At 37.4% G+C, this 144,179-nt stretch overlaps 1 protein-coding gene across 3 annotated transcripts; it reads left to right on the top strand.

The window, feature by feature from the left end:
• The first annotated feature begins 46,475 nt into the window (after positions 1–46,475).
• MEI4 (meiotic double-stranded break formation protein 4) lies at positions 46,476–123,630 on the top strand. Of its 3 annotated transcripts, none has more exons than XM_027696906.1 (5): positions 46,476–47,167; positions 56,728–56,976; positions 69,194–69,729; positions 84,437–84,568; positions 121,950–123,630. In XM_027696906.1, exons 1-5 carry the CDS (start codon positions 47,125–47,127, stop codon positions 122,199–122,201), a joined length of 1,212 nt encoding a protein of 403 aa, XP_027552707.1. In that variant the 5' UTR covers positions 46,476–47,124; the 3' UTR covers positions 122,202–123,630. The 3 variants fall into 3 exon arrangements, with proteins under 3 accessions (XP_027552707.1, XP_027552699.1, XP_027552715.1); XM_027696898.1 differs by having other exon boundaries at positions 56,725–56,976; XM_027696914.1 differs by lacking the exon at positions 46,476–47,167 and adding an exon at positions 47,176–47,280 and having other exon boundaries at positions 56,725–56,976.
• Positions 123,631–144,179: the final 20,549 nt, after the last annotated feature.

Raw genomic sequence — 144,179 nt, 5'->3', positions numbered from 1 at the left:
GTAAAACATACTTGTAACAGGCCAAGAAAGTTTAGTTCAACCTGATGCAACACTGTCCTCAGTGCCCAGGTCTTCTCTCAGCTATACTACTTAAATTGCAGTATGATAACTGTTAGTGTGGTCTGACATTATCTGTGTCAGCATTGTAAATGCTTTGTTTTTCTATGTATTACCACTGAGAAATTCAATGGATAATTAATGGAAATTTAATGAATATTAGATTTTATGCCTCTGGTTTATATTATTCTGTATCTCCAGTTCAGCCACGAAGACACTTAAAATTAAGGTTCTGCCTTTTATCATACATTAAAATGTCACTGCGAAGAATTCTGCTATTGTCTCAATTATATCTCATGAATGTATTCCTGTTAACCAATTAAAAAACTCTCTTATAAAAGGTTGTGTAAATAACAATTGGCATACATTAACTCAAATTTTTAGGAAGGTATTACCATGAATAAAACCCCTCAGGAACACATCTCCCTGCTGTTGTCTTCAGCATTCTGTAATTTCAATGACTTCTTATCTCAAAATTCAGGACAAAAGGGCTTGACTGAAGACATTTTAAGAAATCTAACCAACTGCAAAATGCTTAGAACTGGCCTTGCTAGTCACCTCTAATATTGTCACAGATTGATAGAAAATTAGAGCAGGAAAGTCCTTCATGGGGTCATTTAGTAATTTAAAAAGAATCAGGAGCTGTCACTGAGCTCAGTGACTACAAATCACATCTGAGGAAATATAGTTTCTGGTGGTGAAAAAATACTCATTTTAAATATGTTTTTAGCATTTTAGGGGTTTTTGTTCTAAAAAATATATATTTTCTCACTTTTCATTTTTTCCGCTTCCTGTACTACACAATGGATGCAGTGTTTTTCCAAATGCCAGGTTCTTCCAGTCAAAACTCCTTTTCCCTTAGCAGCTGTAATCTTTCAGGGTACCCCAGGGTCACAGCAGAGCTCTGCTTCCCAGAGCATTCTTTTACCACCCAAGCTTAGTCCACTCCATGAATGTCCCGTTTTGCCTGTCTGAGGAGCCTGTCCACTTAACAGATATGCTAACAAGGGAAAAAAATGGGACAATACTGACCAGGGAAAAAAGTGGCAGCTTTGAATGCCTAGTGATTCCTCTTGTTTTTTTCTGTGTAATTTCTTCAGAGAACAGAAATTTTGTTCTGTGTCGGATAGTCTACCTTGGAGTTTAAACGTAACGTGAAGCAGACTGGCTTCCAAGTGTACACTGTCATTTGTTTAGCTCCCTCTTGCCATTCCACTGACATGTTTACCTGCCTCTGAAGTATCATTGCTATCTCTTTTGAAGATTTCTGTTAAACCTGTACTCTGCTTATTGCATTGCTATTCCTTGCTCTGGGGTTCAGCTGCTGCTGGACATTTGTTGCTTTGAATTTCTCTGGCTTGGTAAAATTCCACCAACACTTTCAGGTACTGGCTGGGGGGAGAATCAAGAGGAGTGACTGATCAAGCAGTGACACCATTCTGTAGCGTGATAAGACACTCTACTCAGGTTTGCAGAAGTCTGTGCAAATCCGTATTCATATATAATTTAGAAACTTCTGGTTGCTAATCCTGAATTAAGCTGGTAAAGTGTTCCTAGTGGAACAGAAACTAGGAACTCTTCCATGGAAAAAGCTCAACTCAGAGTGCAAAAGACGATGCACTTGCTGCTCTCCTCTTATGAATTTTTTTTGCCCAGCAAAGGTGGCAGTCTCTCTGCTTGTGCTGGATTTATCACTAGCTGTGAGTCCACCAGAGAGACTGTGCTGGTAGCTGCTTATGGCACAGTGGTTTCAGTTTTTGATGGACAGTGTACACAGAAGTCTCTTACACCTCATCTTCCAATCTGGATAAAGTTTCACAGTCAAGCCCAGATGGAATGGGTTTTGTGTCCTCTGCATTAAATTTTAGAGCTTATCTGTAGAAACTTAGGATGATGTGTGATTAGCTTCAGGACTTCAATTTTGTTGGAAAGTTCTCCTTGTATATAAGACTCCCTGCATTGACATAAAGGATGTTGACTGCCATTAGTTGCTATTTCTTCTAGCATCACTAGTTACACCTTTGCAGCTTCTTCAGCTTACTCTTGGACTCGATCCACCAAATTCAGGAGTTCATCAGTGCATGACATCTGCGTTAAGAAAACATACAGGAAACATTGCTCTGTCATTTTTTCATTATATAAATGCATCTTTTGGTGATAGCTCAGAAAACCCACATAAAAATTTCAGCCACAGGACTGATCAGAGGGCTGGAGCACCTCTCCTATGAAGACAGGCTGAGACAGTTGAGGCTGTTCAGCCTGGAGAAGGGAGGGCTCCAGGGAGACCTCATTGCAGCCTTCCAGTGCCTAAAGGAGGCCTATAAGAGAGCTGGAGAGGGACTTTTTACAAGGGCATGGAGGGATAGAACAAGAAGGAATGACTTTAAACTGAAAGTAGGCAGATTTGAATTAGATTTTAGGAAGAAATTATTTATTATAAGGGTAGTGAGATACTGGAATGGGTTGCCTTGAGAAGTTGTGGATGTCCCATCCCTGGGACTGTTCAAGGCCAGGCTGGATGGGGCTCTGAGCAACTTGATCTAGTGGGATGTGTCTCTGCCTACGGCGTGGGGTTTGGAAGTAGAAGATCTTTAAGGTTCCTTCTAAGCCAAACCATTCTCTGATTCTATGATTCTAATTTATTGTTTCAGAGTTGTATAGCATTGAAGAAACAAAAGTATGTTTGGCTTGTTATAAATCTTTTGTTATAGTCATCCAGAGCTCATACATTTTTGACTCATGCTACATTTGTTGGCATTGTTTCTAGCTTTTAAATAATTTACTTCAGTTTCCAACTATAGCATCATTTGAAGTATATGGTTGAATGAAAATATAAGTATATGCAGTTAGAGCCTGTTAACTGATCACATTCCTTCAGGAAAGGATAACTTGCATTTTATCACTGAATTTTTTAAGGATAGTATCTGAGTAAGCATTTAGCAGTAGAAAAATGCCACTTTCGTTAGTGCATGGAGTGAAAGGATTTGGGAGGTTTGGGTTATTTTTAGAGGGGCGCAGGCCAGGTGCTGCTGCATATAATGGTTGCCTGGTAACACATCTAGGATTACAAGACAGTGGGGTCATTGATGTAGGCTCATTTCATCAGTAATACAGAAAAGAAAGAAAAAAACCCAAACCCACTCCAGCAAACTGTTCCTTGATAAGTTCTGCTTTTCAGTGTTTTGTGAGCAATTCAGTAATGCCAAGCTTTCAGCAATATATGCTATAGAAATGAAAGACCAGAGTAGAGGCTTGTTAGTCATTGCTTTTGTTGTATCAATAAGAAAGCCAGTTTTGCCTTTGGGCTTGGATTAGGTTTATTTTCATTTGCCTTACATGTCTGTTTACAAATACACAAGAAGATTTAGATGCTTCTCTGTATGCTCTTCTGCTTTAATAAATATTTGTTGATATTTTGATTGTAATATATTTGGAGCTCATCCTAGGAGTATAATTCATATTGTAAGCAAAAATTATTTAATAAGGTAACTCTTGTATTCAGCTACTACTGCTCATCATTAAGAGTGGCAGAATGAGGTTCTACATAACTGTTGACTGGTGAACTTTTCTATGCATGTGTATTTAAAATCTATATTTAGATGTTCAATTGCTGAAAAAATACTCCAATTTGCACAGGCATTGAGTACTTACATTAATATTGTTTGTCATGGGCATTTTTGATCCTCAGAATGCCTTGGTTTGGGCAGCATTCAACAATTTTGGCATCAAAATATGTTTGAAATTGTTGGTTAGCAAATACAGTTGTCATTGCCATATCCTTAAGATCACTTTTTTTCTCTCAATACGTCCTACCGTTCTGCCAAAAACACTTCTCCAGACAAACTGGGAACAGCTACAGAAATCCCTTTGCAAGTGGTTTCTCAGAGGTACAACGTCTTCCTTTGAAGTCTTTTAACTTTCCCCAAATCTTTTATTTCACTCAGGGACCAGCAACTCGTCCTATATCGTGTCTTGTTTGTTGTTAAGTTTCTTTAAAGCTCTGGTGTAAACAGGAACCAGAAGTGATTGATGATGAAACACAGTGAGTCTTGAGTTTCTTGGGCAGCAAAATTAATATTCTTGGCTTTTTCGTGTATGGACTTAGCCTGTGACCTCACAGCTGTGACCTGTGCTGAAGCACAGCACAATGAATCATAAAGAACCTTGTCAGAGATTTGGGGGGGGGACACGGGAATCGTGTTTTGTTATCTTCTGGACTGTCTTCATAAGGCACCAAGGGACAGTCAAAATGGAGAATAATACCCTCTAGTGCAACTTAAATAGCGAGAAGCTCAGCCTGCAAAAGACAGGTATTTTGTCCTAGGCACAGGCCTGTTTCCTGATCTATCCTCTTGTTCAATAAATGCTCGTGTCCATCTTTAGTGTTCATAGAATCATTTAGGTTGGAAAAGACATCCAAGATCATCAAGTCCAACTTTTCACCAAACACCACCATGTCAGCTAAACCATAGCACTAAGTGCCACGTCCAGTCATCTCCTGAACACCTCCGCGAATGGTGACTCCACCACTACCCTGGGCAGTTCATTCCAATGCCTGATAGCTCTTTCAATAAAGAAATTCTTCTTGATGTCCAACCTGAACCTCCCTGGGTGGAGCTTGAGGCCATTTCCTCTTGTCCTGTCACTAGTTGCTTAGGAGAAGAGGCCAGACCCCACCTCACCACAGCCTCCTTGCAGGTAGTTGTAGAGAGTGATGAGGTCTCCTCTGAGCCTCCTTTTCTCCAGGCTAAACAACCCCAGCTCCCTCAACAACTCCTCATATGAATTACTCCCTAGACCTTTCACCAGCTCCATTTCCCTTCTCTGGATGCGCTCCAGCACCTCAATGTCTTTCTTGAAGTGAGGGGCACAAGTACAGGGAGACAATCACTTCTCTAGTCCTGCTGGCCACACTATTTTTATTCCAGGCCAGGATGCCATTGGCCTGCTTGGCCACCTGTGCACACTGCTGGCTCATATTCAGTGGATGTCGACCAGCATCTCCAGGTCCAGTCAGACTTCCAGCCACTCTGCCCCCAGCCTGTGGTGCTGCAGGGGGTTGCTGTGACCCCGGCACAGGAGCCTGCAGCACTTCACCATATTGAACCTCATACAGTTGGCTTTATCCCATCAATCCACCTGTCCAGATGTCTCTGCAGAGCCTTCCTATCCTCCTGCAGATCAACACTCCCACCCAAACTGGTGTCATCTGTGAACTTACTGAGGGTGCACTTGATCCCCTCATCCAGATCATCAATAAAGATACTAAACACGAACGTCTCCTGTGTGACACTGGATTATTATATTGATTATTGGCTCGGACCAACTCAAGTGTGTGTGTGGGGGCGGGTGGGAAGGAATAGGCTGAATTTCATGGAAATGAGGTAATGCCCTATCCCATGCCTCAGCCCCTGTGAGCCTCTTGGGGTGGCTCGAGAGCAGCTGTCAGTCAAAGCCAGGCCAGGAGCACTGCCCGACATCACATCCCGTGGAGACCCTAACCCAGCTCTGATGGGCTGGCACACTGGGAGCACCACTCCTCACCCTGCCCCAGAGTGGCCAGTGGTCCAGGAGTCCCACCTGGGAGCAGTGGCACAGGGCAGATAAAAATAAACACATGGTCTCAACATGTTTGAACCCTCCATCTTCTAGATTCCTGTAGCTGCACCTATGCTGGATCTAGGGATGGTAGCTATATTTCTCTTTTTCTATACTTCCTCTCGTTCTCCTAATCTCCTTTCTTAATATTTTGGGTAACTTAGGCCAGGAGGGGCTGTATTTTGTATATGTTAGCATGTGCTAAGTCAATGCTTTGTGAAATGCTTTATTTTGGTTGTATGTTACCCTTTCAACTTTTACCAAGTTCCTTTATTTTCTAAAGTTTACCAGTAAAAGTACCCTCTGAGAAAATGTGTGCAGTGTTTCTCCTGTGTGCTCTCTCTTAAGGTGTTAAAAGAACTGAGGGCTCTTCTAATATATTTGGCTCTTCTGATATATTCTTCTAATATATTTGGATATTGTTGGAGCCTTGTATATTTTTAAAGTAAAACCCCTTTGGTGAGTTTGTAGATCAAGACTTGGGGTCTTACAGCTTACCCATACTGAACCTTGGGAAACCCCACTAGTGACCAGCCACCAAGTGGATGTAGCACCATTCACCAACACTCTCTGGGCTCAGCCATCCAGCCAGTTTTTAACCCAGCAAAGAGTGCAGTTGTCCAAGCCATGGGCTATCAGCTTTTTCAGGAGAATGCTGTAGCAGACAGTATTGAAGGCTTTACTGTAGTCCAGGTAGACCACATCATAGCCTTTCCCTCATCCACTAGATGGGTCACCTGATCATAAAAGGCAATCAGGTTAGTCAAGCAGGATCTTAATTTCCAAAGTTCTTTGAGTCCACTGGAAGATGCTTATATCATCAGTAGTTTGCCACATCTGGTAGGAAGACTTTCAACACCATTTATGAAATGTAAATACAGGTTCTTGTGGAAAGGAAAAGGAATAAAATGGGAGAATCACTGATACCCACTATGCCCTAGCACACCAGTCCTTATTCTCTTTCTTCTGTGTAAGCGGTGACCTGCATTCTTCTTGAGAAGCAGAACCTCCTCCTACTCATCCTTTCCTCACAAGACAAACCTTGATCCTTACACACCTCTTATGTTTGTGCAATGTTTTGACCTATGAAATTGCAGCTTTTGATAGAAAATATTTTATTGGTATGAATAGGTAAATATAAAAATTCTATTTTCATAATAAAAATGAAGCAATTAAACCATTGCTTCATCCAGGTATCATCAGTCCATCAGTCCAGGCTTCCTATACTGGAAGCTTTGCATTTTCTAGTGTTTTTTGTAACCTGCATCCTTTAAGGTCTCATTTCTAATATTATTTCATAATTAAAATAGACCAGAGAATCTCTTCCCTGCTTTCTATCTCCACTGAAAATAAAAATAAAAAGGAAGGTTTTCTCTTGAGTATTCTGATTCTTTTAATTACTGTCTCAAATTTGATTTAGGTTGTTTGAGGGTTTTTTTTCCATCACTGAAAGTAATTTTGCTTGCCAGCAATTAGAGATAGGTGTTGTGCAATAAACACTAGGGGAAACCTCAGCAAAATTGTTTCCATGGTGTTTAGTCAGGCCTGCATAACTGTTGCTTAGCGAGGAAAATAAGACAAGGGTACTCGAGAGCAGCAAAACAGAGGTCACTGGGTTTCAAACTGCGTGTTCAGCCATACTGGCCACACCTTCCAGCCAGCCTGCTGAGGTGGTGTACCATGGTGTGGATGTGGTATTTTACCAAAGTGAATTTGTTCAAAATTCTCAGTCTAAAGGACAGATTATTATAAGATTCTCTTTCCATTTTACTTTGATAGTTATGAAGAATAAAATATGCTGAAAACATGATTTATGAAGGGGTAGATCTACAGAACTCCCTCCTTCAAAGCATACCTTTCTTCTCTTAGCTCACTGCTGGCATGCAAGAGGATTTCACTGTTCCCTGAAAAAGCATCCCTGAGCCTCTTTGGTACTGCTCCAAAGCTGCAGAATCCCCCAGAAGCTGAAGGCTGGGTACTGGTTGTCCTGGAGCTGCAGCTCAGGGAGTCACAGTTGAAACTTGTGAAATGTGTTGCAATTCCTTAAAGCTAGAAATACTGCTTCTTGCTTCTCCAAGGTAAGAGGAGAAGGTAAGAGGAAATCTCTCTGCAAGGTAATCTGCATGTGGGACAGGCTGCCATATAAAACTGTGCAAGAACTAAAGAGTTTTGATTTTATTTGGATGAACTTGCAACCTGGCCATTCAAGCTGCCAAAGTGTTATGCAGTCCTGGCTGTCCCCAGGCTATTCTCTGTGTAGCTATGGTTTTATCTATTGCATTACACTTTGCATTATCAGTCCCCGTTAACTCCATCTCCTGTAGCTACAATCCTGCATTTCACTGTCAGGCTAGCAAAAAAACCCTACCAGTCTGTTATGTATTAAGCCAACTTCTGTCTACAAGTGCTTTATTAAATCCATCAAATCTATTTTGGTCTTATTTCTGCCATCAGTTCTGCCACATTTTGTGCCACCTCAGACCAATAAGCTAAATTATTAAGGCTTGGAGTCTTACTCAGATAATATGGGCACTTTCTGAGCAGCTCAGGACAGAGGTTAACAGTGGAACACAGCAGTGGAAAATGAAACACAGAAGGGATGTAGCATAAAGATGTTTTCTAGCCAGTCCTAGCATTATGTAGTTACTGTAGTTTCCATGTCATTTACAGCATCCCTTTCCCAGTTAATTTTGTAATCTTTTCTGAGGACTCAGGCTGGTGAGAACTGCTCTTCTGGAAAAGGGGAGGCTATATTAAGTATTTGAGAATTCAAATAGAAATAGTAGTTATGGGGAGAGGGAAGACTTGGAAGTTTTGTCAGGGAAAAGGAATCTGTTTCATTATACCTTTCTTGCACTATAAAATGAGTGTGAAATGAACAAGATTCAGGTAAGCAGCTTTAGTTTAGAGTGATCCCAAAGCTCTATACAAATGCAGCTGGGTTTGTTTTCAGGGCAAGCTTCATTTTCCACTGAAGAATTATATGATGCCAGAAAATAAGAACTAAAGTCTGCATTTGTTCCTTCTATACCAAGACACCATACCATAGCAACAAAGGAGATTTTCATCTCTTTGATGTGCCATTGATGTGCCTTTTCAGCTCATGACATCCAGTGTAGGGACCCTAACCCCACCTGCCTTCCCCAAGATCTCTTGTATTTGATTGATCCCCCCTGATGTGAGGAATATGACCATCTGTATAAAAAACCCCGACCTCATTCTGACCTTTGTGCTAGCTGGGGAAGGAACAAGCAAGAAGGGGTTGAGTGAAATAAAAATCGAGGGTTTTTTTAAAATGGGCAAGTGTGAGGATAAACTAAACTGAAGTGGCTTGGAAGATATTGGCTGGTTTTAGGAAGAGAGGTTAAAAAGGAAATCAGCCCAGTATGCATCTCGTCCTCCTCACCCATCCAACCCAGAAACACCTCTTATATCCCCCTCACAGGAGTGGAATTTTCCAGTTGCGACATCGGCTCATGTGTGGCCAGGGCGTAAAGCAAGACCACAATGGTTTATGATACCAGCTCCATGTCAACAACAGCTTTGCTGTTTCTTCTTCTAAAAGTCAAGTTCCCACCAGTTAACCTAATTTATTGTTCTTCTTTCCAAGGTTCAGTTCCTGTCCTAATCTAGTGTTTTTCTTTCCAAGGTTCAGTTCCCAACAGTGAAACTATATAATATTTTCCTATGCCACACTGATGAGCACAACCACAGATCAACTGTGGCAGGGCCTCAGATACAACTCAGGTCTCTGACACATGCACCCTTAGAATGACTATATTTTGAGATAGGCTAACCTAGGGACAGTATTCTTAGTGCAGTGGATGTATCTTGATTTATAATGGGCTTGTGGTCTTTTTATTCCTCATACCAGCTTTTTGTAGCCTAGTATTTACTTTCTGATTCTCATCTCTGTTGAGCAGTGATCCTTAGAGAGCTGTGATTAGTAATTTAGAACTGCCCCCAGATGAATTGTTGCATTGAATTTTTTATTGTCACCTCACTACACTGCCTATTTGCCATGTTAGTCCTAGTTTTACCTGGGTTTGCCTGACCTATATAATTTTGCTATCTTGCTGTTAAGCACTCTCCCCAGAACACTGCTACACATACATAACCGAACAAACCTTATATTTGTTGTAACTCAGCAGTCACCTTTTTTAAGCAGTTTCTACTCCATGGCAACAAATTGCCTCTCACCTTGATCATTCTGAACTTCATTATCCATTCAATGTGAGGGATTTTATCAAAGGCAGTTTCAAAATCTAAATAAATAACATCAATTAATTTTCTTTCTCCTATAAAATATTTTCTTGGCTTTTTGAAAGACTGCTAAATAAGAAGAAGACATGAACTTCTTTCTAGCATACTTAATCTCACTGGGCCATATGGTCATGAAGCTTTAGAGGACATACAATTATGATTATAATTATCTCCATAAACAATTCACAAAGTACAAGTTCATAGAATCACAGAAAGGCTTGGGTTGGAAGGGACCTTAAAGATCATCTAGTTCCAGCCCCCCTGCCACGGGCAGAGATGTCACCCACTAGATCAGGTAGAATTATTCTAAGAAAAATACATATTTATGAGACACTGACAATGTATTTGAATAAGAATAAATACTTTTGAAAATTTAATGCTTTTTATTTATTTCTCAATAGCAAAAAATGTAGGCATTGAAGAAACGTAAGCTTCCCCTCTGTAAGTCATTTGTGCAGTCATTAAAAGGGATGCCCCATGGTGTTATGTTGATCTTTTAGAACCAGATAGCCATATAGAACAACTCAGTACTACTAATGTTTTCAGTTACATCAATCTTCTTTGGCAGAAAAGTACTTTTAACAGTTAGGTAAGATTTTCTGGGGGACCCCTCAGTTGTTACATGGGTTCCTCATTTTTCTTCATTTATTGGAGAACATGTTAAAGCACACTGGCATATATCAGACACTCTATAGCACGACTCTCTATGCTTTACTGTTGATTTGGTATTAAAGTCCTTTGACATATTTATTCATTTAGAAAAAGTTCCGTTAATGACTATAAACCATGTGTTTGAACAGTCTTAAAAACTAGCAGAATGGATTGTCAGGCTAAACAAACATCAAATTGCTAAGTAGCAAATTAAAACATTAGATCACATTTTCCTTCAGTTTACCTCTATAATACTAGGTCATTTTTACAAGGGGTTACAAATGACCATATTCCTTGTTTAACTGGTGTCACCCCAGTATGCTGATCTCTATAGGTCTCTTCTGTATTCCTATCCAATGACCATTTTCCCCATTTTGAATTGCAAGAACATCTTGTTACAAAGAACTCCATCTCATTCTAAGCAATTAATAATTTTTCTGCACATAATTTCCCTTCCTTTCAAATGGGATAAGCTTTCCTAAGCTTTAGAAAAGTCCTGGAGGACCTAGAGTGAAGCACAGTCTTTGAGGGAGTGACTCAACCCATATTGGGATAAGCATGAAGACAGATAATGTGCATTGTCTTTGGAAAGCATCTCTCTGCCCACTGACTGTGGAAAGTAAACAAAGCATCTCCATCGTGCAGTGCTACACATGAGCCTGGTCTTAAAATCAGAAGCATAGTGTTCACTCTACCCTCACGGATTAGTCGTTCTGGAAAAGCACCAACATGACTGACCACAGGCTCTCAACTTGCACCTCTGCTTGACACTGCTGTTCAGAACTGCCCAGGGAACTTCCTATGGCAATACACTGCATTGAGCAGATGACTCACAGAGGCACAGGCAGATGTCAGATGCAGATGGCAAATCCAGGCTTGGAAGCAGCCAGGAATGTGAATGTATTATTTTGTCTTTGACACTACCCTCAGAAACATCAGGGTCTCGCATAGAGGCTGGAGTGATATGGTAATGCTAGAAAGCCTAAAAGGAACCTTCTGGCTTTGAAATTATTAAAACAGGGAGTGAAAGAGAGAATAAAATTTCTCTAGCAATTTAAGGATTTTGGGAATTTAACTGATTATAAAGACTTTTTTTTTTAATTCTCTGGTTTCATTTCTCTCTTGTATTATTGAAATCCGTTTTCACTTGAATGTGTAGATTTTCTCTGTGTGTATAGAAAGATGATTTAAATCTACTTCCACTTTTTATTCTAACAGAGAAAACTAGATTTTTATGACAGAAGGACACTAGAAGAAAATCTAGTAAAGAACATGACTTTTAGTAAGTTAAGACTGCTACTTATTTATTAATGTTATTACCTTCATGAATCTCTTGACAGAATTAGGTGCCACAAAAGTGTAAGCATTTCTAATCTATCCTCATGGGCCATTTTACTCAATTAAAACGTGATTGCCTGGAGCACAGGTTAGATGTTTGCTCAAGCCAATCATAGATACTGGATGTATTCTAAACATGACTAATGCTTTTAACCAGATGGCTGTACAGCTAGCTGTTTTGCAATTTTATTTTTTTTTTAATATTTGCTTCCTGGCTCTTTTATTTATATTTATCATGAGATTCTAGCACCATATGTCCATTTTATATACCTTTTAATTGCTTGGAATTGGTATGCAACATTTTCTTTTTGAATGAGTCCACAAAACAGTAAAATAACCAAATAGTTAACATTTCTGGGCATTTTCATTCTCTAATGTCTTTTATTATAATCTATTTAAAAGTAATTCTGGTACCTTAATCAACTTATGTTGCATCCTCTGAGAAATTCCAGAGATTCTCAGAAAACACAAAGGGTTTGCCCATTCATTGAGCAAAATGTTAATGAAAACTGAGTTCTGCATCTATCTCATTCCTGATTTTAAATATGTCAATCTCATCATCAGATGGCAAAATTAAGTGAGCTTGTTCCTATGTAGAAATATCATAATTTTCCTTTATAGAGGAAATCTGTGTGAATTAACACTAGGTTTTGCAAGTAATTTTGGTGACTGCAAAAATAGGTTCCCAATTTTGGACTGTATTTTCCACTCAAATGTTTAAATTTACTTATGTGAATAATGTCATTTAATTTTTTCAGTTTTATAATTTAAATATACTGCATGCACAATGTCTCACTAAAGATGTCTATATATAATGATATTGGCTCCAGTCTGTGTACTGAACAAGACTTGCTGAAGTGATCGCCAACAGAAAAAAAAACATTTTTAATGTGTAACCAATTTCTTCAGCAAAAGTTGCAGCTTTATTTCGTAACTATTTGCCATTAAAAGGCCTGAACTGAACCTAGATGACATTGATTCAATATATCATCCTGGATGTTGCATGTGGCAAGTCTTTACATCAGGGAGACTTCTCTATCTTTGAGTCTTTTGTTCAGTGCCTCCTTCCATGAGCAGAATATTGGCACTCATAGAATCAGCCGGTTTGGAAGGGACCTCTGAGATCATCAAGTCCAACCCTTGATCTGCTACCACCATGGTTACTAGGCCATGGCACTAACTGCCACATCCAGTCTCATCTTAAAAACCTCCAGGGATGGACAATCCACCACTTCCCTGGGCAGCACTCATCCTTGCTCTCATCACCTCCAACCTGCCAGTATGATCATCAGATACATCTACATTATTTTTCTTGGTTCAGGCAATTTTCTTTGTGCTGTTTTGAATAAAATTGAAATTGCTTCCCCTTTGGAGGCAAAAGCTGTTAAAGTTTTCCCTTAATTTGACGCTATAAGAATAGTACTCACTAAAAAGTCAAAATTGATTGTGCTCATGTAAAAACTGTTAAATATTTTGAACACAGATAAATAAAGTCTTCAAACTTCTAAAAGACTTTATTGGAAGAGTTTCTTAGAGGAAAAAAACATACACAGAAAAAAACTAATTAGCATTGGCAATGGATTCACAGAGGAAACAACATTATTCTCATATAGTCAAATAAACTATACTTTTCTACTCATTAAATCAGAAAGCTGTCATCTTTCCAAACAGTATAACAGTATCTGTGGTCCAAATATCACATTCTAAAAATAAATACAAACAGACTGTGGCACACGTGGTGGACAGTTTGTTCTCAGATTGCCTGTAATGTGATGTGCCTTTCAGCAGAGTGGTGGACTCGGGTCGACCCAGCCTCAAGAGGCTTGGGAGATGGTCACTGGCCCCAGGGGAAGAAAAAGTGTCTGTGGCTGACAGGGACATGGCAAGAAGGCAGGACCTGTAGCCCATGGAGATAGTACTGGAATGAGTATGGATCTGACTCACCCGTAACTCAACCCCCGCTGTGGCAGAGAGGAACTTTTCAGAGATCAGAGGGAGCTGGCTGTAAATCAAAACCTACTGTGATCACAGCAAGCAAGCAGAGAAGCAAGAACCTGCCTGTGGGTATATGATAGATGGAGCAGATTTGTTTATGTACAGTTTTATTTCTTTTCTGTCTTACTTAGTCACTCTAAGTCTAAACCTTTAAAACATTTCTCATTTTGGTTTGTATTTTAATAAAATCTGGCTTTGAGTTGAAAGAGTTTTTTGGTCTTCTGGTCTCCACTATAAGGTAAGGGTTAAGACACACATCTCAGACATTTACCTGTCTGTCCTCTCACACTATTGCACACACATCCTTTGCTTAACACTGTGCAGCATTTGAGTTTATCAGAACTGGCTGCAAATTAATACTTACATCATGTGAAATTGCCAGGGTTTCAAAATTTGTGCTGTGTCACTCAAAAGAAGCATTGACACTTTCTTTTACATGGCTTCCCATTCTTTTGTTTTGTTTTGTCATTCTAAGCTAAACAACACTTCTTGACATTTTTATATACTGGGTTCACTGTGATCTTAATTGAAGCCTTTAATTTCATCTTGCTCTAGTTTACTCTCTATTTTGAGATGCCACACTGACTCCTGAAGAGCTGGTCTGTGCCTCCACTAAACTTTAACTCAAGTGTAACAGTAAGTTTTTGAAGTGAAACTTAATCATCTCAGTGCTATGTAATGCAGGTCCACAGTAATTATTTAATCACCCAGTGGCAAGCTAAAATATTTGAACCTCTGCTTTTGGGTTTGGAGTTTGTTATTTGGTTGGTTTTTAATTTTGAAAAATTCCCAAGCAAGTCTACATATCATTTATAAAAATAGCTTAATTTAAGAAGTTCCAAAGGAAGAAAACCCTCCATTTATTTAGTAGTCACTATAATATTTTATCCTGGCACTATGGGGCACTATTTTTGGGACTGATTTATGTCTTCTCCCATAGGCTACTCTCCTTAGTCTTAGATCATCCAGAAACTGGGGAAAAATCTCCATGAATTCTAAGAAAGTGATTTTCACTTACTTATCTCCACCTTTAAAGCATTTCCTTTCTTCCCCACTAGCTTTATATGGTTGTTTTCCCTTACCACACAAGTACCCCAAATAAAAATTCTTGAGAGCTGGGCAGGGTCATCCAAAAAGGCTCTTGCTACTGTGGGAAAGGCACAAATAATCTTGGGTCATCACATTTTGTTACTTGTTTATTTATTTGTAGGTTGAATTGATTTAAAGTGAGCTAAAGGTCATACTTATTTTGGCCAGGCAGTTGAGATGATTTGTAATTCATGTTTCTCCCATTTTAGCCATACTATGCTAATTTTCTTTTTTTTTTTTTCAAAGTTACAGTGGAATCCTATCATGTCCAAACATATTTTCTAGTTGATTATTTCATGGCTCTTACTCCATATTTTCATTTTGTGTGTTTACTGTTTTCTTCAGACACTAAAAGTTTCTTTAAGAGTCTACAAGACTCATGTCACTGTTTACTTCCAATTAAAAGGTAAATGAGAACATCCCATCTCCTCATGCACACACAGAATCATAACTGGGTTATAACTCTGTGTATGTGTACAGAGACAGACATACATATATATATCCATCCTAAACCCAGAGCAGAGGATTTCATAACTGTTCCATGGCCATCAGTGAATATTCTGAAACTATTAAATAATGCATTTTTATGCTGGTATTATTTCAAGAAGTCATTATATTTGTAGCATTTTCCATTCTAAGTGTCTACAGCTCTATAATCCCTTTATAATTAAATTATTATTTGTGTATAAAATTTTGTGAATACTATTTGCCCACCATACTCTGCTTAAACCTGGGGAAATGCAGACAAGTAATTAAATAACCTCTTGTTATAACCCTTTGTTTGAATACATTGTCAATTTGACTTTAGATTTTTTATGTTATCTTTTGTTTTCACAATATCAAGTTACTATAGATTCCAATTTATTGAATATAAAACTATTTTCTCAGAACCTCTGTTACTGAGATCTCAGATGAAAAATTTTCAATATTTCTATGGAGAAGAAATTGTATTTTTCAGAATGTGAAGGTCTGGAAACTATTCTAATGCATAAAGGGCCTTTTAGTGGACAGGTACTTCAATTAAAACACAGTCTGTCTGCAATGTGACAGGCTTGCGCTAACTGGATTTCTTGCCTAGTAGTCTAATTTGAAAGCCCAGAGGTAACCACTTAAAACCATAGGAAACAAGGCTCAATTTGACTATGTGACCATGTGCCTTGATCTAGATTAGTTGTTTTATGGTTTCCAAAACCCTAATTAGTTTGTTTAACAGCTGCCCTGTAATAAGCACCCAGTAAACAATACTTCTGCCTCAATCTACCTATTTTTATGTTGAAGAAGGTGAGAGTTTTGGAGATACAGAATTAAAACTAAAAAACAGTAAAGCAAATACACAACTAGATAGGAAATAGCAAACAAATTGTACCCAGATGGGTAGTTTTGGTAGCAACTCCTAACTGCTGTCCCTAATTTCAATGCAGAATAACTCTGCAGAACTATACTATTGCTAGTTAGGAATGGTTTTCACAGTTTTACAAGTTTCCTTCATATTTCTTATTTCAAAGAAATAGATCTGTTCCCTTGCAAACAAGTTTGATTTTGGTTGGGGTTTTTTTCTGTTCTTATTCTGATCTAATGGTAAGAATTTTAATATACTTAATCTTCACTTGATTTATTCATCTGCTTGATTGGTTAAACAGTGATCACACATATAGGTGTGTCTGGAATGTGCTTTTTTTTTTTTTGTGAACTTGCAGTCCTGTGTGCTGAATACTTAACAGAAGTAATCATCTTGATCTGTATTCAATTACAGGACTGTTGTGTTTCGTTTTCCCTATTTGTGTAAGGTGGTTTCATCCAGAATGTTATTTGGCTTGTCCATTATCATGCAAAATAGTATTTCCAAATAATGTTTTTCCTTTCTTATCTATAATTTGCTTTCTCACGGCCCTTTCTGACTGCTTCAAAATTTCCTTATTCGAATTCCCATGGTCTGACTCTCCCTTCAGCATAAGAACAGGACAACCTGGACAATATACCTAAGTATTCTAAGTTCCTGAGATTGCTGATCCTGGTTTTCTTTCCCCAAACTTGGCTTTCCTCTACCTTCCTCTTTTGCCATTACTGCTGCAATCTCTTCTTTGGACATCTTGCAGAGCAAGCATCCTGTGAGTAATATGAGGTTTTGTGGTTTTCTAATTCTACTTCTCTTATCCTGTTTCTTATCCTATTTCTTCACCCTGAAAGATTTCCAATAGTACAGCTCTGCCTCTAGCAGTGCAGCTGTCAAGATGTCTAAAGTGTAGAGAAGTTACTTTTTAGCTCTTTACACTTTTAAACAAGGCTGTCTTTCTTGTACATCATTGTAGAATTTTTGAAATACAAGAAAACTTTTTCAGCCTCTGGAAATCATTGCATAAAGCAGTAGATGCTACAGGCCTCTGCACCATGAGCAGATTGCCTGTATGCCAGTGAAAGGCAAGATCTGGGGACACAAAAATGCTAATTGCTACTCATAAATCTCTGGGCTTCAGGAGCTATAATATTAAAAGTTCTTGAACTCCCAGACCTTCTGATAGCTGCAAATAAAGATTTCGGCACTACTTCTATTATCCATTCGTAAGAAGGGGCACAAATGAAAATATATGTATATGGGAGCTGTAACTGAAATGTAAAAGTATGAGCATCATTATGGCTGTCTTCAATACTAATTTAAACTGATGCAATCAAATGTATGCAGGGATTATTAAACCAGTTCCAGGCACATTTTGATCTGAGCAAACTAGTACCCTCCTGAGCAGCTCCACAGCACAGGCTGGCCCATGACAGGCTCCATCCACAACAGACAGCTTGGAAGTGGATATCCCATTTTGGAGGCTGAGAAAAATTATCACAGTGTGGGCACAACCAGTCAAAGCCAGCTGGCCTGGGGATTAATGAGTGGACCTTGGTACTAGTATGTTTACTGGTATAGACATAACCATCTTGCCTCCTGACTACTTGGATATGCCTTGCAGAACTTCAGCTATACAAAATCCCCAGGGAGGGGTGGGGGAGTGGGGTCTGGCAATCTTACCAACTGCAATTTAACTCTTTCATGGTAGAAGTGCCTGAAATGGGTATGAGCGGGAAGTGCCTGAAATCCAGGCTTTTTGCACTCTTGCAATTCATATCAGTTAGGATCTGCATGAAAGGGCAGGGAGTGTATATAGAGAGTCCCTGTATTTGGGCAAAAAGCACTAGGAATGGAAAAACCTCCACAGTTGGTTTATAAAACATCTTCAGTACTACCCAGAGTGGAAGCTCTTGGGTCAACAGCTGGCTGGTAATAGGCTTAGCTCTGTAAATTTTCTTGCTCCATAAGATTTTTACTTTCATTCAGAGGAAAAAAAACACCTTTATGTACCGCTGTAAACATTGATTCAACCAGATTTACTTGTGAACAGAGAAAAGGAGACAGCAAAGATAGCTAAGAAGGTGTGTCATACTGGCTAACTATACAAACCAAAAGGGGAAGCACTATTGTTTTAGGTGTTCTACATGGTTATTTCACCTCTGCAGCACTTGGCACTTGTGCAGAAAAGGATTTGCCTTCAGTTAAGCAAAACAGACCTTGTGGTCTTGATCACCCATTGTCCTTCCTTTCTTGTATCCTTCTTGGAAATACGTGTAAAATGCTGCTGATCAGTTTGGATCTTTTAAAATTACCTGATTCTTTCCTGTACAACAGCAAGAAGCATAAGGAAAACAAAGTTATTAATGAGTAATAGGTTTTACTGTTCAGGAAAGACAAGATTAAACTGGTGGGGCTGAGAATCACTGTGACAGTAACCAGCAGTGAAATAAAGGTTATATCAATGCATTAAGGAGTAGTATCTAGAGTTTCTGCAGCAAATAAAGTCACCTGTTGGAACAATAGAAAAAAAAATTATATCAGGTAGTGATCCTCCAATAGCCTGATGTGATGCAGCCATATGACTAGAAAACATTCTCATGGACAGGGGAGTACTAAACAATACTTTAGCAAGAGCTTATCTGGAGTGTAGTGTACAATTATAGCTGCTTACACAAGAGAATTAAATATGCTGAAAAGCAGAGAAAGACATCTAAGATGCTTAGAGAAAAGAAAGTTTTTCAAATGATCAGAGGGATGCAGCACCTTCCTGTGAGATAGTTGGGGTTGTTCAGCCTGGACAAAAGAAAGCTCTGGGAAGACCTTATATGAGAGCCTTTCAATACTTAGAGGGGGCTTATAAGAAAGAAGAGACTTTTTACCAGGGTCAGTAGCAATAGGACAAGAGGGAATGGTTTTAAACAAAAAGAGGAGAGATTTAGGTTAGGTGTTAGGGAAGAAATTCTTTACTATCAGGGTAGTGAGGCACTGGAACAGGTTGCCCAGAGAAGCTGTAGATGCCCCATCCCTGGAAGTGTTCAAGGACGGGCTGGATGGGCCTTAGAGCAACCTGATGTTGCTCTAAAAAGATGTCTCTGGCCATGGCAGGGGGGTTGGACTAGATGACCTTTAAAGTTCCTTTCCAACCTACACCATTCTATGATTCTGTCTTCAGTGAGGAACTTGGCTTTCACAGCCTAACAAAGTGTTGCATGTCTATAATACTGTGTGTTAATACACCAGGGAAAAGCTATTTGAACTAATAGCCACTGCTGGCACAAGAAAAAATGGGTATAAACAGGCCATTAATAAATTTATCCTGAAAAGAAGGTTTCTAAGCATCAAAGCAGCACCATTTTGGAACAGCTTTTCTAACTGCATCACAAAATTTAATTTGGTTAAGCCACACAATCACAACATGGATTAAATTATATGATTGACCAAAATTGCAGAACTCCTATGCTTTCCTATGGTCTGTATTACTAGAAGGAAATATTTTACATGTTTTGGGCAATAAAGGTGTAGATCCTATTTTTCTATATAAGATTATGAGTTCAGTACACACATTTGCTGTTGCTGATTTTTCCTTGCTTCGCTTAATGTTTATTTTGGGGTGATGTTGATTAATAAGACTTTATGAACTTCATTACATCTAATTTTGCTACTGTTTAGGTACTTAACTACATCTCCATCATTAAATATACATTAATTTTTTTAGATTTTTGCAATATATTGTTAATCTTGTAGTTATAGTGTCACATTTCAGCTTGGCATGCTGATGGGTAATGTCCATTCCTCTCTCCTGTTCGGGTTTTACTTTTTGCTATAGTTACTGGCCATTGCTCCACTCATATCATGTATGTAGGTTAAATTCTTAGTGACCCTAAATCTGTTATCATACACACCTTATTGTTTTTATATTGTGAGATGCCATGGTTCCCAACTTGTTATGAGGAAGACTTCCAAAGAAATTAAGATAGCTTGTCTGTGTGACAGTCTGGACTGGCAGGGCTGAATACCTCCTTGCATTGTTGTATTTTTTAAATGCACCTTAACAGTAACTCAGCAAGGTCTTGTATGTGCTGTAACACAGTCTATCTTAATATTTATTATTTAATCTATCAAAACATTTGGCTCTCTCCACACACAGTTGGGGGAACAATTAAAAGTCCTGAAAAACTATACAAAGTTTCTCATGTAATTAGATGTTTCAGGGTACGTTATTAAGGGCCATCTGTTCTCCTGGATGACTGAGTATGACTGAGAAATGAGATGTTTCCTTTTCTACTTGAGGTTCCGTCTGTCTTGATTCTATATTTGATTAACACTGTATGGGGGTGGGAGCTTAATTTATTTATAATGGTCTTAACCTGTTTAGCTGGTTAAGTATGATTAAGGTAGGATGTTGAACTGTTTAGCATTTGAGATGCCCTTTATTGTTTCAGTGCAAATAACTCACTTGAACATTTTTCTAGGAGAATGTCTACTGCTTCTCTATTGTTTACATTCCCCCACCACCTGTTTCTTTCCTTTGCTTCCAGTGATCCAATTTTGCCATGGAATAACTGGTTACAACTAGAGAAAAATCACTGCCATTTCATGCTTTTTGAATTTGGCTAGTAAAGCCAAGCAGATCTGAGCAGTGCAGCAAAACATATGCTGTAAACTTACGAGAACTGGCTTATTTTCCCCTCTGTAACATCTGTGCAGTCCCACCAAAGGCAACTTAGAATATGCTAGACTGCTGCACAATGTGGAGATACCCAAATTAACTTTTAATTTAGGTGTTTCTGCTGTTCTGCCAGCCGTGATGTGCCAATACCATTAAGAGGAGAGTTCAGTCTCTTTTTATCCGAGCAGCTGGTTGTCTGTACTTTTCCCTCTAAGTGCCTCTAAATCCTAACAGAGCAATGACACGCAGCAATACTTTCGTTTAACATTTCTAACAAGTGATTGCTTTAGCTAGATTTTGCATTAGCACACACACAGATTTAAAAGTTAAACCTGGCTCTAAATTATGCTTCCACTTCTTTATATAAATTTTTGCAAATAAGATCAAAGATCTCTTCTGCTCTGCATATAGAAAAGTGTTTACAAATCTGTGCTAAGCCAAGACATCTGGTCATTGTGTTTTGGTTACTGCACTGTGTTTTGTTATATCTACTGTGTTGTCTTTGATATTTCATCCACTTTATGTACAGCAGCAAGTACAGTTATAGAAATATTCAAAAAACACATTTATTCATCCATTCACTCAAATGCAATATTGTTGGAAAAATTAAACATGAAATATGAGTTTATAATACATTGTTGCTGCACAATTAGCACTGTTAATGTCATTGCTCTGGCATCACCCTTAGGCAGTCTGGCACTTGCCCAGAGTGGATGGCTTCCTGTTGGTTCTAGGAATGCTTATCAAAATCCATAAACAGTTTAAAAATAGTATTGGAAGATAATTGTAGGCATTTAGAATAGAATCATGTCACCAAAATTTAGACATAGCTAATTATCAAGGAGTGAGTTAGTTAACTTTCACTCTCTTTAGTGTCAGCACAGAATAACAGGAACTTCCAACTTGCAATTATTTTTCCTAACTTAGGGAAGGTATGTAATTAGGTACCTCATTTGGAGCAAGATATATCACCTAGGAGCCCACATTCCTCATCACTTTAAAGAGCTCAACCTTGACTTCTCTTTTAATCCCCTGAAGTTAACTTCACCCCTCCCCAATGTATGTTTCCCTGGCCTGCAATGAGATGAAGTCAGCATTTTCCAGCTATTTGTAGCTGACTCTAGAGACATTCTTTGTCTCTCTTGAGCAGAAAGGGCATGCATCTTTCTACAAAGGAAACATAAGTGCTGCTACTGTGGCCATGAAGCTACAACTGTTCCATGATGCACACCATATTGAACACAATTCATACAGTCATCTGGAATTTATGATCTACTGTGAAAGAGATGTGGACTTTTTTGTGTAATTGGAAAGAGAATTTAAATTCCTTTTTAAGGAATTCTTCTTGAAATAGCAAAATTTTTTATTATTATTTAAAGTGAGAGAAGTTGCCTAAAGAACATCACAATAGCTATTAAAATTTTGACAGATGTTCTGCTCCAGTGAAATGTGCAACTGTGTTAATTTTAACCCAAGTAACATAGAGATAGGTTGAGCATGTCAGAACTTTTTGTTACAATACTTTTGTAGACTAAAGTATGTCTTCATATTTTTTCCCTTCAGGAATTACACAATGTCATAGTTGTAATAATTCCATAATCAGAAAACTGGAAAAATGAACTTTGAAGGATTTTTTTTCCCAGAATGTCTCTTTCATAGGAGAACTGCATAAGAGATCTGGAAGCATCAAGATTTGGTGAGAAATTAAATCATTCAAGAAGTGGAATTTTCATCCTTATAGGAGCTCTACTTAAAGGGTCATCTCACAAAGGTGTTTTCATCTTGGGAATGGTCATGTCAGCTCTCTACTCCCTTGACAATAATAATGTACATCAGTTCTCACAGATGGTATAAGTCACTGCAGATTATATCATTACTGGATAGTAAAAATACTGGGTTTATAGATGTCTTTACATCATTTTCTACATATTTTAAGACCTGTATTGTCCAGGTGCTACAGTAGTAGCTTTGTTTTCTCAGAATTTAATAATCATTAGAAATCCTTAGCATGTTCATTATAATTTTTCACCATTTTCATGTGTCATAAAAATACACATTCTGCTACAGGGAACTAAAAAAAAGATATGCACATGAAAGTCAAGGTTTGAAAAATATATTTTTTTTTCTCCTGTTATACCATGAGCAGGATAGAGAAAGGTGAGTTTTCTGGCCCTTTTGGCTTTTCTAGGCCCTGGCAAAAATATCTGGGCTTCTCAGGGTCCTCCCCTGTCTCAGCAAACTTGTTTACAAATACCTACAAGGGACATGTTTTCTTATAACTGAGACAGTAAAGTCTCTGCTGTTCAGTGGTGAGTGTAATTTTCCATTCCAGTACTTCACCTGGAGACACAGCGGATCCTTTGTCTCTCAGCATCTAAATTAAGATCAGGTTTTTGTCTTATGTAAAAATTCCTTTGTGATATCTGCTGTTTTCTGTGCTACAGAGGAGGTTACAGGAGATCACTACAGCCTGATCTGGCTGCAAGAACCTGTGAAAAGTTCAACGCTGTTATCAGTGACTATCCTGTCCATGGGATTCATCTTCCTGCTCCTTGCCAAGAAGAGGGAATTGCATGTGAAGTTGTTTGTCCGCCATCTGGCAGACCCTTGAAGCTTGTGTCCCACCTGTCTCAGCCTGTGAAGCCCTGAAGAGCCTGAGTGACTGGTGCCTGGTGCATTTCCCCACGGGGATGGGTCTGGGCTGAAGCTGCAGTAGGCACAAAAGAGGTCCACCTGCTTTGGGGAGCTGTTGTCCAAAAGATACTTGTGGAGCTTCTTCAGTGGGGTTAGTAGCTTTTTTGTTTATTAAATCTTGTTTTTGTAGAGGAACAAACAAGAATGGATATGTGAAAGCTCTCCCGTTAGGCAGAATATTATAGACTCTGTGTTCAAGCTGTACTTTAATTAAGGGCATCAAAAATAGAAAAACTGTCAAACAGACTGAACATTGGGGACGTTTTAACAGGCAGAAAGAAGGATGAGTGAGAGCTTAGCAAACTAATATAGGCTTGGAAAATAAGATTTGATGACCTTTTAATCACTGCTTTCTCAGTATGTAGAGGAAGATCATTTATTTTCCCAGTGCTTCAGTTTCCTTCTCTACAGTGGGAATAATAAAACTGCTTGAAATAAGCCTTGTAGGCAGAAATGTTAAATATTGGCATGTGCTTACAGGTTTTGATCAAAGAATCACACTTGCTATTTAATTTGGGCAAGTAAAAACTGTGTGTGGATATGGAATCTCAAAGTAAAATAGGTCATTAAATCATGATATGGTAAGTCATTCCTCTTAAAGTCATGAGCTAAAGAAAAACAACTGGACATTAAAGAGCCTTTGACAATCTTCAGAGGAAAAGACAAGTCATCACCTTTAAATCTGAAATTACAGATAAATATATTTTCCTTCCTTAACCCCCCCGTAGTTCCAATTAGGGATTCTACTTCTCACGTCCCTCCCAAACTGTGGCACAATGCTGCTATGCATTACTGAACAGCTGCCTTACCTGACCCCAGAAGTGACTACTTCTTGGCAGTGGATGAAAAGAGTCACACAGGTTCCTTGAGTACTTCACTGAGATATTGTGACTAAATTAATACTCAAGAAGTGTTGTGAGATACTTGGATTAAGAGCATTATGTAAGGCCAAATTAATTATGAGTATTAATACAATCTTGATCTAAAGAGTAATTTGAATAAGGGATAAAGTAATTACAAGATCTTTTTGAGTCACGTACAGCATGATTTGCTTCTCCATATAAAATATCTCCCACGTCATTTAGAATGTTTTTGTGGAGCAGAGCAGGGCAGTGCCACTCAGAAGTGACAGGAATATGTGCTGCCAGATGTGAGTCATCACTGAACTCCAGCACTCGTTTCTTTGTTCACATTTCAAGCATAAGACAACCTGTTCCCTACAACAGAGTTGCCAGCAGATGCCTTGATGGAACATGTAATCAGGAGCCTGCCAAACAAGGAGGGGTTATTTGATTTTGTTCTGAAGTTTGGGGAATTATCTTCATTTCCTGTGAACACCTGTGGTTACATGGCACAACCATCCTTGTCCTTGGCTGAAATCCTGGCATTTCTGAAATCAAAGAAATCCAAGAAATGTTCTGTTTGCCTTCAGTGGAACCAGGATTTCCACCATGTACATGTTTCAGTGCCATCTTCTTTCAGTTAAGGAAACACGGAAATGCTGGAAATTACATGAATTTAGTAGTCATATGTAGTTAATTTCCCTACAAAAGTAGAAAAATAAGACTGAACCTTACTGACTGGTCTCCAAATCTGTCTTGACAGTTGGGTGGACCACATGGGTTTCCACTGCAGCTTTTTGCATGGTAAGCAAAAATACCTGTGAATACCTAGAAAGTTTGGTATCAATTTAACTTTAATGAAATCTGAACACATGGAGATCAGATTTGTAAGTCTAAGCCTTGTATATTGCTATGTTAGATTCTTTTGATTAACTACATGTATCCACAGTATATTTAAGGCATCTGTTCTAGGATAAACTGAGTTGCTCCCTAGATCTGCATTGACTCTATAACGAGTTTACATTAATTGACTTCAGCTAGTCACATGAATTTTATAATTTTATACTTATTTTTGTAAGTACTTTAGGATTTTAATAAAATGGTACTGGAATATTGAATTAATTGATGTTACTGAGTTAGTTACCACAGAAATGTGAACAGATAATTGAATTTTAACTTTAGAAGCAGTGCATCTGTGCAAACTTCTCACTTTGATCACCATCGAATGAAATATTTGAATTGAATAGCCATTTTCTTTCCAGATATTGGACAAATAACTCTAATGACTATTCACACAAACACCACTTATAAGGCCAGAATTCCACATGCAGACTTCCTTTTCATGTAAAATTTGAGGCAACTGTCTAAAGCCAAGCATACAAATGGCATTCTGAACATTTAGTTCTAGTCCATTTATTTTTGTTTACTTCTGTGCTTCATTATAATGAGATACACGCTTTTGTGTATCAGGGATTATAATTACTCATGTCCATAGAGCAGTTCACTGGAGAGTGTAATTATTGCTCACATGTTGGCTCAAGGCAAGAATAAGACTCAGAAGTCTGACATGGTCATGACTCCTACATTTTAATTTGTTCACCTCCTGGTAGCACCTAACAGATCACCTATGCCTGTCCTAATTTTTCAGCACAAAGAGATTAAACTCCTGTCTCTGTATCTTTCTTTGTGAGGGAGATAGTCATACCTGAGAATGAAGTTGGCCTTACTCACAAAGATGGAGCTGGTGCAGGGTTTGGGATGGCACACAGGGCAGCTGGCCACGTGTGCGGCACTGCCAACATCATAGACATGTCCGAGGCAACAGAGACAACACAGACAGTGCTGGGTGTGCAGGGATCAAGGGTATTCTCTTTATTAGGAGAATTCAAGCAAGGTCTTGGGGCAAGCTGTGCATTTGCCATAGCTGAAGAGATTTATTCAGGCTGGAGGTGACCAGCTCATGAGCTTATGAGTCATGTGTAGATTAAGAATTGGTTTGATGTGGCTGCTGAGGACCCCTTCAAGACAGGGGCTGCAGCAGAGAAGGCCAGAGAGCCTACACCACATGTTCTCTGTAGGTGCCATGCACATCTATCTATTTCCAGGTGCAATTTGCTCCAGAATTCAAAAGCACTTTTTGCACAGGAAGACACTGGACCATCCCTTACTCACCTGAGGAACGGGAGCAGGCAAAGGCTGCTGTCCAGCACAGGTACCCGATCCATTGCTGTTACACTGGCCTCTGCACTGCTGACACTTCTGGTCTCTTATGTTTTCTGTCTGGTGCACCATTAAATTTCCTGAGAACTCTCACACTTCAGTACAACAAAAACCTCCAGGATTTAACACCGTGTATTGGGTAAGGCATTGTGGTTTGTGCTATATGTTGGCTAAACCAAACAAGTTATGCCCTATTAAGCAACAAAAAACTTCAAATGTCCCTCCTTTGCCTATTACCAGTGAATCCTGGGTCTCAATTGTTGAAAAATATCTGGTACTCAGGCTTTTCTGGGCTGGCTTATTCTGAGTTTCTGTGAAGACCCCTCCACAGCATGGAGCCATGACCATCTCCTCAGAGTTATATTGCAGGGCATGTATGCATGAGCTTATTTTGGGAATTACAGACAGAGCTATAATGCTATGGTTGGCCAAGATTTCTCCATAAGGCCTTGATAAGGTAGGTGAGCCTACACAGAGATGGCCATCCTGCTCTCCATGCTATGACCGAGGGAATAGAGGAACCATTTTTTCCTCTATACTCATACAACTAATTACAAAACAATAATAGTCTTTCAGAAAATTGCCTCCATTACAGCAATGTTGGAAGTGGTAAGATGAGACCAAGTGAGCTAGTTGCAAATATGTTTATGTATGTTTATGTAAATAATTATGTTTTAATAGCTTTTAATAATAAATGCTCACAAACAAGCACAAATTAAGTTAATTTTGTATATTTTAATTCATTTTACTTTTTTATAAGACTAATGTCTCTCTCTGTGATTTTAAGTGGTTTTATAAAATCGCTTCAAAAGAAATGATTCTGTAGAGTTTGCATACACTTGAATATATCTTTGGAATTATTTGTTCTTGTGCATGCTTTTAGATACAGAATAAAGACTGCCTCAAGTTTTATTGAGATAATTTAAATAATTTCCTTAAAACACATCATTAAAAAGAAGATTTAAAGACAAGAAAAAAGCCATTTCATGAGAGAACAACTCTTGAATGATTACTTCATCTCCAACAGTGAATTCTTAGTTATTTAATGAAATCCTGATTATCCCATATGTGTCAGGAGTTTTCAGTGAGACAAAATGAACCTTGGTCCTAATGTATGCTCTGGGAGTGAGAGGCACTGGGCAAATATTATAGCAGGGCATTTTAAACTTAATTTGCTCAGTTGTCTTTGAAGGTATCTTGGGTGCCGATAACAGCAATTTCTGATTGTCTGTCAGGCAGTGCATGTATGCAGGAAAAAATGTGTCACTGTCCTTTTCCTCCTCACCCACCAGTTATGGATCTTTCATGCTGATACACAATCCATCTTCCCAGCTCTCTCCCCACCTTCATTAACTGTGACTCAGCTGCATACTTTCACCCCCCTGTCGTGTTTACCCCAAGCCCCTCTTTGCCATCACACAAGCCCCATGCTCAGCCAGCAAGTCGGAGCTTGCCAGCAGCGCATGCTGAAAGTGCACATCCTTCCCTGCTCTGACATCTTGGCACAGGGACTGGTGTCAGGGCAGGCTGGGGTGCTGCTGCAGTGCACAGCAGTGAGCCACCCCCCGTCCACCACCTGCTCCTTCCGTGCGGATGCTCAGGCCAGCACCACAGCAGCTGCTGCTCTGAGGTATCACCACATGTCTGCCGCACCTGGACCCCAGCCCTGCAAGGTCTGCAGGAATGCATTAGGCCACAGAGGCTGCAATTCCTCTCACCTAACCTCAGCTTTCTAAAGGTTAGAAATATAGATACTGGTCTACTCTCTTTCCAGCTAATGGAAGGAGACAGGAACAGCTGGCCAAGATTTCTCCAGGTGGACCTCACCACTCTCCAAAGGTGTCTGTCCTGCACCTACAGGGACATCAGCTGGCTAACACTAACTGCATGTGGCATTGCCAGGTCTCAGGAGCTTGCAGAGACAGAGCTTGACCTTAATGTGCACCAAAATGATTTTAGCATTAACAGAACCTTTTTTGGCAAGCAAGTTGCTCTACATAAGGAAAGATCTGCACATGGTCCTCCCAGCATCTGGTACTAATATTTCAAATTTCTTTTGCAGATTATAAGATGCAAGAGCAATACAAACAAAAAGTGTTCTCAGTGATGAAGAAACATCATTAGAAGCTAATGAAATAAATTTCTAAAACATTTAAAACTGGTTTGCCAATAGGCCAACCCCAGACTGAGTTAACTCAAAAGGACTATAAATACTGATTTTTGAAAATTAATAAAATAAATGAAACCACACTAACATTGCCTGAGCAAAATTAAAGGTGGAACCAAGAAAAGCAGAAGCAGATTATGTACATTTCTCAAAGATAATTGCTGGAAGTGTATTTATGTCTGTAAGTACGAAAGGGAAATTGAAACTTATAGTATTTATGTCTCAGCACATTTAAAGTAATATTTCATAAGTAATTCCAATGAGTATAGATCCACTTAAAGCCATATAGCATAGAAGAACAGTGCTCTCATTACATGAAGTACTTCACAATAAATAAGTGAGCCACTGACTAAATTGTTCTCATTCCTAAACTGCACAGAAGAAAATAAGGGCAATCAGTGGGACAAGAAACATCTGTTGATGTTCAAGATGAAGTTCTTGTTTAGTGCTAAATTAAACTTTTTCCAACTTTTTTTCTCATGTCACTATTCTTTGATTCTTTATGTTAAGAGTCAAATCTTTGTTGGCAAAGTCTCACTGGGATTTGCTTGATCCTGCAAAATGCAGTTTCCAGCTCAGCAAACTTATACCAGACATACACAACCCTAAGCAGACCAATAGTTCCATGTTTAAGAGTAAAGGTTTTCAGCACATTGCAAAACTCATCCTTAGTTGTTTCTGTTCCAATAACGTTTCTGCATTTTACTGTAGAAAGTTTTTGCTAGCTGATACAAAATTCCTTTCTTACACTTTGTTCGTCCCAGAAGATGCAAAACAAATTGTCTAAATGTGATTGTGTATATGCACACACATATACAAATCCACACTCATGCTCTAATGCATACAAAACATCAGCCAGACTTCTAATATCTACACCCAAAATTAAAAAGAGGGACTGATTGACACCAGAGTATGTAAATGCCCACACTGACCTCAAAAGATGAGGATATTTTTTTTAAATGTTCCCCTCGCTGCGACCACCAACATAGCTGACAGAGCTCTCCTACTATAATCAATTAATTTTTTAATTGCTGTAGGTGAAAGCTATATTTAAACCAAAGTCATGGAGGCATGAAGTTCCATAGTTATGTACCACTTCAGTAAACAGCCAGCTTCATCAGTTTAGATTTAATTTACTCATGAGGAAAATATCAAAGAATCTGGAGATTTTACTTATAAAATCTATTTATAAAAATTTTGAGATAAATGACAAAAAAATCAAGGTACGATAATATTACTGATTGATTAAAAAAATAATTAAGAATTAATGAAAAAAGTCATCGAAATATCCGAAACTCCAAAAATTCTTAGAAGACCGGATTACTTCTAAAAGACTCAATGAACTAACTTAGCAGTGTTCAATAAAGCTGAAAATCTACTAAGCTAAGTTAATAATAAGCTAAGTGAATAAAATGAATATCTGCTGTTTTGTTAGTCAGCTTCTTCACAACCAGTTGTAACCAATAGCCCTGGTGTCAGATTGGGAAAACTCTTGGCTGTAGATAGGTGCTTAGAGGAGAAATTTCAATGTCAAAATAACAAATGGTTTCCATGTAGATTTAAATTTTCATTTTGTTTCCTCAAATTATATAAGGAGATGGAATTTTATTCCTCATATACTGATCAGGACCTAAGAAAATTTAGCAACAACAGTCTGGATAGATGATTACACATAATATATTGAGTATTGCAACAGGATGTGGCATGCTGTGTATTGCAAATGACATAAGTAATTAAATCCTTTAATGATAAAGGCCCTTAAGTAATTTATGCAATTTACTGGACAGTCCACAAGTCAGTGTTTCAAGAAAAATATTATATTGTTATGGGTCGTTGAAAAATTTCAGTGGTCAGTTCCCTTCTTTTTCTAGTACCTTATTTTGTGGTTGTCATTAGTGATATTACTTAAGCCTTTATTGAACCTCCATTTGCCTGTTTTCACTGCTTACATATATTTCTATTCCCTGCAACCAAGCACCCACAAAATAATATGAATACTGTTCTCTTTAAAATGTAGTGTCATTATGAATACTTGCTCAAGCACACAAAAATTGCTTGGATTCAGAGGCCAGTAAATATGGAGTCAAGACAGTCTCAGGCACTATAATCAAAACCTCATTTTTCTACTTAGGTTTGTACATACATAGAGGTATATGATTGTGTTGTTCATAAAGAGTACTGGGATCACAGACTGACTTTTTAATTTCTGCTGGTTTTATAACAGTATACATTTCACTTCCTCATCTTAGAAAAATAAAAAAGTAAAAGAAATAGAATTGTATTTTCTGTTCATCATCGTTCAGTGTACAAAGTGCTACTCTGAGATATTTGAAGTTCTACCTGAAAATTTTAGCACTGAATGGTTATTGAAATATTGAAATAACCACAATAACCACACAGAGCACAAAAGAGAATTCTATTAACTCAATTATAATGGAAAGACAGATGCCAAGCACCAAAAATCCCACAAATTATTTATTATTCCTTTAACATCATCCTGTTCTATCAGGTAGCTGTTAGAGTAAATTATCTCCTTATTGGAGGAAATACCAAGCCAAATGCTATTACTCTACCTTCTGATTCTAAAATGTCAAAATGTTTTATTCCAATAACTTATCTGAAGTTTTATTTTTCATTATGCTTCTTTGTATGTCTTAAGAGATTTATTTTCATGAAACTAATGGAAAAAAAAGAGGACAGCAAGAATAAAAGCTGGAAGTCAAGGCAAAAATAAACTATCTATAGTCATGCAACCCTCTGTAAAAATGCCAGATATCCTTGACACCAGGATAATTGACTGCTTTGTGTGACAAAAAGGGTATAGAGGAGGCACTAGCTCACTCGCAAACTGTATGGGCTTTCATTGGTGATATCCAGTCTTCTCAGGTCAGTGAAGCAGGAAGTCCATCTGGACAGAAGCTGCAGTTTCAGCTGCAGATCCTCATCTCTGTGTCCTCTGACCTGGTCACTTTTGTCACATGAAATCTTCAAGGATGTGACCAGCATGATGTAACTTGTTCTGCTTGTTTGGAGAGGTAGGACAGGAACAGCGTGTCCTACCTGAGGCTGGTGCAAACAGTATTTGTCTCTTTTTTTATATCATGATTCCCTTTCATCACCCACCGATTCAAAGAATGCAATTAGACTAACCCTAAATATGAAATCACTCCATATTACATCTATGAACAGAGGATGGACATTTTTCAGGTGTACATTCCTCTTATTAATAATATCAATAAGCAAAATCAGTTGTCTTCTTAGGTAGGTTGGGGAATACAAGCAAGTGTTCATTATCTCATTTACACAAGTACTCTGCTCAATAGGCACATATTCTTGGATCCTCACCACACAAACAAGACAAGATTGATGGAGCTCAAAAGAAACAGAGACACACCCAGAGGGACTGCAGATATTTATTTAATCACAGGACAATTTACTTGATTTTCTTAAGCTATTTGCTCACTTGAATTCAAAGCCATTCATAATAAAGAATAAGCAATTCACCAAACTTTGAGATTTAGACATCAAAACAAGTCCATTTTACCTAAGTAAGCTGAAAGAAAAATTTCACAGTCTGTGGCACATTAAAAGATAGAAATCCTCCTTTCCCTTGCCCTCCCCTAGACGCTTACACCTTGTCTCCAGGAAGACATTACACGAGAAAGAAACTTGTCAATTATCAAAACTTTTATCACTAAGACTGGGATTAGACAGAGAATAGAAAAATTTTTCAAAATTAATGCAGTAAAGAAGTATGGGAGTAATAAAGGAAGCCTTATGCTTCATTTTAATATTTCCTCATTTTTGTTATTGGTTTGCAATATCAGCATCCTATTAGAGTCTAAGCTAAAAATAAGACTTCAGGATAATGGACCTTCCTTTAGGCACCAGTTTTTGAAGGGAAAGGGACAATTTAATATTCTAAAGTCGGTGGAAGTGTGTGGGCACTAAGGAAGAGGGGCTTATCTGTAGATTTACTGTGAAACAATTACGCTCCTGTAAGCTCTAAATCCCTCTCCTACTCACAATTAAAGGCATAGATAACTTCCTAATGTACAGCAGCTGACAGATCAGATGATGGAAAGCCAATATCTATCATTCTCTGTTTACTTCTTACTTTGTATGGGGAAAATCAGCCATATGAAGAATCCATTTGACATAAAAAGAGCTTGGCTAGCAGTGCATAGTATGAAACTGTTCCATCCATCAACTCTCTCCAGAAAGACAGGACTGGATGTTTCATTTGCAGGGCAGAGGAGGAGATACTAAAGGAGGAAGCAATCAGTTCAATAACAAAGGGAAAACTCCTGTCAAGCAGAATTTCAAGCTGCTGAATATCTTCCTGAAAGGCTCTGCACAGCTCCTTAATGATTCTTTCAGAAAGGCAATCGCCAAAAAACTTAATTTCAACTTGCAAGCTTTCATTCATAGAGAGAGCAGTGCCAAAAAAAAAGGGTGTGGGAAATTAACAGGTACAGTGAATCCAATTGTGAAGACTTCCTTCAGAGTTTGTGTATAGAAACTATAGAAACAGCCTATAGAAAATTTCAACCAGACCTGGCAGAATCTTTAGCACTTCAGGAACCCTAGAATTTGGCCTGCTGTGTTTAGCTGTAAAGCTCTTCCCTCCAGCTTTTAAACCGTTAAAATATTTCTTTGTACATCTAAATCCCATTTATTTCACTAGTAAAATTAATCCAATTCACCAACAAAGCTTGCTTTTAATGCACATTACCATTCTCTTCTGGCAGAGAAAAATCCTGCTGAATCCAAAGCATCCTATGGCTTTCCTAAAATTCTTTAGAAGCAGAGACTTGCCCACTGCAGAAGTGGGGATTTCCCGCCTAAAGAATCAAACTGTATGGCACCTGGATTGTCAGCTTAAGTACTTCTATAAATCTCTTCTATGTCCTTATTTGTCCAATTAAACCCTTAGCTTATGGGACGTAAAAGGAAGACTGGGAAACTGTGCAATTAGGAATCCAAATAAGTAGTTTGGCTTGTCTCCAAAATATCAGTAAAAAATCCCCCATTTTCATATTACTTTTCAGATTTCTGTATCCTTCCTCCTCCCCTTCTCTGTTAATTTCACAGGAGCTTCCTGGCTGATCCTTACCTGTCGTAAGGATTTTGCAAGAAATTTGCTCAAGAGGAATTTAATTAAGATGGCTCGTAATAGCTCACTTTTGCCAACTCAAGCACAGCATCGCCAGCTGGTTGAGGGAGGGGATTGTCCCACTCTGCTCTGCACTGGTACAGCCTCACCTTGAATATTGTGTGCAGTTTTGGGCACCGCAGTATAAGAAAGATATTAAGCTCTTAGACAGCATCCAAAGGAGGACAATGAAGATCATGAAGGGCTTTGAGGGGAAGCTGTAGGAGGAGCAGCTGAGATCACTTGGTCTGTTTAGCCTGGAGGAGACCGAGGGGAGACCTCACAGCAGTCAACAGCCTCCTCACAAGGAGAAATGGAGGGGCAGGCACTGATCTCTTCTCTCTGGTGACCAGTGACAGGACCTGAGGGAATAGCATGAAGCTGTGTCAGGGAAGGTTTAGGTTGGATATTACAAAAAGGTTCTTCATCCAGTAGTGGCTGGACACTGGAACGGGCTCCCCATGGAAGTGATCACAGCATCAAGCCTGTCTGAGTTCAAGAAGTGTTTGGACAGGCACATAGTGTGATTCTTGGGGCTGTCCTGTACAGGGCTGTGAGTTGGACTTTGAAGATCCTTCTGGCTCCCTACCAACTCAGAACATTCTATCATTCTATGATGGTATGAGTAGCTGAGGAGACCTACAACTTGTCCTCCATCTGCCAACATTTGTGGACCCAAAACCAGATACCTGATGTTTGAGACTTGCTGTACATGCAAAACTACAGGAAAGAGTTAGCACACATAGTGTACATTTGGCAAGCGTCTGCTTGCCTGGCCCAGCAACTACACAGAAGCGGGGCAGATTCCTGCTAAGAGCTGGAAAGCAGCAAGCCCTTCTGTTGACCTCAAAAGGAAATGTACCTTTCATGGGCCCTAACCCAAAGGCCCACTGCTCTAAGGGATACGTGGAAGGAGCTGAATCAAACCTGTGAGCAATCTTTCTTGAAAAAAGATTAAATTCTGCTCATCTTCTGATACTGCGAGCAGCTCCAAAACATTTACCTAAGGAGACACATAATCTACAGTCTTCAGAAAATATAGGTACCTTATATAATGTTATAGCTCTATGACTGAAACTAAGTCAAAACCACTGTGCCACTTGTGCTCCTTCAGGATTTCATTTCAGTCTCAGTGAGACTGGCACTAACAAGTAACAATGGCAAGGAAGTTCCTTCCTTTTATTCACTGACCCATGATTGAAGTGACTGAAGATCACCCTCCTAGAAAATGGTATCAAAAAAGAAGGTTCAGTCAGTTTTCACCTCACTGGCTATTTAGGTTTAAGTCTTTGCAGCAGTGTTTTTATTTTTGAAAAGAAAGGATGCTTTGATCTTAAAAATTTATATAAATATTTTTGGAATCATTTCAATTGTATCTCAGTAGCATATTTTTGTTCTTAAACATACTGTGCAGACTTGCATCAAGGTGAGGGGGAGAATGCTTCATTATAATATTTGTCTTCCAAAGCAACTGCTACTCAGACTGATGCCCTAATTCCTGGGAAGTGACTAGACATCACCTGCTGGTGAGAAGTACAGAATATATTTTTTGTTTGTCCTTTACTTCCGTAAGAAACCTTTATTTTTGCTTTATTGAACTGTCTTTATCTTGACTAGTGAGTTTTTTTCCATCTTATTTTCTCCCCTACTCCCATTCTGATAAGGTGTAGAGTGACAGGGTGGCTTGGAAGACACCTGGCATCACAGCCACCAAATATTTTTAACATCTTTCAAAATCAAAGGCGTATTTACTTTTCTAATTATTGTAGCAACCTATTTTTTTTTTTAGTATTTATAACTGGGATATTGGAGAGTTGTCTATCAACCACAAGATGCTTACTTTTTTTTCTCTCTTTGAAATTTTTAGGGGATTGTTCAATGTGCTCTCACCAAAAACCAACATGTAATCACCATGAAAGATACTTCAGCTTCTAAGTGAGCCTAGAAACTAAAAATTGACACAGGCAAAAATAATGAAGAAGATGGAAAAATTTCCAGTGCACAGGTTTTCCCTGTGAATTTTGTGGAGGCTCAAAATTATTTTAGGATCTTCTTCTTTCATTGTTTCAAATTGAAAATACAAATCCGTATTTTAACACTTTTTTCTTTTTAGTTTGAACTGCTTTAGTCACCCAGCAATCCATTGTTCACAATTTTCTGATATTAAGAACTCAATATTTGGAAACTTACTGTCCAAGCCCTTACAAAAGTCTGAATTGAGTTGCATTTATGATTTTATAGTTTTTCAGTTATAAAGTTTTGCTTTCAAGGACATTTACAACATCTTTTAATTCCTTCAGGGACAACTGAATGATCCTTTTAGGGTTTCCCATATTTGACAGGATTTTGCAAGGTTCCTGTGAGCTACTTAGATATTTCACAGTGGCTGTCTTAGCCCTGTGGTTCAAGCTTACTGCATATAACTCATGCAACTGTAATTTGAGCATAGAAAATCAGTATGGGATGACATTGGACACAGTATTTGATAGCAATTTTTTCACTTACAAATGGTGTAGTATCTTTATTTGTGAGTTCTCTAAGAAAAATGTAAATACCCTGACCTGCAAATGTGCAAAGAATTTAGGATTGCGGAATAGTGGTTTGGACACATGTCAAAACCTAGTCTATTTAATTTATAATCAATTTATCTAAGCACCCAGTTTTTGAAAACTGAATAACATCTCTGTTGCTTCACTATATATCTTCGGAATATATAAACAGTGATGCTGTATATGACCACAGCCTGACTTACAGGTGTCATTTCACTAAGGAAGAAGAAAAAAAACCATTGTGTAATTTCAAAGCCTTGAAATAAGTCCTCCAGCAAAAGAGTGAAGTAAGGCTCTGTAAAATTCAGTTGAAAGCTAAAGAGCTTTGAGGGCAATATAAATGGAAAGCAGCCACTTTTGAGAAAGGCAAATTAATGAAAACTAACTTCCTTTTAGTGCCTCCAAATTCTTTGTTCCTTCAAGTTCTCTGGCAGCTTTAATAAACTCCTCCTTTTTGCTATATTGAGGACAGTTGCTTCATCTTACTGTCTAAATTTGAAGGAGTTTGGTATTTTCTCCTATTGACTTATTTCAACCAACAGGTGACCTGTTTACCATGGAAGATTAGCTGAAGTCAACTTGAATATGATCAGTAAAACTTGGAGTGAGCTCTGCTTAAAAACATTACTTTTATTAGTAAACATTATCTGTATAAATTGCATTTTTGCTTTGAACATAACAGATAAGAAAACCTAATGGACGATCTCGGAAACAAATCTATACAAACTGAAGAAGGCTAAACAAATTAACATCTATCAAAGCAGATGGGTTAAAAAGAGTTGGTGAGTCTTCAGTCCAAGTTAGTTGCTAATTAGTATCTTTGTTCATCATATGGGTCAGATAGGATAACTGACCTTATTAGACAAGGTGCTAGTAAAGAAGCTGGAGACAGAAGTTTAATTTCTCACTCTGTGGTTGATTCCCTGTGTCATTCTGTTCAACAAAAATAAAGTAATGGCACTTTCTTACCACAAAGATATAGAAATAGAAAGGGGAAATAGAAAGACCATAGAAACATAGAATGGTTTGGATTGGAAGGACCTTAAACATCATCTAGTTCCAATCTCTCTGCCATGGCCAGGGCCACCTTCCACTAGACCATTTTGCTCAGAGCCCCATCCAACCTGGCCTTGAATACTTCCAGGAATGGGGCATCCACAACTTCTCTGGGAAACCTGTTCCAGTGCCTCACCACCCTCACAGCAAATAACTTCTTCCTAATATCTAATCTAAACCTACCCTCTTTTAGTTTGAATCTACTCGCCCTTGTCGTGTTGCTATATGCACTTGTAAAAAGTCCCTCTCTGTCTTTCTTGTAGGCCCCCTTCAGGTACTGCAAGGGCACAATTATGTCACCCTGAAACAGCCTTTTTTCAGGCCGAACAAACACAATTCTCTCAGCCTTTCCTCATATGAGAGGTGCTCCATCACTCTAACCATCTTGGTGGTCCTCTGGACTCACTCCAGCAGGTCCGTGTCTTTCTTGTGCTGAGGACCCCAGAGCTGGACACAGTACAGGAAAAAAAATACTGACTGGGAATGAAGGATGATCATTTATGGCACTAAAGAAGAGCTCAACAGTGTCTACAAGCCGAAACAACACACAATGGAGAAAACGCATGCGAGAAAGTAAATTCTAAAAAATATTATAGCAGTCTTTCCCACTGTGCTGTATAAGAGACAAAACTGGGCTAGATGGACCCTTGGTCTCACCTACTGTGGTGTTCATTTTGGTTTCAACTGATGTGTGCTTCCCTCTTTGGTGTTACTCACTACTTGATTTAGTAGATAGAGAGACCCAGGTGAAATGTATTGATTGACAGTCTAAGGAATGATCTATGGGACACTGGGATCATCTCTTTGGCTCAGTATTGACTTTAAACTGAACTAAACTCCCAGAGCATTCACACAGTATATCTGATTTGTTTTCCACAAATAAAATATAAGTAGCAAAGACAAGCTCATCTTCATGAATATTGGCAGAACAATTTTTAGCCCTGAAAACAAGTGTAGAAGTAATTACTTATGAGGTAGAGAGGGTTTCTTAGCATATGAAGAAACACCAGTGGCAGCATAGGTTTCGTTGAATTTTGACATTACGTCAAAAACTCTGAGCAGTCTGAAGCACTTAGAGTATTATTCCTTGAAGACATTTAATAGGAAGAAACAGTGTTCTGAGGGGTACCTAAATGAACATTTCAAATGAGGAGACAAAGACGAAAGCATTTTTTGTTTTACTTTTTATAGCACCTCACTTGCAATGGCCATAAATGTGATTGAGAAGGTATTTAATTTCTATTATGACATTTAGAGATTTGAGAACATGATCTGTTGTGCTAATATTGTTCGTGTTTGTTCACTACTCAACTATGAATTATTATCAAAGTGTAGTAAAAATCCAGTCTGGCTGTTTCTGAGTTATGGAATATAAGCAGACTTCTGAATAATTTGAAAAATGTTTAGGTTGCCCTTTTACACTCCAATTCATGTAAATTTTAACTTGACATATACCTGCCTTGGGCATGTTTGAAGAAATCTGGTTTTGAAATTATCAAGTTAAGCATCTTAGAACTGTCTAGCTCAATCACAACTGTGCCACATTGCATATTTATTGACAACCACATTTTCTCTTGAGATAAATATGTTCATATGTGCATGGCTCTCAATGTAATCATGCACATATCTGTGTGTAGGATATGGCAATAAAGCATAAATAAAATAGTAGAGTTGAAGAAGACAAGAAAATTATAAAAGCTATTGGAAAACAACTTCCTTCCAAATACAAGATGCATGGGAATACAAGAGAATCACCTCCATAAACACATTTCTTGGTCCTTAGATTCTCACAGATCAGTGTAGAGCAAAACTTCTGAATAAAGTTCAATTTAACTTTCTTACAGACCTTAAGGAAATTATATATATATATATATATATAGCACATATATCAAGTATCACATGTACTCCACAGAACTCATATTTCTTTATTCTTGGATATGAATTATCTAAGGAACCTACACAAGAATTTCACTCTGTTGACTTGCTGCTTTTTCTTTCATTGTTTCCTAAATTCTTCAGATATCAATTTATACAGTTAATCAAGCTTATAATAGAGAGCAAATGAATGTTACACCTGAAATAAAGAACTGTGCATTTATTTTACATAACTGAAAAATCAAACAGTGAATTACTTCAACAGAAGTCTAGAATTTAGTTAGAACTAAGCTAACTAGAATTAAGTTAGAAGTGAATTTAGTTCATTTTATGAACTATACTTATACAGTAGTTTTCATGGATTTAAATGAAGTGTCCTTCCCTCTACCAAGGGTTTTAGTGTTGTAAGTCATGACAACTATGTGTAGTTCCAAAATTGCATATATAATAAAATTTACGTTCACTTTCATTGTAGCCTATTCCTTCTAATCACTTGTTTTCTTAATAATTACAGGGTTGGCAATCCTGGTTTGGTTTCTGCGGGGTGGATTTTTGTTGTTGGTGGTGGTCTTTTTTTTTTTTTAAATATTATTTTCTTCTGATGTTTTCTACTCATTCAGCAGAAACATGATTAAAGACAGCACACATTTTGGCAGATGGGTTATTGCCTCTTAAATCCTCCTATGAAATGGGTATTTGTGGAAACTTATGGGCACGTGCAATTTTCTCCCCTTAAACCCTTAAAATATGCACAGCCGAGCCTTTGTGGTTCTAATCTGCAACCTGAGGCCCACGTACGGACCTTTGGATTTCTGGACAGCTGCATCAGGATGTAACTTGTACAGATTAATTTGAATTTTAAATTGTATCACTTGAGTCACACCATGCAACTTTTAAATGGCATCTTCATTTGTATCTACTGGTGCTCACATTTGTACATCACCACTATTTTATTTCAGCCATGGGAACCCTGGTAATGTGACCCTCTCCTGCTGTAAGCAGATGCTCTTCTTCTCTGCAGCAGCAGCCCAGCTGCTGGAAGAAAGGATTTATGTCAGGTCCACTGCCCTTCCCTGATGGACTACAGGAGACACAGGAAGCACAGTATTGATTGGAGCTTCTTTGATCTGTTAAAATTATGTTCAACCCTTCAGCTGTAAAGCTGAGTAACCACAGACCTAGGATATGTGATGGGATTTTTCTTAGGGAAGGAAAGTTGTATGTAGAGGAAACAAAGTTTTATCTTTGGAAGCCAGTTGATATAGTTAAAATATATTAATCGGGTAACAAAAAATTACTTTCTCTGCTTCTTTACCATAACCTGGTCACTTTGTCACTTTGTGTCTATTCCATCCATCTGTCTAAATGCATGTACATATATATATGTATATATATACATATATTTATATATGTATACCTCTATATAATGACCTATTCTATTTACATTGCAAATTGCATTAGAAATTCATTTTACTAGTCTAAAATATCTAAGTTTTTTTGAGGAGTGTTTTTTTATTCTCCAATCTTCTTTACATAGCTGCTAGATACAAGGAATTCTGGGCTCCAAGAATCTATATTTTTAATAATTTCACCTGAAGCCTACATTTCACACCAGGAAAAATGAATGAATTAATGGTTTAAGCTTGTTAAACTCAGTGGGTCATGTTAGAGCAAACTGACAGAACTCCTTTTAAGTCAATGAAATGGTGACAATTTACACAGCTTAGCAGATAGCCCTCCCTCTCCTCACCTACAAGAGCAGTACAGTACAGCTGTTTTAAGGGGAGAAGTTAGCGTAACTTTGAAGATCAAACTGGACTGCATATTAAGCACTAGTTATATGTGCAGACAGCCTGACAGGTCAGTGCATGACCTGGATAGTGCCACAATATACCACAGGTCCATAAAACAGCATCCATGTTGCTATGCAGTGCAAAGACTGGATATTGTTTAGTAGGAGACTTCTCAGCACTACTGCCAAGGACCCTGGGAAGGATGTAACTGACTAAGGCAGGTGCCAAGCAAGGAGATTCCTGAATGAGTCAAAATTCTTACCCATGTGTAAGACTGCCAGACCATTTGCAATTTTCCACAGTGTAGATAAGAGCATGCATGTCCACATATAGGTCACAACCCACAAAACCTCTCCTGACTGTAGGTCTGGAATAGTAAAAATTTTACAAAATACAGGTAGTAGCTACTCTAACCAGCTTCTGTCCAATAACCCAGTGGTCAGATGGCTCACCCACAATGTGGCACACATACTCCCCTTGTTTCCAAGTCAGTGTTCAAGCCCACCTCTCTCACCTTTCAGCCCAATTCACCAGGTTACAGTCTATCTTCAGGTGGCGGGGGAGAAGGTCAGAGCAGAACATTCTGAGTTTGGTATGGTTTGCTTTGGTTTGGTTTGGTTTAGTTTGGTTTGAAGGAACTTCTGGAGGATGTCTAGTCAGTCCTATGTCCCACTTCAAGTAGGACTATCATCAAGACCAACACTGCTATTACAGCTCTTCCATCAGAGGAATGACGCTTTGGCTGAGACAGCATAGAATCATAGAATCATTAACGTTGGAAAAGACCTCTAAGATCCTCGAGTTCAAACATTAACCCAACACTGCCAACTTCAACACTAAACCACATCTTGAAGTACCATATCTACACATTATGTGATATCATATATCACATAAAGGTAATTTGGTTTCTTATCTGAAAATAGGGTAAATTTCTGTCTGAAGAAAAATACCTGGTGCCTGGAGCAGGGAATCAAAACTGGAGCCCTCATCTTCCTGTCAAGTAATTGCTCTTTCACCATATTAAAGCTCCCTGTAGCCTAAAGTCTATCTAATTCCATCCAAAGCTGATAGTTTTTGACAAAGGTAACCGAGACAAACCTCTTCCAGAACACCACTGGGATTGCTGAGTGCAATGTTCCTGGGGGAAAAAAGGTGCAAACTTCCCCCAGGAAAAGAATTTACTCTGTATCCTTCAAGCTCTGAACTGGTTAGACAGGTGAGGAGCTAGAAGCAATAGCACAACCATTGTGCCTTAAATGGGCATCTGGCATTTTTAGTGTATGAAGGTGAGTGAGTATGCTACAAGAAATGAAACTCATTTCATCAAAACTTACGCCTGACCCAGCTGAGTCAATAGAAATAAATGGACATTGTAACACATGATGCAGCTGACACCCAATGCTTGCACAGAGGAATGACAATCAAAATGTCTCAGGATTAAATCAGAATAATGTAGATATTTTAATGCACTCAATTTCCTATATGACAAGGCATTTAGGGAGAGCTGCTCAGATGTTCTTTGATTAAAGTTCTGTGTTTAGAAGTGTAACCTGAATTTTCTGTATCCACGTTAGCTATTTCATAGCAATTGCCTGTTTAACTCTCTGCTTTTTTATAAACTTCATGAAGAAAGCCTTGTGGAACTACAACAAAAAGTACTAAATTAAATGAAAACTCTTTCTATATGTCCTTGCTCTAATTTTTCTTTATTCTCAGACATCTGTTGACCTATACAGAAAAATGTCTCACAACACTGTTTCTTTACTCTTCGATAAATGATGAAATGGTAAATGCAGAAAATTATCTGCTATATTGTCACATTAATTTTAAACATCATTCTGATTACTTGCTAACATGGTTTTACCCTTTTTCTTACCTGGTGGGAGTCTTTTCATATAGATTTCCAGATATGAAATTCTTCGAGAGAAAGGTTTTATCTTTCTTTAGTGTATACTGTAAAGAAAGGAATGGAAACTGTTGTTATTAATTTTATGTAAGTGACGACATTTAAATAAAGTACTGTAAAGTATCTATTCATAATTGATGTATGTTTCCTCTTAATGGTAACAAGTTTTTATTATTTCCCTGTTCTCCTCATATTATGTCTAACTTTTTATATTGCTTTTGTAGATTGACGTTTTCATTGCATCAGGCCCTGAAGTGTGTGTGATCCTTTTTTCCTCATGGTAATACTTTGTTTCTGAACAGAAACAAAGAATTCATTGCATAACTCCCTCAACATTCTAAATCAGATGACTTGTTTAGAATTGCAGATTATGCTCAAAGGGACTGCTTGAACCATACTGGTGTCATCAGAATTACATACAAAATTGAGCCATCATGAACACATTATAATCTGTTTTGAAAAGAGCATGATGCTGAGTAATGAAGTGTCATGATGCCAAAAATTTTTATTTTTAATTAAATACAGCCCTGCAACACATGGAAAAAAGTTCAAATGAGAAGACTGATGCTCCTGCTCATGATTTTCACGTGCTCAAGACACTATATCTTGCCCCACATCAACTAAACAAAATCGCAACTACAGTAGTTGAGACAGCATATTTTATACATGTTTTCAGGCACTTCCAGCTCTCAGGTAAGTAGACATACATTAAAATATAAAGATGTCTTATAAATTCTGACAGACTGTAGTTCTCCAAATGAAAAAATATTCTTTCATGCTCAAACTGGTGTTGATACTGCAGGCATCCAGTAAGAGCAGGGAGTGCATGTCTGACAGTAATGTATTTCATATTACTTTTAACAACTGATTGAAGCCAGTGTTTTTGGAGTTTTTTCTCAGTTGATCACTCAGTTGTTAGAAATTATTCAGCACGTGGATTGGTTAAATACTGAGAATTCATGACCTCTGATGTGATTAAACAACTGCACTGCTTTTATGTTTAATTATTAATAAAACCAGCTAATTATTTTGTATGACCTTTTGCCACAAAGGTATCTTTTGACTCTTCTTGAGATCAAAAGACATCTTCAGAAACAGAGATCAAAAGAATTTATGTGCAACTAGTAGAATCACCTTCCTTCATGAACTGCAAACAGCTTATTTCAAATCAAAGCTTTATTTCACTGTTGTTTCAATTGGGATTACATACAGTGTTAATCACCTCATGTTTGGACATAAAAATGGGAATAGTATCTTATTTTTTATTTATTGGATATAACATGAATTTGCACATGTGCACAAATACAAGTGCACAAACACTTTGCTCATTTATTAAAAAGTAATGTTAGATTACATTGGTTGGACATAATGAAGAATTTCTTCCCTGAAAGGATGCTCAGGCATTGGAATGAGGCGGTGGAGTCACCATCCCAGGAGGTGTTCAAGAAACAACTGGACGTGACACTGCCATGGTCTAGTTAACAGAGTGGTGATCGTACAAAGGCTGGGCTCAATGATCTTGGAGGTCTTTTCCAACCTTCATGATTCTATGATTCTATGTAATCACTAGGAATAGTCACTGCATAAAGTTAATACAAGTTCTATACATTATTTTTGAAAAGTGTTCTTCAGTAAAACAGGAGCATGCATCTCAGTGATTCAGAAGTTGATTGTGTTCTGATTTTCCTGCTTTCAGATGAAAAGTCCTTAGAGTTGCTCTGTTAATGGCAAGGGGGGACACCAGCTTTTTTTCCACCTTGAAAATATTGGGATATTCAACATATTTTAAAAACAAACCTAAAACCTGGGATAAGGTGTACCTTGGTTGATATTCTGAAAGTTGTACACAATAATTTTGCAAGTTTAAGACACATTCTTTTTAACGACTACTAGTTCCAAATAATAAAAAAACCACTAAAAAAAATTAAAAAAATAAAAGAACTTGTCCATCTAAAACTAAATTTACATGGCTCTTTTTTTACTTATGCAGCTTAAGCACAAAATAATCAAGTGAAAAACATCATTCCAGGCAGCTAATAATAGAAGGCCTCAGGATTTTTAGGTGTCTCTCAGTAAGCCTACAATTGCAAGCAGGACTGGTACTCTCAGAAAAAGAAGAGCCACTTTCTTTTTTAGACCAGTAATAATGTTGCTTCTGTCTAATTCTGCTTTTTAGATTCAGCTGTCTGTATACAAACCATAGGTTTTCAGGTAAAAGCACTGATGTCTCTGAATCTTTTATTTCAGTCTCAGTGGAAAAGATTATATGAAAACATGGACACTCCGATCTATAAAATGCCCATCGACATTGCAAAGCATCTGTATCACTTACATGCACAAAAGATGCACAGAAAATGATAAAGTGTAGCCGCTGCTATGTCACTGTAATGGAAGACTAGAGAATGTTTTTTTTTTTCCCCCTGGGTTTCACTGAGAAATAAGTAGTGCTGTCAGAATGAAGAGAGTCTCTAAATTATTCAGTCTAATTTATCATTTGAAATCTAAAATGAAAGTTCCAATGTGTTAACAATTTTCAGTAGTTGGGAAGGTAAATTTAAAAAAAAAAAAAGAAAATTAAGTACATTAGCTTAGCAGTTTACAACTATGCATATTGTTTTCGAACAAAAGAGCATGATAAAAATAAAGCTGTTGAGATTATCCAAGAGCAAGAAATGGGGGTAAGAATTTTAAAAGTATGTATTGTTTGTCACATCTGAATACTTCTGTGTCTAGAAAGATCAATCACCCTCTACTTAAGATCTTATACTGTGATGAGACTAACTGCACCTAATGCATCTTGCTTTATTATTTTCTTATCTCTCCTCTTGTCTTCCCTCCTCAGCCTCCTCAACATTAGTAAATTAACCAATGTTAATTTACTCAGCCTCCTCAACATTAGCCTCCTCAGCACTAGTAAAAATTTTTTAGAGCTGTCAAGCATTAAAACAGGCTGCCCAGGGAAGTGGTGGAGTCACCATTCCTGGAGGTATTTAAAAGACTGTAGATGTGTCACTTCGGCACATGGTTTAGTGGTGAACTTGGCAGTGCTGGGTTAATGGTTGAACTCAATGACCCTAAAGGTCTTTTTCAGCTGAAATCATTCTCTGCTTCTATGACTATAGACTCCGTTTCTGGCCAAGGAGCCTTAACACAGCCTTTTCAGCACAGTTTGTGTAGAGAATATAATTTTACATACAAAGCTAATTTCTTAACTCGTGAGCTTTGATCACAGTGTTTCAGCTTAAAGGCAGCTTCTATTTCCAATGCACTGTTAAAGAAATACTGTTCTGAAGTTTTATGATCTCACTTCCTCTTAAGATATCCAAACATACAAAAAGTTTAAAGATACCTGTATATTGACCCGCAAAACACTTCGAGAGACCTGCATGCAATTTACAGCAGTAAAAAGTGTTCAAGCGTGGGGGCCCTCTCAGGTGACCCAGGTGACGGTGAGCTCTGACAGCTCGCCCCTCAGCAGGCGAAGCCCAAGCGGCCGGCGGGTCCCGGGCTGGGCCCGCATCATCCGCAGGGCCACACTGTCCAAAGCCTGCCCGCGGCTGCAGCCCCTCCTTCTCTGGCGGCACAAGGGGCCTTCACATGTCTCCTGCGGGGTTCCCTGGCTTCCCCTTCCCTCTGCATTCCCGACTGAGGCGGCCTTGGAGCGGGAGGCGAGGCCCAGGGCGTAAGCTCTTCCAACACCCGCACGAAACACCCGTGTGTGGCCGAGATCAACACGAGTGGGACGCGGAGGGTCCGCACCGAGGAGCTTGCACCACAGCGCCTCGGGGCTGGCGCTGTGCCTGATCCCAGATCCCAGCAGGGGCGGTGAGCTCGCGTCCCACTACCTGGGCCAGCAGGCGCTACCCCCGCCATGGCGCCGGGGCGCGGCCCCCGCGGCGCGGAGGCCGCGGCAGGTGGGTCGGGTCCGAGGCTCTCGAGGCTGCCCGGGGAGGCGGAGAGGGAGGGTGACAGAAGGCTCCGGGATGGAGGCAGCAGCCTGAGGAGATGCCCCCACCTCGCGGTGTCAGGGAGTGCCTCTGGCCTTTGGGGACATCCCCCATGTGTAAAGCCCGCGCCTAAGGGTGTGGGTCTGGGGGCTGCCTGGAACACCCCCTGGTACTCCTGGTTCCCCGGGACACTTGCCTGGCTTTCCAGGCGGAAGGCCTCGCGTAAAAAGCCTCAGGTGTTCGAGGAGCAGTTTCCGGAGGAAAGGCTGAGTTTATTTGGTTTATTTGTAAGGAAATGGAAGCCTTCCCATGGAAGTTGCACTGCTTTGGTTATTAATAATGATGAATATCAGCTATGAGTGTCTTCTCTCAATATTTATTCAGATTCCTAGTTTTTTGATGTGTTACAGGTCTGAATTTTTTTTGTGTGTGTTCATTTCACCCAAATCACAAGTAAGAACACTGTATTGTTGTGTATGGGATAGATTCTGGGATTCAGTTAGTGGTGTTAGTGCTCTGCTTGTTAAAAAAAGGTTGCATAAATATGCAGGTATGACAGAATAGTAAAGAGTTATCGAAGTTGCCAGTATTTTTACCTGAAACTGAATATTTCTAATATCAGTGAATTCAAATGATTGTGTCTGATCACCCTGTCCTTAGAAACTGAGAAATCATAGTGCGTCATCTCTTGCATTTTTCTCAGTGGCTGATGGAAGAAAGCGATGATTAATTTTGTCTTACCACTGAATACGCTGGGTTGGAAGGACCTTGGTGATCATCTGGTTCCAACCCCCTTGCCATGGGCAGGGACACCTTACACTAGACTGGGTTGCTCAAAGCCCTATCCAGCCTGGCCTTGAACACTTCCAGTGCAGCTCCTTAATAGCAGAGCATGAGGCACTAAGAAGTCCATAACTTAGGGTAAACAGTCCATAGCAACAGCCAAAACATCAGGGTGTTATCAACATTATTCTCATAATAAGTCCAAAAGACACACCACTATACCAGCTATTAAGAAAAAAATGTCCCAACTGAAACTAGGACAGGCATCCTCAACTTCTCTGGGCAACACTTTCCAGTATCTCACCACCCTCACAGTAAAGAATTTCTTCCCAATATCTAATATAAATCTACCCTCTTTCAGTTTAAAGCCATTCCCCTTTTTCCTATCACTACATGCTCTTGTAAAAAGTCCCTCTCCGGTTTTCCTGGAGGCCCCCTTAAGGTACTGGAAGGCTGCTATAAGGTCTTCCTGGAGCCTTCTCTTCTCTAGGCTGAATAACCCCAATACTCTCAGCCTGTCTTCATAGGAGAGGTGCTCCAGCCCTCTGACCATCTTTGTGACTCAGACGTTTTTTCAATTTGAATAGACTATTAATTGAGCTGAATTAAAGTGTAAAAAGTACTTGTCTATGAACTTGGCTACAAATGCTTGGCAAGTGCCTTCAGTGCTTCACAGTGCTTCACTGTCTTTTACAATCTCTAGTGCTTCATAAATTCTTATTTACGCACTACATATTCAAATGGGGTTGTAGTTATGTTAGTATCTGTAATATATATAAGGCTTCATTCTTTATTGTATACTATGTGCTTTTTAGAGTGCTAGGTTCCTAGAATCTTTTCCTTGTTTTCTAGTACAAACATTTCCTTTCTTTTGAACAATCTCATCTTTCATTCTGCCAATATTAAATTTCTGTCAGAAACCCAAGAACAAGGTTTTCTAAGTACAATGGATGCTTTCTGGAAACATACTTGAGTGAAACTTGTTCACTGAAAGATACTGGTCTTTTAAAAACTTAGGGAAACCAACCTGTTCAGGTAAAGGTTGAAAGTGTGAAACTGAAAAGAAGAATGGTGATATTTTAGTGACTAGCCTCTGTATAATCCTCCAAACTCTTGATAATTGTCTTTTTTGCACTCTGCTTTGAAATTCTACATTGAAAAGCTAGTACAGTCTTTGTAATAAGAAAATCTTGGGGAGATATGGCTGCTTTCTTGTTGTAACTTAGCATTATATAAAGGCTATGATTGTTTTCCACAGTCCAAAATGCCAACTGTAAATTTATACTTTATGTAATTATTATTACCAAATATGAAACTTTGTAAAAAGAGTATGGGTCTGAATTTCATGGACAGTCTCTTAAAGCTGCAATGAAAAGTATATCCTCAATTCCCAAGTGGAATGGATTTACACTCAGCTGATTAAGTGATCACATTTTGTTTGGTAGGGGATGAAATCTTTGCTGACATAAGAATAGATAAATACTAAGAATACATAAGAATAGATAACCACTGAGTTATACTTTAATTTCTGAACAGTGGGTTTTATAGAATAAATTCCCTTTTCTGGAAATACTTTCATGTCTTTGGTAGTCAAAATAGTAAAGAGAAACCTGGTAATGGTAGTGTGTGCCAGATTAATTAGATGTTGTTGTAAGTGACACATAAAAAAAGCCTGTTGGTGGAGAAAAAAAGAGTGCAAAGGGAAGAACTCTCAGCTTCTAGGGAGAACATATACACAATTTTAAACTTCCAGAAAACTCAGGCTTATATTAGTGTTTTCAAATGATCTTATTGAAGAATGATGCACAGAAACTTTGAGGGGCTGAACTGATTGTTTTATGCTCATATAATTTTGGGCATACTTGACATTCCTCGTGTTTTACTTTGCACCTGTCTGCTATTTTGTTTGTGCATTGAAAATGTTTCTATGTTCACAAGATTATTCTTTCAAACTTTTTTCCATGATTTTTGGGGTTTCTTCTAGAAAGCTTTTTTTTTTTCCAGAAATATTCAAAAGAGCTAGAATTATGAACTTCTTTTAAAAGGTGCTGGTTTCAGCCTTGCAAAATTTTTCTTGTTAGTTAGGCACTTAAATAGTTTTTTGAAGGTCTCAGCTTTAGCTGCCTGTGGTGCAGCAACTCATCTCACTGAAGTTAGCTGTTCACGGTACATGTGCATCTGATCTAGTCATCTGAACGCTCTGTGTAGTCTGTGAAGGGGAACAAACGGTTCTGGGTCACGACTTAACTTCACCACACAATAGATGTACAAATCACTTGGCGTATTTTTAATGTTTGAAATCTCTGTTTCTGCCCATTGGTAATAAAGGAAGTCTAGGCAGCTGCAGCTTTCTAAATTGTAGATTTCTGTTAAGAGAAGATGAATCCTACCTCTAAAATGTTACTGAAATCTTGAGGGATTATGCTTATGTTCTTAAATTCTCTGAAATGGTTATAACTGAGAAATGTTAATAAGCTCTAAAATATTTTTCAATGCATTCATGTTATTTGGTTTTGGAGAATTTATAAAACTTTTAGAAACTAAAATTATTTAGAAGTTATATAGTTTGAAGAAAAAAATCATGCTACATTTAAATCAAGTTCTCTCATGCTTTTAAGTATTTATTATTTTCAATATTATTTCAGCATTTTGAGCCATTAAAAATATGCTGGAGTTATTGTTTAGGCTTGTTTTAGGAAGAGCAACTTCTTTGCTCAGTGAGTATGTCCACATTACATAACTTCGTGTATTACGAGAATAGGTTGTTTAAAAATGACACTGTGTATATTAAACCACAGCTGTGGTTTAATATACATTTTTACAATAAAAGCTGCTTAATTGGAACACAAGGCATACTTTGGTTCATCTTGATTATGCAGCTGTCCCATTATCATTGTTTATTATATACATGGTGACAGTATTATGCTAGACATACCAATTAAATCAAGTTTATTTTATTGTTGCTTAATGTTATGGCCTTATGTGTCTGCAGCTCAGCCCAGTTCCACTGGAGCACTTGCAGGGTTTTGTGCTCCATCATAGTGAGTCAGTATCTTGATTTCTCTTGTGTAAAGCTGAAAGAGGTTACAGAGATGTGGGTAATTTTGTCACCTTTATTTGCACTGTGTAATTGACAGACTAGTTAAAGTAAAAATCATGGCAACAAATCAATTTTTCCTTTTATATTTGTACCTTTAAGGACAGACCATACACTTAAATTTAGAAGGAAAAGCATTTCTTTTTAATATTTAGGACTGTCTGAAGATTTTTAGCTGTGTAGTAGTGATGAATGACAGTTTATTTCTGTCCTGACAAATCCTCTTATTTTCAAATAAAAATTTCAAATGTGAAGAAAACTGAGCCCTTAAATGGCCTGGAAGTTAAATAAGTTACAGTCCATTTCATGTCTTATACTATTGATTTTTTAAATTATTTTTTAAATTCAGATTATAGTGATCTACATAACAAGTAAGTGTCCTCTTGAAAGCAATAAGGTTTTGTCGATAACATTTGCAGCAGTTTCTTCCATTATTAGCCATGAATTTCATGGGCAAACTTAGAAATCATGCCTGAGGTCTGCAATTCTTTGACATTAATGAGTATTAGTCCAATGTTTAATTATTTCAAACAAGTTTAGGCTTTGGTTTTATGTTGAGGTACCTTATAATTTCAAATCATAGCATAATTTAGCCATCTTCCCCCATTTCTCTGTGACTTGCCTGTTTCCAATATCAGTCAAAAAACTGTGTACCACTCAGAAAGGTAAATTATCTAAAATTCACCTCTCTTACCCATAAAGACCCGTGAAAAACTTCATAAAAGCTCTAGAGCTGAGGATTCACCTGTGCAAACTGAGTTGCTCATCCTTTGATGTCTTGGTGCAGCATATATTGTGGCTCCTCATGGTAGAGAAATCCAGAACTGGCTGAGGAGCTCCAGTGGACATAGGCCCAGGAGCTGGGGTAGGCTCATCCCAAGATCACTGGGGTTTTTCTTCAGCAGGCAGTCCATTTTGATCTGACTGCAAACTCAACTGCACCTTTTTCTAGGTTAATCCTTTCTGGGAGACCAATTACTCTAGTTCACATGTGTTAATGCAAAGAAAAATGAAGGGATCATCCCTGCACTTCAGTTAAAGAGACAAAATTATTGTTATCCTTGTCAACCCGTTGTTGATTCTAGTGCATTCTGGCATGGAGTAAAAAAAAAGAGGCAGAAAATCATCTTCTGACAGCTGGGAGAGTGGAGAGTGCTAGGGGAGGAGTGGATGCCTTTATGCCAGTAGTGGGCTCAGGGAATTGTCCTTGTTTATTGAAGATGTCACGTGTTTGACCTCAGCTTCCAGACTTTGACAAGAAGTAATTGGTATGAAAGTGGGGACCACTAACTAGCAAGGTACAGTCCTTTTGTGGTGGTGCAGGTCCTATTTTTGGAAATAGGAGATTTTATAGGTTGTTAAAACTACTGTAATGAATGGCTTAAGTTTAGATGCAAGTTTCATGGCTTTAGTGAATGTTTTCTTTTTTTTTTATAATAATGACTGATTTGAATTCTTTATGTTTTTTAACAATAATGTGAAATTACTTCCTCTTCACATGTTTCAGACCATGTAAAAAACAAGGTGAGACTTACCAGAAGTTTATATCAAAGGTCCTCAAAGAATCTTACACTACATCTCAGTTCCCCTTGGTTATGTAACACAGAGCTGTACAGGACAGTTCATGGCTTATTTTCTAATTATTTCTGCAGGTGAATAATTGCTCAGCAGCTTTCCATGGCTAGGATCTCAGCAGGGCTGTGGGTTCCTGCAGGAGGGTTAGAAGGCTGGAGACAGGGAGGTCTCTCTTTCTTGTGTTGGAAATCTGGAGACCAAATCCTGTTTGACAGTGATGTCAACCCATCAGGTCCTCTGAGGGCACTTCCAGTTTGTGGACTGGGGGGATTGCATAGGGAACCTGTCACCAGATGGTATCTGTGCTGTGCCCTGCTTCTGGCAGAGTTTGCAAGGGGTTAATGGTTCTCTCCTTAACACTCAGTAAGCACACAAATAGAGCTTTATGTGTAAGTAGTTATTCCCACTGAGTAACACTCAGTATCAGATATGTTTTAGAGGATAATTCTTGATCCTTTTGATTCCTGTCGCACATATTTTGGCACTAGCAGTTAGGACTAGACTAGTGACTTCCTTCTGCTCTTGGCTTGATACTATTCCCAATCAAGGAAAGTTTTTGGTTTGGTCTAAAACTTTTTTTCTACCTAAGCATTGGTGTAATTTCTATGTTGATAGGAGCAAAAATATTATTGATAAAACTCTGTAGCTGCCAATATGCTTTTAGTGGAATGTATTTACATTTGGTGGTGCAGCACTTCCTGAGAGCAACAGATTGCTGTGCAATTTTTTGCTAATGCATGGTTGGCCAGCATCCCTGTATTTCTAACAGCATCATCCGGTGTGTTATTTTGTAGAGGACTTTTACAGTGGTTACTGAGGGAGCAGTTGTCCTTTTAGGGAACAGTGAAAAACCTGAATCAGCCTGTAGAACTCCTGCTTTTCGTTAAACAAGCTTCTCTTTTCATGATCATAAAGACAGCAAAGAGAAGAGAGATGGTGACAGTGACAGTTACAAAAAGGAGATGAGAGAGCTCTATGTTCTCCATAAAATCTTTGAGAAATCTACTCTTTCTGGAAATACGCAGGAATATTGCTATTTATCGTTAATTATCTGTTTTTAGACAAGAGATTTTTAAAATTTTGAAAGAATGACTTCTCCAAAAACTGCTTTGATTGTGTCTTGTTCCTAAGGAGAACCAGCTTTGTGATCTGTCCTGCCTTTTTTTTTTTTTAACAGCATCTTTACAAGTAGTTATTCTAGAAAAGTAACAATTCTTTTTCTCCAGAGTAAAAATATCTCCTTAAAATCATTCAGTGTAACACACTCCTACTGTAGGAGTCTGTATAAGATGTTAGAGGAAAAGGCCTCCCTCAAAATCCAAACTAATTATTAACTAAATTCTATTAACTAATATTTATTAACTAGTCATTAACTAAATGTATGTCCTAAGTGTTAAGGTGGAGTGCTATTTGAAATTTTAAGGATTGTGATTTAAAGATAAATTAGGTGGTAAGACACGATGGTTGGTATATGTGCTTTACTAGGGATACATCTCCTTTAGAAAATGGTATTTTAGAATGCTGTGGGTGAAACATCCCTTTGCTTGTCTGTGTTGTGTTATTACCTTGAACACTAATAGTTTTTTATGTTTAAAACACAGTAGTCCCTTTTTAAAACAAAGTCAAAAACTGCCTCTCTCTATTTTGGTAATAAGTGGTGAAAAAATGCTACCAAAGTAGTATTTCATACTTTTCACCGTAGCATAGTGGTAATATATCAGTGGCCAGACAGCTAACTTTATGGGTTCGTTTGGTTGGGTTTTTTTGGTAATAATATGTAAGTAGAAATAAACAGAGTATCATAGATAAGAAGGTATTGGTGGTGACTTTGATGATAAAAGGCACCTAGGCACTCATGACATGCTGAAATTAAATGCCATTCCCTGTCCCATACTAGAATGTTGGTCCTTCTGCAATTTCCCTGAATGTAATTTAAAGGAGAATGCCAATACTGACAAAGCATGTTTTGAAGCAGAAAGTAAATCTTCTTTTGTCCTTAAAAGGAAGATGATTTAGAAAGCTTTTGCAAAGTAGTCTCTGGAGATACCAAAATGTTAAACAACTAGTGAAAGCCTTTTGTAAGACATCTTTCTGCATGCCCTAATTTATGGCTCTGCTCTGCACAGGAACTTTGTAAGAATGGAACTTGCCAAACACTGTTTGAGTAGTATCTGGGTGCAGCTTCTATTTAGAAGATGAGATAATTTGGGAAGCACCTTTCAGGTTCAAAGCTGAATATTTTGAATACCTTACTGTTACTATTTACTCTTCTTTCAGTGTGGTTCCATGTATTTCATTTTATTCGCAGCTTTGAAGGCAGTTCAATTAATTGCATGGTTCTGTATTTGTAAACATTTCCTTTGATGTATAAGGCAAACAAGATTCTTACACCAGTTAGTTGTCCCACAGGGGTGTTAATCCTTTGAGGATGAGAGAATTCTGCTTTTCCCTGGAGTTCTTAGATACGAATTGAAAAGTTTTGTGAAATAAATTTTATGTAAGAAATTTTGCAGAAGGTACCATTTAATGTATAAGTGCTTTAAGTAGTGGGCATATATAGTATAGTTCAGTTTCTGGGGGTTTACTCTTTAATTAGATTTAAGAATGCACTGGTGGCTTAGATTAGGTGGTTTTGCTCTGTTTCAGGTCAGGAATGGAGTGTTTCAAGTGGAGAACAGTAGCTTAAAATATAGCTGTAGGTAAATAGATCCCAAGACATTTTTGCAGTCTTGTCCTTTGTGCTCTGTGCAATTCAAAGAGTTAACTGATGGGTGTGTCTGAATGGATGGTGTGCAAGGGATGTGCAGGAATTGTTTGAGCATTTCAGAAGTATTTGAAAGGTGAAAGAAATATTTAAAAGGCAGCGCTTTGTGTAAGTGCCCCTGATGGATAAATGAATATATGATGATTTATGACTTACCATCCAAAGTTGAGGAGAACCAAAGGGAGAAATCAGCTTAGTGATAGCAGATGATCTGGTGAAAGGACGACCTAAAATACCTTATTCAAACCTGTGGTGTGACTATTTCAGAGCTACTCAACACGACATTATAGTGCTAAGCATGCAGTTTTGTTGGATAACAAGAAAAAAATAGTATTTTGACAAATGTTTAGATGTCAAGGCCAGGACAAAAGTGTAGGAAGTGATATTATTATTATTATTATTATTATTATTATTATTATTATTATTAGTCTGGGAGTAGTATTTTTTCAAGAAAAAATACATTAAACAACTGAATTGAATTGATGTGGAATTAGGAAAAAACAAGCAATTAGATAGGCTGGTTACTTTTAGTTATTTTTAATTTATTTTTTTCCTTTTTTGTTCCCAAGTCCTGTGCTATTTCCCATGGCATAATCATCTAGTTAAATATTTTCTTTTTCTGACTCCTAAAGTGCCTTTTTCCCCATCCTAATTGTTTGTACCAGACCTGATGAAACTATCTTCTTCACTTACCTTACTAGCCACTTATATCACCTTGCAGCTGTCTACATAGACCTCTTTGCAGGCTTGAGGCTTAATGTAGACTTAGAACTTCCAAGGGCAGCGGTACCAGGTGTCCAAAACCAGAGACTGCCTCAAAGTTTTATATTTTGAGCACTGTAAATTCATGGTAAAAAATTATATGTATTGTGTTTAATAACCCCCTTGTGATTTCTTTATTCATGGGCTTAGGGTTTTTTTTGGTAAGGAGGAGGGGGTGTCAAAGGGGTTTTTTGAGGTTAGTCTTTTTAGTGTCTTCATCTTTGTTTTAGTCGAGATAACATTTGAATTTAAAATTTTGCTAGAATAAGCCTATTTGAAGTGCGTGCTATTTCCACAATTATTCTCAAACATTGCCTGCATTTTATTTTTATAGCTGGAGTATAGCTCATGTATGTTTTATTCTCACATTGTGCACAGATGCTTGTATTTCTGCTCTTTTCCTTGATGATTTAGGAATGCATTAGAAACAAAAGAATTGGCCTTACTGTTGAATGGTTTTCAAAGTCAAGAAAATACTGTGCATAATTTCCTTAAAGGAGTCATAGTGAAGTAATGTTTTTGTTTTCTATTTTTCTAATGCAGTAGAAATCAAAGATGGAAGAGAAAATCAAATTTGGTATTTGAAAATATCAAAACTAGCATTGGCTTTTGCAATTATCCACTCAAAACCACCAGGGAAGAGTTCCAAAGAATATACTGAGCACCTTGCCAAAACTATATCTGAACAAGATTTTGGATGGAAGCGGAAAGTTGAAGTGCTGGAAGCTGAAGTTCTTCGATTAAGACAAGAACTTCTTTTGAACCGGATCTGTCCAAGATTCTGCTTGGAAAATAGTAAGTTTCTCAAATAATTTCTGACTATGTTTCAGTAGCAGGGAACCAAACAGCTTTCATGTTGCCTGTAGCATTTCTTTTACCTAGATATGAGAGTCTTCAGTGTACAGCTTTCTGTTTTTTCCAAAGCTCTGAAGTAGTGGAACACTTAATTAATTTGTAATGGGATTGTGCTTGAGAATTTGATCCTCAAGCAGAATTTACATATTTAACCTTCAGAATCAATATGTATTATACAGAATAATTGCAGCAAAAATTGTCAATACAAAATGTTACTCTATAACCTTGGAGATACTAGTTTGTAAGAATATTGATGTACCCTATTTATATTTGGAACATGTCTTAAAGACATATTGCATATTTTTTAATGACTTTACAGATGTTTAAAATCTGAATTTAAGCCTAATGTGTTGGAAGTGCTAATCCCTAATATGTATAACAGGAAGGTTGGGCAGGCAAAAGACTGTATGTCTGCTGATTCTGTTAATGTATTGAGACTCTGGATACTGTGAATGGGTTTTTTTTATGGCATATGATAAAATATTGTGAGTCTGATATTGTAGGACTCAGGAAGGAGGCTGTTAGTTAAAGAAGATGAAAAAAAAAGAAAACTAAAATAGATGAGTTCAAACAGCACTGTTTCTCTAAGTCGTGCATGTGGAGTGAGTCATGCTTACTCTGAGAGATCAATGGCACAGAGTGAGCTTGGAAATCAGGCAGTCGAGAATGTCTCCAGGTTCTGGGAAAATGTTTCCCTTGGAGATGGAGGTCAAAACGCTCTGGACTGAAAGAGAGAGACAGTTTGCTGTTGAGGGGATCACTAAAATCAAGATGTATAGTTGATTTATGACTTGAGATATTTAGAAGTTTCCCTCATAGAAAACTTGATGAGGCTTTACCACACTGCTTTTGTACTGAAACGGTGGCTTCTTTATTGCCTTGTGAGATTTCTAGTTTCTAACTTTGGCTGATGGGGGGATGCATTATTAGACTTTAGCTAGAAGCTCTAATGATTTATTTATTTAATTTTTATAATAGGCTTTTCTCTCTAGAGAGGTGATTTAATGACTGTTCATACTTACTGTTTATGTGTCAGTTCTCTGCAACCTGTTCCAAACATGAAGTCTAAGAGTAAAAGTAACTTCTAGAGAGATTTCAGGAGAGATTTGTTAACATCTAACGTCTGATGAGAATATTCTAATTGTGGATTAAGCAGAACATAGTAAACCCTAATCATTTAGCAAAACATAGCAAATAAAACCAATTCATCTGCAACTTCTGTGTTCTAAGTCTTGCTTTTGAAAGATTCATTAAATTTTAGTTGTGAGAAGGGAAGAGAAAAGCAACCATCTCAGGCAGATAACACCTCTTGCAAAGGTGGTTAATTTTCATTGCCCTAGTCACAATGAAGTTTTTTCACAGGCATAAAATGTGTTAAATCTTTTCTAATTTTAGATGTCTACAGCTACACTAAATTTTCTGCGCTTTCTTCTTTACCTGTACAGGGAAATAGCATGCTTACTCTGCAGTTTATGGTTCACTTGACCCACTGCAATATTCACTAATATGGATGTGGGGAGTTGTCTGGAAAAGTCAGTCTACATTCTGCTAGTAGTAGTCTGACTAGCTTAGAAAAAGTGCTATGATTCCCAAACCACTTAAGTAAGCTGCTGTTCATGAATAGCTTTTTTAATTTTTCAGGGTCTCAACATATCTGACCAAGTCTTGTTTTTTAGTGAAACCAAACTTTAATTTCAGTCTATTTTTAGCTAATGGACTCATAAATAGTAGAGATGAGTATCTATTGTCCATAACCCTTCTATATTTCTAGATTTCTCCGGGGTTCAAAACCAGCACCCTACTGATTTGAAGGATTAGTGTGTAGCTGCTTTTCCCTTGAAATATTTATTTTTATGACTACAGTGTTTATAAACCTGTTAAGACAGAAAACCTCTTGACATATGAAATATCTGTGGGAGTTCACATCAACCCCAGCTGTATCACACACTGTCCGAGAAAAGTAGGGCATAGTCTTCCCCTTCAGTTTCTCTTAACCACTTGAGTGTAAGAGCACAAAAATATGTGGAAAATCTGAACTGAATAGATTTCTTCATGCACGTTTTCCTTAGCATTGAAAGGACACTTTCAAATTCTTGGAGTGTAACTTTGAGATGGCCATTTTTTTAATGATATTTTGTTCTTTTGACTCTTTGGGGTTTTTTCTCCTTTAATTTTGGTATGGTATGTGATCTCTTTTGATAATGGATTTGAGCCATATGTTATTTTGGAAAGAGGATGTTCGTCATCAGATGTAACTGCTTAGTGGGCATTCATGATTACAGTGACATTGGAGACAAATGCCTGGTCTCTTGCTTTTTGAGTAAAGATTGTTACTGATACCAGATGGGCTATCTGTTGGTGAGATCTATGCATTCCTCTGGTGATCAAGTTGGTGATGTATATTAAAAGTAGAACACCTGTGGTTATTATATATAGGAAGATGGTCATAGGACCAAAGCCTTCCTGAAGTAGGGGCCACTACACCACTGACATCTTCTGCTGCAGGGAAAACAAAAAAAATCCTTTCTTGTGTGTTTTGCCAGTTTTGAGATTTTTTCAAGCTCATGGAGATTAGAAGGTTACTGCCGAGATATGGAGGCACCAGGAGCTTGAATCTTAGTTGAGAAAAAAAGTGATATAAGTGCTGTTTCATCCTGTTCACTTGAAAGCTACTGCGGATCCATCAAGCCATTTGTTTAGTACCCCGAGTCTACCACCTAATATCACACCAGAGACATACTCTTTAGGGATGAGGATAGCTAGGCTTGTTCTGAGTACCAAATAATCTGCTGATATCATGGATCCTTTTCCTCCTCTACTCATTTCTCCAGCCTCATTTTTGGAGTTGATGTTCTACTTAAAATAATGCAGCCTCTTAAAACAGTTTCAAACCCTCAGCTTTTATGTGGCTTTCTTGTGTTTTGTTTAACAACCCTGTAGATAAAAGAATGCCTGGGTTTCACAAAATCCACCAACAGAAAATCTCATGCAGTAAGGATAACACATTGTGTTTGTTTCTGCTGGTCCCTCTTCAGAATTGAAGAGTTTGAGTCCTTCAGCCAAGGTTCACTTTGCAGCTGTATCTTCCCTGCTCTGCATTCTGAGTGCGAGAGCTTTCCTCTCCCACCTGCTGTTTGCAATAATAATAGTAGGTCTTTTCAGAGGCTTCAGGAATGATTAGAGACTGCCCACGGAGTTTTATTTCCCTGATGTGAGAAATTTGTGAGCTCTTTGAAGCTGTGATACCTGTTTTCCCTCTCCACATAAAGTTGCACACAGCATGGATGTGCAAACACATGAAGGAGAAAGAACAAATAATGCATTTTTTTAAAGATATGTTGTCTAAATTATTTGTGTCCCATCTGAACAGTTCTCTGTCCTCAGAGACTCTTAAAAAGTTTAAGGTGCCTGACTTAGGGGGAGGAGCATGCTTTGCTGCAGGTAAACTGTTCGGTGGTGTGAGCTGTTACAGTTTAATGTGTTTATAAAATTGCTGTAGTGTATATTCAATGACTGTGCTGTGTCTGCAAGTTCCTGTTCAGCTGCCTTTCTGAATACAAGGACTCTGTTCCTTGGTGGTGTTTTTGGCTGTATGTCAATCATCATCATCTGAGGAGGAGAAGCAAATCTTTTTGTAATTATCTGTTCATTATTTTTCACCTTGACAGTATTGTCCTGACAACTATGCCCATGAGCAGAAAAAAAGTCAAATTTCATATTGAATCAAAGTTTCCTGCCTTTCTTTGATTCAGATTGAAATTTCACAGTAAGGAGGATAGAAACTTCTTGGTGTTATTCCAAGAATAAGGATATAAAGTATTTGAGCCTTCTGTTGTCACTTTGCTTTGGGAGCTACATGAAAAGATAAAGGGTCTTACAAAGCACTGATAAATTGATAGATTCATGGATTGAAGCACCTGTCCTCTAAGACAAATTCCTTCACTGTTATCAACTCATAAAATCAATGATCATATTGTTCCTTGGCAGGCTCTTTTAAAGAGCTTTGAAAAGCCTGCAGCTGTTACTCCAACTTAAGAAGGCATAAATGGAGTACTCTACACTTTTTTTTGCCAAGCACATATTTTAAGAATGACAATTTAAAGGATAGATGTTTATTGCCTTGGTTGGTTTCAGCTGATGCTCTTGAAGGGTTCCAAATCAACTATCCAGGGTATATGTTTAGCAAAACTTGTATCAAGTGTGTCTTCTCCCTTCCTTAGCTTCACCTTCAATCTTGGTTCACGTTATTCCCTTCTTATGCAGTGGGTGGACATAAAATGTTCGAACTGCTTACTCCTCTAATTGAAATAAAAATCAGATTCTTTCCACCCTGTCCCTTTCTAGAATTAGTTTAGTCTTCCTTTTATAGATAATTTACAGTAGAACTTCATCTGCCATGCCCTGAAGTCCCCTCCTGTTCTCAGCCTCCACAGTAGCGCGTGGCTGCCAATCCACCCTACCGTAGTGTGTCTGTGTGTTTAGGGAAACTTTGAACTCTGAGTCAGAATGTGATTAATGTGAATGTCTGATATTTAACTGTAACCTGAGGCTGTGTTTGACCTTGCAGGATATTCCATTTCCTGTGTCAAAGAAGCAGCTTGTATCTCTTTTGGGAATAAGAGCCAGGAAAAAAAATATTGTATCTCCTGCTTCATTCCTTAACTTGGTGTGTTTCTTGAGGCATTTAGTTGTATACGTGGAAAAAGGGAGCAACTTCCTTTGCAGATTAGTATGAATGAAGACACTTCAGTCTCCTTTTTTCTTACTTCCGACTTCTCAGACTTCCTGTGTAAGTAGAAGCATACAGAACTGGAACCAGCCCACTCAACAGCTGAAGTAAAACTGATTATAAACAATACCCAACTCCAATTTACCAGCAGCCTTCGTTTGGGTCATAGAATTCAGCCTTCCCTCCCCTTTCTGTTTCCCTGTAAATCATGGCTTGGGTATTTCTTGCTCAACGGAAAGAGGCGGAAACTCTGGGTGCTCATCTTAAAGCCCCAGCATTTCCTTGGTGGGCAAAGACAGGATCAGATAAGTTCTGCTTTGATGGTGGCAGGAAAAGTGACGGCCAGTCAAAATCTTTTCTGACTAATTTGATTTCAAATTTCTGAAAGGGCAAAACTCATCATGGCTTAATGTAACTTGTCATGTTTCCTCTGCCTCCTTACACTAAAAGGAGTGGTGAGAGAACATAATTGATGATAGATTTTGTTTAAGCTCATTTTCAAAGAAAAACCAATCAGATGAATTCAGAAAGGTCAGACCAAAACATGCAGATTCCTTAGTGAATATGTTATCTGCAGCCTCATAAAGGAGTCTTCCTTGTTAGTGGAGATAGCAGCAGTCCAAATCTAGCTGAAAAGTAATAACACATTAATCTATTAGGAGAAATTATTTCCCTCTCCAGAAAGTAGATTAAATAGTGTGAAATGTTTACATCTGCTGTGAGTAGCACTTAGCAACAATTTTAGTTCCTATGGCATGGTAGTAAGGTAGAGGACTCTAGACTAGAATTACCAAGTTACCATGGTATGTTTACGTAAAAGCTATTTCTTCAAGTCGGTATGTTTGAATGGGGACCCCTGGTGGCCTAGTGGTTAGCATGCGGGACTCTCACCGCTGCGACCCAGGTTCGAATCCCAGTCCCCCAAGCAGATGGAGCTCGTTAGCCCTGTGAGGCCATCCATCTATGAGAAGGTCACTCTAAACAAACCTACGTCCTGAGGACCTCACTGCCATTGTCTAAGCTTGCTTGGCCCCGGCAGATGAACCTTAGGATTAAAGGGTGGGCTCAGTTCAGCACATGCTGTGTCTCACCTAAAAAAAAAAAATCCATTGCACAGGCTGGAAAGGTAAAAGACCTTTCCCAAAATCTTTGTTCGCGAAGACTGGCCATTATATGTTTGAATGAGCTGATGTTACAGATTGCTGTGTCCTGTCAGCACTTTCTCTCCCCTGGTATTTGGCAGAAAGCAAGAAATGCAAAAGCACAACAGTTGCAGAGGAATTGTCAGCCTCTGAGGGGTACCTTTGACTTCTTTCTTTCTATGCCTTTCTTTTTCCAAGGTGAGAGGATTCTCCATTGGGCAGCAGTCAACACTTAGTTTGGTGTTGCCATGGAAAACAGTTCTGATTATTTTTGTCTGGTGCTTAGGGATGTGATGTTTCTGCATAAAGACATTCTTCCTCCCTACATCTGCCTTTCCCCTCCCCCTCCGACAAAACAGGGTATCCTTCTCTCCATACAGATCTGTAAGGGCAGCCCAGTGTGTCATCTCAACATTTTTTTCTCTAAGGCATAATGGTGTCAGACAGACAGTACTTCAGAAATAAACTATCATTTGACATCTAAAGTGTACTAATGTACTCCCATGCTTCTACCAGTGGAAATAATGCAAGTAGGCAGCATTACAAGGAATGTCTCACAACCTAAAAAGTATTTTATTTTTTACGAGGAGAGCAGAGAATTGCGAACAGATCTGTGAGATGGCAAAAATGAAGTTAAATTGTGTTTAGTACAGATTTATAGGAATATGGCTCTTGCAATATGATGATGAGATAAATCTGTTCTCCATAATTGTAGTGACACAATGGGGAACTTTATGAAAGCTGAGGCCTTTTCAGGATAATTAAATAAGTTAATTTGCAATCTGGAGAAAGCACCAGCTGGAGTGTAATGATTCATTGAAATCTCAGAGTACTGCTCCTTCCATGGATAACAGGTCTGTTTTGGTTGTGGAAACTTTCTCCCTTTGAAAGCAGATGCTTTCTGTCTTACCGATGGCATTGCTACAGCTGTTCTAAGCACATACATAGGGTAAAGGGACCCAAGAAGCATCCTTTTCTTTCCAGATTTCTGTGTAAGGAACCCATTCAGAGGCAAAACCAACCCAATTGTCCCCGCAAGAAGAAATGTTTGTTATTATTTTATTAATTGCCTGTATAGATCAAGTTCCTTATAAGATGAATGGTGATTATTGGGAATAAGGTTCATAAAAGCAAGTGGGTTCATAATATAGTATAGATTAATTTCTTTTCTTCTGGGTAACAATGGTAGTTTTGGGGAAAAATAAATGTATATGGTAAAAACAGGTTAAGAAGTGTGGCCATGGCAATTAAGATCCTCTTGCCAATAAGTCTACTGTGGAAAGCTAAGGATCAGTCACATTTTTCACTGGAAATACAGAATCACAGAATGGTTGACACTGGAAGGGACCACTGAAGTTCATCTTGTCCAAGTCCCTTGTAAAGCATGGTCACCTAGAGCCAGTTGTGCAGGACACAGCTGTGTCTAGACAACTTCTGACTGACTGTCCCTGTGAATGGAGATTTTACAACCTCTTTGGGCAGCCTTAACCTAACTCAAGCTTAGAATCTCAGTTCCTCAAGCAAATCTTTGTTTGTGTCCTTATATATATATAAAGAGAAAAACTAAGTATTTATACCATGTTATATTCAAGAAAAGAGGTGTTTTTAGGAAGGAATGCTCTAGCTGATTTCTTAAGGGATCCACCTCATTTCAGCCTTCATTTCATCCATGTCATTGGCTGATACTTCATGTCTCTTAGCAAAGCTCAGTTTGTTTTACAATGTGAAGCATTTTTAATAAGACATAATATTTCCAGTTCAGTACCACCAGTTCATACCTGCAGTCTATAGGTAACATTAATTCACTTAATATCTTGAAATATCCCCTATCTAGCTTAGAAATCAAATTTCAGTCATGTCATTGAGATGGTCAATATTGTAAAGCTTGTCAGATCTTTTGTCATACTGCGTGATGAGCATTAACTGACCCAGATCTGTGTTTGTCACCTGATTATTTATCCTTTCATATCTTTACTGCAAGTATTCTTTATTTGACTTGAACTACAAAAGACTTGTGCTGTCATCTACAGAAATCCCCTAAAATGAATGTTTATATCCTTGAAATCCTTCTCAGTTCTTACTGAATTCTAAACATTTAGATTCTTTATGTTAGCAAAATCCTTAACAAATTGAAGTATATGCTTCTAAGCCTTCAGAGAAGCATTTATGCCCTGGCATTGAGCAATCCATTGAGAATTTTAGATACTCAATCCTATATTCATTTCTGTGAAATTATTCCTAAATGGGATAAAGTACATCAGCATGCACCTTAGCATTAAAAAGCATTAAAAAAGCACCCTAGATTTAAACAGAGAACATTTTTTTCCAAGGTGGTTATAAAAAACCATGGAAATGCAGATTAAAAGTGTGGGATACATGGCTTCTAAAATTTCTTCATTTGGAGAATCCTAGAATCTTTTTATTATTTTTTCATTATTATTTCAGAATAGTGAAAACAGAAGTTTGGCTTGGTTCCAGGTCAGGACAACAATGGTGTGCCAAACATATGGCACACCATTGGGTTTGAGTTGGGTTGGGGGGGCTGTTTTATTTTCTCAACCAGCCAGCTTTGTTAGTAATGAAAACAGCAGAATAGAGACGTTTACATATGAAGAAAAGGCAAAGAAAGCATGTGGGTTTTTTAATAAGAGAATAAACCTGATTCATTGTTCATATAAAGTGCACTTCAAACAAACCAATCAATGAAGATTAAATGAGGAATAACCGAGAGTCCTGAAAAATGCAGAAGTGGACATAATTTCAGTTAGGTTTTCATTTCCTTTTAGAGGTTATTGACTGAACACCTACTTGGAAAGCAGATTGCAGTGTCATCAAAGAGGTTTCTAAGATTGTCTCATTTTTATTTGTCTCTTTCTTTTAGAAATGGAACTGAGCCTATCGAGTTTTAAGAGAACTTTACATGTCTAATGTCATTGTTTTTGATTTTCAAGTGATAATCCATACATATGCTCACACAATGAGAGAGTATTAACAATGTCTAATGCTTGAAACTGAAGTAATTTTTTCTTTGCAGAATTCAGATAATGTATTTGCTTTGTTTCTTGCCTCTGCCACCTTCAAGCCTGTTTTCTGTTCTACAGTCCCTGTTGGTGGTGGAGCTGCAGGTATATTAAGTTTTTCAAAAGACTGGAAGACCATTTTATCATTTTACAGCAAGTTCATGAGCTGAGGACCCTTCTTCAGTTTTTAAATGTTGAACTGCATATGGCCTGTGACCTTCCTCATTCGAATGCTGGCTGGTCTGTGGCAGTAGCACAGGTGTCTAAGAAAGCATCTTTCACCACTCCTGCTCCTTCTACAGGCTGCCTCTCAACCCACGTTAGGTATGAGAGAATGAATTTGGGAGATGGGGTTGATTTTGGTGTTTGCCAGAGCTCTGCTTCCTCAGGACTAGCTGAAGACTCCCCATTCTCTAATCACGAGGCTGGTTTGCACCTCACTGCCCGACGAAAGCCTCTGTGTTTTGTGGTCCCACTGCAGAATGTACATGTGAGTTCTAGTGCCTACACACCTTGCTGACGTATCGTATGCAGTTTGCAAGTCACTCCCCTGTCCCTTAATGATTTCCGGTTTTCAGGCCCATAGTCTTTCTGCAGTGGTGAATATTTTTAGAGGGATGTCAGTTCTTCAGCCTTTGCACCCCAAGGCTCTTCTTGTGACCATATCTTGCTTTGCTTGGGGCTCAGGATCTTGCTTGGTTTTTCAGCTCAGGATCTTACAGTAGTAAGGAGCTAAAGTCCTAAACAGGAATTAAGAGTTTAAATATTTCCTGAATCTTATGTGACATATTTAAGAAGGCTGCAAAATTGCTCATGACCAGATATTTCATTACTTATATAAAGGCATTATAAAATTTTGTGGTCAGTTTAAATACACTAAATTTTCATATTTCTTTTTCCAATATATTTCTAGTCAAATGTTCTTGAAATTACCGTTTAAAGGTTCTTGTTAGTGTGAGGCAAGCATAATGCTGTTTGGTTTTGGTTTTTTTTCTGTACTTGATAACCACATGGTGTGAATGTCAAGACTGCTTTCTTCTTTAAATAATAGGTCAGTACAAAGTGATCAGTTTAGCTTCTTTCAAGAAATAAATTATAAGCTATTTCTAGACATTTTGAGGGAAATAATAAGTATCTCCTAGTGGATTATTTATTTATCTTTTTTTAAAGATAACTACCATCTCCCCAAATAACTAGAACATATAAATGAGTAAACATTTTTAAAGCATTTTATATTACTCATTTAACTGGGAATATGCTGATATTGGGGACTGTAACACTCATCATGGGACAGGAGTTTGATATGTCAGTGAATATAAACCCAAGTGTAAATGCAACATTGTCTCCTGCTGGAGAACAGCTTAAGTTTGGTTCCTGTGGATATTGCTTTACTATCCTTCCATTTTTCTTCTCTTTTCTTCTCCTTTCTTTCACCTCTGCTAGTTTTTTTCCTTCCACAAGAGAATCAGCGAACATACATATGAGTTTTTTTGCACGTAGTTCTTGCTTTCTTCTTTTGACTTCTGGCATTATATCCTCATGAGCAATTTTCACTGCTGCCTTGTGGGATTAAGAACAGGAATAAAATACCCACATTGTGGAACTCATAGTAGATGGATTCCCTAGAAGGGCTTATTTTCCTGAAACGACACCAAAACCAACTTTCAGTTTTTTTCTTCTGGAATGTGTTTTGCTCAAAACCCTAGGGAGAGAAGACGTGAGAGATTGGTGCCTGTTCATGTTAGTCAGACCATGGGAAGCGTGCTTTGCTTCTTTGCTTGCTTTCCAAGTTTGGGCATGCAGGGCATTTGGAAACAGTGTTATTCTGTAAAATGCTAGGCTGGACTTAAAAGCCCAGCTTTTCCTATGTCCTGGAAAAAGCAGTTGATTTCCCTATAGTCGGCCCTTTCATTTTGAGCCAATTGTTACCAATCCTGTGCAGTTCGAATACGTCTGAATGTTAAAGGCGTGAAATTCAACAATAAATAAATAAACCATGTTTCCAGTTTTGATCTTGGTAGCAGTACCCTCATTGGATGATCTGGTATGTTTTCAGGGACTAAAGTAATGGTCAGAATTCAATTTGAAATTGTAAATTTAATGAAATCTATATAAAAATTTTTGAGTAGTGTTTTATTAGCACACAGAACACTGTGGATTGCTGCCTAGGGATATTTTCTGTGTTAAAAATGCTTTCTTTAACTTGCTATGAAATGAAACATTTATTTCCTTTTAGGCCAAACCAACTATAAACTCTTTTATTAATTTAAGAATACAAAGAGAGAGGAGTATGGTATTGCTTTGGATCCTTGTGGAAAATATGAAGAGTATATAGAAGTTTTTTAAGAGAGGAGAAGCAGTTTGTGGCTGTGCCCTGGTAAGCAGAGCAGAACCAGATGGTGCCTTGTGGCACCAAGATGTTTATGTGCATTGGTCTTCCACTTCACTGCTCTTGCTTGTTTTGTGTGATCTTTTTGCATAGGTTGCATGTAGAACAGGTGTCTGTTGTCACTTAGTACTGTGTTTATGCCAAGAGGTACTGTCTTAAATGTATTTAATGTGAGAAATGGGATGAAAGAGATTCTACAGTAGTACACAAAAGTAATTTATTGGTGTGAATGCAATGCATATCTTCTGTAATGTAGTTTGGCTGTCTTTGAAGAAGATGAGATGAGATAGATGGTGACTGGAGAAGCTTTTGATTCTGAATGTTTTTCTTTGTTAAATAATAAAAAAATCAAGTGTAATGTTCTGTTCAGCTTTGACTCTGTTAGAATTCCTTACCTAACTGGGGAGAAAGAGTACACATAAAGGAGAATATCTTATTTGATGCAATTATAGTAACAGACCTTCACTGTCTTTTAAAAGCAGTCGGAGTTCTTGAGAGTAAAAGTAGTGAAAATGTTTAGGGCACCAGAAATTTACATGCATTTTCTTCCCTGGGAATTAATGGGAGTATAGATATTCACTTAAATTGTTTGTGTTATATCTACCTAAATTATATATGTGAAAACTTAAAATTCCTGATAGTTTGAAACTCAAAATTGCTGTAAGCATAAAACACCTTGTTCACAAATAGACACTACCTTGTAAAAGTTTTGACTTTAATTTAAAAATAACGTCTTCTTTGACAGCTAAATTCTAGTCATGGGAAGTTCTTGGGGAGCAAAATACACATGTAATATGTGATTTTTGCCCGAAAGCACCTTCCATAAGCATACATAATGAAACATTGCACAAATGTAACTTTCACCTTTGCGTTTCAGGAAAACCAGGTACCTCTGCTGAAACTCTTCTGAATCGGGAATCTATAAACCCTACGAATTACTCAAGCCAGCTAGAAGACTCTGGATGTGATGTCTCTAATGACTCTGCATTTGATTCTTTAGGCATAGCTTCAGATTTTCACCAATCTGAGCATAATGTCGAAGTTCCCCCATTGAATCTTTGCCATAGTAGCAAGGAGCAATCTCTGACTGCTCCAGTGCAGTTTTTGCAACATTTGCTTGAAATAAGAAAACTGTCAGAAGGAGGAATTCTTCAAGCAGATTTCTCAGAGCTTGAGAATGATTCTTTCACCATATGCAATTCAGTGTCTCAGTTACTTGATGGACTGACTGTTTTTTACAACAGTCCTAAATTTCCAGTTTCGAATTTTCTTACTGAAGCAGTTTGTGTTTTGGTCAGTTTAATAACTGATACTAAACTATCTAATCATGTTTTAAAAAAGTGTTTCAAGAAGCTGGAAGAATTTAAGAAAAATCTAATTCAAATTATTTTAAGAAACAGCAGTGTCAATAGGGTAAGTTTAAAATATCTTCCATCTTTCCTACCCCACTTCAGTATAATGGAATATTCTCCTAGTTTTATGCACTTCTTAAATATCAGTTTGCCTTATTATATTTTGAAGAATACCACTTTGAGATTTTTGTGATTGTTCTTTTATGTGATATGGGCAATAAATGCTCTAAAGCATTTGAAACAGTTCTTGTTCATGCATGCAAGAAGTTCTATCCTATTCCTGAGTATAGGTCTTTTAAGAACGGATAAAAAGGCAGTTAAAAGCAACTTTATAGAAAATATGAGAGAAAAACACATTGTTTCTCTTGCTGAAGATATATTGTAGATATTCACAAAGTAATGAATATGCAATTATTTTTATTCTTTTTTGACCACCTAGATAAAATAGGTTGGTTTACTGCAGAAGGTCTCTCACTCTCTAGATATTTGCAAATTTGTGTTTTAAAAATAGATCAGCAAATGAGTGAAGAATTCAGAAATAGCATGTCTCCAGCATAAACAGTAAATAGCACTGCATTGCATTTTGTTTGTACACATCAGTCAGTGCTGTTCCATGCATCATCTTGTTAGTTTCCTCATTCAACTGAAATATGCCCGGACTGTCTTCATAAGATGCCCCATAAGTAGTGGATTCTGTTGCCTGTCTTAGGATTTTTGATTTTCATTCTGACTTTTAGAGTGACTTGGAACAGACATGATGGTGGTATTGTTTGAGACTTAGATGTACCAATTTAGTGTCCCCATGTATGCAACTGCACTATTATTATACTAAATGAGGATCCCCTGTAATCCTTGGAACCTAAAGAATGCTGATGAGGTACTAGGTGCCTATTTTAGGGTGAGAAGTTGTCTTTAGCATGAGAGCCTAGACATGTGCTGCATGTGTGGATGGATGTACCCATTTGCCTTAATTTAATATGAATCCCACTATGTATTGACTATTTACCCCAGAAACATCAAACAAACATTATTACCAAATTAAGAGGGAGTTGGCTGGGAAGGATATACCTGTATTTTGGTTAGAAAGCATTCAGAATGAAATCTTGCCAGGACTAGAGCCTTGTGTCTCTAATACCAGAATGTGTTCCATTTCAGTGTCACCACAGTGTGATACTTAGTTTTTAATTAGAGGTGTCCCTGGCAAGTATTTTGAAAGAATGTGTCTTTACCTTCTATTTGTGTGGCATCAAGAATGGAGTCATACAGGTGTGACTCCTTTTATTTTTTGTGTGATCACTAGATACAGAACAAAGAGAGTTTGAGCAGTCTTTTATTGAGGACTTCTTCATAGTTGATGATGTCCAGTGTTTCCACCATTTCCCTTCTTCTGCCCTAATGGGAAGTCAATAAATAATTAAAGCAATGTTAATTGTGGGAGAGCAATCAAGAGGTTATCCGGAGAGGGATTATTTGTTGATTGGAGGAACCTGGCAAAGTTTAAGTTAAGTGAGAGAAAATACCCTGATAGATCAGGGATGTTTCAACTCTGCAAAATGCTTTTTTAAATCATTTGGAGTATGTCCACGTTAATTTGAAAGTGGCATATTTTCTCTGAATAACTTCACTAAAACAGATGGCTTTTTAGGCGATGTGTTATATCTTGCTCTCACCAAAATATTGGCTTAACAGTCATTACTATGGGCAGCCATTACCTGGATCAAACAGTTGAGTTTAAAATTGTATAAACCAATTACTAAGGTATAATTGTGGAGGTTCCAGATTTCTAGGGGAACAGGAAAAAAGTTGTGTGTAGTAATTGCAATGCTTATAAAGATTAGTTGAAAAATCCTTTTAGAGGTTTGGTTTTCTTTAAACTGAATTGAATATGGAAATAAATACGCAGAATTCAGAATTAGTAGTGTAAATTGTATAACTAATTCTTCATGTGCTGTGTACCAAATATCTCCCAGGGACCCTTTATACCTCAGTTTTAATCATCACTGTTTACTCAAGTGGTGATTGAACTGTCAAGATTATATGTTTAAAATAAAATTACCATTAATTACAAGGCTGTCATCTGGAAAGAGTGGCAAACCATGTGAATTTCAGTTCCAGGAAGATGCCTAAATCCCTCCACTATAAAAGTATTAAGAATTTTGTTGTATCGATTCTTACTGCCAAAAAGCATTTGTATAGACAGCCATCAATACAGCTGTATAGTATTTGACACAACTTTCCCTTTACCATCCTCACCTATAAAACTGTCAAGAGCTTTCAAGTACAAAGGGCTGTGAGAAACACCTTCAAAAAGTGAACAAAGAGCAAAGGGGCTGTGGATTATACTTAATGCCTCATCTTCAAAAGCAGTCTCAGCATTTTTCAGACCAAGTTAAATAACTTAAAAAAACTTTGAGAATTGGAAAACAGATAATTATCTCTGCATTAGATGTAAAGGAAGAAAAACAGTAGCAGAATTACTTGCTGTAACTGTTGAGCCCTGTTGTTTGAGATATTTCTGATTATAAAGCATTGGAAGCTGTAGGAACAAGAAAAGACGTACCCAGAAATTTTTTTCCTGGATTCAGTTACCTAAAGCTGTGCACTTTGGATACAGTTTTTGGCTTGAAACTCCAAATTGACATGAGTATCAAAAGGACAAAACAATAAGTCTATCAATTAAGGTATGTGAGGTAAAATAAAAGGTAATATTACTTAAAATATAAAAATTATTTAAATCAAAAAACTTCAAGTAGCCTCTTGAATTTCCCTTTCATTTCAAATGGACTCTACTACCTTCAAATGGACTCTACAAAACATGGGAAAACATTTCCCATGGAAAACTCTGGTAGAAGCTATGGTATGTAATTACAGCTCCTAACAAATTACTTTGTCACTTCTCCTTCAGAGAGGAAGCACCAGAACATTTTTTTCCTTAATCTACCCATTTGGAATTTGACAACACCTATCTCCATCCACCTCCACAGGGACATAGCAAATGTGCATTTCTCCTGCTTCTGGTTACATCACTCACTCACTGATACTGAAAGGTGCTTGTTCTATTGAGGTTTGTCTCTGTTGTCCAGGATGTACTGGAACAGGGGATCATTTCTCCTATACCAGAAAAATGCAACAGTCAGAGGCATTGGGGATTCCCAACTTGCCATGCTGCTTAGAATAGGATATGTGGTTTATATTTCTGGTGAAGGTTTTGCACAGCTAGTGACAGTAGGGCACTTCAGAGAGGACATCCTGGAGCCTGCCTGGAAGCCTGCTGTGGTGAATCTGGGCTGGCTGTAGTTTCATAGTGTATAGAATTAGCTTTAGAAGTCAAATCCATACAACAGAAATTAAGGCATTTCACACATGTCATATTTGCATCTCTTGTATATACAGCTATGTGAAACTTTAAAGACAGTTATTTTTAAGGAATCCAGAGTCTCATTTGTTACTTTGGAGATAGAAGAAAAATAGTTTTATCTTTGGCTTCTTTCAGTGCGGTTCAGGTATGTTCAAAGCTGTCATAGCCAAATACAGTCACAGGGTGCTGCATTACATGGGTTTCTGTGTGTGACCCCTGGTGGTGCCACTCTAGCTTATTAGCATTGAAGACAATTCAATTCACTGATTGTACTTCTTTTAGGTGCAGCTGATACTGTACTTTGGAGCACAGCTAATGCATCAATTATGTACCAAAAGATCCTGGGCTTCACCCTGGGTTCTGTACAGAGCTCTATGTCTGTTTCTTGGAGTTCTTGTTTTAAGGAGTTAATCAAACCGCAAACACTGCCTTTAGGATTCTAGAGTAAGGTTGAGCTGTGTTGGGCTCCTGTTCAACAAATACCTCATGCCTCTGGCCCATCTCACTCATAATCTCTTTCAAACAAGACCCAGAAGGAAGAGAGATGTGTTTCAGTGATATGTCATTTTTTACTTCTCATGCTGTTTAAAACATCAATATTGACTTTTAAGAGTCATGAATTGCCTGCTCCATTCAAAGAGCACACACACACACACAAAAAAGATTATTGGTATTTCCTTTCTCTTTTTTTAACCCTTTTCACTTTTGGAAATTGGCTACCCTACCTTTAGGGTAGTTGTTTTGAAGTTATTTAGTATTAAGTGCATCTGGATGTACATAGTCTTGAACATAGTCTTTAGGAACTTCTCTTATCCTGTTTGGAACTTTACTGCCCATTTTCATTTTTCTCTCCTGTTTCATCTGAAAGTCTTTATGTAGAATTTTGCAAGTGCTGAGAATATTACTGTTGATATATTTAGCAGAAGAGGAAATGCAAAAGTTCTGAGTAGTAGTTTAATGCCTTTACTGGGTATTTATGTGAGAAAGAATTCATAATTCTTTATGAAAATAAGTTGAAATGTAGTACAGAGAAAAGCAGAAAGAAAAATGTTTGAATCTCATTGGCAATTATATAATGAAATGTATGGAAGTGTGCCTGTGGAGTTGAAAACAGTACTCATTAATCAGAAACCAGGCTTTGAGTCTTGGTAGTGAAATTTATATGATTCATTAATGACTGAATTTGCCTGGAAGAGAGTAATCATGAAGTTACTCTGATGCTTTCCTATATGCAACAGTATGCATTTAATACATGTTCCAACTAGTTGTGTGTGACAATAAATTCCTCCGACTGTGTGTAGTTTGCACAATCTTTTGTCAACCAGGACTGCCTTAACTCATCAGTTTACAGGAGTTTTGCCTGCTTAGGGACAATTAAGATTTAAAAATAGTTATTCATGTCACTGGTGGTTTTCAACTGTAAAATTAGTGGGCTTCAGTTTTCCTAAATTAGTTGAGTCCCAAGGGGACTGTCATGGGTACATTTTCATCAATCAAAGAATTTTGCCTATATAGTGGAAGAACATTTCATTTGTAAAAATATTAAAACATATTGTCTGGATTTTAAGGTCTAGTAAGGGTCAATGTTTGAATCTCTTGATTGTTGAATTAAATTTTCTCAGCAACCTGTTGTCTTAGGTAGAGAGCTGTTTAAGTGAAATGTTAAGCAAAATCCATTCTCTTGTGAATCACTACACTGTAAAGCAATTGCCAAACTGACTGACTCTCATTTACTTCAGTAAAGTGGATCACAGGAGCAGCTAGACAGGAATGAATTAAAGAAAATTTTGTCCACCTTCCCTCCTCAGGCAGCCTCAGCTGATATACATCACGCACTAAAGCTACAATTACAGAAGAGCTACAGGATGAAGTTAGCAGAATTTTCTTTTACCACCGAAGGGTGATGAGGGAGCTGGCGGAAGAGCTCCCCAAGCCGCTCTCCGTCATTTACCAACAGTCCTGGCTCACTGGGGAGGTCCCAGATGATTGGAAGTCGGCGAATGTCACGCAGATCCACAAAAAGGGCCAGTAGAAGGACCCAGAAAAGTACAGGTCCGTCAACCTGACCTCAGTGCCTGGCAAGGTTATGGAGCAGATCATCCTAAGTGCAATCACACGGCACCTACAGGATGGACAAGGAATTAGACCCAGCCAACACGGGTTAAGGAAGGGCAGGTCCCGTCTGACCAACCTTATCTCCTTTTATGATCAGGTGACGCCCCTGGTGGAAGAGGGGAAGGCTGTGGATGTGGTCTATTTGGACTTCAGCAAAGCCTTTGACACCGTCTCCCACAGCATACTCCTGAAAAAACTGCAACCCATGGCTTGGACAGGGGCACTCTATGCTGGGTTAGGAACTGGCTGGAGGGCCGGGCCCAGAGAGTGGTGGTGAACGGTGTTGGGCCCAGTTCTATTTAATATCTTTATTGATGATTTGGATGAGGGGATTGAGTGTACCATTAGGAAATTTGCAGATGACACTAAGTTGAGGGGGAGTGTTGACCAACTGGAAGGCAGGAGGGCTCTTCAGAGGGACCTGGACAAGCTGGAAAGATAGTCTGATTCCAATGGGATGAAGTTCAACAAGGCCAAGTGCTGGGTCCTTCACTTTGGCCACAACAACCCCCTGCAGTGCTACAGGCTGGGCACAGAGTGGCTGGAGAGCAGCCAGGCAGAAAGGAACTTGGGAGTTTGGATTGGCAGGAAGCTGAACATGAGCCAGCAGTGTGCCCAGGTGACCAAGAAAGCCAGTGGCATCCTGGCCTGGATCAGGAACAGTGTGGCCAACAGGTCCAGGGGAGTGATTCTTCCCCTGTACTCAGCTCTGGTGAGGCCACACCTGGAGTACTGTGTCCAGTTCTGGGCCCCTCAGTTCAGGAAGGATATTGAGGTGCAGGAGCAGGTCCAGAGAAGAGCAACAAGGCTGGTGAAGGAACTTGAACACAAGTCCTATGAGGAGAGGCTGAGGGAACTGGGGTTGTTTAGCGTGGAGAAGAGGAGGCTCAGGGGAGACCTCATCCCTCTCTACAACTCCCTGACAGGAGGTTGTAGTCAGGTGGGGGTTGGTCTCTTCTCCCAGGCAACTATCAATAAGACAAGAGGGCATGGTCTTAAGCTCTGCCAGGGGAGGTTTAGGTTGAATATTAGGAAGAAATTTTTTACAGAGAGAGTAATCAGACATTGGAATGGGCTGCCCAGGGAGGTGGTGGATTCTCCATCCCTGGAGGTTTTTAAGATGAGACTGGATGTGGCACTTAGTGCCATGGTCTAGTAACCGTGGTGGTAGTGGGTCAAGGGTTGGACTTGATGATCTCGGAAGTCCTTTCCAACCTGGCTGATTCTACGATTCTATGATTCTACTATTAAGACAAAAAAAGTTTTATTCATGGTTTCCAACCTGCCTGTAATGCTGTTTGCTCAGCATCATCTCTTTTCCTAATAACAGATATTGTCATTGCCTGTTTTTGTGCAAGTAATTAAGTAGTATTCAGGGTATTATGGATTATTTCCATTTGGGGAAGAAAAAGGGTGGAGTAGGCCTTTGCTGTTCTTTTGATTTACAAATGAAATATGTAGGGGCCCTTAGCGCAAGATTACAAAAGTTCTTGTTTTTGTTAAATATGGTAGGAAATATGTATCAAAAGCTGTATGTTTCTTTCCTCTGCCCCTAGTCTCTCTCCAGTGAATGCTTTCTGTCAGAGCTCTCTTTCTGTAGCTTCACATTAGCAGTATCATTTTACTTCTTTGGCATCTCTCTGATATTTCCAGATGAGACCATGTGGAACTGCAGCATCAAAGCCCATTCCTCAGCCTATCACTTAAAATACCTGGGTAAAATAATTTGAATTCTATGTAGATCTTCTTTTCTGTTATCCTAGACATGTTTTTTAACAAAAGGACCTAAAATTGTTCCATTTTTTTTGGTCTCAGGCATGCCATAGTAGTTCGTTATTCAAAGGGGCAATAGGACCACCTTAGCTCCAACACATCATTATTTATCCCAGCTCTTAAGTTCCATTCTGGTTACTTTCAGACCACTTTTAGCACCGTTTCTGCTGTAATAATTGTCTTTCTCTTAATGGAAAAATTCAGTTTGTTGATGTTTGGGGTTTTTTTGCCTTAGGGGAAAATTACCTCTTACATCCTCTAATTTTTGAGGGCAGCTGTATGTCCAAGGGGGTTTTGATAGTAGTCCTTAAGCATAGCTTTAAATGTATATACATACTTTAATAATTAGAATCTTAGGGAATTTCTGTTCTTCTGCCTGTTTACTAATGAAACTTTTCTCACAGCTTGAATTTGTCATGCTTCTGTAAGAAATACGTTTTATGTGCCCAAGTAGGGTGTGTGTTTGTGTTATGGTGATAGGATAGAAATTAAAAGTAAGCTCTGTGCTGTATATTGTCTACAGACAGTTGCAAAAACAGCTGAGTATTCCTTGCTTGTCTTTTAGTGCTCAACTCCTGAAGTGAAATCCACAACCCTAAAAAAGATACCTCTGTACTTTGTAGGCATCTCTAAGTGGTATTCAAAGTAGCTCACACATTGTGGGCAGGAGAAAAAGAGTGAAGGATTGGGAAATAAACATCTGAAATCCATTTTCATTTGCAGGAACTGGCTGTAAATCTTAGACACTTAAATGAGACATTTATTTATATTCCTGCTTCTTTTTAAGGATGATCAATTCACTCTTTAGTTTAAAAATCTAAAAGCTAAAAAATACCAGTTTTCTTTATTTATCCAGTGACTTTTTCTAAGCAGATGAAAAATTTGAATCCATAATTCTTTTGCTCTGAGCAAACTCACACTTGTTGCATACTGTCTTCTGTATCCATTAATATGGCTTAGCAACTCGGCATCAGCAGACAGATGTGCACTTCTTCAACTATGCAAGGCTTCTGACTACGACTAGTTAAGAAGGAAGAATCAAGAGTAATATAAATTTTAATCTCTCAGGTCTGGAAGACTGTGTATCTAGAGCTCCTCCCTGATAATCAACAGACTATTTACAGTAGTTATTAAAAAAATGGGCGGGAGCAGCATTAGAGGTGTCTGAGTGGCAGCTGTTGTGAATACTGTTTGTTTAACTGGGATTGATACTGTCTTTCTGTTGACAATATTTACTGGATCTAGCCTCTTGGATGAATTAGATATTTAGATGCCTAATTGATGAATCCCAAGAAGATGCAGACGTTCTTGATCTCGGCCAAGATAGCATTGTTTAAAGTAAATTTATTGTTGAAGACTGATACCAACAGGATCCTAAGTGTCTTTAGTAGTTAGCTTAACTTTTTAATACACCATTTTTTTGTACTTAGTCTTCAGATGAACTGATGACTTGTATGTTTGCATGGTCACAAAGAAAGTGTTGGCTTTTCTGTAAAAGTGATTAGTGTGATGATAGAGCAAGGTTTCAGTGTATGGAAATGGATATTACCATCTTGAGGTAGTCACTACATTAAACATGACAGTGAATTTTATTAATGGACATTCTGGTTGTGCTTTAGTTTTGTGTTGGTAGTTTTTGTTTACTTGGTTTGCCTTTTTTATTCTTGTTTAAAAAACACAAATACACATGTGCACAGGGCCTGTTATATGCATTATGTGTGTTTTATCCCATTAACTAGATGTCATTGTTATATATATATTAGCCAACTCGGGAGAATGCAAGGTGCTCAAAATGGGAAAGACAAGTTTTTATCCTATGCGACTGAAAGAAAAAAGTGAATTAAGATTAGAATCAGAGATAGTATTATTCTAACTGTAATAATAATAATGGCCAGTCTTCGCGAACGAAGATTTTGGGAAAGGTCTTTTACCTTTCCAGCCTGCGCAATGGATTTTTTAGGTGAGACACAGCCTGCGCTGAACTGAGCCCACCCTTTAATCCTAAGGTTCATCTGCCGGGGCCAAGCAAGCTTGGACAATGGCAGTGAGGTCCTCAGGACGTAGGTTTGTTTAGAGTGACCTTCTCATAGATGGATGGCCTCACAGGGCTAATGAGCTCCATCTGCCCGGGGGACGGGGAATCGAACCCAGGTCGCAGCAGTGAGAGTCCCGCATGCTAACCACTAGGCCACCAGGGATTCTAACTGTAGAATTTCTAATATAGTATGCTCAGTGTTTGAAAGGGAAGGTTAAGTGGAAGTTACCAGGGTAGCAGTTTATCTTAAAAGTGTGCAAAGCTTTTTAACAAAGTTAAAAGAACCATTAAAGATTTAGAGATAAATTATATAAGATGCAACATGAGTTTATCAGAGATAGATTGTGACAGGACAACATAAGAACACTCTTTGTAAAATAAACTGCGTTTACAGATGTGAAATTTGGTAGCTTTTATCTATCTGGTGTTCAGTAAAGCATTTGTTATGGAGCTCATACTAGAAAAATATTAATGAAACTGTAAAAGATGTTCTTTAATGTTTTACATTTTCTTATTGGATAAAGAAACAGCTAGAGAAGTAGCAGCAAGTTGTGCTCTATACTGAGCATTTATACTTAACAGGAAGAGGAGGGAAAAGGTTTGTGGATGTCAGTCAATCAGAGGGCATACTAGTCAAGGGTAGTCCACTCTCTGCAGGTGTGCTGGATCTGGTCTGAGTCTGTCATCCTTATGTCAACAGTAGCAGCTTTCCCTTGTGCTAGGATGGAGGGTAAATACCTAGGAAATAGTCTGGGAAATTTGCTTCTGCTGGAGGCCTTTGTGGTGTGAAGAAACAGTAAGGAAAGGAGAGAGTAAGAAGGTTTCTGCAAGTGCATCTGTGCTTCACAGCAGTTTCTGTGGTCTCTCATCGCTCCCCCTTGCCGATGTGGCAGCAGCAGCCGACTTGGCTTAGTTTAGCCTGTGGACAGGAGCAAGCAGATGCACTAATTATTGCCTGTTTCACTAGGGAAGTGGTACTAAGTTGGAGCTGATCAGTGACTTGGAGAGTGACTTTTAGGCAGCCATGAAGAAATAAATTTATTTCCAATCTGTAAGTAGAAGAAATTGCATCTTCACATTCCCAGTCTGACGTAAAAGCTTCATGGTCAGTAATGATGACTGTGAGGAGTTTGTGTGGTGCACTTAGTTGGAGATCTTCCCTTCTCATTCCACAAATTCAGCAAGGCTGTACTTAAGTCAGTAGGTTGGTTCCTATTACCTCAGGAGTCCCTGACTCATCTCCTGAAGAGTGCGTTTCAGTATAGCCAGCACAGAGTCAGCAGCAGAGGACCGTTGTTAGCACCCTGTTCCTCTAACCTTTGGCTCTCACCCCACAGCTTGCCCATGGGCACAAGCCTGATACTGGCAGCTTGCAGCAGCTTGCAGCAGTGAAGCCAACTGATGGTCCTAGCAGAGAACATCAGGTTTAGAAGAGTGGAGAAAAGCATGAATAAGATTATGAAAGAGGGGAAATTTAGGCTAGGTATTAGGAAAAAATTCTACACTGTGAGGGTGGTGAGATACTAAGACAGGTTGTCCAGGGAGGTTGTGGATGCCCCAACCCTGGTAGTGTTGAATGCCAGGCTGGATAAGGCCTTGAACAACCTGGTCTAGTGGGAGGTGTCCCTGCCTATGGCAAGGAGGTTGGGACTAAATTATCTTTAAGGTCCCTTCCAACCCTTAACACTCTATGATCCTTTGAAGAGATAAGGGCAGAGCAAGGGCTTCAGATGAGGCTTACGGAGCAAAGAGTTGAATTAATATGTATCGAATCCCAAGACACGAAGATAGGAGAAATAGCGGCACATGAACAGGAGGAGAGATAAATGACAAGCATCAATTTACAAAGGAAGCAATGTGACAGTAAGATAAGAAAAGAGGTACTAATGTTCTCTGTATAGAAGTGAAGCTTTTCAATTGGCACTGATGATTAAGAGTGGAAGTCAGGTTGGACTAAATGGGCAAAGGGTAAGGGTGATGCGAAATCAAAGGCAAAAATATTGTTTTGTTTTTAACACCTCACAATTTGAGGATACCCGTAATAATTATTTGCCTTAGTCTTATATTGCCAGATATGCGAGTCACCTGGGGAAGAAAGCTGTTACTTGGCACAAAACCAGTAAATTAGCGAAACAGAAACTAAGGTGCAGTTATCATAGTTGCAAGGTGTAGTGAATCATACAACTCATGAAAGAATTAAACTCACAAATTTTGGATATCCATTATTAAAGAAAAGTCTAATACACTGATAAATGAATAATAAAAGAATAATTCATAAGTTTTTTTTATCCTGTTGCCTGCAAAACAGGCAACTCATAGGAGTGTGCTGTCTGTTTTGCTCATCTGTCTTTCGCTGTACTAGTAACTTTTGATAGCTACTTTTGAAATCACTTGCAAAAAAGTGGAAGGTCAGTAATACCTTCAAGTAGGCTTTCAAATCAGTAGCTGGCTAGAGGAGATATCAAGTTAGTATGCTTGAGGTAAGCAGAACATTGACATTGTATATTCATTTTGGCAACAGCTGGGTCGACAATCCACACATCGTTCCCAGTTACTGTCACAGCATTGCTCTGTCTTGCTCTGCATCCTGAAAACATGGGAAGACAGTAGAAACGGCAGTGTGGGAGGAGAGTTAGGGACAAATGATGCAGCACCTGAACAGTGAACCAGGCTCCATTATTTTCTTGGTTTTTTACAATCTAATTTTCTGACTGCTTTTACCTGAAAATCCCTGAAGCCCATAGGTTTTGTTTCATCTAAACCATTAAGCAAGTCCAAGGGATTAAAAGATTTCTGTCCTTTTTTAACATTGGGTAGATTTGAGAACTGAAGATACACTTTTATCTTTTATGAAACTGCACACTATTTGAAGTATTTTCAGTTTGAATGTTTCCAGAGTTTAATTAGCAATACATGAGCATTGCTTTACAGCAAAGTCTTACCTCTGTTTGCTATTTACAGATTTGTTGCTTATATGCTATAAATTTGTTCTATATGAATTTAAGGCATACAGACTGTGAGCATTATTTTAACCTTCTTTCTTGTCTCTTATTTTCTTAAAATATACTGAGATCCACCGAGATACAATGTAAAATCCATAGTCTTTAATAAATCAGCATGATTTTAAAAATTATTAATAATATTAAATATAATTATAGTACATTTGCTATAATATATTACTCCAAAATATTTGTATAATAAGTATATATTTAATAAGAATATTTATTAAATCTTAATAATTTCACAGGTGGGATTTTTCAGTGGCATTGATATCCTAATCTCAAGTGCTCTAAGTGGCATCCTTACATAATTCTTATTTACTTCTCTTAACAGAGGCTCAGGCTTTAATCTGGAAGATCCCCTGTTATCTAGTCCTAAAAAAATTCCAACTAGAAAATGGCAACTCCTGCCAAACCAGAAAGGATATGGAAATTTTGTGAAAGATCCTATTTTATTTAAATCTCAGCTGCTAACATTAATAACTGCACCAAAAAAAAATTTCATTGTGTCACTGTCTGGCAAAAAACATGTAAGCAAATAGAAGAGAGCTTAAAAAAAGAACAAAAATGATAATGTTATTGTGTTTTTACTGTGATCTTTGGGAGAGGTAGCATTGAAAAACTACTCTGGATTGTCTAGTTTAATTGCTTGCCAAAGGCAAATTAGCAAGTATACTTAATGTTATATGCTGAAAATGTACAACTGTAAAATATGTATCCCTCCCTAATTTATATAAAAAAAGTAAAAGTCTGATTTTAATTCATATATCTTCAAGGCACATGTAGGTGCAAGTATTACGTTATCCTTTCATATCATTGTAATTGTTCGGAAATCTATTTTTATCTCACCTTATTTCACATTTCATCCTTATGGGATATTTTGTGTATATGTTTATGGGCTATTTTAATCTCACAGGTTTTCAAAGCTATGTGCATACAATTTATGAAATCTCTTTAATTTGTAAATTTAATCTCTTTACTTTGTATCTCTGCCTGAAGATTTGATTCTGAACATGAGACTTGTTTGTCTTCTGTAGTTTTCTTTTGATATTTCTTTTGGCATTACATGCAGAAGTGAGATGATTCAGAGAAAAGATTTATTAAAGATTGATAATATTACGGCTGTCTCATGTTGAGTGGATGATAACCAAGCTGGTCCTACTCTTCAACTGCAAGAGGCCAGTAAAAAGGCATTGCATCAGGCAGGAAAACAGTAACTGTAGATGCGAACCTGCCTAATTAACTGGTTTTACAGCAAAAGTTTTCAGTCCACTTCACTGTCCACTTATGTAGCCCAAAATTTTGTCAGTTACAATTTTACAGGAGACAGTCTTGAAAACCATGGTAAAATTAAGGTAAATGTTAATAAATTCATGCTGACTGCTACCTGGATCACTTTCCTACTTTTCATGTGTTTGGAAGTGTTTTCCAGGAGGATTCATCCCATGCAAGCTTGTAAATGGTAGACAAGTATTTTTATTCATATATATGCCTGTGTATGTGTGTATACACACGTGAGCTGGCTAGAGGTATAATCTACATCATTAATAAGATGCAGTCGTCTGATGTTGAGTGGTTAAGACATGATGGTTATTCTTAGACATAAAATATTTGGTCAGAATATCCTTTTATCAGTCAAAAATACTCAAAGAGTTATTGAATATTAATTTTGTAAGGGTATGCATTTATATGACAATGGAATTTATAGTAATTGTATTTAATGTGTCTTTTTTTCTTTGAAAGAACTTTTATATATAGAAATGACAGTTTCTTCCAGTAATGTTTTACAAAAGAATGTCATGTGCACTTTGTAGAGCAGTAAGTTTTGTTACATAATATCTATTAATTTCAGAGAACAAAGAAAACAGTTATAATGTTTTCTTAATAGAAAAGACCGTGGCAAAAAACACCTAAAACCTAATAAAATTCTCATGTAAATTCACATCACTCCTGTGGTTCAGGAGAAATTCATTGTTAAAAAACAATATGAAAGTGAATTGTTTGAATTTGAAAATATAGTGTGTCTTCCAGCAGTTAGCATTTAATTAGGTTTATTCCTGATAACTCTGTTGACAGAAAACCATAGTACATCTCTTAGCATAAGTGTTTGAATTTCAAAGAATTTGTTCATTTGTCTACCTGTGACAAACAGAAGTACTGTATGTGCAGGGTAGTCATCAACTTTCTTTGTCAGCAGATGGGCTTGATGATATCTAATGCTGAAAAGGTGTGTCCTAGGGAATTCACACTTTCGGAGGAGTTTGTTCATATGAGAGTTTCCTGTAGCATTAATCTTTTGAGAACAGACGTCAGTTTGTCATGGATCTCCTATGTATGTAGCTAATAGAGTTTTAAACAGTTGAAATTTTTGAATTTGATTTTTTCTTTAAAATTTTAATTTGTTAATCCCATTTGTATTTAAGGTAATTGCAGTAAAAAAGATAGAGATGTATTCTGAAAGATTAAATTTACTGTTATTTCTCTTTAGTTTCAGGCACTGCATTCTGTATCACAAACGCTGATTTTGCTAGGAAGGAACAACATATTAAGAAATTCTTTAATATCACTTCTACTATCAGAAGTACGTCAGTTTGCTGAGCAGCTGTTGCAGACCCACCAGGTACTGTCGTCTTTTCTTTTGGAGAAGGGCTGAAGAGTGGTGTTGGGGAGTGTTTTGGTTCTATCTGTTTGTTTCATAAAATGTAATAAATGCATTAGCCTATAGAATATGCAGGTTCAAGAACCCAGAAAATGCTAGTATCTAACTTAAACAGGAAATTAAAAAAAAAGGAGGTATAAAGTAAAAGAAAATTTCCCTGTGGAAAAGTGAAATTATCAGACTGTGTAATAAATAGACTCAATAGGTTTTAAGACTATGCTATATAATTGGAAAAACACTTGAAATAATTAGTTAGAACACTTAGTGTAATGTGTAAATTGTTGATTATGCAGGCAGTACAACTTAGGGATCCACCTGAACAAATTATTTCTGTCTCTTGCTCATGTAAAACTGGAAAGATCATTGCTTCATTTATTTTATAATTAAATTTCATGTTTCAAATCATAATATTAATTTTCATAGTGCAAAAGTTATCCAACACATAATATTGTATTTAGTTTGTTGCAATGAGTAGGAGGTAAGGAGCAGAATAGAACTTGTGATAAAATTTATATTTAGGTTAAATTTTTTCAGTAAACTATAGAGTTTAAAAAAAGAGAAGAAAAGAGAAAGTGAAGTTGCTTTATTGAAGAAGAGAGGTATGAAATAAATAGGTTTTATAGATTTTTCATGTATTTGTATGTTGTGGGTATGTATTTTATGCAAAGTGTTCAGCTTCACTTGGGATTATGAGTTGATTGCACGCTATCCTAAAACAATCAATAAAAAGAAAGCATGCAGCTTTTTATTTGATGGCCAATAAATTTATTGATACATACAGAAAACATTCATTGTAGGTATATTCAGCAGTGGTCCAGTTTAACAAATGTCTTAAGTGTTGCTCAAGAACTTTATTATTTTTTTCTCTAGGGTATGATATGGTAGTAAGTTGGGACTGCTGGGAGGGAATGTATAATTTCCAACACTGATTTCTACTATGTTTGAATCATATTCTGAAAAGAAAGGCAAATTTTGAAAGAATTAGGCAAAGAGCTGTGTCTTAAGTCACTGTTAGCATACAAGACATCAATGGCAATCAAAAGTCAATAGACTTTTAACAAATGTAAGAATAGGGAAGTGTAATTAGAAACAATAATTGGCTTTTAAGTTTAAAGAAGTTGTTAGTTTTTAACATTACTAAATCTCACCTATGTAACAGCATTAGTCATCCTTCCTGGTTTTGCCAGTGGCAGCACAGAACCTTTCAGTGCTCCACAGTGATGTCAAGCTTCCACTGAACATTGCACTTTGCTGACTTGGTTACTATGGTACTTAACCTTGCCGTACTGTAATTATTTTAAGTATTGCTTTTGTATTTGGTGAAGCCTTAGGAGCTGTGTGTCTGTCTGTAGCTGACACTTTGTAGGACTTTGAAAAGCTGCAGTTCATGTAGGGAAAGTAACTGAAGTTCTGGTTTGCTTAGCTTGCTGTGAAGTCAGTGTTTTTAAAGTTCATGCATTCTTGCATTTAGTCCAAATAGATGTATTGTGTTCATTTAAAAACCCTTATACATTCTGTATGTGATAATATAATATGGAAATGTATCACAATTGGACTCCAAACTCTGGTATTTCTGATGGCCTGATTTACAGACCTGCTTCTAAATGTTTCTGACTTTGTGTAGCATTATTTTTGGCAGGTACAATTCTAAAAAGGGTTAAAGTATTTTTTCCTTGTTTTGTAATCAAATCTAATGATACAGTATCAATTTGAAATACACGAAATGACAGCTTTAAAAACAATGCGTCTTAAATACTTAAGTTAGCTGACAAGTATCCTAATTATGTTTTGTTACTTAAGCAACGCTGCTGTTAATTGCAAAGGTGTTTCATGTGTCCCATTAAAAATAGTCAAATTAGAGACTCTGAATTTTAGTTCTGATTAGAAGTGCACAAATACGTGGGGTTTGTTTTGCTTTATTGTTTGTTTGGTTTTTTGTTGGTGTTGGCAGATGGGAGAAATAAAGAAGTCATCTGAGGCATGTATTCAAGTTAGCTTGCAATTGAATTTTGAGCATTTGATGAAAACAGAAATTGAAAAAATAGCTTATTCATCCAAGCAAATTTCTATGTATTTATGTTATAGTAATAATTATTTTTTTGAAGTTGAAGATGCTTTTCAACACTGACTTAGACTGAAAACAAAATGCCTTTTAATTTTTCTAAATGAGTCAGCTAGATAGCTCAGCATTTTCATTTTAACTTCCTCCTTAAGGCTTGAGCTAAGGTCCAAATAGTTTGTCAAATGTATACATTCCAGAATATGCAACTTTATATTCAACCATTTCTTCAATGGGAAGTGTGCTCAGCTCAACCCCTTGTGGGTTTGTGGATACATCCTTTGATAAATATTGAAAATTTTTTACTTTAGAATTCTGACTGATTTTAGAGAGTTTGAGTCTTCTTGGAGACAGCTTATCTGTCTATGACCCACAGTTTCAAAAAGCTTCCTATGTCCCTACCTTTACAAATTAAAAAATTAGGTTGACTGTATGAGAGTGTATCAAATAAACTACAACAGAAAAGTACGGAGATTATTATGAATATTTTTATATTCTCTAATTGGCTATATCCATTAATCTTACAATATGAAAAATTAATGTCAAATATATGAATAATATAATTTTGTATACGATTTTCCCACATGTTAATATAGAAAATTAGGTAAGGAATATATAAAACAGTATTATTATCCTGATGTTCCACCCAGTTAAAATGAATGTTATGGTTGTAAGCTCTCAGGCCAGTTAGTAGTTTGCTTTAATTCATTCAAGTACTTCATCATGTGCTTAAAGTAAAACTCATACTTCAGCACTTTGCTGACATCAGGATGCTGACTTCTAGGTAAAAGCATATTAATATAAACTCAATTGGATCCCTTAATTTTTACAGATGTTGGATCAGTTTTATCTATAATAGGAACCTTTCAAGCTTCATAAATACAGTTTATAAGAATACAGTAACTGAACCTTATCGCCCTATGGAATAGAAATCTTCTGATCCCCAATTGGATTCCTACTGCAGACCACATAAAATTATAAGATACTAAGATTTCACAGTGATATTGTGGAAGATGGATAATTTTTCAAATGTTGAGCTCCTCACCATGATAGCAGATCCTCCTTTATGTTAGCTGTTTCAAAGACAGAGGACCAGAAATGCAAACCACATATTGGTTTACTGCCCATTTCTAACCCCACAGTGATAATTCCAAGAAATATGAAGAAGAAGATTAAAAACAAGAAAATAGATTTGAAAATAGAAAAAGAAAGATGTACTGTGAGGTTTTGGAAAGCTCTATTATTCAATAATTGCTGATACATAACTTGTCTAGCATTACATTTTTATATCACATTACTTTCTTTATACTATTTTTCATTTTTTAAAACTTTAAATATTTCTATCCCGGAGCCATACACTGAATAGTTGTGCATTGGTTTTGTGAGTTTTTAAACAAAGACACCAAGTTATATGTAATTCTTGATGTTATATGTAAGTGAGAAGTCCAAACCCAAATGTGGGTGCTGGCTTCTAACCTGAAATGATTGGTGCAGTTAGACTTCAACACAAGACATACAGGGTGAGATTCTTCTTCTTTACATGTTTGTAGTAGACATGAGTGTTTTGGTCTGATTTACTCGCTTTAATTTTCCACTGTAGCCAAGGGAAGGAAAAAGTCATTTCTTGTCTTACCTATGTTGTTGTACATAACTATGATAATTGTCCCTTGAGTTGTCTGCTTCTCTCATTTGGCTATGAGAAAGGAAACTTACACTGATCAGCTGAAATATAGATATTTATGTTGAAGGCATCCAAAGTTAAGAGATGAAAATCCCATAATATCTCTATGAAGATATTTTGGATTATCTGAGGTGTTATTACCTGAGGTGCCTGATCCTGCAGAACAGTTTAAACAGATAGTCATGCAAAACATACTTCTGTCTGTACACTGACAAACTTAAGTAAGTAACGATATTAGATGTTTGTAGCAAGTTATATTTTAGTTAGGGTAATTAATAAGTTAACTTATTTCCCAGGTGTTCAAATTCTTTAATTGTACACAAGAGATTGATGATTGATGGTGATTGAATGTGCAGGATGTGTGTATTGAAGCTTCTTTTAAGATGCATTCCAGCCGTGGTGTGTGTGATGGTATGCTTCTCCATAGGAAAGGATAAAAGTAGAAAGCTATATAGTCGCCACCCATTGGATCCAGGGATGAGACTTGGTAGTTGTAATTTTGATGCCTGTTGGTTGAAGTGATGGTGGCAGTCCTGTCAAAGGGATGGTCTCCTCCCAGCCTTGTTTACTTCTCCTTAAACCTGAGATAGTACCTGAGTACAATAGAACCACCCTTATCTTATCTCAAGTTCCCATAAGGAGGCTTAACTCACAGTCCAATTCCCTGAAATCCAGGAGACATATTCAGGCAGGGAGCAGGCTTCAGTGGTCTTAACAATGTTTAAGCCATTAACCATTTCAGTTTCTCACACTTTCTTCTTAAGCCTTTCTCCATGCATACATTCTGTATACAGTGGATGCTCTGGGCAGGTGTGGTACCTACCTCATGCTTTATTCCATATGCAAGCGTGTCTGATGTGATGTAGCGAATTCTTCAGATAAGCTCCTCTTTCCAAGAAGTTTACTTTATTTATGGAGTATGGCTTCTCTCTTCAGCCATAAATTTATATATGTTTTCTTACAGGTTAGAAAAAAAAGCTGTACAGTTTTTTCCCCAAATAGGGTAGAAAATGGCTAAAATAATTAATTAAAAAAAAAACCACAACAAAACCCTGAGAATATTATGCAGCTAGAAAAGCTAAATACATTTTGCGGTCTACTGTTGTTTGAGGTACTAAAATGGCTATCAAGCACATTTGGCTCTTTGTAGTTTCTGCTGTTGGCTTTACTGACACATCAGGTTACTAATACTTCCCCTAGGTAAAAGAAAAGAGATTGGTGCCAGGTAGATCTTATGAAAATAATTAAACTTGCATCTGGACATCTGTTCATCCTTTTTAAGATGTCATTTCTTTCCTTGTTATGCTGGTAAGCAAATTTCAAATTGTGAATTGTTAAAGATGCTGCAAAACAGTGCTCTGGGTAAATGTAGGATTAATTTTTATCACATGTGACTGCTGATGCTACTGTTAACAAAGGAAATAATGGCTGGATAGAATAATCAGTGGATCTGCATTTTTTTCTTATATACCCAGTTTGGAGATACAGATTTGGGAAAACATAAATCTCTTCCCTGAAAGGCAGGAATGAAAGAATCAGTCAAGACTTGGTATATGCCAAGAGTGCCATACACCTTTGAAATGTATACCTGCTTCTGCTGCATATGTCATCCCCTATTAAAGATTAGATTTTAAGATGCTTACGAGTCAGGCAGAACTGGAAAATGACAAATGGTTCATGCAGTTTTTCTCTTTCCTGTCATACTATCTTAAAATGATAGCATTAAGGAGAAAGGAATTTGGAAGTATTCTTACTGAGCTAAAAGTAGCAGGGCTTTGACTACATTTAGGTGCTTGGCAAAATTGAGGGTGACATGTAATCAGAAAACCTCAGGTGTGTTTGGGAACAGAAGCAGCAAATATCAATTACATGAAGAGAACAGTGTTGACTAGAGAATTGTTACTCTTAATATTCATGAATCATGTCATTCATGGAAATATAATACTGGAAAAGGAAAAATGCTTAATTACAAAAATCAGAATATATCAAAACTAAAAAGCAAATAAGTAATATTCCTGAAAAACTTCTTAGTTTAAATAGGGCACAAAATCCAGGATTTAAAACAAACAAACAAAAAAAACCCCCACCAAACAAACCCACAAACAAACAAAAAAACCTCAAACAAACCTAAACCACCAAAGTCCAAAATAACATGATTATAAATTAAATAAATTTACCTAAAAATTACCTTTTTGAATTTCTGATGCTGTTAAGCTTTCATTGCACTTTTTTTTTTATGCTGCTTTTACTTCGTTATTATCAGTGTTAATTCTGTCCTTTTCCTATTGCTTTCTTTACAGCTTAGTTAATCCTTTTGCATGCCTGAAAGCAGAACATGAATAAGGAAGAAGCATCAGATTTTTGTGGCATATGTGGTATACCTGTTAGTCTGGAAGGCAGATTTTACTAACCTCTGTCTTCAAATAGGTGATTTTAATGCTCCTGTTATCTTCTTCCTGGAGAATTCTTGCTTACAGGCAATGATTTGCAAAGTGGAATGATGTTTCAAAAAATTAAGCACTGCTTCCTTAATGCTTTTGGATATTGGAGTTGCCCATGTGAATAGTATATATACCATATGTGCTCTTAAAAGTTCAATTTCCAGGCAAGGTAACATTTTGTTACAGATTTACCTTCTGCTTTTAGCTTTGGACACTTGTTTGAAGTCTTCATTATGCTGCACTTTTAACACAGTTGCACTAAATGCTTTTTGGGATACATTATAAATACACAGTTCTTGTGTCAGTGGCTTTGCAGTCTATTGGCTGCTTGAGTATTTCGTATCTTCATGAAATGGAAAAGGAAAGAGTTGTAGCCCTAGAATTTCCAACAAGGAGTTACTGATAAAATGAATTTTTGTTTGGAAGAGTAACAACAGCTGATAATTAAAATTGTCTTTAAGAGCTTAGAAAAATACAGTAAAAAGTAAATGGAAACTATAGAATTATATTGGATACCAGTCTGAAATCATAACTTCATTTTTCTTTTAAAGCATTCTTTTCATTTTACAGGACACATGAATAGCTTTGAATTTCTTAGCTTTGCACACACTTGCCTCTCTCTAAGCACGTATGACAGTCCTCTACATAATGACTTATCAGTTTGCCCCATTGGGACCCTCTTTTATTGGTTTGGTTTACTAAAAATACATTTAAAGCTGTGTTTATCTACTTATAGAGTTTATGCATAACCATCACTACTTTAAATCACAAGACCAGGAAGATTAACTGGTGTTTGTTCAGTGATTTCTAATATGTTCAAATGCTTTTAAAAACTCATTATTATGTAGCTCACTGTGAGATGTTATAACCACTAACCACATGCACAGTGGCCTGTCTTCTGTAGTACGCTGTGATACACCATCAAGCATAGAAAAACTGCTTCTGTTCTTTGCATGCTCTTTCTTGATAAGCAATGGGTTTGTTTTACATTTTGTTTGTGCTTGAATTGAACTCTTAGCTTAGGTTGTTAATTGGGAAGGATGGCTCTAGTGTGTTTAGAGTTAGGTTTAGGATTAGAATGGGGTTTAGAATTAAGATGGAAAAATAAGATCCTCACCACAGAGGGAAATGCTTGAAAGGCTGGGCCTAGGAGTGTTTGTCATGACCAACAAGACTATACTTGTTCTGCTAGTCCACTGTTGGATTAGAGTTGGTGTTAGAACAAACTGTCTGGTTAACTTCTCAGTTGAAACTGCCATAGGCTACAGTGGTGGTGGTGGTGTATATTTGAATACATGTGCTTGTGAGCTGCACTGAATGCTACCACCACATTCAGAAGGAGCTGCTGTCCCAAGTTTGGCTCTGAAACAAGCAGAATTCATCATTCTAAGATTTAACTGATGTAGAAGTCATTAATAGAGTAGGTTTAAGTCTGGGATGAAAAGGATTGGTTACTAGAGTTTATTCTGTAGCTAAGGTTATAGTAATGATTTGCATGGCGGAGACATGTGGAAGATGAAATCTGGTTCTATAGCTTTTTTTAAACTTAGTATAGATTTTGGGTGGCAGCACTCTACCAGGCTGGTTAAGGCTTGATCTGGCAGCAAACTACTATTAATTCTTTGCCTAGAGGGGAAAGTAGTTTTCAGAACTCCTATGCATTGCTACATTGACAGGATTTCTGGTGTAGATTTAATTTAGGGAGATAAGTAGTGATGAGCTAAAGTTGAACATCTTTATAGAAGGTATCAGAGCTAGATTTAAGGTTTTTGTGCTGAGGGCTTAGGAATCTGGGGTTTCAATTTTCAATAGGCACTGATGATGTAGCCTTTTCAATCCACAGTGGATTCAGTGAAGAAGATGTATTGGTGGGCCTGAGTAAGTGTCAGAATAAGAGTGAGCTTGTAGAGACTCATAGGGGCTTTGGAGATATAGAAATGAGATACTGGTCTAGGTTTGTGGTGAGGGAGGAAGGGAGAAGCAGCTGACTATGTTTAGATCTGAGTGTTAGTTATATGAGTTCCTGAATTGGTGCTAAGATAGAGAGCAAGGCTTAGGTGTCCAGGATTTGAGCAGCAGAATGCTTTGCTGAAGTTGGAGGTGTTCCAGAAAGAGAAGCTGAAGTATGCTCAGGCAGGGTATAATTTCTATGGCTTGGTTAGATTAAGGATTAAGACGTTGTTTGCAGTCTTGAACGTGAATGAAATGCAGATAACCAGATACCTTTGCAGGGTTGAACCACTGTTGTAAATGTACACGCACACAGGTACATGTTCACAAAAGAATTTATGGTAGCACTGTCTATATTACATGTCTTCTAGAATTATTACATTCATGCTGAAGTATACATTTGAAATGCGTGTAGCACCAACATTACAGAATTAAAACTAGTCTTAGAAAATAACCTTCTTGAATCCACTCCAGTTTAGCTTCTTATTGTATAAGAGAGGATTATTTTCACTTGATTCCAATGGCAATTCACATAGGGAGAACTCAAATGCATTGAGCAAGAAAATGAGAAAAATAGAAACAAAATTTGTGTGTATTTCTCCTTTTTCATAAACAATGGCATCCCAGGTTGCATGATTATAGTGCAGACTTTGAAGATGTAGCTTGTATGTTTTGAATTTCTTGGCATCTCTCATTCCTGGAATTGAGTTGGCAAAGCACAATTAAACCTCTGGGTGTATTGTCTTGAAACAAGATCCTTTTGGCTCTATTTCATCCTTATAATTAATTCTTTCATTAAAAGTTACTACCAGAGTCTCTTGAGTTTTCAGATTATTAAACTTCTAGCTGAAGTTGCAGTTTTAAAGAATTCTTTGTGTAACCTTATCATTTAATCAAAGCTCTTTTACTAAGCCTAGCTACAACATTTAATACAGAATAGTATAGGGAATTGTGTATGATAAATATGAGAGAGAGCTAAAAATTTAAGTAGTATTTCTGTCACTTGGAATAAATTGTAAAAGAACTTAGTTTAGAGTAACTGAATAAGTTAACCATTTTCAGTTCTTCCTACACAATTTGATTATGTGGACTGTGATTCAATCCTGTTGACTAATTTAAAGAGAGTGAATTCATTGAATGATTGTAGAATTGTGGAATGGAAAAGGTTGGAAACATCCTCTGGAGAGGATGTTTCCTGCTCAAAGCAGGACACCCTGCTCAAAGCATTTTTTGCACTTCCCTTTGTGGCATCTCAGGATTCCTCTTGGCCAGTTTCTCTAGCCTGTCAAGGTCCCTCTGGTATGTCCATCACTTCTACTTTTATGTCATCTCTAAAGCTGCTGAGTTTGGAGATGCAAGTGTATTGGTGTCCAGGTCATTCACGAAGATGTTAAACAGTACTGAGTGCCAGTGTCAGCCTCTGGGGTGCACCACTGGTAAGTGACCTCCAGCTGGATTTTGTGCCTCTGATCACAACCCTCTAAGAATGGCAGTTCAGGCAGCTTTCAGTCCACTCACTGTTCACCTAACAAGCCTGTAAGTCTATGCTGACTATTTTCAATCACCATTTTGTCCATCATAGGCCTGGAAATGGTTTCAAGGATTATTTGCTCCATCATCTGCCCAGGAATCAAAGTGAAGCTGACTAACCTGCGTTTCCCTGTTTGTTCTTTCTTGAAGAAAAACGTGGCATTTGATTTCTTTCAGTCCTTAAGAACTTCCCCTAGTTGCTATGACTGTCCAAAGATAATTGAGTGTCCCTTCCATGACATTGGCCAGCTCCCTCAGCAATCACAGGTGCATGCTTCCAGGTCCCATGGACTTATGTATGTCCAGTTATTTTAAGTGTTCCCTAGCCTGTTTCTTCTCCACAGGTAAGTTGTTCCTTGCTCCAGACTGTCCCACTGGTCACAGGGATGTGGAATTCTTCAAGGCTGGTTTTACCAGTAAAGGTCAAGGCAAAGAAAGCACTGTATCCTTTGTTACCAGTTTCCTTGTCACATTTTTCTCATCTTCATTTTGCTACTGATATGCCTGTAAAAATCCTTCTTGATGCACTTCACCTTCCTTGCCAGATTGAACGTGAGATGAGCTTTGGCTTTCCTAACCATCTCCCTGCACACTCAGAGTGTCTTCATATTCTTCCCAATTCACCTGACCTCATTGTATGCTTGTTTTGTATTTTTTGTCAGGACATCCTTGTGCATTCACACATGCCTCCTGCCACCTTTGCAGTTGTGTACATCAGGTAAACCGTTCTTGAGAGTGAAGGAGGTGATCCTTGAAAATCAACTAACTCTCCCAGATCCTTCTTCCTTCCAGAGTCAAAGCATGTCGGATATTCCCAAATAAATTCCTGAACAGGTCAAAGTCTGCTCTTCTGTAAACCAGGCTGGCAATTCGTCTTTTTGATTTTGATAAATTTTCAAGAATTAAGTGAGTTTAAGAATTAGGTGAGTTCCTAAGAGAAGTGTTAAGTCATATAAAGACAAGTTATATTTCTACCTACCAAGGAGTTATACTCTTCAGGAAAGTTTATAGGAGCTTCACTAACACTCTGGAAGTTATGAACCAGTGAAGCTAATAATTATCAGTTTATGGGAACATAAGGTGAATATTGAAACATGCTGTGAAACTCACTTTTCTTGAACATCCTGTAGAAAACCTTTCATATACCTAAGAAAGTGAAATATCTGTTTTGGAGGATGGCACATTACCCACTAAATTAGCCCTTAGTCTTCCAGGGCTAAAAGATATTTCAGAGCGACCTTAAATAACTGCTAGAAAAAATTATGTTCAAGTATGTCCCATATTTCTGCTGTTGTTACTTTTTAATTATTTTAATGAAGGAAGCAGTTTTTAGGAAAGAAGCACATTAGCATCTCTATCTGTTTAATTTAGAACTTGACTGATTTTCAGAACTTGAATAACTAGAGCAAGCAAGCAAAATTATTTATCTTAGAAACCTTAGTACTTGGATCTTTTAGGAGCTGTTTTATTTTTCATCAGGATGTGTAGTTTAGTTGGGAAGCTTGCAGCTTATACTGTAAGCTTGATGAACCTTCTTTGTGTCCTCTCATGTCCAAGAGCATGCATTATTTTTGCTTCTGGGGAAGGTATTGTTGTTTAGCCAATGCACAAGGAACAGAGAAATGACCAAGGATTACTGAGATCTCAAAATACATCTAGGGCAATGCTTACCACTAGCAGGAGTGTCATCAGCATGGTGGTTGGTTCCTTCACTGTGATGAACCTTGCTTCTGTGTCCATCTAGATATCTCGAATGATATCTCTTTGCCTAGTCATTTTCTGTCTGCTACTATTGTATTACTGTTAGGTCTTTGATGTTATCTCACCTCCTTTCAGTCACCTAAAGGCCATCACAATTACCTTCCTTTCTCTTCTGTCAGAAGACATCCCAAACCTTGTCTGTCTTTCACAGACTCTTGTCTCCTGAGTAGCCAGGAGAAGGTAACATCAGAAATTAGGGGTTAAAGACAGGAAGGAGCTTTTAAGCATGAAAAATCTTTCTTACTAAGTAGTAATTCTAGATAATCGCTAAGTTTTTTCTCAAAAGTAAATGGTGTATATTTCCAGTTCGTATTTCCAATATTGATAGCAAAATTAGACTAGTGAGTTGTGCTTCTGTCAGAGAAATGCTGTCTGGTTGAAAGTTGTTATTGTACCATCTGCTGAAAACAGAATAAATTTTCGGGTATAAAGTGAAAAGAATACTTTTCTCTCTCAGTAACAAGATGAAAAAAAAATCAATTCTCACTCAGCAAAATTCATCCACAGTGTAGATCAGGTAAATGATATTGTTTTCTATCATAAAAGTTTTTTTTCATTTCATAAATTTTGGCAAATGTTTACCATTCAGGCTGAAACTTTTTCTCTGTAGATGTCTGTCTCAGACCATTTCTGTATGTGCTTTTTACTTAATTTTTATTTCTGTGAGTGCATGTCTATGAGTTTAAAGAGGAAAACATCAGTGTACACAGTTTTCACAGAAGCTAGTAAGGGTTTTGCTTTGAATTTAGGTGTTTCTGTGTGATGGCAGGCATTGTAAAACCATGTCCTAGACAGCAGAGATTGACATTAGCAGCTACATTAAGTATTTAAAAGATTATTTCTTAAAAGGAGGAAAGTGCTACCTCTCTCTCTCTCAAATCATTTATGAAGTTAAAGTAATATTTGTGTGTGAGGAATTATAGCAGATACTGTCATTAAAAAAAAAGTAAATATCAGTTCTGTATTCAGAGCAGAGACTGAATGATATACATTTCATGTCCATGCATATAACAACGACAGGAAGTAGTATTTCTTCTAATTGAGCATCATCCATTCTCTATAGTAACAGAAACAAGTACACTTGCAAAAGCAAAAAACAGAACAAACCACAACCAAACACAACTGTAGGCATAAAATAGTCAAATTAGGCTTCCAGTGTCATTATATTGATTTAAAACTGCCATTACTAATAAAAGCAGGTAGCTAGTAGTACATTAAGAAACTATATAAAATAAATAAGATAATTATTTGCAATATTAGAGAATGTAGTCTGAATCATAGACCTTAATTTCTTCAATGTTTCATAATTCTGCTAATGAATCCCTTGCATACTGCTAGTTTGTTCTACACAGGGGTTGCTCAAGAATCACTCAGTTTTACTTAGCTTAGAGGAAAGTATGCTTCGATAAGCATCTGAATTTAATTAATTAGAAGTTTGTACTTATATTTTCTGTCTGTATCGTAGGAGCTGATTCCAGTTTGTGGATTATTAAAGATACGGTTTTCCATGGTCACAGTTTCTTAAAATTAATTGCCATATGAAAGACAACTCTTTCTAAACTATACCTGTCTGTTTCTCTTGAGTGTAGATACCACTGTAGAAAAAGTAGAGGAAGTTAACTTTCAGGGAAAGCATAAAACTGCTGAGATTCTCCTTATACGTGGTTTAAGACTAACAAAAAGGAAGAGGGTTTCTGCTCCTCTAATGCTTTTAGAGTGTCACATGAGGATTAAACTGCATACAGAATTATCTTTTTTATGTAAGAGTTTTTTTTTATTTGCTATACAGCATTACTAATCACATTTAAAGTATGACTTTTGAAATCATGGAAAAATTAATAATATCTTTCTGAAAATTCATCTGTTTTCCATAAATAGTGTTGCTAAATAGGCCAAGCAGTAAAGGGTGCTTTGTGATGAGGAGTACGAAATGTTGCCCAAAATTCATTACCATTATAATGTAACATTCCTTATAATTGTGCTAGTATATAACTAGGCAACATATAATATATAACAAGCAGTTGGTCAAAATGTCAAGAATATAATGATTACTAAAAACAAATTATTATATGGTGTGTTTTAGGTTTGTTTTTAAAGTTTTGCATCTATTTAAAAATACAGTAAATCACAGAATAGGGCATTTCCATGTCTTATAGGTAATCTTCATGGGATTCTTTGTGTGCGTGTTTGACGTATTTTGAGATATTGTGGATGAAATGTCAGTTTACATAAAATAATCTAGAAAAGAGAGGACTAAGAGGAGAGAGCAATTGTAGTAATCTTGCAGAACATGAAAAGTTGCCATTCAAGGAGTAGTCCTTTTATATTCTGAGCAGAAGAAATGTACTTGATGATTAAGGTTAGATGGCAAACTTACTGAAGTACTCCAATACATTCAGGATGAGCACCTTTTGGGGGTGACAACCTGTCTGAGGGCAAGGGTTGTGGTTAGAACACTTGAGCACCCTTTCAGCCATAAATCTGAACTCTTAAACTCCTATTTATATGTTATATTAACATTAATCATTATGGTCAACATTTACACAGGAAGAGTGTGAAACACTGGATTATTATGTTAGTTATGGCTCGGACAAACTCAATTGTGTGTGTGGGGAGAAAGGGCCAGGTTGAATTTCATAAAGGTGAAATGGTGCCCAGTTCCATACCCCAGCCCCTCAGAGCCTCCTTGGTCAGCCCTGGAGTAGCTGTCGGTCACTGGCACACCAGGAGCACTGCCCCACACCCCGCTCTGGAGCCCCAGGGCAGCCCCAGAGTGGCCAGTGGGCCAGAAGTCCCACCCAGGGCCGCAGGGGTCCAGAGTAGATAAAACCAAAGACATGGTCTCCACATTGTTGCAACCCTACCATGTCCTGGACTCCTGACAGCTGGATCTATGCTGTATCTAGGGTGATAGCTATAATTCTTCTTTTCTCTCTTTCTTTCTCTCTCTCTCACTCTCGTTTTTTACTACTTCTTCTAATCTCATTTTTTGATATTTGGGTAACTTAAAGCTGGATGGGTTGGATTTTGCTAAGTTGTATGGGTTAGCATGTGCTTTGTGAAATGCTTTATTTCGGTTGAATGTTGCCCTTTAAACTTTTTCCAAGTTCCCTTATTTTCTAAAGTTTGCCAGTAAAAGTTTAGTTTTCTAAAGTTTGCCAGTTTGTGTTATTTAACCTCCTGAGAAACGCGTGCAATGTCTTCTCCCATGCACTCTCTCAATGTATAAAAGAACTGAAGGCCCTTCTAATAAATCCAGCATGCAGATTTTTGAAACCTTGTATATTTTTAAGTAAAACCCCTTTGATGAGCTCATGGGGCGAGCCTGGGATCTAGGGGGAAGTAGGCAAAAGTCCACAGCAAATTTTTCTGCTTCTGAGTTCTGGAAGAAATTGAAATACTATTCTGATTAAATGTGTGGATGTTAGTTTTGGGGAGATTGGTATAATAAGGATGTAATAATTAATGCTAGTAGTGCAGGAAAGAGGCTTTACAGAAAATTTACAAAATTTGACTCATTTTAGAAAATTACTAACAAATCCCACAATCAGGATTTCAAAATGCGAGAGGTTAAAACTATTCTTCAGGCAGTAATAAAAATTCAAAGTGTAGCTTCGCTGCGTCCTGCTGGAGATTTAAACAGGTGATTTTTTTGCTCAGAAGTGACTGGTTTGCAACAGAGGAAGCCTTTTGGGGATTTCATTTTTGGAGTTCTGTGGATTCTGTGTTTCTCAGAGAGATTACTTTTGATGTCCCTGCTTATATTCAGTATTCAGTGTAACACCTGTGTGTAATATATTTTATCTATTAAGATGGAGGAAATGGTAATTTTAAGAGAGGGCTTGAAAAATGGTAGAAAAGGCAGCTGAAGACTGGGCTGCACCACTGATCGATACCTTGCAGAGTTGTGTACAGGTACAGTGGTACTATACATATGTGTAAGGATCTGAGTGATGAATAAACTACAGCTGTGTTCACTTGAATAGCATTTCAAAGAATATGTACTGTTCTGGGTTATTTTATGCTAATGACAAAATTAATAATATTCAAGAGCCTTTTTGCTCATTTTTAAATATTTCTATTTGTCAAAAGAGCTGTTCTTCAAAATGTTTCTTAGCATACATTTCAGTTTCAGAACATACTTCTTAACTTCCTTGCAAACTTTTATAAATGCATTTGAAAGTTAAATTATATTATTGATTCATGGATTCTGAGGTCAGAAGGAGTAATTTAGTCCAAATACCTTTCTACACAGGCAATAGATTTTTTTGGGTGCTGAATTTAAGGATGTGTTATTAATACATCAAATCTGAAAGCTGTTATTGATTCTGTTCATTGTTTAAAATTATTATTCTCCTCATTCTTTAATAGTAGCTTATGAGTTTTGACTTTCTCTATCTTAATTTTATTGCCTAAAATTAAATGACAGCTTATAAAAAAATAAAACAAAGCAAAAAAAACCAACAAAAAGTCCTGATCAAGACTGATAGAATATGCTGAAATGGTATTACAGCTTCATAAAGGTATATAATGCTATATATAAAGTTATATAGTAAGTTAGATAAATTATGAATGAAGTGTAAGCAATTGTCCAACTAGTTTTATGTTGAATCAACTTGAATCAATAGTATTGACTAAATATTGGTTTGTTTTGTTATTATAATCTATTTGTTAAAATATTTATTATGGAAGAAATCCATCTGGGGGAAACAAAATTTTTGGTAGAACTCATGGTCTAATAGCATTCTGTATGCTGCTTAATTCAAAATTTAAAGACCAGATCCAGAGCCTGTTGCAATCACTAGAGGACTCCATTTTTCAGTCAAATTGCATTAAATGTTTGGATTTATAATATGATAGCATTATAGAGTTGCTGAGTCTAATTAAATTGGAATTATTAATTATATAAAACAAGAATTAATAATTTGTTTACATAAGTATAATTGAGGTTTTTATCTAGCAATTTATAATTTTTACTTCTTCTCCTTCGCATAACCCTTACTTTGTATCACTAATTTTTATTATGATCCTATGCAAGGCATGCTTTCATCCTTTTTTGTTGTTTATGAAACGAACTCTTACATAATGCTACTTGTACTTAGCAGTAATGTCTGCCTTTGTTGTCTCTCCTACCTGATGCTCTTGAAAACAAATCTTTTCCTCTCCATATTCACATTTAGCAAACCTGAAGTACTCTGTTTGCGTCTTCAAACTGTTTATCAGCCACTTCTGTTGTGATTCCTGTGAGAAAGCATCAGCTACAGCAATATTCAGTAAGAAATGCAAATGTTTGGTTTAAAGAGAGAAGAAATCTTAATAGCATAAGATGTCTGTAATATTTTATAATTGTTTTCATGTCATCCATATTTTCCTTCTCTTACTGCTCCTGTTTGAACAGCTTTAAATTGCAATGTAATATATTCAAGGAAGAGCTTGAGTAGGGATTTCGAGGGGTTATCATGATACGAAAAAAATGGTATTTGAGATTGGTCCAGTCTTATTCATTCTTAACAGTGTTGGAATGGGGAAGAAATTTTATGTTTTTAACCCAACCCCCTCAAAGATATATATAAAATAAGATTTACTAAACATAGAAAAGCACATAGCATAGTTGCCATGGCAAAGCTATTCTTTCAGTTGACAGGCAAAGCAACTGAGAGGGCTCCTGCTTTTCCGTATGACCCTGGTACCCCATCAGTCTCGGGTCCTGTGGGACAGCATCCCAGACAGTTTGCCGCCAAGCCTGTGTGCAGCAGTTCTCCCTTTAGAGCCCTTTCAGATCATTTGCTGACTCAGCACCAGCACCTTGGCACATCTTTTGTCATCCTGAGATGTTTACTGATTGATTCTCCTGCCTGAAAAGTGAAGGCAGAGGAACCAAAGCAGAGGATTTTAAGTATCTTTGCTGGCAGCTTTAAAGTCACTTTACTGTCACTGTTGCAGGTATGAGAGATTCTGTCAGAATAGCAGGCAGCATGCAACATTACTTCTAACTCTACATACAGACCACCACCTCTCCACCCTAAAGATCTCAATTTTTCATTGGTCGTATTGTCTTCAAAGATGCATTCCTCATGCCCACTTCTTTCCTCAAATAAGCAGTGTAGTATTAGGAAAGAATATGACTTTTTTATCTTCTTGATCAGTATCAGTATACAGATGTGAATTCCTTGTGAGCAACTGAGAGTAGTTTATGTGTGCAGAAGTAATGGCTCCCAATGAATTTCTGCACATATAGGAACTAGTATAACGTAAACATGGCAAATTTTATTGTAATCTGTGCACAAGGCACTGATTTTTATTTTTTTTATTGCATTTGACTCATCAGGAGACAGATTTCTAGAATTTCATTCACAAAGATAACATTCCTGTAGCCATTTGATCAGTAATGTTATTTGTAAAATATCAGCCTATGCTAAGTTCCAAATTTCGAAGAAGACTTTAAAAAAGTAATAAAAAAATCTAAAACTGAGTCTAAAAGACCAAGTTATTTCTAAGGAACCTGTTTCCTCCAGTAGGAAGTTAAAGGAGGCAGGATTTTCAATCAAATGCATCATGTGAAATCCCAAGATTTTCAGAAATTTCTTAGCTATCAGTGTAGCTATAAAACTTGGTTGACAGTGCATTGTCTGTGGATTTTTTTATGTATTTAATTATGTTGAAATTGAGGCATATTGGTTTAACTGCCCTTATGGTATATTGAGGGTCTGCAGGAGCAGTAATGGACAATTCTCTTATCAGATTCTAATTGTTTCTATCACTGGCAAATGAAAAGCACTTTTTTTTCTGAAGTCTGAATAGTTAAATGTAAAAGCATTGCATCTAAAAAACAAACTCAGATACAGAAATGCAGTTTCAGTTCACATATTTCTAACAAGGCCTTCAGGACTTTGTTGCTGTAGGGAAATGGTTGCAATTAATATGAAATTTAGTAACTGCACGTCTGTCTGCTAAGTTAATAAATAAAACATAGATGGGTTTTATTACTTGCCAATTGTATCCAGGAATGCAAGCAGTGAACAGTGATACTTAAAATCTTACAAATACTATTTGAGAAATAATTATAGTCCCTGAAATGATTAACCATAATAATAAATTTTATTTTCCTGCTTCTTCATGCTATTTTAAAAGTAATTAACTATGTAAAAGTAAACTTCTGTTTTTCTGGTATAATCAAGTATCTGTTAGTGCAAAGAACTTTCTGCAGTAGAAGAAAGGTCTGCTTCCTTTGATATTCTTTATTTGCAGTCCAAACCATGAAATACTATGTTTGTATTGAACATAACACTTTTTGCACTGGAAACCTTCTATTTTCATAATGTTCAGTGTGAATGTAGGGGCCAGAATTGTACTCCAGTCAGTTCCTAACTGTACTAGCACAAAGGAAATTTCTTAGTAGACAGGCCCCCCTGCCTTTTTGGCAAAAATATTGATCTGTTGAAACAGTTCTTCTAAGCAGTGACCTAGGACTTAATATACATGTTTGATGTTTTAACGTGGGTTTTGACATATATTCATTGTGGGAAATACTACAAAGGTGCTCTGGAAAGTACTGGAGAGCATCTCTTAATGAAGTGTTAGGCTATCGCAGCTGATGTTTCATATCCTCACTTTTTTAGTTCTGTCCACAATATAATAGAGAATAGAAATGTCCTTTTCTTCTTCCACTTTAGAATTCATCAGAAACCATTCTGTACTATTTCTGCGGGGTTTTTTTGGTAACTGCTTATAATTTTCCTACTAATATTTAGTAGGGTATCTTTGTTTTCATCTATGGCTTTACTTTTACTCCTAATCTGTTTTAAAGTTATTTCTTTTGGTCTTGTTTTGGTTTGTTGTTGTTTGCAGGCGATTGTTTGTTTGTTTTTACTCTATTACTTATTTATATTCTGTGATCCCTTTAGATTCTCTGATCAGTTACTCGCATTACAATTTTTACCTCACCTTCACTACCATTTGTTGGCATCTCTTCTACTTTCTACATATAGATTATTTAATGTTTTATCAGCACTTTCACATTTTCCTTTAATGGGTTTACTTTTACATCATCATATGTTTCCGTTTCTGACGTTGATACTTGGAAAATTCAGCTGACATACTGGCAGGTTACAAGGAAAAACCATGACTGTTGTAGTTTATCATCTTTAAGATAGAACTACGTATTTTTCTGAAAGACAAGTAGATTCGCTTTCTGTGGGAAAAAAAAGAAATTCTTCTTTTTTTTCCTTGAACTTTCAGATCACGCAGTGTGGCCTTTGTGGTCCTTTCTAGATTTAAAAATAAGACTGTGTGAAAACTTCATAATATGTTATTTAATACTTTCAGATACAGAATCACTAAGAACTTGGAATTATTCTTTAAAAGAGGTAGAACTACTACTCTGATTTGGTCTGTGTTTCTTTGCTGTAAGAACTTTAAGTAAAAATATTTGTTCTGAAAAATATGAACTTGTTCATTTAGTTTGGTTTTAAATGGTCTTTCCAACCTTTCAAGGGCAGTTGTGCTGTAGAAATACCAATGAATGGGTATGAATTAGGAATTGTGAAGGGCAGAGTAACTGTCATAAGATATGAGTACAGCAAAAAGAAAACCTTTGAGAATTGATTTCTAAGTAAGCAAAGCAGCAGCAAAGGAGGATTTTCTTTTTGTTTTGATTTTACGGACTGTGTAGAATTTCAGCCTTCTGCAGTCTGATATACACACACAAAAATAGAAATAATAATGCCTGTCAGGAACGCAAGGAAATGCTACAAATAATATACAAACAAGGAATGTCTACTTGTAAATTCTAAAAATAAATAACTTCTTACCATCTTACTGTTGTTCTTACCATCTTGTTTCTGGTGCTTAATTTGTGTGCCTGCTTTTAGATAATATTTGAGTCTGAGCAATAGATGTGATTTCCTAGTTAGGGTGTGCTGCTCAAAGTAGACTGGTGAGTCGGTGTCATTGTCTGTTTGGCTTTTTGCTGTCAGCCAATTTTTGCTGTCTTTCTCGAATCTTTTTGCAACTTTGTTAGCTTTGCATTGGTAATTTTCCCCTACTATCTCACTATATGGTTTGCCTTAAGACTGTTGATTTTTCTAGTTACAGAACTTTGTATTTTTGATTGACTACTTTCAGCAGCTAAACTCCTATTCATCTAATTTTTACTAAGTATTCATATTTTTGTTTTGTATGTTTCTTGATTTAAAAAACCCAAAAGATAGTCTTTGTACTGTTAGTTAAAGAAATGGGTGTGTCTTAAATTTTGTTTTTCTGTGCAGCTCACCTGCAGTATTGCAGTTTACAAACCCTAAGTGGTTTCCTTATTGAAGCACTGAAACCTTTTATTTCAAGTTGGGAATTGGAAGGAGGAGATTTGTATGTCCTTTTAAATGAAATCACTACATAAAAGTGCTTCTGATGTCCCATTTTCTTACAGAGAATTACTTTCTTAAAAAGAGATAGATTTGTACCACCTAATTGCTGATTTAGACTAATAGATTATGCTGTCCTTCACAGCTTACTGTATTCTCTACCATACTACTTGACATACTGCTTACATAATATTCATATTTGGTAAACAAGCACAGCAAAACCAGTCTGGTAATAAACACGGAAAACACTTGTGTCACCTTCCGCAATATTTGGACTACGTAGAAGGGTTAGCAGCAATGTCTTCTGTCAGCCACATTACATTTTCCCAGTGTCCTGGGAAAATTCCAGCCAGGACAGGGTTAATTTTTGCAGTAGCCAGGAGGAGGCATGGCTGGGACACAGAGATTATTCTGTACCACCTCACATCATTGCTGGGGGTGGGGAGAAGGGGTCTCTTCCATGGCATAGTATGGCGGAGGGAGCTGTCGGGTGGTGTTGTTTCCATGTGAGTTGTTTGCCTCTTTCTTGTGCCCTCTGTTATTAGTATTGTTGCCGTTACTGTTCATTTTCTCATCTCATTGCTGTTTCCAGTAAATTGTTCTTATCTCAACCTGTTGTGCCTCCAGTTTTTCTCTCCCACTGCCCACTGCAGGGGGAGTAGAGGGAAACAGGGAAGCAAGCAAGGGACAGCCTGGTTTTAGCAGGAACACTAAACTGGAGAATACCATTCCTAAACCATGACATCCAGTCTTCCTATCTCACAGTTTCTCATCAAAACAGTCCTTAAGTATTGTGTTATTCTAATTTTCTTATAGATCATTTGTATTTGTATTGCATTTACTCCTCCTTCCTTCAATTTGATCACACCACGTTATCATCCAGAGCTCATTCTTAAAAGACAGTATCAAGTTTGCACTCCTCTTCTAAGAATTTGTATCAGTATGTTCTAATACTGTATCGTTCTAAAGCAATTCAGAGCTTTATTGTCTCTGTAGTGAATACTGAAGTTATTGGAGTAATCACTGTACATGAATTAGTTAACTTTTTTAAAAATAAAGACCAAAAAAATACTTTAAGACATTCTAAAGTCAAATAAATCTAAAAAATGTATCTATGTTCCTGCAAAATTATTCCCACCACTCAGTGACTGTCTTCTCAAATGCTTGTAATATAAATGCAAGGAGAGCATTCCAAAAGAACAAGTCATTGACTGCTATTCAAAAATGCTTACAAACATGAATATTGTAAAACCAGGAGAATGGCAATTACAGTCTGTGTAGAATAATAATGTGCTACTTAGCATGAAGTAGGCCTTTGTTGCAAGTTCATTTCGTAGGTGAGGCAATGTAGATTGTTTTCAATATGAAATATGACAGGCAGTGATATTAATAAAATCTTGTTGTACATATTGCCATCATTTAATATGCAATTAAGCACAGTTTTAAATCCTAAGATAAATCATACTGCATGCAAGAGCAGCAAATTAAAAACTCCTCCATGTATTTTGTCATTATTCTTTCATCAATTAATGTAGCAAGGTGGTGCTAGCTATTGTAAATTTAAATTTTGAAGATTGTGGTTAGTGTAATTTTTACTCATTAATGTAATAAATGATTATTGTGTTTAACTCTTAAGTGTTACATCTCTAATGCCATTAATCAAGTACAGAAAATAGGCTCTTAGCTATTATTTCCATGCAGAGCAACTGTTCTAAAATATTATTAAGATTGTGAGATAAGCAGGTGACGATACAGATGATGAGTTATGGCAAAATTGGTCCTGTGATACTGTTTTCTCAGAAAATAGGTAACAGACTAGAGAAGGTTTGGATAAACCCATCAGATTTAGAGACTTGTAAAGTCTTTTATTCTGAGAGAACAAAGGATTGTGATTTAAAGAGCAAACAAGTGAGAATTTACAACAGAAGTATATAAACCAGTGTATAATGTAAATAAAAACTGAGTATTTTTTTTCTGCCCTTTATCATTATGGAAGAACTAGATTGAAATTTGAAGGTTAGAAAAAACCTTGCATCTGAGAAAGAGACACCTATGTTCAAAGGTATATTTAGTATGTCTTCAGATCCTGCACAAGAACATTCTAGCTACATACGCTGTGTGAATAGTCCATGAAAATTCTTGTCATGCGCACTAATTCTATGTAATCTTTTTCAATTTTCTACTTCACCCTTTATCTTTGGACTACTGATATCACTGCAGATGTGTTTCTCTCTAGGGCAGAATTTTCAGTCAATACTTTGTGCTTTTCTGAGGATCCACATCTAATGGATCCTAAAGGGTGAGTAAGGAAGTACTGAGATTCTAACCTATATCTTGTTCTTAGAAACTGCCAGAAGATGCTGCAATTTAAAAAAGGAGCCCTAAATGTACTAAAGAATTAAAAAACTGCAAATTTTCTTTGAAAACTCTCAGTGTTTCTGAATGTTTCCAAAACTGTTTCAGTTTTTCAGAAGGAAAATTCAGCACATGTTGGCAAGGATGGGATGATCAGATATTAGTGTAATAACTATTTCCTTTTCACAGTAGTCTCCCACCTTCAAATGCTGGTTGCTTTCGGAAGCAATGCATGTGGATTACTCACATGAACTGTTAGGCTTTTTTTTCCTGCTACAAATATGATGAGAAAAACTGGTTTAGGATGAATGTGCTATTGACTCTTCCAATTATTAGTCCTGATAATCATCAAATATATTTCACCATTTTTGCTGTTGTGCACTTTTGCTTGACAAAAAGCCAGTGTCTTAAGTCAGGCAGTATGAACTCAGTGTACAAACAGAGCTGTGAAATGAAAGATGTTTGTCCCAAACACTGACAATTTCCTGCTGATGAGTGAAGAAGGCAGAAAGCTGACTTTTCAGGTTCTACTACCTTTTTCAGCATTAAGAAAAAATTTGCAAAGCTTTGCACAATTTCTGCTGTTAGTAGAAACTTTGTCAAGTAACTCAGATAAAGCCCAAGAAAGGCAGCAAAAGGCATGGACTTTATCCAGAAGGAAGTCTTCAGTCTCATGTGTCAACACCAGCAGAAGATGCACATACTGTGTCTGTTCAAAGATCATGGTATATGAGAATTACCTTTGGAATTACTTGAATTCTTTTAGCCAATCTCCGGATAGACTAGCTGGCTTGCTGATTTGGCAGTATTTCGAAGCTTTTTTCTCTTCAGACTTGTTACACTCCTTGTGATGCCACAATTGTGGCATACACAGATCACTGTGCGTCCATTTCTAGAATGCTTCCTTTGTCAGCAGATGGTGGCCAGAATATCTCTCTGTTAACAAGGCTATTTTAGATCTGGCAAAGCCATTATCAAAGTCTCGAGTTTCAAGCTATGTAATGAATAGATAGATTAAAACAAAACAAAAAAAGCCCCAAACCAACCAAACAAAACCCAAAAAATCAACATAGGTTTGTTGACTTTTCATTTGGTTTCATGAAGGAGGTTTCTTGTTACTTCTATGGCTGCCTGAGTGTGAATATAAGTTAAAGGAAGCAATGGTTGTGCTGATATTCCCTGTCAAGCAAGATGTACAGTTTTCATGAGGAATACCTCAAGTTTGAGTCTGTGTGTTTACCTAGAGAAATACTTTTCTTGATGGTCATCTACTTATTGGTAACTTCATTCTTTCTATGACAGAACAGGTGAGGTCTTTCTTTTCATTGAAGATTCTAGAACCACATTAAGATCCCTTGGCTTAATGACAATTACTTTTCAGAGGAATCCAGTTCTGTGGATCATACTTAGTGAGGCCATACTTTTTCACTGTTCCACGTGTACAGCCAGAGTTGGATCCACTGAAATAATGGTTTTAGCACCACTCAGATGACAGCCTAGTTTGAGAAGAGTTTGGTAAGATACCTACCTTCACATTTTAGTAGACAAACCCAAAAGGCCTGATGCATTACTCTTCTTATTTATTACTTTTTCCAGTTTTGACTATAATCCCCTCTTTAATAAGTTAATTTACTCTATATCTCTGTGTGTACATTTGTTTTACCACAGCCAGAAGCTGTTCAATTTAGTTTTCCTTTCTGTCACCTGGAACTGCTATTAATTTTTCCCCTGTTAAAGGATGATGCTCATGAAGATCTTTCATAACAGGTTTTCTTCAGATCTTAAAAACAAGTGCAGGTTCCTGTAAAAGGAAAGGAGGCTCTTCAGCTCATAGGTTCTTGCCTTCCCGCCCCCCCCCAAAAAAAAAAAGAGTGGAATTTAAATCGGTCTAGAGGCCAGATACTAAGTTCCTTCATCTGCGCATGAGCATTTGAGTTGGTAACTCCGATACAATTGCAGACATTCAGGAGTTGGGTTGGAAAAAAACCCTGATTTCCTGCTTGTTGCTAAATCCCTGTCACTTGGGGACAAAAGCATTTGGAACAAATGATGGGGCATATTTTATTCTGGAAAGAGATCATAGGTTTTGAGAAAGTTTCATGGGAAAGTAAAGCAACATACATAGTGGTAATGGCTCAAGGTTGACCTTGCTGAGCACTAGACTGAGATGCCACTGAGGGAACAGTAGGCAGAATGAGTCTAATTAACCCTTTTAGGATTAAGGAAGTCAAAGTCTTTAAATTCTTATTGTCCAGAGGATTGAGAACTGAAAAGAACATTAAATGAACCGTAGTTCTATACGGTGATAATCCCATCTCCTTCCTCTCTAGTAGGGAATATAAAATACACAGTATTAAGGAAGAGAGATGAACCTGTGACAAAACCAAATGAGAAATTGTTACATTTCAGACTGGAAAGCTTAAAAGCTTTACTAAATCAATGACTGTGTGCCCATATAGTATAAAAGAACCTTAATTCAATTTAAATGAGTTAAGTTTGGTCACAGAAACAGTCAGAACATGTGTTCCCTGTTGGTTAATTTGCTGTCATCAGGGGAATCTTGAAGGAATGTATTGCATGGCTACTTTAAAGCCATAAAAATGTGGCAGTATTCTCTTTCTTATTTGTTCACACTCTGCAAATTGCTGCTATTATCCCAGAAGTTTTCCCTGTGCTATAACACACATATTGTCCACGTGAGCACTAACAGCAATGAATGCATAAAAGCTCAGATGGAGAAGAGTGACTTTCTTCTAATAAAATAAGTTGGAGCTTGAAAAGAGGAGATTTTCTTCATATTGCAACTGTTGTCTTTCACTGATTTGTAATGTTATGCTTACTATGCCAGATAGGCCAGACCTTCTAATAACTAGAAATTTGCTAGGAGTCAGTTACAGCATAACAAAGATGATCTGTGTACCTCAATTCTGATAGAGTTTGATTTTGTCTCTTCTGTGCTCTTTTAATGAGTCAATTTGTCATGATTTTCTGTGGTATTTTTGTTAATGTATTTCCTGCAGTCATCTGAAATAATTTTGAAGAGCAAGGTGGCCTGTGTGTTTAGTATGATTTGTTAATATGACCTTTTAATATCTTTCACAGTAATTTAAATCTTGCCTAATAAATTAAGCAATTATGTTAAATTGCGTTAAATTTACAGCATTATATCTGTAGCAAAGAGAAAAGAGGAATGCTATTGTGTTGCTGAAGGCACTTAAAGAAGCTTTGCTACATTCTTCTTTGTATTGCCTGCTGGTAATTATTACCTGATTGTAAATATTGTCAGACATAAAATAACATAGCAATAATTTGAATTATTATATCTGGTCCACAGTTAGGAATGTACTTTACTTCTTGTTCCAGATGATTTAATTAAAAAAAAAATCTGTCTCCAACTGAAGCTTAGCTTTTTCTTCAGTTTGAAGATTTGCTCATTTTCTACTCTTGTATTTTATTTTATTTTTTTTCCCTCAATACCATGTTCTTTTGGGAAGTTCAAATCAAATAAAAATTGTATTTTGTCCAGATTCAGAATTCAGAGACATAGCCCAGACTCACAGTCATGCCAATGGGACGCTTGCCTTCTATTTTCTGAAGATGGAGGAGAGAAAAAATAAAGAGACAAAAAGATGGTGATGGAAGTACAGCAGGGAAAGGAATGGCAGAGCAAGTTGTAACTGCTAAGGAAGACGGGAGAGGTTTTCAGATGCAATTCACCTCATATTATCATGGGTGCAAGCCATCAGAGGGCATCACAACCTTAGCTGAAATGTAGGGTTTAACTCTTTTTTTACAAAAAATTAGAACTAGATGATCTTTAAGGTGCCTTCCAACCCATGCCATTCTAAAATTCAGTTCCAACAAGTGCAAGTATGTTCTTGACTTCCAGTGGCATCACTGACACGCTGTTCTTTTGCTGCCATTGTTTGTGTTATTCTCTGGTTGTTTTTTTCAATATTTTGACATTTCTTTTATGCAGCTGTCATACCACATTCACATGAATGACAATGTGTTTATGGAAACTTTAGCTTGCTAACTGTTGTCAGGGTACCTTATGGGCCCCTACAGGCACATTTATGTCAGCTTTCTGTAACAGGTCCACCAGACAGCTCAGTAATTTGCCTAAAACACTGTCTTTTAGGTTTCTCAAGGCAGATGTTGTTTCATTGGCCTTTGTTCAGATCCTTTTTGACTTTCAATCTACTTCAAACTCCAATTGCATTGTTGTTTCTAATATTTTTCTGGAATTGACACTTCTGCTTCAAACTTAATTGCTTTAAACTTCTGTGATATCTCTGTGGTTTGGTTGCAATAGTCTCCTTTTGGGTGACTCAATGCAAAAGAATGCGTCTGGTCATTTCTCTCTTTATTGATAAAATATTTATTTTATCTTTATTGATAAAATCATCTGTATTTTTGCTGGGGTATTCAGCTCTTAAGTATCCAATTCAACATCAGAACATTATCCTTCACACAGATTCTGTGAAAGATAAATGAGCTGCTTGTCAAGCTCTCCACTGCTTGTCAGTTCTACGTCAATTCTACGTAGTCTTACTGAGTTGTATTGAAGCTTTGGCATAAATTATATCAGAGTGAAAAATCAAATGCTTCTCTTGCCATATGTAAATCTTCCTAGATTTTCTTTAGCTTTCTTCTAGGTCATTTCAAATCCTGGCATTCCCAGATTCATCCTTTCTTGATGGTATCCATTCTAAACTGCTGCTCTGGAGCTCTTAAAAACCTTTTTACACTACTGTCTTTTTACACTACTGTGCTGCTGAAGCAGTTGAAACAAACATACAAATTAAAAAATGTGAAAATTTCTAGGAAACTACTGGTTTGGGGCTTTCCAGAAGAGTCTACTGGATAATTAATGGAAAAGTAAAATTCGAAAGCAAAAATACGTCGTACCCATTTAGTTTCTGTAAAGCCTAAAAAGATTGTAGGGAGCAAGCTATTCTGTTTTATGTTTTATCATGCTTTTAGTCAAAAGGTGTATTTGCTTCTAAAATGAAGTTTTAATGCATATATATAAACTTTTAGATACATTGTGGTGTACTCATGATTTCATGACATTTTATATTTTGTATTTTTTCTATTGTTAAATTCTATTAATCCTCTCAAGATTTATTCTACATACATATACCACATAGTTTTAAATACAATAAATAAAAAAGTAGCACTGCTTGTCAATCCTGTCAAATTTTCATGAAATTATGATATCCTGCCATGTCTCTTGAGACTTCCTGTTAAAGTTTGGAAAACTGTCATGGTATTTTCTGAAAATTCGGAGGTTGTTATGGGATTTAGTGACATAATTTTAGTGGAAAGCAGATGTTTTAGACAGATGCTGGAATCATTGAAACACCATTGCTGTCTTATTTCAGTCATATCTAAGGGAAATATTAATCCATTTTAGGAAAATAATTTGTGAAAATATTTTATTTATATGAAATACAAATACTCTCCTAAAGACTTTTTTCTGTACAATAAATGTAAGATTTTTTCCAAAACAATATTATTACCTTGAATAGTTACAGAATATTCAGCCTCTAACTATGGAAGAAGAAAAATAACTGCATAATAAGAGGGAAACCTGTCTTCTTTAGCAGTATATTTTTTAACTATTAAAAGTATACAGAGACTTTGATTCATTGGATGAAAGTGATTCAGAAAGCAGATGTTGCTCTTCTTTCAATCAAAATTATGCTTGTGTTTCAGCCAGCTTTCTCCTTTTCCTCACATAGGGCAGTGCCTAAAATCACTCCTCTTGCTCCTTCTTAGGTGTTTTGTTTTGCCTTTTTTTTTCATGGCTTTTCTGTTTTCTTTTGCAGCAGATAAATACAAGGTTTGGGCACATGCTGAGTTTTAAGTTAGTCCAAAACCTCCTAGTTTTGCTTGCGTTTGGGCTTTTTTTCTCTATGATTCTGAACCTGGAGACTCTGATTGTGTCTCTGGTTTTGGAGGAAAGACTGAAGTGTTGGATGCATATAGTAGCAGTGGTTGCAAGTTTTCAGAGCTGAAAACAAGCTTTAACTTGGTCTGAAAAATGGAATATTTTCTTTTCTGAAGTAACCTAATATTGATAGTGGGTAGGGCAGCAAATAAGACTGAGAGATAGGAAAGCATGAGAATGGCCATGCTGTCAGAGGAGAGGTCAAATATTCTGCTTCTGACAGTGGTTATAGTAGATGTTCAGTAGGAGTTTGGAAATGTTTCCAGGAGCAGTCTCCCAGTATCCAGCAATTTGGGCTATCTAAGGTGAAGGGTGACTGTTTCTTTCATGTGTTTCAGTGGATTTCCCTCATATGACTGCTTACTTTTCTTTCACCCCATGCAAGCCTTCAGGTTTCACAGTGTCCTGTGGCAAGCAATTTAAGTGCATGTTGTATGATAACCTCGTACCAGCCATCTGCCACTTGCTAGATTCAGCTGATGCTTTCCATTACTAGTATTGGAAGAGGTAATTTTAGTAAGTCAAGCTGAATGTGAAGCAAAGTTATTATGCTTTTAGGAAAAAAAAAAAAGCCTTATGAGTTGAAAAGCATGTTGAAAAGCTTCTTTTCAAAAATTAATGAATTACAATTAAGTACAAATAAATGTGTATCTTGCATTACTGTCAGGATTGTCTGCTCTGCTAGAGCCATTAGAGCAAAGTGATTGCTATTCGTTTTCAGTACTTCTCTGCATTTTCTAAAAATAGGTAAACTTCTGTCAATAAACCTTTTAAAACTAATATAGCTGTATTTTTTACCAATCCATTGTTTTCTGGTATGATTTTAATTAATAGAAGACTTTTTATTGTTGCTATTATTCAAAACAATTTTCTTACACTAGTGTCAGTCTTTACCTATGAAAATGTTATATGTGTGATGTTTATTTTCAAGACTTGCTTAGATTAGTGGCCTTGCTGTATACTTTATGACATTTCTTGTAGGATGAGAATATGATTTCTATGTCAACAAACAACATCTATTATTTTAATGATGTGGTTATTGTGTGTGGTACTCCTAAACTTGCAAGTAGGCAAGTCCCCCAAAAACAAAAAAACACAACGAAGTCCTTTAATACTGAAGAGTTCATAACTGAGAAATTTCATTAGATTGTTTTTGTTGGTTTCTTTCTCTCGATCGTAACTTTACATGGAACTGTCTGATCTAGAACTTCTTTTTTAAATTAGACTTATGCTTAAGTAGCCCATTTTGATTTCTGAGGACCCACATTATAATAGATACATTCACAATCTTTATTTCAGATTCTTTGCTGGAAAACAAAACAAAACAACATATTTCACATGCTTCAACTTGTAAAGAATTAACTTTTATAATTTTAGAATAGGTTTCAAAAATAACATACATGATAGAAGTGAGAGTTAAAGTATATGCCTTGTAGATTGGAGTAAAATATGTTTATAAATTCCCATTATCCCAAGAAGGTTCATACATTCATATTTTTTGGTTATTCTCTCTAAATGGTATATGTTAGTGATTTATATTTTAGCTTTCTTTAACAGGATAAAAGGGATCAGAATTTTCTTTTTAAAGCTTTCTGTGTTTTTGTTATGTTACTTGCAAGGCAATAGTTGTGATTCTTACTCCAAAATAGAAATGTCAGTGCTCTACTGCTGGTATATTTAATTTCTTACAATATGTTGTGGAAATTGTGTTACTAGATAAGAATAATATTGCTTAAGATGGCTTGGGAATTGCTTGTAATTCTGTGTGTCATAGAAAGGGCTAGTAACGGATGACCCTGCTTAGTGATATATGGAAGAAGCACAGTGCATAGATGCCTCAAGTATAAGTATCTTCCTCTTGGGTGATAGCAAAGAGAACAAGCACTTGAAATGCTATAAAAAATGTTTTCCAGGGTATGCCAAATTGTTGTGTCTGGGCAGATACTATTTTCACAAGATTCTTACTGTTGCTTCTGCTCCTAGCCCATGAATTGGAATTTGCTTGCCAAGAATTCAGTCTGCACATGTACATACCTGTACTAGCAGCTACCTGCAAAGAAGCAAAGGGGCACTGGGTCTATTTGCTGAGATGACGTGTTGGTCAGTGGTAGGTGTATCAAGAAAACCGTATGCTCTCTGTCTTTTTCTACCTGCTCTGGAAAATTTGTAGCAATTTTGGCTACATTTGCTTCCCTGAGGAGGGGACAGGCCATGCGGGATTTTTCCTGGAAATGGCTGGGTGGCAGATTTGGTTCTATTCTATCTTCCATCCTCCCTAACTAAATGGTCACGGCCCAGCAGCTGGTGGTGCTGGTTCCTACTGCCTGTGCTTCCATTGGAAGGCAAAACTAGCCAGGCTTTAGCAGATCCTGTTGTTTATTTCAGTCTGTCCCTTATGCTTCTCTGAAAAATATGCAAGTAAAACAGTAGAAATATCAACTTTCAACTTTATATTGAGACATAGAAAAGACACTTTGCTAGCAAAAAAAGTTATATTCTTGCTCCATAGGAAAGGTTTTTCAAGAAATGGGAGAGGCAAAAGTTGCAAGAAAAAATTTACAAGAAGCAAAACTATTAGAATATGATGGATTGAGAAGATTTGTACGGAGTACTTTTCTGCTAAGATGGCTATCTTCTAGAAGTGTTAATTTTATGACTTCCTAAACAGCAGAAGTGTATAAACACTCATCTTTCCAATTTGATTAAAGTTTGTATCTGTATGTCAGTATTTTATATAGCACTATGTTGTGTATAATTATTTGTTGCAACATACGTTTAAACGTGGTATCATCACGGGACTTTATTTTAGTCTAAGCAGATGTTAATTATAGAAATAGAAAAGGAGGAAAACTTTTTGTCATCAATCAACCATAGTGGCGCTTCTAAATTAATTTTAATTGTTTTAATTTTGTCAGAAATTTCAGCATTCCGGTCTTCCATTCTAAGCCAAAAAGAAGTTTTCCCCAGTTAGAGCTGCTTTTGTCTTATTACAGAGAGTGTGCAGGCGTTGATGACACTTTGTCCATTGCCTACATAAGTATCTGAGCTGCATGGAAGCAAATACTAGTTGCCATGAACATACCCTCTTTCTTTTCATCTAATTTTTATTTGCACTGTCAAAGTATTGTCTCTATTCTGTAGGTCCTTTGAGATATAAAAGGAATAAAAGTTACTCGCCTGTACTGAGAAAGTAGTATCAGTCTTCTGCATGTGAAAATTCCAGGCTCACAGACTTCATCACTAGAAATATGACTTGTGGCTGCTGAAATGACCTAAGAATTGTAGAGAATTTATTCAAAGCTAAATTTATTTTCCTTTTCTTGTTTTATATTGCTGTTTTTAAGGGCATTTGAATAAATTAAATAAATGTACATGAACCACTAAGACAAGAAAACAGAAATACTCTAAGTGCAATTTAGAATTGCACTAATCTATTTCATGACCTGTCAGTAAGACTCCAATTCTGTCCAGTAAGAGAGCAGCAGCTTGGAATTTGATCCAGGGCCATCTGTTCTGTTGTTTTGCAAAGAGGAAGTATGATAAAGGACCAGGGACGGAACATAACAGTTTCCTTTAACATATTAGTTCTGGTTCTTGTGATAGCATTGTAAAGAAGACAGGTAAGAGAACTTCCTGCCTGCTTTCAGATTATGTAGTAAATACGCATTCTATTCCAGGTAGTTGCCATGTAATGTAGGAGAAGCTTGGAGAATTAATTTCAACCAAAAGCTTTGACACTTTCTGCATTTTGAACTTGGTGACATAAACACATTAATTCATCAGATCCAACCAGAAGGTCCTTGTAACCCTTGTTTCCATCTCATGTAGTGCTCAATCTTATATAAATAATATTTTTTTAACTTATTTAACTCTGAAAAGTTTGTACTGAGAAATCATAATAAGGAAATAATTTGAAAAATTAAATTAAAAACTGAGGAGCATGAAAATGCATATTACTACTAGGAAACACATTTCCAAGTACTTCGTGAGGCAAAATTGACAAGGATTGATCTCATAAAAGATAGTGTCCAGAATCCATATTGCACACCCATCTGATCTGTAACAAGAGTGATTATCTTAAAATTCACTCTGAAGAACAGAATTAGTGTTACTTAAGGTTGGTATTAATATATTCTGGAATAGCAGCTATATATGAGGCTTGCTAATTTATAGCCATACCCTCTGAACTTTCTGGGTGGACTAGCTCTGTGTATGTGTACACATACATACACTGTTACCCACTTACAGACGCTGGTGAGCAAGATTAGTAGCTCTATTATCTGACTGTGCACCATTAGGTAACAATAAAGGTATCCCTCTACAAATTCTGTGGCATAAATTTGCAGTGGTAGTAATTGCATCAATTAGTGCTATGGAAGACATCTAACAGAAGAAACACAGACACTTTTTGTTGAGATTATTAAGTGGTTTGGAAAGGTTAATAAACCTTGAGCCAGAAAATGTTCTAGACTGATTTTTTTTCCCATGGTTTTATAATACAGTATTTCAAAGTGCATTCCTCCAGAAAAGCAATTATCTGAAAAAATACTTCCTCCTTGCCATCAGACTTACCCTTTCTGTTCAAAGTCAGTTCTGTGTGACTAAAATAATCTTGCTTTAATGGAGAGCAAAGCTAATTAGTTAACTTGTAGCTTCTATTATCCATAATAAATTAGGTAGCTTACTAAGTTGCAATTAGTTGCAATTTTCAAGACCTACTGAAAGTAACACAATTGCCTAACTGCTCGGAAGAGCCTGAGGTTACAGGAGTAAGTGCACTGACAAAATTTGCTTCTCTAAAACATTTTATATAGATTCCTCACTTAAGAATCAAACAAAGATTTTTGCTTCTAACATTGTACGTCTAATATCGAAACTACAGGAACTAAAAGCATAGAACATAATTTTTGTTTCTACATATATGTTGTCATGGTTTCAGAGCCCCAAAATCCAATTCCTGATTCTTAACCCCCCTCCCACATCTCAACCCAGTGTGAGATGGGTTTTCCAGACACTACACGAGACTCAAAATGGGGGGAAAGGGATATGTTACAATCACTGTACAAATAAATAAATAGTATAATACATCATATACAATTTCAACTAACTCTACCATGACATACAATATTTACAATGGATCAAATCTCTTCTCCCTTCCAAATAAAAGTCCAGGAGGGAAGAAGAAAAAAGACCCCTTCCAGTCTCTGAGCAGCAGTCCACTAGGGCAGCAGGCTCTCTGTGTCTTTCATGAAGCAGCAGTTGTTGGATCTTTGCCAATACACACGAAGGAGGCCTCCAAGCCTCTCTCGACCCCCTGACAGAAACCAAGGGTCTTTCCGTGGGCTGCGTTACCCCAGACAAAGGTTGCTCCACCACGGTCATGTCGACGAAGTGCAGAAGCCTTCGTGACGGTCTGATATCTTCAGGGGATTCAAGTCCCTTTGCAGAGCTTCTGTGCTCTGCCTCAAGATGGCTGCCAGCTTCTCTGAAGCTGCAGCAAGGGAGGGCCCAAGGTCCTCTCTCACACATTTTGTCCTGGCTGAGCTCTTGGGACCACTGCATTTAGGACTTCCAATTAATAGGAGTCCACCCCCTCCATTTTTGGAGGGATCTCAAAGAAAGTTTGGGGGAGTTTTGCAGTTCTTACCCCAACTTTCTCTCCGTAAAACTTAGTTCTCTCTGCTGCTTTCTCTCTCTCTCTCGGCTCGCAGAAGTTTTTCTGTCTGCTTTGCTGCATGTTTGTTTTGCTGTTTCTCTTATCTCTTGGCTCTCTGCCGCCGCTTTTTCTCCGGTCAGTGATATTCTGCCGCTTCTCCTGCCACTACCCACTCACGGTGGAGAAAACTCCTTCAGCTTTCCAACTACAGGTACTTAGCCCAGTTCAACACTGTTGCAAGTCCCTGCAGCCCCAGCCAAGGGCTCTTGCCCCTGCTCCTCGTGGCCTCAGAACATGGCCCCCTCTTCTCCAACAACTGCAACTACTTTCTTTTCCGGTCTACTTGTGGTATGTTTATATTTTGCAGGAGTGCAGATTGGTTCAAATCTCAAGTGTCACCACCCCCTGGGGGTTACCACTTTCTTAGCTCCAGGGGGAAAACCTGTTTCAAACCACTACATATGTTTATAACATAGTCTTTTTTTTTTTTCTGGGCGCAGTCACAGTTTATCATTGTAAAGAGTTTCAGGACATGCTGCATCTGAGTTTCTAGTTTAGAGTGGTATGAATAACACCCTGCAAGACCCCAGGAACTACTCAGTTGCCAAAACTCAGACATCTAATACTAAACTGGATAACCTAAGGTACACCTCCTGGCTTACAGCTGCTGACTCTTATGTAAAGCTCTGCTCGTGATATGCCTTGGATATCCTTGGGCATCTGAAATGGCAATAAATATCGACATTCAAGCTACTGAGTTCTACCCCCTGCTTCCCTCTGTAGGGCAACTATCTCAGTTTGTTGATGCCTGTGTTTGGTCAGATGACTCCTAGACAAAAAGTCTAAAGAGCAGACTTTGTAGGGCTTTAAAATCATCTATTTCATAGAAATTCAGTAAATCATTAATAACAGTTATTGTCTCAACTTAGAAAACTGTAATTTAATCTAATAAGCAAAGTAAATATATTTATCGCATCACTCTTAGTTAATAGTAAAAGCAATCAGGCATGACTGTCCTACAGTTAGGTGTTTGGTGTTTGAAAAAACAGACTGTCTATTTACCTCTGGTTTGGAGGGAGGTTTTCCCTAATTATACGCTTTGATTTAATTGGACTTTAGAAGTATGCAAATACTTAATATTGTCTTTTTATATTTTTTACTGTCTGCTCTGATAAGAGTGTCAATACTGAATTCTTGGCACAGCTTTTGAACTGTAGATTTTTCTTATCAGGTTCCAGAGAGACAGAACTGGAGTAGGCAAGACTGGGGATAATGTGTTTTGGTAAAGAACCTAATTTTTAGAAAACTCAGCAAAATTACTTTGCTATGTTGAGGTTTTGCTATAGGATGGCTGTGGTCTCTTAGTATTGTCCCTGAGGTGGGAGTCTACCTGAAAAATACTACCCTAGGGTGCTTCAATACAGATTTTAGGTTTAAGAACTACTAGCTCAGAAGGTCAAAGTGAGCAATCTCTGAGCCACAATCTTCCACAGTTTTACCTGAAGAAGGTAAAGTGCTGTATTTTTGTTAGATTCTAATGGAATCAAAACCAGCTTGCATTATTTGTAAAAACAATAATTGTATACTAAATTTGAAACTTCAGAAAGTCTATAACAGTATGTAATTTAGTCTGGGTAAAATTATTTGATACTTTTTCATAGACCCATGTGAAAGCCTGGACCCATCTGACTTTGTACCAGTGCCATAAACAGTATTTTAAACTTGCTAGAGCTATCAGTTCATTTTCTAAAATATATAATTAATTTTCTAGCAGCTTTGATTTTACCTTTCAGTTCTGATCATCTACCTACTGTAATTGCAGCCTTTTTCAGAACAAAATCATCTCATATTATTGGTAGATTTTTGCTGTTAAGGAGGACACAGAATTTCATTCCAGAGAGACAACTCCCCAAGATTTCAGGTTTTATCTTCCCAGTTATTTCCTATGTACGGAAGAGATTCGGGAAGCTTCTGTTTAAAATTCCAGTTTCCAAATACAGGACAGGTAAATTTATATTGGATTAAGCTGTAAGACTTTTAAAAATTTTTTAGTTTGGTCAGTGAGCTAATTTGGCAAACTGACTCTTCCACTTTAACTGCTTCAGAACTGGATTGTGTATTTTCTATTGAGATTGAGAATTTGGACTTTTGTTTTCTAGAGGTGTCAATTGAATAGGTGATTGTCTATATTTAGGAGCAAAAAATTCTTTTTTGCTTGTTATTTTATTTCTCAGAAAACAGAAATCCACCAAGTCTAATTATATGCCTAAAACAAACAAAGCTGTTGTTGTTTTTCTGTGCATCACTATTGTATGTCACAGCCTGTGGATAATTAGGTAAAGAAAACTCTCTGACTCATGAAGAGGAGGTTATGTTGACTTTTCATAGTATGATTGATGGAGTGTTAGTTGTTTGGCTGTTACCACCAGAAAAGGAAGCATTTCTTAGAAACAATCATACTGAATGTATAACTCTTCTGATTATGTAAATACTACTGCCAATTTTAGCAGTATTCCTTACACTATCATCTGAGATGTTGGGCTGCAGAAACATTTTCATACTGTGCTTATGTACTGATTTTATTTTATTCCCAGGTCCAGTCTGTGTATGACATTACCCAATATGAGAATATTTTTCCTTTGTGCATGATTCTGGAACAACTTCTTCAAAATAAGACAGAAGAAAGTAATGTTTCGAGCTCAGACTATGAAGGAGAAGAAAAAATCAAATTTCTGAAGAACCTTGATCAAATTATTCTTCATCTCTCAGATGAATTCCCTCTGTTTTCTTTATATTTATGGAGAGTGAGTGTTCTTTTGAACTCAGCTCAAATGCAAATTGATTAAAACAAGCAGCCTACTTTTTAACAGTGCATTTGTTTTAGGGGTATGCATTGGAAGGTTTTCGAGCCAGACAGGAAAATTGTTGTTATTGGAAAATGTTCACTTTAAACTACTGTTCCATACAGCCGTTTCAGAGATAATGCAGTTTATTTCCAACGTTAAATATAGAAAAAACTGTAATAATCCAGGTGCCATTTTGAATAAATGCTGTTTCATGTAATGGAAAACAATATGTTGGTGTTTCTGTACACAGTGAAAATGGAACACAGAAAGTTGTTTCAGGTGCTGTTTAAAATAAACACTATGAATTTTAAAGTCGAGTCATAAAATGTGTGTAGAGATTCCAAGTTAGGATACTATTGCCTGTCCTTTAAGAGTTGTATAGCTTCTGTATAATTTAGATACAGTGTCTGGTTGGCAGAAATAGAAATGCTTATTTTTAAACTTGGTAACTCATCATTACAAATACTTATAGGACATACTTTGTTAACAATTTAATCAAAATAGTCATTACCTGAGCAAAATAAAATCTGGTGCTCAGTTTTACAACTTTCTTACACTCGTATACTGTTTGGCTTTACTTGTGTATTCATAAGTGTAGGTACAGTAGGCCTACTTCACTCTGAGTTGAGTAATGACTTCAGAGATCTAATCTGAATACATATAACTCATTTAGTGGTTACTTTAAACCTCTCAGTTCAAAATTAATGAATATTGATAAAATCCTCTTTGTGTCTTTTCATTTTATCTGATTTTTAATTTTTGTTTTCCTATGTGATGGTATTATATTCATAGTAATAATTAAAGTAAAATATTTTAACAGAAATTATCTTAAACATAAAAGGTCTTTATAGTGTGAGTTCAATAATACCTTAACAGAACCAGAGTATTTAATTAATCTAGAGGATAACTATAATGATAAACAACTTTTTTTTCTAGTAGACAAACAACATTTTAGTTGTATTATGTCTCCTAGAAGTGCATATTTCCTGTAAATATAAAAAATTTTCAGAATTAGTCCTTATCCTTCCCCCTTGCATGTGTTTCATCAGATCAATTTTTATGTCAGGAAAATTCTCTGAAACACCATTATCTTGTTAATTTGAATGCATTTATTTTGTAATAAACCTTTGCTTTATAAATATGTAAAACACATTGGAATTTAGAAAGCAAGTGAATTGGCAGGTGAATTACTATGATGGTGAATTGGCTCCCCAAAGAGTGTTTCTTAGTTTGACACTGACCACTGTTCTGTTTCTTAAACTTCATATTGGATGTGTCATATGATAACATTTATTTAATGCTTCCTTTTAGCAAATTTTTTTCAACAGAAATGTTTGATTTGCAAAGCAAGTGTTTCTGAATAGTAACATGACAAAATCAGATGAGTTTAGCCAAACTAAAGAAAATAAATATGTAAGTTTTGTAGCTACTCAGGAACTACCATGCTTTTTTTGTTACTACTTTACTTGCTTGGTTGGTTGTTTCATTAAGATAGGAGAATCAGTTCTCCCTCCTCCCTCCACAGCACTGAAAACATGGTTACAAAAAGAGCAAGGAGAGAAGTCAACAAAATGAACTGTTATCTAATTGATATAATTTTCATTTTCATTTTTTCAAAAAAGCTTCATTCAAAAGTAGTTCCTAAACAAAAGACACAAAACACAGGAGGATACTGGCATCTGTATAATAGCAAACTGTGTGTGTTTCAAGACTCTAGTTCCAAACAACAGGTTCAGCACTAGATTGCACACCACTGCACAATTGCTGATCAACTGGCAAAAAATATTTTTGTCACTAGTAAAACAACACAAGCACAAAGGGACACATATTTTCTTCTTTGCAGATTGTAGCATTTTCTCACCAGCAAGCTCTCTAGGACACTGGAAAAGCAATGGATATTTTGGGAAATACATTCATTGCTGATAAGTTTTGAAGTAGCTGCTCACTTGAGACATGATTTTTGACATGTTTTTTCACAGCATAGAGAGAGAGGAGGTTTTGTGTCCAGAGATGGCATAACTACATGGCACTTATACTCTGACGGGAATTTGAAACAGTTATGCAGCTTTGAAAGCATTGAGGCAGTGAGTTCCCCTTGTAATGCCATTGCAGCAATCTAGACACACACTGGCCTCTCTGCAAAATGGATGTCATCTGGTCACCTGGACCCTCTTTATCTATTTCAGTGGAAAATTAAATAATGCAGTGAACCACATTAATGAGCATCTCAACTTTGATGGGAACAATAACCTCTGCAATCAGAATACTCGTTAGACTGTTGTCTCACATTTCTTGAAGAGATTTTTCACCAAGATAGAACTTGCCTTAAGATGAAGATGCGCAAAGGTAGACACGTGCATTTAGATGTCTCCCTGTGGTTGAGATGTCTAATCTATGAAACACTTGCAAAGTACCCCAATGTTTTGGCCTGGGTATCCAGCTACTACCACAAAGGACTGCAGATCTTCTCTAAGACCTGGCTCACATTTTCTCTCTTCATGTAGATGCCTCTGATACTCTGGAGCACCTTTAGTGGCACTGTCACTTAAAGTGTGTGCTTAGACAACTGAATTGAGCAGTGGTGATAGTGTGAGCATAGATATACAGCTCACGAACATCCATTTAGGTGTCTTAATGTGAAAACTAAATCCCACCTTTGTGATACCTTATCTGTTTTTTAGAGTAGGAAATCCTAGGTTTAAATCCCTGCTCTTCAGACAATTTCTGGTCTTGTCCGATGAGTGTTAGACGTAACTTGAGTAAACATCACTGAGTTTTGTTGTAAAACAGGATGACTGAGACAATCCCTGGAAGATTTACAACCAGGTTACAAGTCTTGGACTTAATCTAAGTCTTTTAGTTTTACATCCACACATCCAACTTTTACCTATCTGACTTCCAGAGAGGAATACCAAACCCAGAGAAAGTATCTGTGCTCTTTGCTGAGTGTAGGATGTCTCAAAAGAACAATCTCAAAATCCCATGTGCTGAGCATAACACATCATAGAACTAAACAGAAAACACTTAAAAAAAATAACTCAGTCTGATCTGTCATTGCTCCCTGGAGTGTGTCACCTGAGTTACACTTACAGTTTTAGAATGAACAGTTCAAGGATATTTCTTTTGTCTTGCAGATTCTTTTTGTAAATGAATGTACTTTAGAATTTGGCAAAATGATAATGTTTTGCAAATGCGAATTGTTCAGCCTTATAAGTACAAATATATATATATGCATATACACACATGGTTAAATTATATATTTATATGGTTGAATTAGCAGTGATTATTTATTAGTAGCCTAATTTCAGTTTATGATTTTGTAATTTGTTTTTCTGCCACATTCTTAGCTTCCTGGATGACTGTCTTCTGTACCTATCTCCATCTGTTTTAAAAAGAATTTTGTGGTAGAGTGTCTCTTTTTATGAGAGTAGAAAAATTATGAGACAAGGAAAATAAATTTTTATTCTAGTGCTGTTCGTTCACTGTTCTATTCACTGAAGAATTTTACATACCTATTAATGACAGCAGTGGGTGGGATTTTTAAGTGAACGGTCTCAGGATATTTTTGTAAGCCTAATTTGGAACTTTTTCATAATATGTTTGTCATTTACTGATTTTACAAGTTATTGCTTATATATGTTGGTAACAGTGGGAAAAAAATTGTACCTTATTTTAATCTTCTAATAATTTTTTTTTCATTCAGTACTGATACAGAGTAACACTGTATAGTTTACTGTGGTGCAACATTCAGCTGATGTTCACATGAGCATAGGAAAATTTGGGCTGGAGGTGACCTCAGGGCCTCCTGTCCAACCTCCTGGTTGAATCAAGGTTAGGTGTGGGGTCAAACCAGTGTTGGTCAAATCAACATTGTCTATTGCTGTTTTAATATGCAGTCAGGTATTGAAAACTTTCAAGGATGGAGACTGGATAACCTGCTCTTCTGCTTGACTGTCTTCGTGGTGAAAAAATGTTTCCTTGTATACGGTCTGAACTTGTATATAGTTGCTTCATTTATGACATGTCTTCAGTCTTCCCACCACCCAGAGCCTGGACCTATCTCCTTGATACATTTCCTACAGGCACTGGAGGCCTCTGTTAGGTCCCCTGAAACCATCTCTTTCCCAGGCTGAAGAAGCCCAGCTCCCTTAGCCCACCTCACGGCACAGCTGCTCTAGGCCCAGCCATCTTGGTAACCCTCTGCTGAACACACTTCAGTTTATCAGCATCTTTTTGCTGGGGCCCCAAAATGGGCTGTAGTAGTCTAGATGCAGATTAACGAGTGCTGATTACAGGGAGGTAATCCCTTCCTCAATCTGTGCTCCTTCTGACACAGCACAGGATGGTGTGTGCACTCATTACTGCCATGGCCACTGCAGGCTCACAGTCAGCTCGCTGCCCGCCAGGGCCCCCCAGGACTTTGCCTGCAAAACTGCTCCCCAGCCAGGCACTCCTGTATCACTGCAAAGGACTCTTACTTCCCAGGCTGGACACTTAGCACTTGTCCTTCCTTTCATAGTCTTCTGTCAGCCCATTCTTCCAGCCATAATCAGACCCTCTAATGACATCCATGCCCTCAAGCATATCAACTAGGACTCCCAATTTCGTGTTGTCTGCAAATTTGATAAGGGTGCACTCTGTGACCTCCTCCAGGTCACTGGTAAAGTTGTTAAACAGGACACATCCCCTGATAGCTCCCTTTGTTTCTCCACTTGTAACAGGCATCCAGGTAAAGTGCAACCTGTTAACCACTACACTGTGAGCTTGATCATCAAGTATTTTTTTCACCCACCTGGTTTTTAGCCTATCCTTGCTTTGCAAGGACACTGACCAAATCTGTCAGCACCCATGTATCTAAACGACCTGATTCCACAGCAGGGAGATATAGACATATACGAGCTGAAATATGACAAAACCGCAACTTGATCTTCAACTACCCCAATAGTCTCTCCCACTGAACACGTTCACCTAGGCAGGAGGGCCCAGGAGACCTTGTTGAAGGCTGAGACTAAAAAGGGCATCAAGTTTCTCAGCCTTGTACGTGCCTGCTATCACAAAAAGTTTCATCCTTTGAGAAATCCTTAATTTGATTGAAAGCCATCTGTGAAATACTATGAGGTAAATCACTTTGGAAGTCATCAGTAATGTAATTAAGTTTATCTTTTCACTTCCAAGAAATCTAGCTTTGAACATCAGATTTGTATAAAATTATTTAATCTGAAATTCAGTTTAGCTTAGCTTGTTTTAAAAAGCTATAGCTTTAGAGGTCATTAATATATATTCGTATTTTATGTTCATATGATCTAGACAAGGGAATTTAGTCTTTAGATCTCTTGTTGGTATAGGAACAGAGGACTCAGAATGACTGTTTCGTCAAACCAAAAAAGTCTTACAGCTTCTGCTCTTTTTTTTAGTTCTGCAACCCATGAGCATGTCTAGCCTGCAGGGGCAACTAAGTGGGCCAAAACAACTTCTCAGAGGTGGAAAGCCCTACTCATAACTTGTTTTACACAGTAGAAGTGAAGGATATTCTCCAGAATTCCCAACTTGCAAGGGAACCCTGCAGTGCTCCTTGTCTGCAAGGTAAAATAGCAGTGACTTCTGAGCAAGCGTATTAAAAATACAGTATTGACATGCAGAACCTCTTTTAGCTCCTGCACAGTCATAATTCCTGTACCTATCTTTAGTATCCCCTTGCCAAGGGGGGAAGCATCTGCACCCAAAAAATAAGACTGTGGAGAAGATGAAGAAGGAGGTGTATATGAGCAGGACCCTTTGACAGTGCTGGAAGAGCTAAGTGGGATGAGGAGTATGGGACTATCACAAGGCTGGGCAACAAAGTGAGACACAATGTGCAGAGAGATTGGTACTCTAAAAGAACATCATTTAACCTCTTCACAGGAAAAAAGGGAAAATACAAGGGCAAAAGCAGATTGTTTTTGTAGTAAGGTATTGTCACCTCATTCCCTCACACAAATCTGATTCCAGCTTCTTCAATTCTAACCCTTTTAAAAAAAAAACAAAACTCTTCATACCTCACTGTCCCATCGCAGATTTCCGTAATGAGCTTAAAAGAGAAGCAGTTAAGAACTCCAGTCAGATAATGATCAAAGGACTACATTAACATTAGCATCTTACTCTGTTTCAGTTGAATAGTGAAAAAGGGGCAAGTTTTAAAATATTTTTAATTATTTATAATGCTAAGCATAAAAAAAGCATAGGATGTTTGTTTTCATTCTCTGGTCAGCTGTCCATATATGTATGTTTCCCTTGAGAGCTGAAAGAAGTTTTGTATACCTATTGTTTCTATAGCTGTATACTTGTAGCTTTCCTGCTTTGTGCTTTTTTTTGCCTGTCGCATGCTAGAAAGGGTCTTTTGATGTTCTCCAGTTCTTAATTGCCTTGAGTTGAGACAGTTTCTGCAATTTCATCCAGATGGTGTGCTTCACTTAGACCTTTATTAGATCACCTCTCCCTTATATAAATTGTTCCACCTTCCCTATATTTTAGTTTTCCCTTTTTGCTTATAAGTAAATTCACTTAGTCTGCACCTGCTTTCTTAATTGAACAAGCAAAGTTAGTTTACAACCTTGCTTTAATTAAGCCATTCTTTCAACGTGGTTTCGTTTCAACTTGCTGATTTCAAATTCATCTTGAATTCTTTACCGTTATGCCCACCGTTAGAATAGTTATACTAGAGAGGCTCATCCTTGAGAATAGCACTGCTTACCAGGCTGGAGTTCATGTTTGAGATAATCTTTTAAATTATACTTAGGGAAACAGTCTCAGCAAACCAGGAATATCCCACAGTGAATAGAAAGAGTTCCAAGACAAGTTTGGGGTTGCTCTAAAGAGCAATCTTCTTTCTATTCTTATTTCTGCAAATGCCATAGATTAACATGACTTGATGAAGGCCAGTTCTGGCATCTTACAGAATTCAACTCTTCAGTATATGCGGCTTAAGAAGCAGCACACATGCATTCATCAGCATTTTCTCCAACACAACAGCATGAGAAACTGTACACTGCAGATTTTAGTAATGATGTTTGTTACTCCTCTAAGATGTCCTGGTGATTTCTTGCTTTCTCCTGTCAGCTGTTCTTTCTGGTGTTTCTTCTTTCAAAGCATAGCTTTTTTTTCAGTTATAATTACTGAATTTAGTTATATTCTTTGAAGACTTTCCAGCCTATGAAGACTGAAATTCATCTCTGTCCTCCCGAGTAACTGACCTCCCCTGACCCCAGCATGATGACACCCACAAATTTCATAAGTATACGCTGAGGTATTTAGCCAAGTTTGTTCAGTCTGAGGAGTATTATGAAGTAAAAACTGTGGAGAAAACAACAGAAATTGAAACTCCTGTAAATTACTATTATGTACTGAAAGAAAATAAAACATAGAAAGGACTTTTAAAAGTCTAATCTGTTTTCTTGTAATATAAATAAGCTCCATTGCATTAGTGAAACATTTACTTTATATTCCTGCTGAATGCAAGTAGAAACTGTGTCAGCCTAATTTTCTATTATCTTTTCAACATACAGAATTATCAAGGGTTTACAACCACTGAAGGCTGTGAACTACTCTTTTTGTTACCTGAGGAAGATACTGGGTCATTGATGAGCTTCAGAGCCCTTCAGTCTGTCTTCCTCTGGAAAGTTGTTTTTGGCCATTGCATATTCTGAGCTTTGTCTTTCATATTAGAGGTGAGGAAATATGTCTTGAGCCAGAAAAAGAAAGAATGAAAGATTAATCTTGTAGCTTACTATTTTTCTTAGTGACTGTACTCTTTTTCTTTTGGAAGGCGTGGGGTGGTGGTGGAGACAAGAGAGCTAATTATCCCCAGGGGGATTCTCAGTACCTGTTTTCAGGGCTTCTACAGGATATCAAGATGCCTCACTGGTACCTCACTAGGTACTTCGTATGGTAATGAGTCCTCTCAAGATCAAGGTTCTTTAGACCTTAGAGATAAGAGTGTTTTCCAGCTAATCTTTCAATTTATTTTAGTAGCCATCCATAAAAACGATTCTAAGGGCTCAGATAATTCCTCACTGACCTTACTCTGAGGCTATCTTGTCCTCCAATACAAGGGAAAGCAGACAGATCAGAAAAACAAAGAAACAAAATGACAAAACCTGATAATGCGTCACAGAAAGTGCCAACTCCAGCAAAATTTTCTGAAAGCCTTCAGCAGTGTGTCATCCTTTTAAGAGTCCAAGCAGCAAGACCAAATCATGCCTTTCAGGGTCCTTGCCTAGCTCCTCCTAGCTGGAGCTAGCATGGGCAGTAGGAAAAATGTTCCCACAGCCTAGTGCTGTGCCCTCAGCACTGTGCACCTCTGGGATCTACAGCACTAACTGGTTTGGATCACTAAGGCAGGCACTTAGACACTTAGCAGGTAGTTCACTACAAGTCTTCTTTATAAAATTAAGCATAGTCTGCTTCCTAAATAGAGAGTCAGTTGCAGTTTTTCTTTTTTTTTTTTTTAAAAAAAGGAGCCCCTCATTAGGCAATGTAGATTGCTAATATCCCATTCAGTATTAATTTTTCCTTATTTATCACTTACTTTTTGAGGCAAACAAACAATTTCAAAGGAGACACTTTTTCTCTTTTTGTTTTTGTATAAAAAGCTGTTATAGGTTAGAAATCTGAGAAGGGGAATTTTTTTTCTTCCCCCTGCCCCCCACTGTAGGAGAGAGAGTGTTTGAATGGAAAGGGAGGAAGGGAGTCGATTAGCCTTACGAAAGAACTGGCTGACCAGGCCGCATTCCTAGCTGATGGCCGATCAGAGGCTGGGGGGAGAGGGGAGGAGTTTTGGGAGGGGGTTGGCTGGCTCTGCTCGGAGGGGAGAGAGGCAGACGGCTGAGTTCTCTCTCTGGGACAGAGACGGGGGTCTGCGTGCAGGCATTTGGAGAGAAGGCCTGGAAGTCTGTCTTTCTGTCTTCTCGTCCTGGTCAGCCCTGACTGCTGGCCTCAACTTGCCTGCGAGCTGTCTTTTCTCTCCAGCCCAGACCTGCTGCGTTTTCATTGGAGAGTCTCTGTACTCACCGGGAGAAAAGGAGGAGCTTTTTGGGGTGCCGTCATCTGAGAACAACAGTGAGTCCTGTTGGGGGTGATCTGCTTTCCTTTCCCCTTCCTTCCATTGGGGGAAGGGCCCCCCGTCTTCTTTTCGGCTTCTCCCACGACCCGAGAGCAACCCCCAGACTCCCTTCCCACGTGGTGACCTCCAGCAATCCAACAGCGCCCCCTGCAGGCCACTATTAGGACTGCGCTAAAAGAGAAGTATTCAGACCTTTTAGTTCTTTTGTTTGAAGGGGAATTTTGGGTACAGGACTATTGTCTAGTTTTTTTGTGTTCTGTCACTGTTCTTGCCAACATACATATATCTTTTAATAAAGGGTTGTTACTTCTTCTGTGTTTTTCCACACTTCCTCGATTAAAGCCCCTTAATTTTGAGTTTACAATTGCTGAGAGAGAGAAGTTTGGTCTATCTCGTGCCTCATCCTCTTTAGCAAACGTTCCAGTCTCTTCAAAAAGCTCTTTTCAGTAGAGACAATTTATAAGAAATTATGCAACACTTTAAATGTTAGGCTGCCACTACTAGAATATAATAGATTTTTTTATAGGGTTTTTTTGTGCAGCAATTTATTCTGTTATTCAGAAAACAGATTTGATCTTTCAAAAGTCTACTCATATATTAGAAGCTAATAGAAGGATGATGGAAGCCTATTCCGTATGAATACCACTGGACTCCAAATTCCTTCTTGCATTAAGATACTGTTGAAAACTTTTCTGTGTGACATTAATGTATGCTCTTGAGCAGCATACTCTACTTCACTTTTTTTCTCCTAATGATTATATAAACCAAAATTGACATCTGAAACTGTAACAAGTAAACAGACTATGAACTTAAGGATTCTGTTTGGCATTTCTAGTTTTTTTCCTAATGAGAAAGAAAATCTACTTAAAATAATTTATGCTGTAGTATGAAAATCACTTAAGGCAACAAGTGAAACAAATAAGTTGAAGAAATAAGTGCCATTCTTGTATCTCACTAGAATTATTTTTTACACTTTCTGATTTTTTTACTCATTGGTTTCTCGTAAAGTTGAAAAGGGTACTAGAGGCGCGTTGCACTCAAGTCATTTCACTGCTGAGTTAGTGATCCTATTCCACACAAAGTTCCCTTATGGCTATTATGAAATAAAATAAGGGTTTTGGTTTTTAACAAGGGAAAATGTTGACAGCTGAAAGGCTTTGTTGCATTCTGTGACTAGACCGCACAAAAATATCAAATCTACTCTTACTGTTAGGAGTACTCCCCTCTCCTCAGGTCTTCAGCTTTGGTTGGCAGACCATACAATTAGAGTTAATCTGAACCTGTTTGGAAATTAATGAGAAGGGTGAAATACCGAAATTTTGTGATCATCTTTAAAAGGAAACAATCCCAAGGTTTTCTTACCTATTTTATTTTTGCAAAATCTTTCAGCCCTGTTTTGGTGGTTGCAAGCACACAGATATAACTAAGGGTTATATCTATTCCTTACTTGGGGTAAATTAGGGTGGGGTTTTTTTGTTCCAGTTCCTGATTTATTAATTTATTTTACCTTCAGGATGTGCCCATGATGCAGAAATTAACAGAAAAGCAGAAGCATGAATCCTAAGCCCCCATAGCACTCCTGTCCCAAAAAGCAGGAAAGACAAAAACCTTACAGATTACACTGATGAAGAAGGCTGTGCAATTTTGCTTTTTCATTCTATATTTCTTCCAGATAGATTATTTTCAAAAACATTTTGAAAAAAAAGGGCTCATCATAACCAGATCATCAAATCCACCTTTAGGCTTAGGGACAGAATTCATGTCAACAGCACTTTAAAGGAAGATTAGTGAACAAATATCTTACTAATTTCTAGACTGATAAACAGCAGAACAATTTGCATGTGCTACCAAGCGTTGATAAACAGGAATACATCCATTTAATATTCCCTATCCCTGGTCAGATCTTATATTCCTCATTTGCTTTCATTTAACTCTCTATGCTGTCCCTCTAGACTGAATCCCCTGTGATTCAGTCTTTCCAAGCAGCATTATTTGTGTTGATATCCTGAGCTGATTTGATAATAGCTTTCTGATAACATTATTCTGCTTGGAGAATAGTAATTCTAGCTGTGACTCCACCTGGTCTGCTTTGTATGATTGCAATCTTCCTTAAGCGTGTTGCAGCTGCTTGTAAAAACTACAGTACAGTGTGCTGAATACATTAGACACTTAAGTCTACTAACACTACTGGACAGGTTTGTGCATTACATTTTTTATTTTTTTTTCAGTGAAAGAAGTAGCTAAGATCTTCTAACCGGTCTCTGATCACACTGAAATAGGTGTTTGGTTAAGATGGGTCAGTCTAGCACGAATGTTCTCTTTTTGGTAGCTCATTTCAACTGAGATGTGTTTGGGGTGTGAATAAGAGCAGTTCAGTAGTCCATCATGATCCCAGGCAACTGCAGTCATGAGCAGCTAAAAGTAATTTTGAGAAGTGACCTTTTCAGTCAGTTCAGCTGCAGTCAGGAAAAAATGTGTCTGCAATTTTACCGATTTCTGGGTTCTCCTTTCCTCTTTGTGCACTTAACTCCTTTCTCTCTTCCCCCCTTCCTCATTTTCTTCTTCTCATAGATACCTGTACTATTTGCACCATTCACCACATACATGCAAAGAATCCTAAGCCAATATGATCTGTAGGGCTTCTCACAAAATGCATTTGCAGATATCTTGTTTTGAGAGGTTGCCCCTAGAAAGTTGTAGTAAGGACATTCATTCATTCTTCTTACACATTATCCAGGTGGGTCACTCACCTAAGTGCTGAAAATCAGTTGTCCCTGCACAATCTTTCTAAGAAAGGCTTCTGGACAAATATTTTCAGAACAGATATAACCTGTGGCTCTCAAGTACTTTACTATCATTTTGCATAAAGAGTAACATTTAAGACACATCCTTCTTGTTATTCTCCCAGTAACTAACATTGCACAAGCAGGGCCTTGCGAAGTGTGTTGGCATTGGATGGCTCCCTGCCTGCTGCAGTTCCTGTTCTGAGGTGTGCAAGATGTGTACCACCCTGGTGAGGCCTAAGATTCAAAGGCCACATCTGTACTAGCCATATCACCATATCTTCCTTTGGACATTAAGCCAGCTTAAATTCATGTACTCTTCTAATCAGGGTTGCCATGTCCAAAACAGTTGTTGCGGGATGACCTGTGCTAACACCTGGGCTGAGTTGTAGGGAATCATATGGGCAAGTGCTAGATGACCAGTCAAAAGAAGGTACCAGGGACTGTTCTGAAATTTCCGCAATAGGTGACTTAACTTCTCTCTCCTGACACTCTCTTGATTCCCCAACACAAACAAAGTCCTCAGGATTCAGAGGTCATGCAGAGATTGAAATAAGTTTTTGGACAGATGTGCCTGTTGCCAGTAATTTCTGTAGGTGTATTAGGCTTTGGCTAATATCCAGCTATGTGTATTTAGAAATTCCATCACAAGGCTTGTGCCCTTTGCTTTAAATATCATCCTACCCACATGGAAATGTCATCATAGGTTCTCAGAAGCTCTGGACAGGGTGTCAGGAAAAGTCCTAGAGGAAGCAGGGGAGCAGAGCATTGAATGGATGGCAAGCCATGAGGACTGAATTCCCAGGAAGGAGAATTACAGGAAGTCAGAATAAAAGGATTCCTTAAAAGTAGAGCTAGTATCTGCGCTTCCAAATTAGATAGCACGTGAGAGATTGCAAATCAGCAGTTGGAAGCAAAATACTATCCTGGGCTGAAATCTCTTCAAGATTATTTTCTTCCTGAAGACATTGATTTTATTTTTTTTCTGTTAATGAAATTTTCTGTGTTTTGATTATTTCTCCATTTAATTTTTCATGTTGATTTCTTTGCTGTGTTTGTGATTTGCAAGTTCTCCCCTTATGGTCTGCTTATATTTGAGACTGTCACTAATACAATCTTTACTCCTTCTTGCAGATCACTTCATCTCACTCATGGCTAGGCTTCGCGAACGAAGATTTGGGAAGGGCTCTACCCACTATTCTTGCAAGCGCGTTGGTGGCTAAAAAGGCCAATACGAGAGAGGCAAGTCCGGTTGCAAAAGACACAGCAGAAAGACTCCTTAGATGGTATATTCTGCAAGGCACGATTCTTTCTGCGTTGTCTTTTCTCCTCAAGGGTGATCCTGCGTGCTTTCTCAAAAGCATCAGCAGCGTTATAAATGGTGTGTCTCCAGGCCTCCCGATTGGAGGCCAGAGTGGACCAGTTATGGTGGTCAATATGCCCGAGGCTGAGTTGTTGCTTCAGGGAGTCCTTGTATCTTTTCTTCGGAGCTCCTCTCTTGCGGCAGCTGGTGGCAAGTTCACCATAAAGCAGGATCTTAGGGAGGCGGTGGTCCTTCATCCTGGAGACGTGCCCTGCCCAACGCAGTTGCGTTCTCAGTAACATGGCCTCAATACTTGTAATTGCTGCCTGTTCAAGAACAGATGTATTGGTCACATAATCTGACCAGTGGATGTTTAGGATTGTACGGAGGCAGCGTTGATGGAAGCGTTCTAGGAGACGCAGGTGGTGGCGGTAGATGACCCATGATTCGGAACCATATAAAAGAGTAGACAGCACTATGGCTCTGTAAACACTGATCTTGGTACTTTTCTTCAAGTGTTTATTACGCCATACTCTTTTATGGAGTTTTCCAAAAGCACTATATGCCTTCGCTAACCTATTGTCTATCTCCCCGTCAATCCAGAACAAGTGGTGGATCGATCTAGCTGCAAAAACTCAACTATGTGCAGATACAGGGGATCACAAAGGATTCTATGAGGCCCTGAAAACAGCATACGGGCCTACATACCAAGTCCAAAGCCCACTACTCAGTGCAGATGGTCAAACGCTTCTGACAGATAAAACCTCCATTCTGAATCGATGGTCTGAACACTTTCAGACTCTTTTCAGTACCAACCGTGTAGTCCAAGACTCAGCAATTCAGTCCATCACACAACAACCAGTGAAGTATGAATTGGATACTGCTCCCACTTTAGGAGAAACCCTCAAGGCCATACAGCAGGTGAAAATCGGCAAGGCAGCTGGGGTTGATGGAATCCCACCTGAAGTCTGGAAACATGGGGGCCTTGCACTCCATGCTAAATTTCATGAGCTTGTGGTGCGCTGTTGGGAACTAGGCGAACTACCATCAGACCTTCGTGATGCAGTCATCATCACCTTGTATAAGAAGAAAGGTACTAAATCAGACTGCTCAAATTACCGTGGTATTACTCTGCTCTCCATTGCTGGCAAAATCCTGGCAAGAATACTCCTGAACAGACTAATACCTGCTATAGCAGAAGATATTCTACCTGAAAGTCAGTGTGGCTTCAGAGCCAACAGGAGCACCACAGACATGATATTTGTTCTCAGACAACTGCAAGAAAAGTGTAGGGAACAGAACAAAGGTCTCTATGTAACCTTTGTCGACCTCACCAAGGCTTTCGATACTGTGAGCAGAAAAGGTCTGTGGCAGATTTTGGAACGTTTAGGTTGTCCCCCCAAGTTCCTTAAAATGATCATCTCACTTCATGAGGATCAGCACGGCCAAGTCAGATATGGCAACTCACTTTCTGAGCCCTTTCTAATAAAGAACGGTGTGAAACAAGGCTGCATTCTCGCTCCTACCCTATTCACAGTCTTTTTCAGTATGATGCTCCAAAGGGCCACGGCAGACCTTGATGATCAGGACGGTATCTACATTCGATATCGTACTGATGGAAGCCTATTCAACCTAAGGCGACTGAAGGCCCATACTAAGACCCTAAACCATCTTGTCCGGGAGCTGCTTTACGCTGATGACGCCGCCCTTGTTGCCCACACAGAAGCAGCTCTGCAGCGTTTAACATCCTGCTTTGCAGATGCTGCTGAGCTCTTTGGGCTGGAAGTCAGCTTAAAGAAGACAGAAGTTCTCCATCAGCCTGCACCTCAGGAAGTCTTCCATCATCCCCACATCACCATTGGCCAGTCAGAACTCAAATCAGCCCAACAGTTTAATTACCTAGGCAGCAGATCACTTAGGACAGTATGAAATGCTGTCAGTCTTAACACCCTCTTCTGCAATACGCTTCAGGATAGCTTTCTGCAGTCATTCACCAATATTTGTCACTACTTTTCGCTAATGCTGCTTTTGTCAGTTTTTTACTCAAGTGGAAGCATGTATGAGCCATGGGTAAACTTTCAAGAGGAAATTTAAATGACAGTCCACATAAGGTCCCCAAGGCAGAGGAGAACAAGCCAGGCTTAGAGGGGGGGATCATCAAAGCTAGGGGTCATGTTATATATTCAGATTCCATCTCCAGCATCTGTTTAAATCTTTGATAGCACCACTGATCTTACCTGTATATCAACTCTGGTGTTTATCATCCTGAAGGAAATGGTAATTGTAAGGGGGAACAGCTTGAAAGTAAAGGAATTAAGACTCAGGGGAAGGCAAATCACTCAGAAAAAGAATATCTTGGTTTGACCTTCTAAAGGACAGCTTTACTGGGAATAGGGCCTAAAAGTATACTATGGAAAAAAAGAAACTTTTATAAAAATTGGTAGCAATTTAAAAAGTTACAATAGGAGATACCTATTTTTCAGGAGACTGTCTCCTGAAATAGCTGCAGCTGAAATATTAAAGAAGAGAGAAGCTGAGAGTAAAGATGGATTCACTCAGTAGTGTGCAGGAAATTAAGGTAAATAAACATAATACAAAAAATAAAAAGTAATTAGTACAAGCAATATTGAGTTCAGCTTTAATAAGCTCACTAGGAACTACGTTAAAATTGTGATTTTTGTGAATTTTATGTTAGTGTAGGTTTCTGTTCACAGCATTTTCAAGATTAACCTTTACAGTGTTGAAATCATCATGAAATCATGGAGAGGAAAATTCTCATTTACAGATGTTGAGAGTAGGGTAAATACATCTCTCTATATATATAAATCTATGTAAGAAATATATCTTGTAATGAAACTATTGTATTCTATACTTTTATTAGAATTATCAGGCATTCCATTTCTATTTTTATTTGAATTTATAGGATTTTTTTCAAAACCCATTAGCTTCATAAGATTCTTAATGCATAAAAGTAGGCAGATTTTGAAACATTCATTTTAATTTCTAAAATTTGAGGCCTGCTATACCCAGTACCAAGTTTCACACATTGAAGACTTCAGATTGCCCAAAATTTTAAGAATAATCCTCCTCTAGCACAGAAACTCTACAAGTTACAAAGACAAAGAGTATAAACACACTAACTTAACTTGTGAATAGTTTCAAAGAAAATAGGTAAAGCATAATATGAATATGGAATTAATTGAAAATGCTCACATATCAAAATTTGCCTTAATTCAGAGTTTTAATGAAATTCTGATAATACTAAGTTTGCATGAAATACAATCTCTGCAACTCTGCAATTTCTCTTTTTGTTCCTATTGGAGTCTTACCTTAGAATTTAACTTTTTTATTATATATTTGTGTTATTTCTGGTTTTAAATATATATGCATATATACTTATACATATAGTTTATTTATATCTTACTTGTATATTTACTATTATTTTAGACTAATTGCTTTTATTTGCCATAATTTTGTACATAAAATGCAAACGTACCTTGCTATTGATATGTCATAGCAACTTAAACTTCTAGAATTTTAAATGTTACTTTATCTTTGTTTTAAACCTCTTTGTTCCTCAGTTCTGCTTGAAATACATTGTCATTTTGTCTTTGGTGCCTCAAGTTTGAAACTTGAGGAATTTCTACAGTAATTGTCTCCTAAGAGAAGTCTGTGACACAGAATGGAAGAAAAGTATCTGTCTCTAAGTTTGATTTTTTTGAGTAGCACTTCTGTGTAGGTGTGTTTCACATCCCAGTCAATTTGTCTCATTCAGAAAAAAATTAGATCCAACTTAAATATACAACCAATTTCAGGACTTTGTACTCAAAAAGGTTGTAGACTACAAGTGGCTCAATAACGTACTAATAATTAAGGATTTCATTCAGCAGATCAGATTGCATTAAGTTCAGCTCAAAGTTGTTTAGACGTGTCAAAAATTAATTCTATAGAAACAAATTTTATTCATTACTGAGCTGGAACCCATTAATATAAAAATCTTTGAATAAATAAATTGCAATAATAGCAGAATGTAGTCCTCTGATGGAACAGCTACAAAGTTTGTCTCTTTCTAAAAGCTTTTGCTGATGCCTCACTGATTTCTATTTCCTACTCGTTAAGTTATGGACTAATTAGTGTAGTGCTTTGTTGTAGAGAAGCAGTTTTCACTTTCTGAAATGTTTATCTTTTCATATTTCAACTTTCAACAGTATTCTGTATAAAAATGATGCTGCTCTATATCAAAGTTACCACTTCATTTACTGTTATAAAATGCTGAGGTGATGAGGACTGTGGAAATTGCTGTAATCCTGCAAGTATTTGTGTTTGCTTACTGTCTCACAACTGCCTAGGTGTTATTTGAAGATAGGGCTTATCAGCAAACAAAAATTTCATTTACTGAAATTTTTTTAAGTCTTTCACTTTAAACTACTTCCAGTGCAGTAGAAAAGACAAACTTCAATCAAAATAGCTCTTTCACCTAGACCCAAGTTCAAGCTTTTTGCTCTCCTACGATCTGGATAAGGCAAGATCTTGAATCTGGTTCTATCACTTTGTCTGCCTTAGCTTACAAATTGACCACCTCTCTCTCTCACAACTCAGGTATTCTTGCTGTGATTAAGATCTCATTTATCTGGTATTTAAATCAGATTAAAACTTCTACCTAAATTTAAGAATACTTTTCCAGCAAATTTTTTTTTAATGGAAACTTCCCTGAAAAAAAGGCTTGCCTTTCAGGTGGATATTTTTCTACAAAAAAAATGTTTTCTTGAAAGTTCCCACTCAGTTCTATTTAGCTGCTGAAGGGGGAAACGTTTTTCTACTATAAATCATGCACAGCACTTAAAGATAATTTGTGGAGCAATTAAAGTAGCTACTAAGATTTTATGGTGTGCAATTATGTTTCCTCCATCAGAACATCATTAGGAGAATACTTGTTTGCCCTTGCAGGTAGAGGTTATTAAATGCAAAGAAAAATGCAACTTGCAAGCAATAAAGGGCAGGTTAAGGGACAAATAAGATGTCCAAGGAGTTCTTTATGAACAGGGCTGTTTTGTGTGCTCAGCTTTGTTTTTCTAGCCTTCCCTGGAATAAAAATAAGAGCTCAGAAAATCTATTTAAATCCATGTAGTTGGCTAACAGTTTTAAATGCAACTTACTGTGTCAGTAGTAAATACACTAGATTATAGTCTAGTAAAAAGGCGGTATGTGCTAAACTTGAGAACGTCACAACATAGCATTGAATACACCTGCTTTTTTCAGTTTTAGTCACTCTCCAAAAGGTAGATTTATGGGTTTTAGGACTGTAGGAAAACTCAGGTTAGAAAGTACTCAAAAGGTCTAGTGCAGCCTCCTGCTCAAAGCAGCATTAACTAGAAGGACAAACCAGGTTGTTCAGTGATTTATACTGCTGAGTTTTGAAAACTTCCAAGGATGCTCCATTGAAAGCGTGATCAATCCATAGACTGCATGACCTCTCTGGTCAGCATGTTCTGCTATTTGTTTGGCCTCATGATGAAAATGTTTGTCCTTACCCAGTCTTAATGTCATTTGTTTCCATTTATCCTTGTTACCTTGCTTCTTTTCGTCACTGTGAAAAGGCTGGCTCTGGCCCCTTGATAATCTCCCTGTAGGCAGAGAATTGGTTGTGGCGTTGCTGTTTTTTTAAACTTCTTCATTATTAGACATCTAATAATGTTTGGGAGAACACTAGAAAATTAGAATTGTTTAGCCTAATAAAGAGAAGACTTAGGAGACCAATTAATAGTGGCTTTCAAGTACGTAAAAGGTGTCTTTAAATATTGTCTCTGATTCTGAATTTCCAGTTTGTATGTAACAGTGAAGTTTACAAGCTTTCTTGCATGAATCAAGGTAGCAGAATGAGAGTTGTCAGATGGAGCATACTCAAGGTGAACCGCTGCTCAAAAAGGATTAGTTTAAAGTACGGACAAAACTTAAGTCATGCTCTGCTCTCTGTTATAAACTTGAGTTTCAGCTGAAATAAAAAAAAAGAAGAAAGTGCAAATTAGTTTGAGATATTTGTTCTGTTTAATTGATAGTTGTCAGAAAAGATAAAAATTGAATGAGAATAAGGTTGGTTTGTCAAAGGGAAAACGTCCAAACCTCTTACTCGTATTAGGCATCCTCAAGTTTTAGGGAGAAAGTAAAGGAAGGAAGAGGAAATCTCCCTGTCTGTTGGACAGGCTATTCAAGAGTGTCATCATTTATGTCATTTTTTTCTTGCTGCACTCCCGGAGAGAAACAGAAGTAATTCATCTCTGCAGCAGTACACTGGATTCCCAGGTGTCCACGTTGAAGGTGTATTTAACTTCTCATTTCAGACTTCAGCCGAGTAGTCTACTATTTTGGCTTTCAGAGTAAAACACAGCACTTCATGTTTTAACCTCTGCAGCTAGAACAGAAGTAGATATTAAAAAAAACAGGTCAGTAGATACTTCATAACTTCAGTAATAGACTTCTACACAACTTCACTCAGAATGTCCTTTCCTTCTTCTCAGTTGTATCACCATCCCTTACTAGATTGTATTAAAAGTGAACACTGAATTTACAGAATAATAAAAATATAAGTTTCTGCCATAAATAATTGTGAATTTAAATTAAATGTAACACAGCAGTAAGCCAAAGCTAGAAGAGCAGTTATACTAGCAGTTGACAGAATAAAAAGTGGGGCCTTTTTACAGATCTTTAAATTTAAAAATGGTTTGAATTCAGGAGTTAATGTCCAGAGGGCAAATATGATACATTAATCCATGTTCAGAATAATAATTAAAAAAAATAATCCAGGAGTTTTGTGACAATGAAGTTATTTAAAGTGGCATTTTAAATTCTGCAGGGTGGACCCTCCACTCTCATTGAATTTCTGGATAATGCATATGCCAAACCATGCCAGACTGAAGGCTTGTTCACATTCATGGTATTTGTAGATCATTTCTCAAACATTCCTTTCTTTAATGCTCTGTGTAAGACTGTCATGCAAAAATGTATGGTGATTCTCATTTCCTTTTGTCATCAGTGGCTCAAGACAGATTAAATATTTTCTATCTAGCACTTCTGTTCTTGTTGGTATAGCTGCAGTTTCATCACTTAACTGGTTTGCTTTGGCCACAAAATTTTCATTGATTACCTTTTCTTTGTGTGTCACATCGTCATCAACCACCAAACTGCACCTATAGTGTCTGAACACAGTCACCATATTAAGTGTTTGTTTGTCAAAGAACATCGCTAGAAAAGGAGACTAAACTCAAATAATTGCTGCACAAGCAAATCCTGGAGTTGTCCTCTGACTGAAAAGTGCTAGAGGCCATGAGTCTTCAGCTCCTTGTCTGGAATGTGTCATACCTTTGGACACCAGCAAAATTCCTAGTCCTGAAAGCCTCTGAGAGGTCATTCACTTAATGACTTCGCATCAGGAATCCTTGCAGTAGTCCTCCAGCAAGGATATTTTCTACATAGTCCCATGAATTCACAAATCCCATGCCTGAGGATACATTATCTTATTGTGCTTTTGCTGCCTGACAACCTTCCACTTTCGGGGGTTTTTTTTCAAGACACAGGGGAGTCTGAGAGCCTGTTTTTCAAGCCCTTGGCAACATTAACATTGCATCTGTTCTTGAAGTGTCCTTTTATTTTTGATAGCATGACCAGGAAGGGAGAAAACATTTGAATTCTGTTGTTCATCCTCTGTCTGCAAAGACATGGTATGTATGGGTGCCATGCACTTTCTGAGATTTATCTAACTCAGAGGACTAATCTACCTGTGTTGTAGGAAGAACTTCAAGTCCCAAAAGTGGACTCATTCTTCAACACTTCCTTTGTCGAAAGAGGATTGTTTTTCACCACAGAAAGCAATCTCCAAGATTGTTTCTGCTGGTAATTGGGAAAGCTAAATGTATTATCTCCTGCTAGAGATTCTTAAACTGGATGAATGAGTTGTGTCAAGGTCCAATATGAGACTGGCAGGATGAAGACTATCCTCAGCACTCCCTGGAATTCAATGAAATCTCTGTTTCCATCAAGAGATAGCTATGGGTAGTTATATTACTGACACATACCAAGCTGTAGCTTCCACCCAAGTGCAATTTACCAGGCATTATAATCTCTGAGGGCCTTGGGTGACCTAGTTTGTACCTGTACTTTCTGCAGTTCTTTTGGTTGGACTTGGAGTCTTATACGTCAGGGACAAGTTGCCTCCAGGCAATGACTCAAAGGCATAACAAAAAGGTTATTCAGCACATTCGTGCTCATATGCACTTCTGTGCTTTTCCTTACAGACACTTAAGAAACTCAACTGTGTTTGAGTGAGTATTAGTGCACTCACAGTGGAGTCACAACTATATGTGTCTCTGTGGGCTGCTCCACTAGTAATATAGTTCTTGAGTCTGATTTAAGGGAGCAACAATTTTTATAGATTATTAGAAGAAAGTCTGAGTGAGGTTATAGTTTACAGTGCCAATTCCTGAGCAATAATTGCAGTAAATTGCTCAGAAAATTTACTACCCGCATCTATGAAGCTGTCTGATGCTTTTTTAGACAGTGTATCTCTGAGTTCTGTTCCAGCAATCATGTCTGGTTTTTTGCCCGGTCTCTTCCCGGCAGAATTTTAGCTGGTAGAAAGTTGGCCAATCTTCATCTTGGCCTTTGAATCCTCGCTTGCCCTGATCCTTAGCCTAGTGCCTTCTTTTCTCACTTTCTTGGCCTTGGCTTGTGCTTGACCATGCAGGTCTTGTGTTCTCTACCTCTTCTAGCTTCAGCCCCATCTTGGCCTCTAAGGCTTCCTC

The sequence above is a fragment of the Neopelma chrysocephalum genome, unplaced genomic scaffold (assembly GCF_003984885.1).
Source record: "Neopelma chrysocephalum unplaced genomic scaffold, ASM398488v2 Primary Assembly neopelma1_23b, whole genome shotgun sequence".
Lineage (NCBI taxonomy): Eukaryota > Metazoa > Chordata > Aves > Passeriformes > Pipridae > Neopelma > Neopelma chrysocephalum.
Note: the sequence above shows the minus strand (reverse complement) of the source record. Positions and strands in the feature narration are given on the sequence as shown.

Excerpts from the sequence above, each read along its gene's own strand:
- MEI4 (XM_027696898.1), top strand. The coding sequence starts at position 47,125 with ATGGCGCCGGGGCGCGGCCCCCGCGGCGCGGAGGCCGCGGCAG. Across the intron at positions 69,730-84,436 it reads GAAACAGCAGTGTCAATAGG|TTTCAGGCACTGCATTCTGT; the intron begins GTAAGTTTAAAA and ends ATTTCTCTTTAG. Across the intron at positions 84,569-121,949 it reads AGCTGTTGCAGACCCACCAG|GTCCAGTCTGTGTATGACAT; the intron begins GTACTGTCGTCT and ends TTTTATTCCCAG.